Genomic DNA, 129,129 nt, shown 5'->3' on the forward strand with positions numbered 1-129,129 from the left:
ATACTTTTTAATACTTCTTTGAAGAAATACTGTAGTATAGTTTAGTATTTACTATAGCAGTGATGGCTTTAATCTGAATAGAATATATGTTTGTAGTAACATAAAGTTACATGTTTCAATCCTTTACTTCACACTTATCTTGTGTGTATGTGTAATAAATAGTGCATCGCCTTCAATGACGTGGCTCCTCAGGCCCCCACACACTTCCTGGTGGTCCCCAGAAAACCCATCTCTCAGATCTCTAAAGTAGAGGACGCTGATAAAGAGGTGAGTGTCTGATACTCATCACTTCTGTTAAAGCATAGCACACAGGGATACATGGCTCTTATTGACACGATTCAGCTGCAAATAATGATTCACAGAGTGCCAGTTGAAAAACGATTTAAATCGGTGTTGAACCACATCGAACAATGCATGTTTTGAAGAGCAGGGGACGCTGTGTTTGGAAAAAGTGGATATGCAGTAGTGATGCCCGAATGATCTTTAACGTCACCTAACACTATGCTGTTAAAAATAAATCAACTCAACTTTATTTATATAGCGCTTTTTTCAATTTTCATTGTAACAAAGCAGCTGTACATGAGACACATTGAATACAAGAAAAAAAACTAAAGGCATATACCTGTAAAAACAAGAAAAAGGAGAAAACACAAAAGACAGACATACAAATGCTCCACACACACAATATGCATACATACTTACACACATTGACATAGACGCACACACAGACGTAAAGTGAAAGCACACATTTGAGATAAAGGAGAGAGAACCACAGGTCAAATATTAAACGGACTATAAATTCTTATATGCAATATTAATTATGTCTCACTTCTAAATTCTAAAGCAGCCCCACCGGCCAGGCAAATAGTGCAAAACAATATGCAAACGGTGGCGAGGAACCCAAAACTCCAATCGAGAAAAAAACCCTCAGGAGAACCCAGGCCCAACCAGGGGATTCCAGTTCCCCTCTTTTTTGCAGAAGCTGCTGCCTCTGCACAAGCTCAACAGTGCTTGCACAACAAGGCTAAATAAAAAATAAATAAACTTGGTAAGGTAAATTATAAATTTAAGATTATCATTAACAAGCTAATAGCATTTAAAGTGTTGTAGAAAAATTGTGTCAAGTCGCCGCGTCCTTTATCCAGCTCTATCATCTCCGCTCTTGTCAGGTCACCGCTTCCCATTCTCAGCTCTGCCATCAGGTCTGGGCATAAACTGCATCCTGTGGTAACCTTAGAACAAAGAGACAAGACTGGCTGAGAGTAGAGCACTATTCACCCACCCACAATTGATCACAATGTTTATTTTTATCAATTGATCCTCCCGACACGCGGACATACGCAATCGCGCATCGCTACAACATATCCACATTTTCCAAACACAGCGGCCCCTGCCATTCAAAACATGTAACACCATTCATTTCAACTGATGTGGTTCATCACGGCTCACGGTGAGTCGATACATGCCTACTTTGTTGACATTTACAGTACATGCTACAACTAGACGACTAAAGTTAGTCATGTGAAATTAACTTTTGAGATTGTTTTTTATAATATACACTTGTTTCTTTGTATTGATACAGTTACTTGGACACCTGATGGTTGTCGCAAAGAAGTGCGCTGAGAAGGTGGGATTACCCAGAGGATACCGGCTGGTGGTCAATGAGGGTCCTGACGGGGGTCAATCTGTTTATCGCATTCACATTCATGTCCTGGGTGGCCGTCAGATGGGTTGGCCTCCTGGTTAACCTCTCCGTCTCAGAATATCGTCAGCCAGAACACTGGACCTAAACAATTATTCATGTACATGTTAAGTAGTCAAGAAGGAGAAAGGGAAATAAGTGCAGTCAAAGTGAAGCAATAAAATAAACTAAAATGCTCATGTGTGCAGTCTGTAGTCCTGTTCATTATTATTGTGTGAGGTGTGCTGTTCTTACGACCCTCGTGTTAAAATTCAAGTTATGTTAATGGATTTGGCTGAAATTGAGTGACTTTGTACATAAAAGTCTTTCAAAGGGCCAGTCATTTGTGATCAGGAACACAAGTGTCACCTTGTGCGATTTTGAAAAAAACAAAAGCATTTCAACCTAAACTTCCTTATTAAACATTTCAGTACACTAGTGTGATAAACAGTGGATCGTTTTCATATTTCATGATAAGTGTGATAATGTGCTATTTTGTACACAATTAAAGCATTTCTGAACAAATTTCCTGGTTAAACAAATGAGTCTAGATTCAAGTAGTCTATAGTGTGAACATCAGTGCAAGTTTTTGCCATATTTTATGTGATATTGCCAAAATTATTCACCAAAAATGCTTTTTCCTAAACTCAGATGAACTAGGCCTACAATTAATCTGTCTGAAAATGAAACACAAAACCAGTATTAACTCAAAGATAGAAGAATGAATCCAATATTTGGCGATAATGGAGCATATTGAGTGATTTAGAAGCTTTCTTCTGTAGCCAGGTCATGTTGACCCGGGAACACCACAAGTGTTAAAGGGTTTTGAACTTTTAAAGTTATGAAGGAACATTTAAATACATGAAACATTACAAAACATGTAATCATCATGAACATTTGTTAAACACAGATCTTATATTTTGCGATCTTTCAAAAGTTTCTGGGGTCTTTCGGTGGTGAGAACTGGTGCGACGTGGCGCTTGCGGATTAGCCTACAAAAATATGTCATCTCTGCACCTTCCCATACGTCTCGGAGACGTCTGCTGTCACATGTCATATAAACATCAAGAAGATGCCTGTGCAATGTTTATGATTTAGAATGGATGTTAAACTCTGTTTGTCTAAGATGTTTATCAGATGTTTTTACACAGCAGATGTTTTTCATATATTTAGATCTTTAGCAGACATCTTAGATACGTACCAGTGCGAGGTGGGAGGATGACCCACAAAGAAATATTGTCACATTTCTACATATAATGACTGTAATGTGGAATAGCTTATCTCTAACCTATCCATAGTCTTATACAATATTTGTAATTGTATAACAGAGACACGTAAAGATACCCTATCCCAGAAAGTGCACTTTTAAATGTATTTTTTACCAGAAACTGAGTCGCCAGCGTGTGTGCAGAAACACCCTGTCATTATACAAATCCATCTATTCTTCTTTTTGTCATCTCCTTTAAACCACAACAGTGACACAAAACAGGCTGTGGGACGATTTCCTGTCATTCTGATGTCATAGTGTTTATGCTATGCCCGCCTTATGAGCGTGTAGCTCCTCCTTCCTCCATTGACATGCTGTCAACCATTTTCAGGCAAGAGCAGATGTAGCCACAAGCCAGCGACAAAAATGTCTTAAGAAACAACAAAGGTGTCTGTCATATACAAGTACTCTGAATGCATGTTTATTCCTATATCTGTGTTTATATCTACATTTACATTTACATTAAGGCATTTTGCAGACGCCTTTATTCAAAGCGACTTACATTGCTTTATCCTATACATTTTACATCTTGCAATCCCATGGGATCGAACCCGCAACCTTGGTCTTACCACTGAGCTACGGGAAAGCTATCTTATCTGTATATATTCAACATCCATCTTGGCAATACCACTATCACCCATTCCAAAACAGCCAGGAACCTCGGAGTCATATTTGATGAACAGCTATCCTTCAATGATCACATTGCAAAGACAACACAGTCATGCCGATATGCCTTATTCAACATTAGAAAGATCAGACCCTACCTCACGGAGCATGCGGCACAACTCCTTGTCCAGGCCCTGGTAATCTCAAGGTTGGACTACTGCAATGCTCTCCTTGCTGGTCTTCCTGCAAAGGCTATCAAACCACTTCAGCTGGTTCAGAACGCAGCAGCAGGCCTCGTCTTCCAACAGCCCAAAAGGGCTCACGTGACTCCCCTTTTCATCTCTCTCCACTGGCTACCGGTTGCAGCCCGTATCAGATTCAAGTCACTAATGCTTGCCTACAGGACTATCACTGGATCTGCACCGGCTTACTTCCACACTCTCCTGCACTCCTACACCCCATCAAGATCCCTGCGTTCAGCAGACCAGCGGCGGCTTGTATTGCCTTCCCATAAGGACTGTAAATCGCTCTCCCGCTATTTCTCATTCACAACTCCTTCCTGGTGGAACATTATTCCTTACTCTGTCCGTTCAACCACATCTCTCACAACATTTAAAAAACTACTTAAAACCCATCTCTTCTGTGAATACTTGACAAACAAATGAAAGAAAAAAAAACGAACTCTTTCTCTCAACAGGTAGTGTCTAGCTTTTGTTGAAACAAGTAACTTTGTATTGGCACCTAATGTATTATGGCTCCTGTATGAACTATCGCTTATTGCTCCTAAACTCTTTGTAAGTCGCTTTGGATAAAAGCGTCTGCTAAATGTCTCAATGTAAATGTAAATGTATATATCTGTTAGTAATATACATGCACATGATTAATCATCAATGGCCAACATTTCACACAGCAAATGTTCAGCATGTGTTGTTCTATGTTTTTGTCTTTTCCATTTAATTCATATTTTATTGACCTCAAGCAACGTTCTAGCCTCATCGTTAAGTGTGATTTTTACTTCTACGTCAGACCTACGCCGTGACCTACGTACGTAGACGATACTGCCATGAACATTTATGGTTCTGTGTTGAGAGTATGCATTGTACTGCAATTACACCGCCGAAACACTAGTTTGCTCTTTGTGTTTTCACGGGTCTGCTCTTCTTCACGGATGTTTTGTGTGTATTCTAGTGTTTGCAAACGACGTTAAAGAAAATCTCTCTCCAAGAATTCGCCACCATCTGACAGTCTTTATAGTCCGCCGAAGAGGATTCATACAGATGACTGTATTTCCGAACCTCTTCAATCAGACGATCATCAATCAGACGCTCAGTAACCTGGTCAATGTCAATGCTCGCCATGTTGTTCTTTTGAGATCTCTAGACTTGCCTGAAGAAGACGCCAGAGAAGAAGAGGCTGAAAATCCGTTGAAGGAAGTATGAAGCTGCCAAACTGACCAATCACAGCGCTTGCAGTCCGTGTAGGGTCCGCGTTGAGTTGACACGTTGTTACATTTTTGGAGAGGTGCGCGTCAGGCTACGGCGTAGGGTATGCCTAGGTATAACTTGGCCTTTACAGCGCCTGTCTCCCATGCACGAGAGATCCGGTTCGAGGCCCGCTTAGAGCGGTGTACTCTGAGATCCGGTTACGTAAGTGCTCTATCCTCTATTTAGCATACGGCGGAGGGGATCTGAAGCTCGTTTGCAATAAAGAGACACAAACATAAACGGTGCATTTCCTTTTCAGACAGAAATGGCTTTTTTCAGCTTCTTGTAATGAAAGATATGTGATGTATTTGGTGCTGAAACTTTACAGACACTTTTTGGGGATACCACTGACTATTTTTACAGTACAGAGATCTCCTGTAATGCAAGGATCTAATATAATGTCGAACATCAGATAATCTTCCCAACAGTTAAACAAACCATCACTTAAAACATTGGAGCATTGGCAAAAGGCTTAATGCACTTACTGTACTTTTATGACATTTACATTTGTGTATTATGCTGACGCTTTCATCCAAAGGGGCTTACATTGCATTATACTTTACATTTGTTTCTGAGTATGTGCAATCCCTGGGTTTGAACCCATGACCTTAGAATCATGCTCTTATGGAAACCTCAAATTCACTGTATGTCAAAATTAGAGCGTGCACATTGCACCTCATTGTGCTGGCACAGGTCACAAATTATTATGAACCCCCAGGAGTCCCTGGACCCATGAGAACCATTGATCTAGAAGAGGTCTGTTCAGTGTTTATGATTTAGAATGTATGTATTGCTTTCGTTAACGATTTAGATTACGGCCGCGATGAACCGCAGAATTAAGCAGAATTCAGAGTGTAACTGATTGTAATACACTGTAAAAAATGCCTGTGAAATTAACAGTAAAATACTGTGGTTTTCACACAAAAAAAATACGGAGAAACACTGTAAAATTGTCTGTAAAATTAACAGCAAAAATTCCATTGTTTTTACGGAAAAGCCCTGTAAAAATGCAGAAAATGCCGAAATTCTGTAGTTTTCACAGAAAAAATACGGTAAACATTGTCAAATTCTCTGGGAAATTAACAGTGAAATTCCAATGTTTTCACAAGGAGTTTTTTTTCAACTCCACAAACACTTTTATCACCTTCACTTACAGACACCACTGTCACTTTATTTCTGTTGCACGTTTACAAAAGATCTGATTGAAAATGAACACAAGTTTACATGTTGATGGTTTTGTTGAGTCACCATTATGGTGATGAGTGTTTCCTTTAGTTGTGGTCTTGACCATTTGCTTTCCATGTGAAGAAGTCTTTGCCCAGTTTTGATATCTGTGTGGGGAAACAGACACCGAAACAGCAGGGTAAAAGTTCAGAAAAAGCTAACGCATCAACTTCTTTAGATTGGAGAGGAAGTACATGTTTGAGAGTTTAAGTAGTGCTTTAATGTTATTTGTTGTCCACATCTATGATATTTTATGAGATAAAATAATATACTGAATATCTTCAACGGCAAATCTGTTACATGATAAATGTTCTAGCAGATATCTAGAATATAACAGTTTGTCTCCACAATGGTGACAACAGAAAAAACACTTAAGATAAACGCAATGCATTCTGGGTATCGTCAAAGCACAAAACTCATCAATGACTCCCAGCATGCATTGCGGCTGTAAGCTTTTCATTTGTTAGTCACCATTGTTGAGATTCATACTCTGATTCTTGATTTATGAGCTTTCTAACGGTTCAAATACTTTTTATATTGACAATTGCAGGAAATGTGAATTTTAAATGTAAATCCATTGAGACATTTGTAACAAAAAACATTAAGTAATTAAACAACATCCCAGAAAAAGCTTTTGAAAATAACTAAACACATTTTCATTTGATATCATTTGCTACAAATCTATGTTTTATATAAAACACTGTTATAGCAGCACAAAGAAAACTGTAAACTTATTTATGACGGGTGAAAGATGGCAACTAAAGCAAACAATGATCACAAAAACGGTGACTTTGATTACACCAATAAAACATCAAGTCATGGCTGTTATGCTGCAGTCCCTGTGAAGCAGAAGTGATGATCGTCTTCAGTATTCTGACGTATTTACAAGATGAATAGTGGGTGTGGTTCATACTTTCTACTGTGAATTGATTGGGTGAATAAAAACAGGATGTTTTCGTAATTTTACGGTAGTTTACTGGAAACCACAGCTGCCGTTTTTTTTTCGTAAAAACTACAGAATTTGTATTTTCTCTTTTCTTTTCTGATATTAAATGTTTTGTGTGTCACCACTATGATGAAGAGTGAGTCTGTGTTTAACTCAACGTCAGGCAAAGATATTCTGATGTCATGCTGCATGTTGCTTTGTTTAAAAGTGACTTTTATAATGAATTACAAAGAAATATATTAAGTTAATGTTATGTTTTCACTTTTATGCATTTGGACCAAGTTTTCATTGTATATATAGAAATGCTGTTGATATAAAATACTAAAATGTATTAAGTTCATTCACAGCTTGAAGTTTGTGCCCTGAAGTCTTAAACTGCAAGACTGTTTACGTTCTTTTCCTGTATTTTTTACAGAATTTTACTGGCAACCACAGCTGCCGGTATTTTCCCGTAAAAATTACGGATTTTTTTTACAGTGTAGGAATGAACACTGTTTTAATATTATGTGGTATACATGACCTGCTGTAGCCTATGCTAGACAAAAAAACTTAGCATGAACACACACTACACTTTTGTAATCGCAATGGCTTCTGTGGATGTGAATAAACTTGAGGGTTTCTTCGCAAGCAGATCGGTACGAATGAAGCACACGTTTCATATATCGTCTGGTCCGGGCGTTTGAGGGTTCATTTTTATTTGATTGATTTTAGGATTGAAGGACACAAATCATTTCTGTTAATTATGAATTATTCATGTTATGCGTTATTCATTGTTGATTTGATTTTAAACATTAAAATATAACTTTAAACAGCGATTTGATTTAGATGTTTATATGACACGCAGTTGACTCATGGAAAGTTATAAAACATGGGAAGGAATGTGTGCTGTCCCCTTATTTCTATTAATAAAGCAGGTGGTCTTGATATCAATAAACATAAACCCCTGCTGCATGGCACGGACGGACATGGATTGAGTTAAATTATATTTTAAACACATTAAAACTCATCTTCACTTCCCAGTTCTTTGCCATCGTTTTATTAGCTGACCTGGCTTATGAAAATAAAAAAGTGCTTAATGAAAAGGCGAAAGAAAAAGTGTGTTTCAATTCAGCAGGTTTTCTTGTAAAATAGGAGTTCTTGTCGGAAATTTTAATATCCACATCAACAGTAAAAATGATGCATTAGCAGTACAAACAGTGTTTGTCACCTCTTTATTAATTTAAACAGAAAGTGTTCCTCACTCTCGAGCGCTTTCTGGAGCCATGTTGCTTTTTTGGTGCCGTTGTCATGGTGAATGGTAATATCTGTGCTCTATTGATCAGGGCTTGTTATATTCGTGATGCATGCGCTTAACTCAAGGTAAGTCTCCCAGAGATTATAAAATTAACTCAAATCAACTGTCCTGAAAGCAAAAGCTCAAAGTTTCACATCTCAGTGTAAATCAACTCAGTATTCACATTTTAACTCTGTTATGGTTGAACCTTCTTTATCGAAACGGCCCCTGAAAAACATCTGCTGTGTTAGTGGTGGAAAAGGCTCAAAGTGACGATGTTTCCGATCAACATCTTATATCATGTACTCTGCGCACTGCAGAAATCAGCCGATAACTCGTTATCGACAGGGTAGAACAATTACCTCAACTACTAAAGCAAGTTTCGTAAAGAACTTGTCAGATCTGACTCCTTTAATAACCTAACCAATAGATGCAGAATCGCTCAATGACATACCCAGCAACATGGGCACCTAACACATTAGAAGCGTTGCACAAAAAAGCTTAATGAGAAAATCACAGCACCATGGTACAATAGCACCACTCGCGCCCTCAAAAGAGACCTGCATAAACTGATGCGCAATTAGAAACAAACCCAATAAGAGGTCTTTAAAATTGCTGAATTCAACATAACTCAGGTGTATTTTCATTACAATCTTTATTAACATGCTATTTATCATTTATAACAGGTTTCACTTGATCCATTACACTGCAACATAATCATATACAATAAGAACCCTTTTTTGATGGAAATGAAATGCTATATGTTGTCATAATAGACAGTGATCATGAAGAAGCTCTAAACGCTTCTCGGCTGTATCATGTTTTGACAAATACGCGTTCCACTTCCTTTAAATGTCACGATATATGGAGTAAATTTGCAGAGATGGGAGTCTTTCTTTTTTCCAAAATCATAGTTGTGTGATGTTTTTGTCAATTATGCAGGCGGCGCTCTTAGTGCAATGTCACTCTGAAACCTTACGACAGGTTTAATCGTTAACTGCCTCAACAATCTTAAAAGCAGATTGTACAGCTTTTTCTTCCACATTTTTAATCCCATGGGCTGCTCCGTCCACTATGCCTGTCACTGTTCCTTTCACGATATATACAGGAACCGCCACAACAGCAACGGCCGCATCCATCGCAGCCGAACCAATTTTTTTTAAGATGTCCATGCCGTCTCGGTTCTGAGTGCCTTTGGATTCCTGCAAGCAGAATATAGACAGCATGTGTTTATTGTGAAGAAAATCTATCTCTACTTTTCTCTTGGTTTTCCTGCAGTCATGGAAAGCCTGGAACAACCAGGAATAGAGTATAAATGATTCTATTCTGCTAAGGTAAAATTAATTGTGAGGGCAAGCTCAGTAAAAATCCAGTAATCCTGATTTATGCAGTGAATGAAAACTTTAAACCAGCGAGGATGCATTCAATTAATCAAAAGCCCATAACTGACTGTTAAAAGAATGTAATGCAAGTTACTCTAAACACCTCATTAAAAGGTGTCATTTAACATTAGGCCTATAAACAAAAAATATGAATAAACGAAAATTATTGGATTATTATAGGCTACATTGCAAAATTATTTTTAGAAAAAAAAACATCCACTGCAAGTAATTCTGACAGATGCAGACTGAGTGACAACAATATCAGTCCACGTTTGTCCTCCATACTCCGCCAACAAAAGCTGATTGTTCTCTCAGGTTCACTCGTGGCCGGGGTGCGGGGTGCACAGAACTTATTTTGACAAGTCGTGAGTACATGGAACTGTGTGCACGCGACCACTGTATGATGTCATAGGATGTCGCGAGCGGCATTCCGTCTAAAGTAAAGTTACCGACCGGTAAAGACGTTTTCATTTGGACACACACACACACTGCCAAAATGTTTGCAGCCGTTGTGACAAAAATTTCTGTACAGGATGTACATATAGCTTTAACTTTAACATTATGCTTTAAACTCTATCGGCATATCTTACTGAAATAAGCTTACTGAAGCGCATCGTGTTTTCGTTCCACCCGTGTTTTCACTGGATCCTCATCTGGAGGAATGCATGACTCCGCCTCCTGCGGTCGATTCCGTATTCAAGTGGTGCTATGATGATAACTTATTTCCGCCTGAAAATTTTTCACATGACATGTTGATCATTTTGAACAAAGTAGTCCCAAACTATGGGACTATGGAACTAGTCTGGTAACTGTGATGAATAATCAGCAATAAGATTTTTCTTACCTGGGCAATGCTCAATTATAAATTTATATGGTTGCAGAGCCAGACACCAGCGCAGTATCCTCGAATTACTATTCTGCATTGTTTGCATCCATATAAATTTATAATTGAGCATTGCCCAGGTAAGAAAAATCTTATTGCTGATTATTTATCACGGTTACCAGACTAGTTCCATTCATTGAGGGAGGAAGGGAGAAATGTGATAAAGTGAGGTATGTAACTTTTGAGCCAAAGAATCAAACAATGGGTTCTGTGTTTAAGATAACTTTATTCACGTTTTTTCCCCCTTACATGTGTAGAATGGAAGGTGCACATTCCATTGCAACTCATGTTTGTTGGTCTTAGCCGGTTGTGCCTGTAAATAAGAGAAAGATGAATTTAAATTATGGCAATAAGGATTTGTTGATTAATGGTGAAATCTTTTCTTACCTTCTTCCTGGAACTTCCTAATAGGAGGAGCTCGCGAACAGGAATTTATACCTTCTTAGAGGAGGAGGAGTTCAAGTATGGAAAATGTTTAAACGATTACATTTAAATGTATGTCTTAGGATTCCTAAAATTCCTTGGGTTTTATGAGTATAATGGAGCTTGATAAAGAAGCTAATATTCATGTTTAATTGTTGATGTTAAACATGATTTGCTAAATAAACTATGTAGATGGTATTGGAGAGTCTTGCCATTGGTACATTTGAATTTGAGGGGAGGAGCCTCAACTATAAAGAGTTTAATTGTTTGGACAAAAAGGGGGGTTGGAGAGAGAACCAAGTGTGACTGTTGGGCAGTAGCCAATATGTTTGATGGTCTCATGTAAACATTATCATGTTATGATTTCCTTTATTTTTCGTTTTTATTTTTATTTGTACTTTATTTTCCTGGATATGATTTTTGTGATGGAATCATGGTTGGAACATGTCCTTGACGAAAATTAAATCTTCTTAAAGAAACTTCAGAGTTATTTCTCTTTGGTCTGCTTAGCCCAACTAAGACAAATGGTCGTACGGAAGGTCTTAGTTGGGCTAAGTAGACCAAAGAGAAATAACTCTGAAGTTTCTTTAAGAAGATTTAATTTTCTTCAAGGACATGTTCCAACCATGTTCCAACCAACACAGAACCCATTGTTTGATTCTTTGGCTCAAAAGTTACATACCTCACTTTATCACATAGTCCCAAACTTCGCTTTTATCATCAAATGCACTCATCTACTTTCACTGCGCGCCCCACAGCTCCACCCTGTGCATATGTCTATAACTGTTAGTATTAGATTGCGTGTTTGGCCAGCAGAGCAATATTTAAGCGAAATTATAATAGCGATTTTGTTTTTGGAATAACTAATGTAGAACGAGTATTCGAATTTACGACTATTCGTGCACACCCCTAGTATTTTCCAGGATCTGTGTGTGAAAAGGGCTCAATTCTGGTGGACGAACATTCGGTGCATCCCTAAAACATTTGTTATGTTCCAAAAGATTTCTTCATGTGACGCTGAAGACCAACGAAATGATTCTGACTATTATTCAGCTCTGATGACATTTTCAAGTATATTCAGAGTTTAAATTGTAATAATACTTCACAATATTTAGTTGTTGTCCGACTAAAATCAAACAGTGGAAGTTGCAAAACCCCAGTAAACAGAAAGTGATGCTGTAAGTAAAGCTTGTTATTCATTTATTTCTGAGAAGACATCTACTGTACTTCTATATTTCTACTGTAATCTGGGAATGAACTTCTCATCGTTTTTAATAAGAAATGTTGTAATGTGAGGGGATAACCTTTGGTCTATATTTATTTATTTTCACTTTCATAGGCTTTCCTGTAAACTATAAGGTGATTTATGCATTTTTCTTTCTCCCAGATTTAAAGTTTTAATGAAGGAATCCTAGTTCCATGTGCCTTATTGTGTATTGTTCTTTAGTCCTGCCAATACAGTAGGATATTGTGAACAAAAGCTTTGTTTTTACAGAGTCCTAAACTGTTTCCCAAATTCGCTAGCATAGGCTTAAATGAAATTGTCACTTTTTATTTATTTATTTATTTTGTTGTTTTTGTGCCTTTTTGCAGTTCATTTCTGCTAATTATGCAGCCAGTTTGCATCTGATTCTATAATTCTCTAAAGTTTTTTGCTGTAAGTGTTTATTTATAGTTTGTGGACTATTGCCTAATGTCTTTAGACCACAACTTCAAAATGTGCGGCTGTTTAGTGATACTAAGTGAAAACATCTTTAACCTCATTGTGTGACTGAATTCAACATAACTTGTATTTGCATGCTTTTATAATTGATTACAGATTTCACTTGATCCATAACACTTACATGAAACGTAATTGTCTAATATACAAATATTTATTCATTTTATTTGATTTATAATTTAGCTTTTTTTGCAGTTAGCAAACAGTTGTGATTTAATTATTACAACATATAATAGATTTCCTACCGTCACCAGATAACTTCTGAAGAGCTAGAAGAGTCTGTAAAGTTCAGTACACCTGTAATGAAATTCAGAATGAAGTTACTATACATTCTTAACATGCTATGCTACATCAGCATGTCACCAAGTAGCTTGCGAATACTGACCCAAAGTTACAGATGGTGTTTGTCAGATGAGGTTCTTCAGATTAGCGTGGATTGACTTTAAGATCATCTCAATAGTGGCTTTATACTACATGGAGGGGGAAACTCATTGGATTTGATTTCACTTTCACCATCACAGAGTGGGTGGATGGGTGGGGGGGTGAAGGTCTTTCCCGTAAATGTACAGTAGGCTTTTCCTTTCACTCAGTAAACGCAGAGGTGAAGACATAATGTACTGAAGTTATTGTGATCTTATTGATGACGATTCAGAGCCAGGCAAACCATCTGGTGTATTCAGCATGCAAATTTGCTAATGTACTCCTTCAAGTGGACTATATATTTCAAGCACGAAAGAGAACGTATCACGTTACATCTGTGTTCCTGGTTCCCTGAGAAGGGAACGAGATTCAGTGTCACCATGGCTACCCAATGGGGATCGCCTTGGCGTGACAACATCTGAAGCATGTGTGTCAAATAAACGTATAATGAGCTAATGAGTGGGATGCAGATTGCCGTGCCATGCTGGCACACCAAATTCGTCTTCTCCTGGTCCATGATTAAAGGTCAGCAGACTATCTGGTGCACATGACCGCCCCATAGGTCTGGAAGGAAATGTCTGAGCCCTAACCAGACTGCCATCATTTCCAGGCAATTATCGTGCCACAACCAATGATGGGCTTCCTGGCGATTTTGGTCATTTTGGCTTTCCATAATCGCTCCACAACCTGTGAGACATGTCCGCCGTCAGCGTTGCTTTGTACTTTTATTGGTTGTAGTGGTGCATTAAATCTACTTTTAGCTGGATAAATAATAGGAAATATGCCATGCGAACAAACATGCAGCATGTAGGCCGGCATAATTGTCTGGGAAATACTCGCGCATGCATACAGATTGAGCGTGTAATATGCATGCGTATGATGGCATCATTTTTGGAAAACGCCGCTTTCATAGTTTACACAGAAACAATAACTTTGTACGAAACTTGCACTTTGTGACCCGTTTTCAAAAGTTTGCGTTTTCAGTCGCCAAAACGCATAAAAAGTTTTCAGTTTTTAGTTGAAACCCTGTGTAAGCGGCCTCTAATTGTTCCATGAAAATGTCTGGTGGAAATATGACAAAATGTCTGAAACTAAGGGTGGTTCAAAGATTAAGCTAGATGAAATCTGGAGAATTGGTAGTAAAACCATCTGAAGACTAAACACAAGACAGTAATAGTTGTGAAACCTGATAACATCAGGGAAAATCTGTATGGGAACAAAAATGTATTCAAGGCAGATGTGAGGAGTTAAACAGGCTGATACTGGGAACGCTGGAAAAGAACAAAGCTGAAACACAGAAATGTAAACATAAGCCTAAGAAAGAAAATAAACACTGTGTCCGGTTATTGAATTGGAAATACTTCAGTGCTGTGTGAAACTGAAACTGAAATATATAGTGATTCTGATAAACTTAGAGGAAGTTCTGCTCAAACAGAATGTGGTTTAAATGATACGAGTATGTTGATGAAAGGTCAGTGAAAATAGGGAAATGTGGTGAGTGGAAAAGCACCTCAGAGTTTTGCGTCTTCAGTGAGCATTACGGATACTGTAATCTCACAATAATTCGAGAAAATACAGAGGTACTTTTTAAATTATTAGCAAGATTGAAGTTTATTCAAAAGTGCTGCTGGCAATCCACCCAACAATGTAATCTATTTGTGAGGTCATAAAATAATTTGAATAATACACATGTTGCGCTACCATCCACCTGAGTTTGATTCCCGGTTTGTGTTACTTTCCCGATCCCGCTCCTTTTCTCCCTCACTTCACTTCCTGTCCTCTCTCTTACTGCTCAGTACTAATAAAAAGGCAAAAAAAATAAAAAATAAACCCCCCCTGCAGTGAACATGTCACACCGGGTAGTTTTACAGTTTTACAACTGGTGAGACATTCAGTAGTCATCTGAAGTTGTCTGACAATTGTACCTCTGACTCCAACATTTATACAGAAATCTTAAGTTGTTTTTCACATTCTTCACCAATCAGAGCCCGTCCCTTTCTCATATTTTAGTCTGGCGTACCTTGCTCATCCTCTTGTTCTCTTCTCACTTGGATTTAATCATGGCAAGGGCCTCCTAGAATTTTCTAAAAAATATATACGTCATGTGCCCTTTAACATATGTACTTGTATGATTTACCATAATTTTTTTTGTATATATGCAGCTTGAACATCCAAACCGTTATTCATGACTAATATGGAAATAGATTTGTGATGTGCAGCACTTTGTGAAAACTTGCACAGTTCTGTGACTTTATATAGAAGGGCATAGTATGTCTGTGTGATGTTGTGACATGAAATGTGTGACACAATAATTAAATGTGTGATATAATACCCTAAAATACAACATATAGATTGATGAAGGCTCTGTTAATTTGCTCTAAACTGCCTAAACAATTAGCTTTTATTTATTGTAGGGTTAGGTTGATAATTTATTTGTAGCTTAAGATGGCTATGTGTGTCCTTTTCAGAAATGAGGTTAGTGAAAACTCTGAGTATATTAACCCTGAAATGAGGCAAAGTCTGTGTACAGAAAGCGAGGTATGTCAAACCCGAGAAAGCGGGGTAACTCAAGCCCGTATCTGAAAGTGAGGTAAATGCAAGCTTCTGCCGGGAAGACTCAATATCACTCCACCTATTACGTACTGACCTAACCAATTACCATCTAAACAATCATCATCTAACACTTGTAGTATATAAGATCGCCACTTACTCTCTGTTTGCATTCGCAGTTGAAGTTTCTGGATTTCACCCCATCCTCCATTCTGTAACCTGTCACTGATCAATGTTCATTGTCACGTTATCTTGCCTCCTGAGTCTTTCCGGTAGAACTTATACTCGGAGTCAGTAACCATAGTAACTTACTGTGAGAAACTAAGCAGGTTTTCTTTGATAAAACCAGAGATTCTTTTAAAGCTCAAGTGGTGTACCTCATTCATTCATTAAAACAGTCATTCGTGACACATGTTTGATCACACAGAGAACATCTCAGTGACAATTGTCATATTTGCTCTTATCCTGTATGTAACGGGACTGTATGTCTCGCCTCGTAGGGGAAAATTAAAATGCTACCCTGGAAGACTTAAGAGCGGAGGAATCTTATTCCCCGTTCCGGTGCTTTGAGCCTCAGTATGCACGTTATGTGTATATGTTTTACCTTACACTATTTTCAAATATACTACAGGAGTAGGCGGTGCAGGCTTCAGGTGAGTATGTCAATACGGTGGCTTCCTGAAGTGCATGAGGTGAAGAATAAACTTAAATTCACATCCCCACCCACCTAATCCTAACAGTGTAAGTGAGACGCCCCTACCCCAAGGTAAATTCAAAAATAACTGTCCAATGTCTTAATCTTAACAATAAGTAATTTATTTTCTGTCTCTTAGTAAATTACGTTTCTTCTGGAAGGGTCTGTTTCAATAACAAAACAAAAGTTAAGTTAAAATAAACAGTTCGAGATTTCTTGTTTTCTTGAAAAAGCTTCAAATGAAAAACAATTTCACAGCAATAGTGGGGCTCACTCAGCCGAATCGTTCACTTCATGGTACAAGCACCAAATTTGGTACAAATGATGTCCAGGACATACCTTCTAATAAAAGTACGTTGCCCAGCTGAAAATCCAAGAGGGCCGCCAGTTTTCAAGATGGCCGCCTCGTCAAACACCAAAAAAAGGTTTTCGAGGTAGAACTTGAATTAACAGAAGAATGTTAATGATCCAAGCATCAAAATGAATGTATTATGACTGGAATAACTCGATGGTGTCAATTGAATTCCAATATGGCCACCAATTTTCAAGATAATGGCTATTAAATGACTAAAAAGTACCGTTTTCACGTTTTTTCTTCAGTTTTCTGCAATGATCTTAAGTGAAAATCTGCAGAATTCTGAGGGATGTGTTTTTTGTGTGAATCATTTGTGAAAATGTGTCCAAACTTTTGACTGTCACTCACCACACACACACACACACACGCACACACACACACATACAGCAACACAAGCGTTCTTTACTGAAATAAAAGTACTAATTTAGCAATATAAATGATAATTCATTAAAATTCTGTGGTCAACATTTATTGGTTAGTAATTTTTTATAAGAGTGATGCCAAAGCACAACCAGGGCACACTGGTGACATCACTGCTGTGAGACTCAGCATGGGGTTCAGTGTCAGCTTGTAGTGTACTAACTGTAGTTGTAGTTTACTAACTGTTGTAGCGGTGTACTCACTGTAGTTGTAGTATACTTTAGTGTCCCAAATGCTATCTAATAAGCCCCTGTATAGACTCAACTAGAAGTTTAGTTAGTTGTAGTATTGTAGTTAGATAGCCGCACCTGAATTGACAGGATGTGCCAGTGCGGGATAGCCGAGCCAAGGGTTACGGGGCTTTAGTTACCTGGATGGTGTACAGATCGCACGGGATTTTTGGCACTGGTCAAGTTGCCTTCAGAGACTTTTTCAATGGTCTGGGTGATGAGACTTCCGTCTATAGGCCGATTAAAAAGAACAAAGTTGACTTCTTTCGCCAAGAAGCAGCTTCAGCTTGCAGTGACATGAAGAAGCAGGTACTCAAAGATGACTGTCGCCTGTTCTCACAGCTCTTTATATCCTGCCAATCACGAGAGTGTGACCTGCTTGAGTTCTTTAAGCATGAGAATCAGTCTTTCCCTGCAGCACTGAGCGACACAGGGAAACTCTACTACAGCCAGAAGTCTCAGCTTGCAAACATTTTGGAAGCTACCATTTCTCCTCCTGACAAACAACCAGAATGTGGTGCTATTATCATTGATGGTTCTTCTCTTGTGTATTCATTGTCTCCAAAGACATCAAAGACCTTTGAGGAATATGCTGTCCAAGATGTAGTTCCAAAGATCCAGGCATACTCATCAAAGTATGAGCGAACAGACATAATTTTTGATGTCTACTGGACTTCAAGCCTGAAGGCTGAAACAAGGTCAAACAGAGGTAAGGGAGGTCGACGTAGAGTGACCGACAAAACCAAACTACCGCCCAACTGGAAAAGCTTCTTGCGAGACAATGAAAACAAGACTGAACTCTTTGGGTTCCTAGCAGAGAAGATAGTGACCTTGTGTCGTGACAATGTCGTAGTTGTGACCAAAGGAGAGCAGGCTCTTACAAACAAACCCATCAGCCTTGAAGGTTTAAGTCCTTGCAACCACGAAGAAGCTGACTCCAGAATCTTCACACATGCTCTTCATGCAGCCAAGCAACAGATAAAGTCTGTGTTGATAAAGGCATGCGACACAGATATTCTTGTGGTTGCAGTCAATGTTTTTGCGACTCTTCAGGATGCAGGCTTGGAAAAGATCTGGATAGAATTTGGCCAGGGTCAGTCCATTAGGTGGTTGCCAATTCATGATATGGTGGTGAATCTTGGCCCAGAGAAATCCAGTGGCATGCTGTTCTTCCATGCCTTCACTGGCTGCGATGTTGTGTCAGCTTTCCGTGGTAAAAGCAAGAAAAGTGCATGGCAAGCATGGGAGGTTTGCCCTGAAGTTAGTCCTGTCTTCAAAAAGCTCAGCCAATACCCACCTATCATAGAAGATGCAGACCTCAACATCCTTGAGAAGTTTGTCATCACCATGTATGACAAGCAAAGTACTACATGCGAGGTTGATGAGGCAAGACTGGACTTGTTTGCTCGGAAGCAAAGGTCTTATGATGCCATTCCACCAACAAGCGCATCCCTCGTTCAGCATGTGAAACGGTCTGCTTTCCAAGCTGCCTGCATATGAGGCCAAGCAACAGTGTGCAAAATGCAAACTGAAGGTCCTGCCAACTGTGGCTGGCAAAAAGATGGTCAGATCTGGCAAGTTCTCTGGACAACCCTTCCACCCATTGCTCAGACTTGTGAGCAGTTGACAAAATGTGGCTGCAAGACTGAATGCCAAGGACGATGCAAATGCTATCGCTTTGGCCTGAAGTGCACACAGTTGTGTGCCTGTGCATGTGAGGGCTAAGAAAATAGAACAACCAAGTTTAAGTTAAATGTTTGAGTTGGATATTTGTATTATTATTTTTTAAGTTATGTTGATTCAAGTTCTGGATCGTAAAACATGCAGCCTATGCTTTGACACCTTTTCTGTGTTTTTATACCGTTATCTAAAATAAATAAATAAATAAAAAAATAGCCTATACAAAAAAAATAAAAAAAATGGGGGAGACAAAGACTTCCTCTACGTGGCCTCCCCTACAAGTAGCTTACAGGTCCAAAAGCTTTAAGTGAAACTAATGTCTTTGTTTGTGAGTGTTTTTTTCATTTAATTCGCATTGTATCATCATAATATTCAACAATTTTGATTTTCTAAATGCAGAGTTGTATTTCTCATGTGCAAAAACACATATTTCAATGTATAAACCATCAGAATAGGACTATTCAATCAAAATATAGTTCAAACGCTGTTTCAAACCACTTCGAATGGCGGCCATCTTGAAAAATGGTGGCCACTTTGTTTGTTCAAGTGGGCAACGTACTTTTATGAGATAGTAGGTCCAAAAGCACTTGTGTACCAAATTTGGCGCTTGTACCACAAAGTGAACGATTTTTCATTAATGTGCTCCACTACAAATCTCCCAACACCTCAAAAGTGTTCCCTCAAATAAATGGCAGTACAAGACCACAAACTCATTTACATACAACACAGATGACTCACTTCGAAGAATTACTTTCAATTGAGTAAGTAACAGAGACATTTAAATGATTCTCATGAATCAATTTTACGATTCAGTCATTACAAACACAGTTCAAATTGAAAGTTGAAACATTCAGTTCGTTCAAATCTCAGTTCTTTATTAGTGAAGTGTTCGTGTATGTGTGTGTGTACCGAACCGTTGTACCGGTCTGTGACAACGACACTCTTGATGTGATGACTTGTGATGACTTGCGATGACTTGAAACACAGCTGTAACGGTCAAGTGAACAGCTGAGACAGGACAGTGAGATGTCGTTAGGATGGCAGGGCAAATAAAAAACAAGAAAGTTTTCGCTTGACCCAGGAAAAAACTCGTTTGGAGCAAAATGGCGCAGCTCAGTTCAGCTCGCACGCAATGAACTGGATCACAAAAAAAAAACGTCTTTCAAAAACGAATCACTTCTTCAAAGTCGATCGATCAGCTCGCATACGCACTCATACGTGTTCTGAAGAAAACTCACGGCCTAGCAACTCTCTCTCGTGCTCTCAGCCGGTCTCCAACAACGTTCTCTGTTAGACGACGCAATCGCCCAAAACCTCCGTTTCAGCTGCGTCTACAGTATCACAATGTTGATGTACTCTAGACTCACAAAACTTATTCCGAACGTGCACTACTGTCTTACACTACAGCTGCAAAGGAAAAATCTCGATCTCTGGTACATCAATCATGGCGTGTCTCCTTCACCAAGAGAAAACTGATGCTCCTCCCTTATTTCCCAGACGTCTGTTTTATCTTTCCCCGCGCACGGCAGAGAAAAAACCCTGTCATAATAAAAGTCCCATAGAGAAAAATACCTCTGTTACATGTATCTCAGTGGTAAGAGCATTGTGTTAACAACTCAAGATTATGTGTTCAATCCCATAGGATTGCACATATCTATGTATAAATGTATAGGATAATGGAATTCCCTTTGGATAAAAGCGTCTGCCAAATGCGTAAATGTAAATGTATGAGAGTGTAACGGTTCAAATTACTCACGGTTCGGTTTGTGTCATGGTTTGGTTTGGGTTTGGTTTTTTAAATGTTCAGGGAAAAGGGACTACTGACAAATAAAAATACGAACAAATAATCAAACTAGAAGTAAGAGGCACCAATAAAACAACAGAGCAAAGCAGAACATAAAATAAGATTCTGTATATATATATATATATGTATATACAGTTGAAAGAAAAAGTATGTGAACCTTTGGGTTTAATAACTGGTTGACCCTCCTTTGGCAGCAATAACCTCAACCAAACGTTTCCTATAGTTGCAGATCAGACCTGCACAACGGTCAGGAGAAATTTTGGACCATTCCTCTTTACAAAAGTGTTTCAGTTCAGCAATATTCTTGGGATGTCTGGTGTGAATCGCTCTCTTGAGGTCATGCCACAGCATCTCAATCGGGTTGAGGTCAGGACTCTGACTGAGCCACTCCAGAAGGCGTATTTTCTTCTGTTGAAGCCATTCTGTTGTTGATTTACTTCTATGCTTTGGGTCGTTGTCCTGTTGCATCGTCCATCCTCTGTTAAGCTTCAGTTGGCGGACAGATGGTCTTAAGTTTTCCTGCAAAATATCTTCATAAACTTTGGAATTCATTTTTCCATCGATGACAGTAATCCGTCCAGGGCCTGAGGCAGTAAAGCAGCCCCAAACCATGATGCCCCCTCCACCATATTTCACAGTTGGGATGAGGCTTTGATGTTGGTGTGCTTTGCCTTTTGTTCTCCACACATAGCGTTGTGTGTTCTTTCCAAACAACTCAATTTTGGTTTCATCTGTCCACAGAATGTTTTTCCAGTAGTGCTGTGGAACATCCAGGTGCTCTTTTGCAAACTTCAAACATGCTGCAATGTTTTTTTTGGACAGCAGTGGCTTCCTCCGTGGTGTCCTCCCATGAAGTCCATTCTTGTTTAATGTTTTCCTTATTGTAGATTTGTCAACAAAAATGTTAGCATGTGCCAGAGATTTCTGTAAGTGTTTAGCTGACTCTCTAGGACTCTTCTTCACCTCATTGAGCATTCTGCGCTGTGCTCTTGCAGTCATCTTTACAGGACGACCACGCCTAGGGAGTGTAGCAACAGTGCTGAACTTTCTCCATTTGTAGACAATCTGTCTTACCGTGGACACATGGACATCAAGGCTTTTAGATATACTTTTGTAGCCCTTTCCAGCTTTATGTAAGTCAACAATTCTTGATCGTAGGTCTTCTGAGAGCTCTTTTGTGCGAGGCATGGTTCACATCAGACAACGCCTCTTCAGAACAGCAAACTCAAAACTGGTGTGTGTTTTTTATTGGACAGGCCAGCTTTAATCAACACATCCAATCTCATCACATTGATTGGACCCCAGGTTGGCTGACTCCTGGCTCCAATTAGCTCTTGGAGAAGTCATTAGCCTAGGGTTTCACATACTTTTTCCACCCTGCACTATGAATGTTTACATGTTGTGTTCAATAAAAACATGAAAACGTATAATGTTTGTGCGGTATTAGTTTAAGCAGACTGTGTTTCTCTATTGTTGTGACTTAGATGAAGATCAGAACACATTTTATGACCAATTTATGAAGAAATCCAAGTAAGCCCAAAGGGTTCACATACTTTTTCTTTCAACTGTATATGTATATATATTAAGGTATAGAAATGGATTAAAGTTATCAAATAAAACATAACAATGCATATGTGCAATTTAAATAAATATAAAATAATTGAAGTTACAGAAGCTATTGAGTAGTGAGTGATTTTCCAGTGAGTGACTTCTAACAGAGTGCAGGAATTTGCTGCTGTCTCTTTAAAAGGAACGCAACAGATCCAGTACACTGATACTGCACACATTCGTTGTTTTTCGTCTGTTTTGTACGTTTACTTAAGACATAACCTACTATGTTTGTAAAGATACTCGACAAGATGGGCATATTGACCTACTTCATGTGTGAATTTGTCCGTTTAAGCGCAAGACTTCAAAGACAACTCAATATTTGCGCCATGTCTGAGACTTTCCTTGTGCTATGGAAGTTGTAAGGCTGGTGCCAAGGTGTCCGCACCAAAAGGGCACCATATCCCGGGAAACACAGAACTTCATCCTGTCCCTGGGAATATAGATGGTAGCTGGGGGTGCTTGAGCGGTAGCTTGATGCTCGATGACGGCTCTTGCTAGTGACAGTGCCTCTCTTTGTTCGGTTCTTGCCTGGTCGAGTGCACCCGTCTGTTCGGCAAACCGCCTCTGCATCTCCGCCATCTCCTTCTTCAATTCCTCAAACTCTGCCATTCTTCATCTAGTAGGCCCGGAGACGTGTGAGACAAAACAAGAAGGTAAAATTGATTCATGAGAATCATTTAAATGTCTCTGTTACTTACTTAATTGAAAGTAATTCTTCGAAGTGAATCATCTGTGTTGTATGTAAATGAGTTTGTGGTCTTGTACTGCCATTTATTTGAGGGAACACTTTTGAGGTGTTGGGAGATTTGCTGTGAAATTGTTTTTCATTTGAAGCTTTTTCAAGAAAACAAGAAATCTCGAACTGTTTATTTTAACTTAACTTTTGTTTTGTTATTGAAACAGACCCTTCCAGCAGAAACGTAATTTACTAAGAGACAGAAAATAAATTAAGACATTGGACAGTTATTTTTGAATTTACCTTGGGGTAGGGGCGTCTCACTTACACTGTTAGGATTAGGTGGGTGGGGATGTGAATTTAAGTTTATTCTTCACCTCATGCACTTCAGGAAGCCACCGTATTGACATACTCACCTGAAGCCTGCACCGCCTACTCCTGTAGTATATTTGAAAATAGTGTAAGGTAAAACATATACACATAACGTGCATACTGAGGCTCAAAGCACCGGAACGGGGAATAAGATTCCTCCGCTCTTAAGTCTTCCAGGGTAGCATTTTAATTTTCCCCTACGAGGCGAGACATACAGTCCCGTTACATACAGGATAAGAGCAAATATGACAATTGTCACTGAGATGTTCTCTGTGTGATCAAACATGTGTCACGAATGACTGTTTTAATGAATGAATGAGGTACACCACTTGAGCTTTAAAAGAATCTCTGGTTTTATCAAAGAAAACCTGCTTAGTTTCTCACAGTAAGTTACTATGGTTACTGACTCCGAGTATAAGTTCTACCGGAAAGACTCAGGAGGCAAGATAACGTGACAATGAACATTGATCAGTGACAGGTTACAGAATGGAGGATGGGGTGAAATCCAGAAACTTCAACTGCGAATGCAAACAGAGAGTAAGTGGCGATCTTATATACTACAAGTGTTAGATGATGATTGTTTAGATGGTAATTGGTTAGGTCAGTACGTAATAGGTGGAGTGATATTGAGTCTTCCCGGCAGAAGCTTGCATTTACCTCACTTTCAGATACAGGCTTGAGTTACCCCGCTTTCTCGGGTTTGACATACCTCGCTTTCTGTACACAGACTTTGCCTCATTTCAGGGTTAATATACTCAGAGTTTTCACTAACCTCATTTCTGAAAAGGACACACATAGCCATCTTAAGCTACAAATAAATTATCAACCTAACCCTACAATAAATAAAAGCTAATTGTTTAGGCAGTTTAGAGCAAATTAACAGAGCCTTCATCAATCTATATGTTGTATTTTAGGGTATTATATCACACATTTAATTATTGTGTCACACATTTCATGTCACAACATCACACAGACATACTATGCCCTTCTATATAAAGTCACAGAACTGTGCAAGTTTTCACAAAGTGCTGCACATCACAAATCTATTTCCATATTAGTCATGAATAACGGTTTGGATGTTCAAGCTGCATATATACAAAAAAAATTATGGTAAATCATACAAGTACATATGTTAAAGGGCACATGACGTATATATTTTTTAGAAAATTCTAGGAGGCCCTTGCAATGATTAAATCCAAGTGAGAAGAGAACAAGAGGATGAGCAAGGTACGCCAGACTAAAATATGAGAAAGGGACGGGCTCTGATTGGTGAAGAATGTGAAAAACAACTTAAGATTTCTGTATAAATGTTGGAGTCAGAGGTACAATTGTCAGACAACTTCAGATGACTACTGAATGTCTCACCAGTTGTAAAACTGTAAAACTACCCGGTGTGACATGTTCACTGCAGGGGGGGTTTATTTTTTATTTTTTTTGCCTTTTTATTAGTACTGAGCAGTAAGAGAGAGGACAGGAAGTGAAGTGAGGGAGAAAAGGAGCGGGATCGGGAAAGTAACACAAACCGGGAATCAAACTCAGGTGGATGGTAGCGCAACATGTGTATTATTCAAATTATTTTATGACCTCACAAATAGATTACATTGTTGGGTGGATTGCCAGCAGCACTTTTGAATAAACTTCAATCTTGCTAATAATTTAAAAAGTACCTCTGTATTTTCTCGAATTATTGTGAGATTACAGTATCCGTAATGCTCACTGAAGACGCAAAACTCTGAGGTGCTTTTCCACTCACCACATTTCCCTATTTTCACTGACCTTTCATCAACATACTCGTATCATTTAAACCACATTCTGTTTGAGCAGAACTTCCTCTAAGTTTATCAGAATCACTATATATTTCAGTTTCAGTTTCACACAGCACTGAAGTATTTCCAATTCAATAACCGGACACAGTGTTTATTTTCTTTCTTAGGCTTATGTTTACATTTCTGTGTTTCAGCTTTGTTCTTTTCCAGCGTTCCCAGTATCAGCCTGTTTAACTCCTCACATCTGCCTTGAATACATTTTTGTTCCCATACAGATTTTCCCTGATGTTATCAGGTTTCACAACTATTACTGTCTTGTGTTTAGTCTTCAGATGGTTTTACTACCAATTCTCCAGATTTCATCTAGCTTAATCTTTGAACCACCCTTAGTTTCAGACATTTTGTCATATTTCCACCAGACATTTTCATGGAACAAATGATGTTTTATTAACAAAGTTCGGGAGGAGCACGTGCAAATAATTAAGCAGCTGCACGGCATCAGAAATCACGCAGCTGCCCCGCATTAGCAATCACATCACTTATCCTTCCAAACCAGAACGAGCTCTATAAATCGTGAAACCGCCTTACCTCCTCCATTCATAGATTTTGCAGCATAACGCAGCATGTCTGAGTACGAAACCGCAGATACGGATAACAACGAATCCCTCGCCGCCCAGGGTCCTTCAGGAAACCCGGCCGCCCATCAAAGCACCAACACCAGCCTAGAAGCCACCGCGGGTAAGACGACTGAGACACCAAGAGGCCGCCAGCCCTCCCGCACCGTCCGTCGCACCCCAAAACGCAGGAGCAATGCAGCGTCATCACCTCCGCCATCCAGGGCTTCGGCAACCTCGTCCGCTTCCTCTTACACCTCGGCCCAACGCTCGATTCCCGAGATGAGGAAGTGGACCGTCGTAACCCTACGACAGGCTTTAGGAAACGCAGACATCCCGTTCTCCAGGAAAGCAACCAAATCGGAGCTGTACAACATTTACACCGCCAGCCAACCCGGAGCTCCAACAACGGTGCCATCTGCAAAACCAAAAGCCTCTGCCAAGAAACGAAACACCACGATCTCCCAACACCAGGCAGCGACCACTCCAACCGCACCGAGGAAGAGGCGCCGTTCACAGAGCAAGCATCGACGGCCCGCGGCCAGCTTAGGCCACGCGGATACCAGCAACCAGTTGGACGCAAGATCACCCGAGTCCAGCTCATCCGACGACCCCACGCTGACTCTCCACCGCCACGGCAGCGCGAGCACGCGCCTGCCAGCGGCAACTTTTCCTACCCTATCAGGCTATCCTCCTTCCCACTTTCCCTCCGGGCTCTGGCCTGCAGCCCCAATGCCATCAGATGCCGCGAGGTTGCCTCCGGCACAGGCGCAGGGCCAAACCTTTTTCACTTTTCCTATTACCACAGGCTCTGGAGCCGCACAAAGCGCGATGCCACATCCGCACGCGGTTCCAGCAGCCGCAACCTTCCCGCCCACACTATCCAGCTCTCGCACCGCTTTTACCCTCCACTCTGCAACACCCATGGCCATACCCCCAAACGCCCCAGCCCTAGAACCTCCCCCAGTAGCTGGTAGCATAAGGGATCAGATCCTCGCAGGAGCCGACATCGACCTCTTCACCCTCCTATCTCCCATCCCTCCAACCCCCACTGATCGCCACATCAATTGCGGCGATTTTTCCGTCACTTTAAAAAACACCGCACATAACCACTCACGACTATTGTCATTCACCGAGTTCACTATTGCATTTACACGCTACACGGACATAATATGCACCACCTTTCCACACATGAGACGCGAGCTTAGCGACTATCTCGCAATTGTCGCTGAGCTCGCGCTGTCATACGGAGGAACCCATTTCTACACCTACCACAAGCTTTTTTCCGCAAAATGCGCCATAAGAGTCGCCCAGTGGAACCAATGTCCATATTGGGGAGCCCTCGACAACGAACTCCATAATAGGATATTCACCGGATTCCACAACAATTCCTGCGCCGTCTGCCGATCACTGACCCACTCAACCACAGCATGCCCCCAAATCAACCCCTCCATTCCGCCCTGCCCCGAACCGCAGCAGGAAAAATCAACCAGCTACGTTCCCCGCACAAGCACCCGTTCCGCACCACCAGCCAACTACCGCAACCGGACCAAGAACCAAGTCTGCCTGAATTTCAACCACAGCACCTGCACCAGGCACCGTTGTAATTATTTGCATATTTGCGCCCATGCCCGCTTTATATGCCCTGTGAATAAATCCGCAGATAAAAATTACAGAAACTACCTCTCGACTCCCGTGAACATTCATTACCTTTCTCTAGAATTGTCACAACACCCCGACGCTAATTTCTCAGAGTTTCTACTGTCAGGGCTTAAACACGGCTTCAACCCCGGTGTCGAAAGCCTCCCATCCGAGAGCACCACCTGCGCTAACCTCCAGTCCGCCCTCGCCGAACCAGAAATAGTCGACAATTTAATCAAGAGCGAAACCGACGCAAATTTCATGATAGGTCCATTCCACAAACCCCCCTTCAGCGTTTTCCGCATCAGCCCCATAGGCATAGCAACCAGAAAATTTTCCGGTAAAAAACGTCTAATTATCGACCTCTCATCACCACATAATTCCACAATCCCAAGCATAAACAGCATCATACCACTCGAAGAATTCTCCCTCCACTACCACGACATCGAACAAGCAATAACCCTGATCAAAAAAGCAGGGCGCAGCGCATGGCTAGCCAAAGTCGACATCACCTCCGCTTTTAAAATAATGCCGATTCACCCAGATTTCTGGCACCTATTCGGAATTCGTTGGAACCAAAAGTTCTATTTTTCCGTCCGCCTGACCTTCGGATGCCGAAGCAGCCCAAAAATTTTTGACATGTTGTCAGAAGCAATCTGTTGGATTCTGTCCAACAACTACGCAATTCCATACATCATTCACCTACTAGACGATTTTCTAATAATCTCCCCTCACAACTCCATCCCAGCCGCCCACCTCTCGATAGTCCAAAAGCTTTTTGCTAAACTCGGGATCCCGCTCGCACAAGAAAAAACCGCAGGTCCAAGCACATCCATAGAGTTTCTAGGAATCAATTTAGATTCGGAAAAATTTCAAGCTTCCCTACCTAAAGAGAAAATCGACAGGATCATTCTGGTCGCCACCTCTCTCATAGATAACCCCAACTGCTCCAAACGCGAACTGCTTTCCATCCTCGGCCACCTTAACTTCGCCGTACGCATCATCCCGCAAGGTCGCCCTTTCATCTCCCACCTCCTCTCACTCGCGTCTTCCGTTCCCGCACTCGAGGACCAGTTATCCCTTACCAACGCATGCCGCAACGAACTGAGTCTGTGGATAACTTTCCTGAAACAATGGAACGGTCTCTCCTTTTTCTACAACGACATGATTTTAAACCCAGAAGACATCCAATTGTTTACCGACGCAGCCCCATCCGTCGGTTTCGGAGGGTATTACCAAGGGCGCTGGTTCGCTTCCACATGGCCTCCCCAACTACAAAATCTCCCCCAGTCTTCCTCGTCCTCGGCGCTGTTCGAGCTCTACCCATTAGTCATCTCAGCCTTTTTGTGGGGGAAAGAATGGTCAACCAGCAGTATTTCAGTTTACTGCGACAACGAAGCAGCCGTGCATTGCATCAACAAAGGCCGTTCACACTCCCCCACACTAACGCCTTTGATAAGAAGACTAACTTGGATATCAGCTTGCGACCAATTCATAATAACCGCAAAACACATCCCCGGGTCAAAAAACCAAATAGCAGATTCACTCTCCCGCTTCGCTTTCAAGAAATTCAGGCAGCTGGCACCGGAAGCGGACCTACACCCCACCCCAGTACCTCCCTATTCGGAACTCATATTCCCTTAGACCACCCGCCGAAGCCCATTCCCAACGCCTCCCTCAACAGCATCACCTTCTAAGCCAGGAACCTCCAACCATACAAAAAACCCCAAACCCACAGCCAGCCAGAAACACACAATCCTAACAAAGAGCACAACCAACCCTCACCAACCAAATTGTAAATCCCTGTCTGCCGCCAACCGCCCACACACACCACCAACCCACAGCCACAGAGTCAAACCAGCAGAGGTCTTCTTTCTTATTTTCCACACTGCCGCAGCAGTGCCACCCCAGCAGGGGTCCTCACCTACATCTCACACTGCCGCAGCAGTGCCACCCCAGCAGGGGTCCTTACCTATATTTCACACTGCAGCAGCAGTGCTTCCCCAGCAGGGGGGCTTTCACCTGCATTTCCCACTGCACCAGCAGTGACGCCCCAGCAGGGGCTTTTATCTATATTTCACACTGCAGCAGCAGTGCCACCCCAGCAGGGGTCTTTACCTGTATTTCGCACCGCAGCAGCAGTGCCACCCCAGCAGGGGTCTTTATCTATACTTCACACTGCAGCAGCAGTACTTCCCCAGCAGGGGCCTCCACCTGTATTTCCCACTGCACCAGCAGGGGCTTTTATCTACTTTTCACACTGCAGCAGCAGTGCCACCCCAGCAGGGGCCTCCACCTGTATTTCCCACTGCACCAGCAGTGACGCCCCAGCAGGGGCTTTTATTTCAACTGCAGCAGCAGTACCGCCTCAGCAGGGGCCTCTATCTCACACTGCCGCAGCAGTACAACCCCAGCAGGGGTCTTTCATCTATATTTCACACTGCAGCAGCAGTGCTTCCCCAGCAGGGGCCTTCACCTGTATTTCCCACTGCACCAGCAGTGACGCCCCAGCAGGGGCTCTTTATTTCAACTGCAGCAGCAGTACCGCCTCAGCAGGGGCCTCTATCTCACACTGCCGCAGCAGTACAACCCCAGCAGGGGTCTCTATCTATCTCACACTGCCGCAGCAGTACAACCCCAGCAGGGGTCTCTATCTATCTCACACTGCCGCAGCAGTACAACCCCAGCAGGGGTCTTTATCTATCTCACACTGCCGCAGCAGTACAACCCCAGCAGGGGTCTCTATCTATCTCACACTGCCGCAGCAGTACAACCCCAGCAGGGGTCTCTATCTATCTCACACTGCCGCAGCAGTACAACCCCAGCAGGGGTCTTTATCTATTTCACACTGCAGCAGCAGTGCTTCCCCAGCAGGGGCCTTCACCCGTATTTCCCACTGCACCAGCAGTGACGCCCCAGCAGGGGCTTTTATTTCACACTGCCGCAGCAGTACCACCCCAGCAGGGGTCTCTATCTACATTTCACACTGCAGCAGCAGCTGCCGCCCCAGCAGGGGCCTCTATCTATATTTCACACTGCAGCAGCAGTACCACCCCAGCAGGGGTCTTTATCTATATTTCACACTGCAGCAGCAGTGCTTCCCCAGCAGGGGCCTCGCTTTTATCTACATTTCACACTGCAGCAGCAGTGCCGCCCCAACAGGGGCCTTTTTCTGTATTTCACACTGCAGCAGCAGTACCACCCCAGCAGGGGTCTTTACCTATATCTCCCACTGCAGCAGCAGCGCAACCCCAGCAGGGGTCTCTCATCTACATTTTCACACCGCAGCAGCAACGCCACCCCAGCAGGGGCCTTTATCCGTTGTTTACACTACCGCAGCAGTTCTACCGGGGCCCCCTTTTATATATATCTAAATCCGCCGCAGCAACGCCGCCCCGGCAGTATCTTTCTATCGCCTCAGACGTAGCACCGTCCCAGTAGGGGTTCCCATACACGTCGTTTAAACCGCAGCAACAGCACCTTCCGCACAAGGGCCTCATCCACATTTCCAATGACCACACCAGTATCAGTACCGCACAGAAGCCCACAGAAATAAACTCCGCAGAGGCTCCAGCCGGGACCCTTCTCAAAACGAAGGCCAGCAACTCACAGCTGTAAACCTTGCTAATATTTTGGGGGGCAATAACGCCCAGCTTTGGCTGCTGTCCTGCATTAGTCGCATTTTGGGGGAAAGCGCTCGGGGCACGGGCAAACAGAGACCAGAGCCCTCGCCCCGAACAAGGGGGAGCGCTCCGGGGTCGGGAGAGAATGCCGACCCCGGAGCACTCTCCCCGGACAGCATGGCAAATACGCATACTAAATTCTCAGCGTATCCACGCTGCCCCCCCTTTTAATTATTTGCTAAGGTGAACTCGTGAAATGATGTTTTATTAACAAAGTTCGGGAGGAGCACGTGCAAATAATTAAGCAGCTGCACGGCATCAGAAATCACGCAGCTGCCCCGCATTAGCAATCACATCACTTATCCTTCCAAACCAGAACGAGCTCTATAAATCGTGAAACCGCCTTACCTCCTCCATTCATAGATTTTGCAGCATCCCACCTCCACCCCGACTCCTCACCATAAAAAACTATTTTCTACAAAAAAGGGGGGGAAAGCGCTCGGGGCACGGGCAAACAGAGACCAGAGCCCTCGCCCCGAACAAGGGGGAGCGCTCCGGGGTCGGGAGAGAATGCCGACCCCGGAGCACTCTCCCCGGACAGCATGCCAAATACGCATACTAAATTCTCAGCGTATCCACGCTGCCCCCCCTTTTAATTATTTGCTAAGGTGAACTCGTGAATTAGAGGCCGCTTACACAGGGTTTCAACTAAAAACTGAAAACTTTTTATGCGTTTTGGCGACTGAAAACGCAAACTTTTGAAAACGGGTCACAAAGTGCAAGTTTCGTACAAAGTTATTGTTTCTGTGTAAACTATGAAAGCGGCGTTTTCCAAAAATGATGCCATCATACGCATGCATATTACACGCTCAATCTGTATGCATTCGTGAGTATTTCCCAGACAATTATGCCGGCCTACATGCTGCATGTTTGTTCGCATGGCATATTTCCTATTATTTATCCAGCTAAAAGTAGATTTAATGCACCACTACAACCAATAAAAGTACAAAGCAACGCTGACGGCGGACATGTCTCACAGGTTGTGGAGCGATTATGGAAAGCCAAAATGACCAAAATCGCCAGGAAGCCCATCATTGGTTGTGGCACAATAATTGCCTGGAAATGATGGCAGTCTGGTTAGGGCTCAGACATTTCCTTCCAGACCTATGGGGCGGTCATGAGCACTAGATAGTCTGCTGACCTTTAATCATGGACCAGGAGAAGACGAATTTGGTGTGCCAGCATGGCACGGCAATCTGCATCCCACTCATTAGCTCATTATAAGTTTATTTGACACACATGCTTCAGATGTTGTCACGCCAAGGCGATCCCCATTGGGTAGCCATGGTGACACTGAATCTCGTTCCCTTCTCAGGGAACCAGGGACACAGATGTAACGTGATACGTTCTCTTTCGTGCTTGAAATATATAGTCCACTTGAAGGAGTACATTAGCAAATTTGCATGCTGAATACACCAGATGGTTTGCCTGGCTCTGAATCGTCATCAATAAGATCACAATAACTTCAGTACATTATGTCTTCACCTCTGCGTTTACTGAGTGAAAGGAAAAGCCTACTGTACATTTACGGGAAAGACCTTCACCCCCCCACCCATCCACCCACTCTGTGATGGTGAAAGTGAAATCAAATCCAATGAGTTTCCCCCTCCATGTAGTATAAAGCCACTATTGAGATGATCTTAAAGTCAATCCACGCTAATCTGAAGAACCTCATCTGACAAACACCATCTGTAACTTTGGGTCAGTATTCGCAAGCTACTTGGTGACATGCTGATGTAGCATAGCATGTTAAGAATGTATAGTAACTTCATTCTGAATTTCATTACAGGTGTACTGAACTTTACAGACTCTTCTAGCTCTTCAGAAGTTATCTGGTGACGGTAGGAAATCTATTATATGTTATAATAATTAAATCACAACTGTTTGCTAACTGCAAAAAAAGCTAAATTATAAATCAAATAAAATGAATAAATATTTGTATATTAGACAATTACGTTTCATGTAAGTGTTATGGATCAAGTGAAATCTGTAATCAATTATAAAAGCATGCAAATACAAGTTATGTTGAATTCAGTCACACAATGAGGTTAAAGATGTTTTCACTTAGTATCACTAAACAGCCGCACATTTTGAAGTTGTGGTCTAAAGACATTAGGCAATAGTCCACAAACTATAAATAAACACTTACAGCAAAAAACTTTAGAGAATTATAGAATCAGATGCAAACTGGCTGCATAATTAGCAGAAATGAACTGCAAAAAGGCACAAAAACAACAAAATAAATAAATAAATAAAAAGTGACAATTTCATTTAAGCCTATGCTAGCGAATTTGGGAAACAGTTTAGGACTCTGTAAAAACAAAGCTTTTGTTCACAATATCCTACTGTATTGGCAGGACTAAAGAACAATACACAATAAGGCACATGGAACTAGGATTCCTTCATTAAAACTTTAAATCTGGGAGAAAGAAAAATGCATAAATCACCTTATAGTTTACAGGAAAGCCTATGAAAGTGAAAATAAATAAATATAGACCAAAGGTTATCCCCTCACATTACAACATTTCTTATTAAAAACGATGAGAAGTTCATTCCCAGATTACAGTAGAAATATAGAAGTACAGTAGATGTCTTCTCAGAAATAAATGAATAACAAGCTTTACTTACAGCATCACTTTCTGTTTACTGGGGTTTTGCAACTTCCACTGTTTGATTTTAGTCGGACAACAACTAAATATTGTGAAGTATTATTACAATTTAAACTGTTTTCTATGAATATACTTGAAAATATATAATAGTCAGAATCATTTCGTTGGTCTTCAGCGTCCCATGATCACATGAAGAAGAAATAATTTGGAACATTACAAATGTTTTAACTGTATTGTTGATTAATTGAATGCATCCTCGCTGGTTTAAAGTTTTCATTCGCTGCATAAATCAGGATTACTGGATTTTTACTGAGCTTGCTCTCACAATTAATTTTACCTTAGCAGAATAGAATCATTTATACTCTATTCCTGATTGTTCCAGGCTTTCCATGACTGCAGGAAATGTTCTTCACAATAAACACATGCTGTCTATATTCTGCTTGCAGGAATCCGAAGGCACATAAAACCGAGACGGCATGGACATCTTTAATATAGTGGGTTCGGCTGTGCTTGGTGTGACCGAGTGTGCGCTTGGTGTGACCAGAGCTGTTGTGGATGTTCCCTTAGGGATCGTGAAAGGAGCGGTTTACAGCACCGTAGAGGCCGGCGGTAAAATGATGAGTGTTGGCTCTCCAACTGAAGCGCTCGGGGCTACTTTTGTTCTGTTGGCGTCTCCAGTGACTGGCGCCGTGGTCGGAGGAACTAGTGAGGTTTTCAAGGCACCAGAAAAAGTTGTCCAAGGTGTTGTTAAGGGTGTAAAGAGGGTTTTTGACGATTAAGACAGTCGTAAGGTTTCAGATTGATGTTGAACTAACTGCACTGCCGGCTGCCTATTAGAATAAATACAGGCTGCATAAATGACAAAAACATCACACAACTATAATTTAGGAACACAGATTGTTTGTCTCTGTTCCTTCTGTCCTCAGTGTTTGAATACCTGTAATACACCATGTCACATGTCATCTTCTTTCTTCAGAAAACATGATACAGCCGAGAAGCGTTTAGAGCTTCTTCATGATCACTGTCTATTATGACAACATATAGCATTTCATTTCCATCAAAAGAAGGGGTTCTTATTGTATATGATTATGTTGCAGTGTTATGGATCAAGTGAAACCTGTTATAAATTATAAAAGCATGTAAATAAAGATTGTAATGGAAATACACCTTGAGTTATGTTGAATTCAGTCACACAATGAGGTTGAAGATGTGAACCATTGTTCACTTAATATCACTAAACAGCCGCACATTAAGGAACTGTGGCCTATAGACCAATTGAGTCCGAGTTGGGATTATTCAGTGTGATCAAAGTCTGTGTGAAACCTTACCACCTCAAACCAAAAAGAAGTTTTCTAAGTATACTTTGTGTAGTAATATAGTTTTCTCAATGGACTGGGAGTATACTTGAAAGTGTAAATTGACCCACTTTTAGTTGATAAAAGTGTACTTTTAAGTGTACTTTAAGTCTAACAGTAGTTTACAAATAACTTTTTATTTGTACTACAACTATACTCAAAGTTATCTTGTTGGTATACTGATAGTTTACTAGTTCAATACTTTTAGCACATTTAGCCTAAGTACACTTTGAAATTATCTCCCATTAAACTAAACTATTTTGTAAAGTAGTTTTTATTCTGCAAATATACTTGTAAGTTTTTTAGGTGTACTGGTAGTTTACTAGTTCATAACTTGTAGCACATATGTCCCTTATATAAGTACACTTTAAAGTTAAATCTCAGTAAACTATTAATTAATTTTTCTTGCAGATATACTGATAGTTAACCAGATCAATCCCTGTAGTACATTTGCAAGTACATTTCAAGGTGTATTCTCAGTAAACCGCTAGTTGAAGGATGCTTTCATGACGCTCCTTTCTCGCAAGGTGGGCTGTTTGGCAGTATTTCTCACAGCAGTTCTCGAAGGTAAAGAAGTAGACGGAGGCGATTAAGCAAATCCTGCTCTATGGCAACCAGGCCACCACGAGGTCGTCTAGCTTCAGAGCGGCATCTTCTTTCCAACAGCCCAAGTCTTCTGCACCTCCAACCTCGGCTCCGGTGCCCCCTCCTCAGGCGCCCCCCCCCCCCCGAGGACAGAGAAGCATCCGGAGGACCTCATCGAGTCCGCCCAGGGAGATCCAGGACATCGGGCACGGCTCCAGCCACAACATCGCCGTTCTGCCCCGTGCAACACCCTTCTCAGAACCCACTTTGTCACAAAAAGTGCTTCCTCTCTCCCTTGGCGATCACAACATGACGTAGCCTCCAGTCAACGTCTCGTCATGCCAAATCCGCACCCATCATGTTGGGTTCCGAGGTTAATCTCCATCATGTTTGTTTTTGTCCGTGTGTGAGTGTTTGAACACGTGGAGTTCGTGTCTTGGCGCCACCTGTTCGCTGTCTGCGTCTAATTGTTGTCACCTGGCGCTCTCATTACCTCATCATTTACCTCACTACCCACACCTGGTTTCTATTTCACCTACCCCTTTATAAACACCATCACTTCTCATTATTCCCTCGTCCTATCGTTGACTAAGGTCACAGTACCGTCCTGTGTTTATCAAACCCAGTCTTGTCAAGTGGATTACTCCTGATTGAATCTGTCTAGCCTATTCGTAGTCTTGTTTTTATTGACTGTCCTGTTGATTGTGTCCTGGGATTCCCTTCGTTTTCCTAGACATTGGTAAAATCTCAGCTCGGGTAGTACACCTTGCTATCACAATTTTTTGCCCTCTATTTGGTAACTCTTGTGACCGTTTCACCAGACAGACCCTCACCACCCTCGACCAGCCTCACGAGGAAGAGCTGCCTACCAAGGTCCCAAGTTTCACCCTGGGATTCTCACTCCAGTGTTGTCCGGACTCCAGGAGTGTCTATCACACCAGTTTTGCCGGGTCTCGTTCTTCTGTGGTCTTATCTCTGTGCCAGTGGGTTCCCCCGGAGAATCTTCACGCCTCCTGCAGAGGGGTTCCACGCTTCCTCAACGTGGTTGACGTTGCCGTACACTGGGGTCTTCCCCAGTTGGCCTCGCAGCCAACCAACTCTAGCGGAAACCCCGCCTGCTTCACTGGCTACCATTATTCCACCTGTCTATTTTGTGTTTAACCTCAAATAAACATTCTATTACCGCAATTGGTTCCTCGTCTTCTGACCGACCTTGACACATCAGCACTCTCCATGCAACACTGCGTCGGCCAGCGGAGTGCACTGGCAGCTAACACTGCAGAATTGGGGCACTGCCCATGGCGAAGCAGCCGTTCCGCCAGCGTTGAACCGCCCCCAACGGAATCGATTTTGTTGTTCCCAGGTTGTTCCCTTAGCCCCTCTTACAGTGTCTCGGGGCCTGGTTACAGCTCCTGAGACGTCTAGTTGGCCAGTGTGGACGATCTGTCTCGGCTACGCGATCCAGTTCGCCAGTTCTCCCGTACTTCGGGCCCAGGTTGCCACCCGTCTGGCAAAAGGTGCAATTGAACCTTTCCTTGGTCCGAGATGTTCTCGGGGTTTTACAACCCCAACTTCATCGTTCCCAGGAGCCTCAATGCACAGGTACTGTGCAAGGTCAGGGAAGAGGGTTATCAAGTGCTGCTAGTTGCGGCCTATTGGCCCAACCATACTTGGTTTGCAGAGCTGAGGCGTCTAACAACTGCAACCCTACTGGCCAATATCTCTGCTTTCTCAGGGGAAGGACACGATTTTGCACCCGGTGCCAGACCTCTGAAAACTCCACATCTAACTCCTGGATTGGACGTGGAGATCCTGAGTAACCTGCCCCCAGGGGTCAGGGACACCATTTCTCAGGCCAGGGTTCCCACTACCAGGCGCCTCTATGCCTACAAGTGGTGCCTCTTCTTGTCCTTTTGCACTTCCCACCGGGAAGACCCACTGAGTTGTGGAATCAGTGTTCCCCATCAGGGAACAGAGGTTACATCTGTAAACATGACGTTTTCTACCATGCTTCTTCACGCAGTGTGTGGGCTATTAACCCTTCCACTGCTGCACAGTTTTTTGTACTTTTAAAGACATATTTTTTGACAATCTTGATGACTGTGATGTTGGTGTAGAAGAATTCATTGTTTTATTTGACTGTATTTGTACTGAGATTTTGGACTCACTGAGGAAAGAATTTTCTAAAGTTTTGTCATGACCCTGGTTGAATGATTCCACCCGCTCTCTCAGACGTGCCTGCAGAGCAGCTGAGAGAAATTAGGATCAATTAACTATTTTGTTCGAAATGATGGAGTTTGCATTATGTAAATACCAGAGAGCAGTAGGGATGGGAATCGAGAACCGGTCCTTCTTTAGAACCGGTGGCCATGAATCGATTCCTTGCAACCGTTAGTGTACCTGCTCAACAATTCCGCTCGTTGCAAATGTGTCATCATCATGAAGTAACACACGCGCTGCGTTGTTTCAGTTACGCAACAAACATGTCATCAAGGCAGAAGCGATCTAAAGCGTGGTTATATTTCACTAGAAAAGACGCCAATGCGATCATTTGCAACAACTGTAAAAATTTAATTTCGGCAAAGGGAGGAACTACCTCCAATATGCAGAAACATTTGGCCACACAGCACGCAATTCATTTGCAGGACTGTTGCGTGTTTGATACACTACTACTTAGCGACAGAGCAACAACAAGTGAGTCAAGCAGCAGCGGAGCTAACGAGACGTCATCTGCTATTAATGCCGAAGGTAACTTCTCTATTTAGTTGATGTGAGCGCCATTTCATTGTGTAAACTTTTACTATATGGATAATAATCTCCAGAGTGACACATTGCCAGTGTTGTCAGCTCTAGCTCAGAAGTATCTCTGTGTCCAAGCTTCCTCCACCCCTTCTGAAAGGGTGTTCTCCACTGCTGGAGACACCCTAACTCAAGAAAGATCTTGTATCCTTCCTGAGAGGGCAAACATGACAATTTTTCTGCACAAAAATTGTTAATTTGCCTAAGTTGATAGTTGTGGTCTTACAGAAGACTTTTTTTATTTTGTATTTCAGTTGAGTTGAATTTTGTTTCAGGTAGAATATTCCCAAAGGCACAAGCTCTTCCTTGACTGTTTAGTCTGTGTTTTTAGGGCACTTAAATGGTTTTATTTTTTGTCTGGACCAATGATGAATGTAAAAAACTCTTAAGGTCCCTGGACTTTACTTTGTGGCCTTATTTTAGGTTTGTTCTGAGGTTGATACACATAATTTGATATTAAAGCGAGTTAACTCAAACAAACAAATTTGTACTTATTCCCTCACCCAATGAGAATCGATAAGAGAATCTATAAGGAATCGTATCGATAAGCAATATCGATAATGGAATCGGAATCGTTAAATTCTTATCAATTCCCATCCCTAGAGAGCAGTTAAATCTGCTAAAACTATGTTTTTCACTGACTTTTGTACAAAGTAATAGCCAACGGCCTCAGGTTCTTTTTAATATTTTGAACTCCCTTTTTAATCCTCAGGATTCAGAATCTGTTGACATCTTCAATATTATGTGAAAACTTTCTGAAATATTTTTTGGACAGAATCGCTGGTCTTAGTTTTCCACCCGTCACAGTAATTGGTGATTCTTCTGATTTCTCCTTTTGCTGAGCTGTCTTTCAGCAGTTTGAGCCAGTCACATTCTCATATCTTTCCGACATAGTCAAACAGCTACGTCCTGCAAGCCACCCTCTTGACAGTAGTCCTGTACACTTGGTTAAAGATGTCTTTGACACAGTTGGGTCTAGCTTTGTGTTTTTGATTAATACTACCTTAGCTCAGGGTTTGTACCAGCTGCTTTTAATCATGCCATTGTGCAACCACTTTCGAAAAAGAACAACTTGGATTTCTACAATTTTGTCTAATTTTAGACCTATATCTAAGCTCCCCTTTCTATCGAAAGTCTTGGAAAGAGTTGTTCATAATCAACTTCAATAATGTTTAGATGAATTTAGCTTTTTTCTTCTTTTAACTGTGAACCTTGTTACTCTGCTATTCAGTTCTTTTGGGTTTGACTGCGGCCTTTGTGCTCTTAAATTTGAAAAAAAAAAACGATTAGTTCAGTTGTAAAAGCCAGTTTCTTTCATTTGAGACTCTTTGCTAAAGTCAACCCTTACATATCCGCATAAGGAGTTTGAAAGTGTAATTCATGCTAACATCAAGGCTAGACTATTGTAACTCTTCATATGTTGGTGCGGATCAGTCATCTCTTCAGTGTATACAGTTAGTCCAAAATGCAGCAGCTTCACTTTTGACTGGGACTAAAAAGTATGAGCACATTAGCCCAGTGTTAGCTTCACCACACTGACTTCCTGTTCGTTTCAGGATTGATTTAAGATCTTTCTATTTGTTTTTAAGATCTTAAATGGGCTAGCGCCTTTCTATTTATCTGAGCATTTGAATGTACACATACCTGTCATGATCGGGGGTGGTGAGACATGGACAGAGGCGCAGAAAGCAGGATTGGAGAGCAGCGTTCCTGCCCGATGGGTGACTATAGCAGCCGGGCCGGCTCCTGGCCCCTGGAGGTCGGAATAATCCAGGATTTACCCGTTCCAGTGTTGCTTGGAAGAGACTGGCCAGGATTTGAAAAGCTCTTGACCCAAGCAGTCCATGCAAAGAACACGCCGAGAAGAAGCCAACGCCGTACGGGGACGTCCAAGGAACAACCAAGACGGGTCTTGATGCTAGCCACCGAGAGCGAGCGGGAGGGTGAGTCCGAGAATCGTGTGAATAACTTGTTCTCCAATTTGTACCACCAGGTAAATACAGGAGGGTCATTCGGCCGAGAACAAAGAGAGGACGACCGTTTAAGACACTGCTGGTCCCAGGTCCAAGTGGTAGACGGAGAAATTCGACAGAACCCACCACACCCACTCCCATACTTCACGGTACAGAATGGGCTGCTCTACTGTGTCGCACAAAGGAGTGGGGAGGAAAAGCAGTTACTGGTAGTCCCAAAATCTAAGGTGAACCCCATACTGGAACTGGCCCATACCCATCCTTTGGCAGGTCACCTAGGTCCGGCCAATACCGCTCAGCTCATTAGGGACCGATTCCACTGGCCAGGGCTAGACGAAGATGTGAAGGACCTCTGCCGCCTCCTTAAGGTAAAGCAACTCCGGACGTCCATATACCACCCCCAAACAGATGGGCTAGTAGAACTGTGGCAAGGGGGGCGTGGCTTAACACGGTCTGCGGAGAGAGGGCGTGTCGGGAGAATGACGGTGAGTAAGCAGATCAACGCTATAGTGAAATCACCTGCTTCTCGTTCTAGTAATTGGCGAGGAGACGCATTTAAGGCACGAAGGAGGAAGAGAGAATTGAGATGATGGGGTCGCGCCGACCCCAGGGCACGCCACCAATTGGTCCTCCGCCAGCTGGATGGCCTGGGCCAGCGTCGTCGGGCGGTGACACTGGACCCACTGGGCAGTTTTCTTAGGCAACCGCGCCACGAACTGCTCCAGCGTCACCTGGTCGACGATGGTATCGACGGTAGTGGCCCCGGCCATCAGCCATCTGCGGCAGGCATCCCGGAGCTGGTGAGCGAAGGCAAAAGGCTGGGACTGCTCCCCGAACTCTAGGGCTCGGAACCGCTGTCGGTGCTGCTCAGGACTCCGGCCCACCCTCTGGAGGATTGCCTTCTTGAGGTCCGCGTATTGGAGCAGATTCGCCACCGGGAGTTGTTGGGCAGCCATCTGGGCTTCTCCAGACAGAAGTGGAATAAGGCGGGCTGCCCAAGCGTCCTGCTGCCATCCGGATAGCTCCGCGGACCTCTCGAACAAGTCCAAGAAGGCTTGCGGCTCGTCCTGGGCTCCCATCTTATGGAGCGGCACCGAAGGGAATACAGCCGATGGAGAAGAGCCTCTCTCCTGGCTCAACCAGCTCCGGAATGACTCGCGGTCCTCCCGTTGGGTCTGGATGAGAGCCTGGAAACGTCTCTCCTGATCTTCTCGCAGACCCAACAGGGCCTGATGATGCTCTTGATGGAGACCAGCGAGTGACGAGATGACTTCAGCAAAAGGTGATCCTGGCGGGGTAGACATGGTGGCGGCTCCTTCCTTTCTTCCCGGGTTTCGGCACCAGTGTAACAAGGTTCAATAATGAAGGAAGAAAGGAGGCGGGGTCGGCGTGGCTGAGAAACAAGAGATACTTTTATTTTATAGTCCACTTCCGGGTATTCAACTTCCGGGTTTCAAATGTTCACTTCATATATTCCTCTCTCGTAGAGTAAGATCCTTTTCATGTAATCCTGGAGTCCACTCCTCGAGGCTTCTCCGTCTGTGAGTTTCTCAGCCGTCTCTCTCTCCATTCTCTCTTCCTCCTTCGTGCCTTAAATGCGTCTCCTCGCCAATTACTAGAACGAGAAGCAGGTGATTTCACTGTAGCGTTGATCTGCTTACTCACCGTCATTCTCCCGACACGCCCTCTCTCCGCAGACCGTGTTAAGCCACGCCCCCCTTGCCACAAGAACGTTTTAACCAGACGTTAAAGAGCATGCTCCGTCGGGTGGTGGCAGAGGATGGGCGCGATTGGGATCTGATGCTACCCTATGTGCTCTTTGGCATCCGCGAGATGCCCAAGGCCTCCACGGGCTTCACCCCGCTTGAGTTACTGTTTGGGAGACAACCCCAAGGCCTGCTGGATGTTGCCCGGGAGGCCTGGGAACAACAAATGGCACCTTATCGCAGTGTCATAGAGCATGTACAGCAGATGAGGAGCCGGATCGACCGAGTAATGCCCCTGGTAAGGGAGCATTTGGCCGAAGCCCAGCGCGCCCAAAGCCGCCTATATGACCGCTCCGCACAACCCAGAGCTTTCACATCAGGGGAACGAGTACTGGTGCTCATGCCGTCTACAGCTTCCAAATTCCTGGCCGTATGGAAGGGGCCATACACGGTGCTGGAGAGAGTGGGACCAGTCAATTACCGTATTCGTCAGCCGGGAAGGCCAAAAGAAGATCAACTTTATCACATTAATCTGTTGAAGAAGTGGGTGGCAACCCCAACCCAGACGGCTGCTTTCGCGGAAAAGGAGGCACCAGTCGTACAGATGGGAGAGCAACTCTCCCCCATACAAAAGTCCAATCTCACAACCCTGGTCCGTCAGTTCGAGGATGTGTTCTGCGAAAGACCAGGACTTACCAAGGTTACCCAGCATGAGATCCGTACGTCCCCCGGAGTTGTGGTTAGGTAGCGCCCCTACCAGGTCCCGGAGGCTCGCCGGTTGGCAATAGAGGAGGAGATTAATAGAATGAAGCAGCTCCAGGTCATCGAGCCATCCCGCAGCCCATGGTCTAGCCATCATCGTCATGGTCTCAAAACCTGACGGCACTCTCCGTTTTTGCAATGACTTCCGGAAGCTGAACGACGTCTCAACAATAGACGGGTACCTCATGCCCAGGGTAGATGAACTTCTAGATCGCCTGGGAAAGGCTCGCTTCATATCCACTCTGGACCTGACAAAAGGGTACTGGCAAGTTCCGCTGTCTCGGAAGGATAGGGAGAAAACGGCCTTTAGTACACCCTCGGGACACTGGCAATACCGCGTCCTCCCATTCGGGCTTCACGAAGCGCCAGCGACATTCCAGAAGATGATGGATATCATCCTTCGACCTCATCAGGAGTATGCAGCAGCTTATATTGACAACGTCGTAATTCACAGTTGGGAGGAACATCTTGACCGGTTACAGAGAGTGCTGCTTGAGCTGAGACGAGCGGGGTTGACTGCGAATCCCAGGAAATGTCATCTGGGACTCGCGGAGGCACAGTACCTGGGGTTCCGGGTCGGGCGAGGACTAATCCATGCCCTAGCAAAGAAGGTTGAGGCCGTCCGGAAGGCCCCGAGGCCCACCAACAAGACCCAGGTGCCTTCTTGGGACTAGCGGGATACTACAGATGCTCATCCCGAATTTCTCCTCCTTAGCCAGCCCCTTGACCGACCTGACCAAGGAGGGGCAACCGGAGAAGCTGAAGTGGAGTCCATAGACAGAGAAGGCGTTTCAGATGTTGAAGGAGCACCTCACGTCTGCCACGGTGCTACACGCATCAGACTTCCGTTGTCCCTTCATCCTACAGACCAACGCGTCGGACACCGGCCTGGGGGCAGTTCTCTCCCAGGTCAAAGATGGAGAAGAACACCCAGTGGTGTTCATCAGCCGAAAGCTGTCCCCGGCAGAAACCCGCTATGCCGCCGTGGAGAAAGAGGACCTGGCCATTAAATGGGCAGTCCTGGAGCTCAGGTACTACCTTCTTGGACGTAGTTTCTCTCTGGTCAACGATCATGCTCCACTGCAGTGGATGTCCAAAGCCAAGGAAACTAACGCACGGGTGACGAGGTGGTTCCTAGCGCTCCAGGACTTCCATTTTAAAGTGGAACATCGGGCCGGGGTCTCCCATGGCAACGCGGACGGTCTGTCGAGGATGTGGTCAGGTTGGACAACTCGGTCAAGGTCACGACCCCCCCTCCTCCTATTCCAACACCCTACATAGCAAGGAAAAGATTTCTTTACACCAGGTTGACGCTTGGGGGGGGAGTGTGGCGAGTTGATCCGCACTCAATCAGCGTCACCATGGTTACCAAGGAGATCCGCACTCAATCAGCGTCACCATGGTTACCAAGGAGATCAGCCGATCGTCAGCACCTGAGACAATCACCAGCGGGGATAAAAAGCCAGCAGCCAGGAGAAACAGTGAGTTTCCACTCCCAGCTTATTCCCACGCTGATGTGTTATCTCTTTCTTGTCTATTTGAAGATTCTGATGCCTGATGGTCGGCGGATACTACCACTTGGAGAACTACCTTGGGTATACCTGGACCTCAACAGATACCAAAGGCCATTCTGGAACCTGGACTTCTGGACTTCCGGGAAACGAGTGAGAGAAGCCGGCCCGGAGTATTGTTTCTTTAAGGCCTGTGGTTTCACTTGTGTGCAGAATAAATCACCCTCTGGGGTTTGAATTCACCCACTTTCGTGACTGTCTCGTGTCTTACGCCCCACACATACATAATGCGAAGAGCAGAGGCCCTAAGACTAAGCCCTGTGGTACACTGTACTGGACTTGCGATTTGCGGGACACCTCATTATTTATTGCTACAAATTGAAAACAGACTTAAACCATTTCAATGCTATTCCATTAATGCTGAGGTACTTTTCGGGTCTGTGTAGGAGTATGCTGTGGCCAATGGTGTCAAATGCAGCACTACGGTCTAGCAGCACCAATAACGAAATACAGCCATGGTCAGACGCTTAAAGCAGATCATTTGTAACTCTGATCAAAGCAGTCTCTGTACTGTGCCATGCTCGAAATCCAGACTGGGTCCGGATTAATGTCATTCCTTTGGAGGAAGGAGCATAACTGAGTTGAAACTACTTTTTCAAGAACTTTAGATATAAAAGGTAAATTCGATATAGGCCTGTAATTCCCTAGTTCTCTTGGGTCGAGTTTGGGTTTTTTGACAAGGGGCCTTATAATGTCAGAGAGGAGTTAATAATACTAAGAAGAGGATCTATAATTTCTGGGAGCATTTCTTTCAGTGGTTTTTTAGGTATGGGGTCTAGCATGCATGTTGTTGATTTAGATGATCTAATGATTTTAGACAGTTCATCGTGATCTACGTTAGAAAATAATTGCAATTTCTCCTTAGGGGTGCTGTAGTTAGTTTGTTCAGCGGGTTTCACTTCTGGTTGCATTGTTATAATTTTATCTCTAATATCTTGGATTTTACTAGTGAAGTAGTTCATAAATTCATCACTGTTATGGTGATAATCAGAATCTAGAGTCGCTGACGACTTATTTTTTATTAATTTAGCCATGGTGTTAAATACAAACCTAGGGTTGTGATGGTTTTCTTCTATTATTGATGAAAAGTAGGCGGATCTAGACGTTTTTATGGCATTCCTGTATTTTCGAGTGCTATCGTTCCATGCCGTACGAAATACCTCTAATTTAGTTTTCTTAAAGTTGCGCTCCATTTTACGGGACGCTTTCTTTAGAGTCTGAGTGTGTTCAATCTACCACGGTGTTGGGCTGCCATTTTTAATCTTCTTTAAACGCAGAGGAGCAACTGTGTCTAATGTTTCCGAGAAGGTGGAGTTAAAATTTTCGATAGTAATGTCAAGATCTTCAACGTTTTTTCTCTTGCTAGAGAATTGAGAGAATTCAGGCAGATTGTCGAGAAACGCATCTTTGGTAGTTGAAGTAATCGTTCTACCATATTTGTAACAAGGAGTTTGATTTGCAGCCGTAGGCCAGTGAAGCAAACATATCAGATAATGATCCGAAATGTCTTCAACCTGCTGAAGGGTTTTAACATCGTCCACATGTATACCATAAAATAGTATTAAATCTAAAGTATGATTACGAAGGTGAGTGTGTCCTGACACGTACTGTGTCCAGTACGCGCACTGCGCCTCTACTTGGACCGCACGCAGGACCTCAGAAGTTCTGAGCAGCTCTTTGTCTGTTTTGGAGACAGCACAAGGGGAGGGCTGTCTCCAAACAGAGACTGGCGCACTGGATCGTGGAAGCCATTTTCTTGGCATACCGATCCCAAGATATTCGTGCCCGCTTGCAGTGAGAGCCCACTCCACGCGGAGTATGGCCTCCTCGTGGGCACTGGCCCAAGGCGCCTCTCTGGCAGACATATGTCAAGCTGCGGGTTGACAGCACCTTCACGAGGTTCTACAACCTCCGAGTGGAAACAGTGTCAGCCAATGTTTTGCACCCTACCATGTAGGCCAGGCATCTGGCCTGGGCTTACGCCTGCAAAAGTGACTTCTTACCTCCCCAGGTAAGTACAGTGCGCTATTCCTTGCCTCTCTACTTTCTCCCCCATTGGGTAAAGTATAGGCATTCCATCCATCACTAGGCAAATGGTAACGGACCGGGTGGAGCGGTCTGTTGGAACCAAGTCCAGTACTGGCAGACTCGCCCCTACTCAGGTGGCCTACTATACTAGGACTATATACTCCCCCGTTAGGTAGTCCCGTGTTTTGATTTTCTCACTCCTGATTCCCCTGTTGGCGAATCTGTGACCTCCCCTCCGGTGGCACTCCCCTCGGGAGACCATATCAGTATCTCCACATGTCACCTCCCGTGTGGCAGGATGTGGTCTCCGTAACACACTCTCCAAGAGGAGAGCAGTGTTCCCCCAGTGGGACGGCTCCGGACGTTGCCTCACTTACAAGGCGAATGCCCTGTCCAAGATGACTGTCAGTACAGGCTTCGCAATATGTCCACTACTATTCCACTGGAAGGTTACGTTTCGCTGCACCGCTCACTTGTGACTTGCCAGGCTAGTCAGTTTTGCTCACTTTGAGGTCGTAATACGGCTCAGCGATGTGGCGTGTGTAGATATGTCCCCAGTCTGTCTCTCAACACAACGTCGAGAAACCGACTGAAGGGGAACGTCTCGGTTACGTCTATACGATACGTAGTGTCTTCATGCCACAATACTTTGCCGATCCGCTGCAAGGAGCATCTCAGGTTCCTCAGCACAAAGGGTGATCAATGACCGCCGCCATCTTCCTTTTATACCCGTATGTACGGGGCGGAGATTGGCGTGGACGGGCCATTCGCCAAAGCCCATTGGCGTTTTAGTTTTATCTTGATTGGTAACAAGATTTACGGCACAACCAGTGTTTGTGTTAGTCAACACAACACTTTTTACATTATCCATGGCAATTTTAATAGCAAATAAAGGAAATATATGTATTGGTTCTAAAGCCAGAAACTGTTCAAAGGTAACTATCTTCCAATGCAATGTGCATTTTCCATGCCGCTGTTCAGATTCAGGATTGGTCAACTGTAAATTAATTCCTGAAAAGATCTAATTAGATCATAATATTGCTGTTTCATTGACCAAGCAAAAACTAATTTAGATTTTTACAGACAACATTGACCCCACCTATCCAAAATCATACAATTTTAGCTCAAGCTCATCCATATTAAAAACATTTAATAATAATGTTTATTGTACCGTTGAACAATCACCTACATATTGAACAGTGACACTGATTTGTGAAGTGTCAATGAGTTGCTGACAAGCACTGGTGAGATAAAAGATTTTACAGCTATATGTTTGTTGTTTTGCTCCTTGGTGGCATTGTAAGTTCTGGTTTTGTGTGTGTTTTTTCATCTGTTGATTCATTTGTTAATGTCCCAATCTTAAAAATACACTGTAGTAGAGTAGGCGGGGCGAGACCGCGGTTCGAGTCCGGTGAGTAATTGTGAATTGGCGCCAGCTGTGCGCACACCGGGCTCGAATCACGTAGGAGATTGGGAGCATATAAAAGGAACGAGCGACCGGACCGTCGAAGAGAGAGGACCGGGCCTGAACATGTGTTATGTTTGTATTTATGTTTTGTTCGCCGGCGGTCGTCCGTGAGGGGCCGCCGGCTGTTATATTAATTTATTAAATGTTTAAAATGTCTTCCGCTTCCCGACTCCTTCCTTCCATTTTATTGAGATGTATTACATACACTAAAAGTTTGTTTTAAAGCAATACTTAGAAATGTTACTATCCTTCCATACCACATGTGCTACACTTACTTTTAAGTAGTACGTCTTAGTAGTTAGTCAATTCCAAACATTTGTTTCTCTTTTGGTAGTCTTCTGCAGTTGTAACAATAGCTCTTGTCTTCAGATTTTACAATTTGGCACTATTTTCACAAACATTTAATTATTTCAATTCTTACTAATTTCACACTGGAGGATAAAAAATGCATTCAATTCTTGTTTACGTCTCGTTTATGAGGAATTCTTGATTCATACTCTACTAAATGTTTATCTCTGTTTTGCATTTCCGTCTATACTTTTTTTCTGCCATCAACGATTCTCTCACGGTTGGGCATTGCAAGGCAACGTTTATTTATATAACAAAATTCATACACAAAGGTAATTCAAAGTGCTTTACATAGAATTGATTCACAAAGAAAAACAATACTTAATGAACGAGTTCTTCAGAAAGTAAATTAGTTAAAATCACAAGTGCTTTAGAAAACATAATACAAAAGGAAATTATGTTTATCCTGAAATGTGTACTAAAAAGAATGACAACTAAAAGGAAAAGAAGGCAGATTATTTCTACATACAGACTATAAAACAATAAATAATCAGACTTTCATGGATAATGTAAAAAGTGTTGTGTTGACACACACAAACACTGGTTGTGCCGTAAATCTTGTTACCAATCAAGTTAGTATGTACTTTCCATGGAAACAGGTTTTATGATTGACACTTTAAACAACATTCCTTCCCTCCTTTCGAAGAAAATGTAATTTAAATCAAGATGCTTTCTTTAGTAAAATACAACTGAGCTACAGAATAGAAATCTTATATTTAGATCGTAAAGGACTGCATGGATATTTTGTGCCAAATATTGGTGCCGATTTATAAAATAAAACATACATTCGCAATAGCTAAAATACTAGATGTGTAATAAAATAGAGGCATTAAGATGAAGGTTTTGGATGTAAATACTTTTTTTTTGATTTTATTAAATCAAAGCAAACCTACATCAACCCTAAAACACGGCACGAACAATGACAAAACATAGAACAGCTGATCTTACCAACATTAAAGCAAGATATTTTGGATAAATAAGTGAGGAAAATAAGACAATTGGACAAGAACTCGAAGTAATGAACAGGTCTAACGTAAGAATTCGCTTTTTGTACAAAGGCAAATAACAATTTATAACAAAGGCTATCTGAACAATTAAACAATCAAATAAAGAGGTAAACATGTAAGTAATTATAACTAAGAAGTGGTAAAGTAAGAAAACAACGCTGAAAAATGTATGTAAACATTATGAAAAAGTTAAAATGAGAAACTTTACATAAAAAATACAAATCTGTAGCCTGACCATGTCTGTATTATCACTTTCTGTAGATTATGTCAGAATATGGAAAAACTGTCCTTACCGTCCTACCTAGCCTACCATCGGATTAATTTGTTAGATTTGGTAAAACATGTAATGAAGCTTACAAACGTCACTGACACATCACATCAAATTTGTCATTTGTAAATATTTACAAATCAGTGACAAACAAAACAACTTCTAAAAACTTAAGTGTAAATGCCTAAATGCAAATGTTGAAACCATACAAAAAGATATTGTTGCAATGTTATTAGTGTCTCTATATGACTAAAGCCATCTTTACCTTAAGTAACATGAAGATTGGGATTGGGTAGTGTCCATGGACTTCCCATTTGTGTACATAAGGTGAAGGTGAATTAAGACAAAAAAAGACAAAAACATTTGACTAAATCAGATAAAACTAGGCTAAAAACTAGGTTACATCCAATCTTTTAAAATGAAGGACTTTCTAAAGGCAGAAACCCTAGCAAATCTATCTCGGCAGCTCTATGTGTTTTTTAAACATTTAAAACCCCATTTACAGTGTTTCACAAGACACATTGTCTGCATAAGTTGCCTATTTTCCTGCACGCAAAAGCCATTTTTAGTTTATTTGTACGTTAGTTAGAACTTTAAATCTAGATTTTTTCACGTAAAAGATATTCTTTAATGCAACTACATTGTAACAATCACGTTTCATGCACAATCCAGAACACAAACTGTCAGATCTGTCTGGAAAAGCATTTAACACATGAAAATACAGGAAAATACAGTGGTACTTAAAAGACTTGTAGAGTGGCCTTCTCTTGCTATTATTTTTAATACGTTCAGATGGTTTCTGTCAGAAAGGGAATTATATTCAGTGAAAAGCATGCAACACAAGAAAAGGATGACAATTATATACAACATGCCCCGTTGATTTCAACTTATACTTTGTTTGTGTAAAGTTTAGATCTGAAGAGAACCGTTAAAAAACATTGAATAATTTGTTTAGCACTTACAAATATATGCCCATAAAACAATGTGAACTCTGAGTTGATTTACTCAGAGAATCGCTACTCTGAGTTTTCAGTTTCAGAACAGCTGATTTGAGTTAGTTTAATCAACCCTGTGTAAGTTCACTCTAGGTTATGCACGTGCAGCATGGCGATGAAAAGCCATCATCAATTGAGTGAAGATAGCACGATTCACCATGGCAACGGCACGTGACAAAAAGCACTCTGTTCATTTCTCGCCAATCGAATTGAAGGAACTGTTACAAGTGTACTGTGAATATGAGCAGATATTTAGAAAAAAGAGCAACACAGCGGCAGCAGCAAAAGAGAGTTGGCGTGGGAGAAAAGTACTTCAAGTATTAATGCGCAAGTTTACATGTCAATCACTTTTATATTTATTTTGTTGAAACCGTAAAAATGGGAATTATATTTGACTCTCTCACTCTCTCTCTCTCCTGCTTTCTCTCTAGCTCTCTCTCTCTCTCTCTCTCTCTCTCGCTCTCATGTAGGTGCAATCCTTCTGCAATAAAAAGATCTTGGCAGCAGCTGAATATGAAATACAATAACATGATTCATTCAGGAAAGTTTAAAGAAATAAAATGCTCTTGCTAGTAGGATGCCTGAATGGGAAATGTTAAATATACTTCTTAAACTGGCCTTAAAAGTTAAGATAAAACGTCCAAACGGGGCCTCACAATTCTCTCCCGATATAAATATAACTCTCTGAGAATCAATGTAGCTTCCTCATCTATGGGTTTGTGAATAAACGGAGATGCCATTTTAAGGTCTGTGTGACTAAATTGAGCGCGATTATGAACACGAATCAATAAACAAATGGCGTATGCAATTTCAACACTGCTCGCACTTCGAAAAAGGGTGGAGATTGTAACAAACTCTGGGTTTGTGGAATAAAACCTGCTCCCGACCAGGTTAGGTTCACGGAGTATGTTACTCTGGTTACTCACTCGGAGTATAAGATATAATAGAAATAGTCAAGCTTGAAATAGGCTTGACTTACCCCGCGGTCGCGGGTTTGAAATACCTCGGGTCCTGAAACCAAAACCCCTGAGTATTCTGTTTTCTGGGGTTGACTTACTCTGAGTTTGCACTTACCCTGCTTTCTGAAACGGGCCCCTGATGTACAACATGAAATAATTGCGATGAAGTGTGGTGAAATGAAAAAGAAACTATAGTCTTAGACTGATGGAGTCTCATGAGTTAAGCTGTGAAAAGTGGATGTGGGGATGTTTGAGTCCCCTCAAAATCCTTGGACCTATCAACTCTCAACTTTATTTATTTAGCGCTTTTTACAATTCTCATTGTTATAAAGCAGCTGTACATGAGACACATTGAATACAAGAAAAACTACTAGTCATATACCTGTAAAAACAAGAAAAATGTGAAAACACAAAAGACAGACATACAAATACTCCACACACACAATACACATACATACTTACACACATTGACATAGACGCACACACGCAAACACACTCGCACACACGCACAGTGAACGCACACATTTGAGATAAAGGAGAGAGAACCACAGGTCAAATATTAAACATAAATTCTTATATGCAATATTAATTATGTCTCACTTCTGAATTCAAAAGCAGCCCCCCCCCGGCCAGGCAAATAGTGCAAAACAATATGCAAACGGTGGCGAGAAAAAAACTCAGGAGAACCCAGGCCCAACCAGGGGATTCCAGTTCCCCTTTGGCAAAAGCTGCTGCCTCTGCACAAGCTTAATAAAAAATAAATAAATTTACTAATAAGGTAAATTATAGATTTAGGATTATCATTAACAATCAAATAGCTATTACCATAAACACATCCTTACCTACAACTCTTTTAAAAGAAGCTATATTTAAAACCCCACTGTTGTGACTCAATCTTTACTCAACAGGATGCCAAGAAGTTATTGAACTATTTTACATTTTTTAAAGAATACAATAATAGGTCTTGAAATTTGAAAGGAGAGCCAAACAATTGTATTTTAACCCATGATTAGAACTATAGGGGATAGCACCATCCTGCTTGAAGATCTTAGGATATCATCTGAAACTTAACATTTAATAAATAAAATAGTGTAGAACTATGACAATTGAAGATGAAGATGTTGAAAAGACAAACATGAAAGATTTTCTGTCACACCAGATCAAAGACACAACGACATCTCCAGAAAATCAGTCAGGATGGAAATCCAAACCTTTTTTTGGCTCATTGTCTTAAGACTATACCATTTGTCAGAAACGCACCCCTTAGCGGTGCTAATAAAAAACAATCCCCCATTCCTCCATGACCAGAATGAACATGGCAGGGCATGTCATTTAACCAAAAAGATATAGTTTATGACACAATGACAAAAATGGTGACCCAAAAACTTTAATCATTTATCAGATAAAAATCTTAAACCAGGAACCAACTCTTAGATGAAACAACACATAACCATTATCTCTCTCTAATTAAAGAACACAACCATCTGGTTTTAAACTGTAATGTGTGAACATCAGGGTGACATGCCAGCAGGATGACGACAACTACAGGGGGTAAAATAACACAGCTATAAAATATAAACTGTCAAACAAGACTGATAGATCATAAAAAAAACTTTTATTGACTGGGAAATTACTCGCTTGGATGGAAAGTAGGGGTAGACACACTTTCAGAAGATTTCAAACAACAAGCCTCATTTCACTCATTAGCATGATAAAAACCACAAAGCAAGGAAACAACACTCTTAGAGGAAAAACACACATACTACACTTATATTATCTCACTAGCTTACAAACTTCATTCACAAATATCCTGTAAAAGCAAAACAGGATGAAAACAAATCTTTTTGATAAGGAAGGAGTGAAGGGGGTGTAGGAAGTTAGACACGCTGATGGAAGGGTAGGGGTCAGAGGATACCCCCAAAACAATCATAAAATATATCTGTCATCAGGGCTGTCATACCATAAAACTCCAGTTTGAATGACCGGTGGACAGAAAATTTGACAGGTGTACATAAATCAATCAAAATTTTTGACACACAGTATATCAGGGTTCCTCAAATCTTACCCTGGAGGGCCGGAGCACTGCAGAGTTTAGCTCCAACCCTGATGAAACTTGCACACCTGTGATTTTCTAGTGATACTGAACCACTTGATCAGCTTGCTCAGGTGTGTTTGATCAGGGCTGGAGCAAAACTTTGCAGTGCTCCGGCCCTCCAGGGTAAGATTTGAGGAACCCTGCAGTATATGATAACACTACTTATATAATACAAAACTATGTTGTGAGTGGTGAAGAATTACCTTACAAAATGAAGCGAAATGTTTATATTATCTTACAATAAACCATTTTATGTATATACACCGCGGGCACACCTTTACATGTAATTTATCAAATTGCACAGCCATGTTTCTATAGTAGCACTACACGGACAAACTGAGCCCGTTTCGTAAAAGAAGGATGCACTGGACTAGTTCTTCTTCTTCGGCTGTGTTTTGGAGGCAGCTTGCAAAGCCACTACCTAAAAGGATTAGCAGAAGAAGAGGAAGAACAATATCATTCACAACTCCTTCCTGGTTAAACATTCTTCCCAACTCTGTCCGTTCAACCACATCTCTCACAATATTTAAAAAACTACTTAAAACCATCTCTTCTGTGAATACTTGACAAACAAATGAAAAAAAAAAAAAACACTAACCCTTTCTCTCAACAGGTAGTGGTCTAGCTTTTGTTAAAACCAGTAACTTTGTATTGAGATCTAATGTATTATGGCTCCTGTATGAACTATCGCTTATTGCTCCTAAACTCTTTGTAAGTCGCTTTTGATAATAGCGTCTGCTAAATGTCTAAATGTAAATTTACTTGTCGTGTTTTTTATTAGAAATATAAACGGTTCTTTGTTGCAGTAAGAAGTGAAATTTGCGCTAATGGCGGACCACATATGCTCTGCACAAGAGCCGACAGAGCGTCAATCTGTGTCGTCAAAAAGTCGATACAAAAAACAGCAGAAAACCAGAATAAACATCAGCGTGGCTTTTCCCAAGTGGAGGACACTGAAGCAGGAAACGGGTTTGCTAAGCGACGGCGAAGTTGCCAGCTTTCTGCTGGACCGGTAAGTTTGTCTAAATTCCGCTTAAAAAGTGAACTGATTGTTTGATAGCTTTAGCTAATAGATGAGCTGATCATCAAGAGAAGTAGCTTCCACATCCTCTTTATGAGGTCCTCCGGGGATACGTTCCTCTCCCTTTTCTTTGTAAATAAACCTCGTCACTTGACTTGCAAAGGTTACTCTCTGCTGTCTCAGACGATGACATCTCTGTCCTGTGTCCATAACTTCAGTCTGTTGTTCGCCTGTGAGACGTAGATTGCAATTATCAACACCACCGATAATGGCCGCTATCATTTACGGAACCCTTTTGTCCTGTGACGGCAACCGTAGTTTCTCTAATGGGAGGGGGAGGGGGGTAGCGGAGCTGTAGGTTGCAATTTCCTACATCGCCAATAGTGGCCTCTGAAACTTACACACAGAACCTTTAAAGCACATACAGTAAAAACACATGATGTGAAATAGTAACCTCTACTTAATATCACAAAACTAAAAAGGATAAAAATATTATAATTGCAATGTGACAGCTTTAATTTTCATCACATATAAAAACACAAGAGGACTACTGAGGTTATAAACAGTATTTGGTGGATGATGTCATCTTTTTAAGGAGTAGTTCCAAATACAGTACACAAAAGCTTTACAGTGACTGTCAGCTCAGATCTTTGTAATAAATCAGCTTTAGAGGATGCAGAAATAGATGAAATGGCAAAGAGAAACAGCTGTACCACGCTTTCAGTGTGTCCTCAGACTTTGCGCATAAATCATTGTATAAATATGGTAAAAATATAGCATTTCATTTAGAAATTATAATTACTCACAAAACATTAAAACAGGCCCTTATCAAACTTTTTTTTACATTTGGGCCTCTTACAATGACATTTTTGATGTCAAAAATGTCATTGTATACAGTATATACAGTTTACAGATATACAGTAAACCAGCTTAGGATGGGTGTTTTCTATGGTGGTCTGGTGAGTATCGGTTGTGAAATTATTCATGATTGTTTATAAAGCATCTCTTAACTGGGCAAATCGTAAGGCGAAACCTCAAATACAGCTTTAAATCGGTTTTGGACTCTAAATATATAGGCAAAGATGTATGTGGAAACTTTGGAATTTTGGTGGTGCTACAGGGTTTGAGTTAAAGGCTTCAAATTTGACATGGGATCATTTCAGACTGTTCACTATATGTGTAACTTTTTACCATATTGTTCTATGGGCTCCCATAGACACATTGGCGGAAGAAGAAATGGAAGAAGAATCTGTCATGGTTCTGCCACGTCTTGTCAGGTTTTTCTAGTCTTGAAGCAGGATCATGACAGTACCACACATTTATGTGGAGAGAAACGCCTATGCGCCTATGGCCTTCCAATCTCTCTCCGGTCTCGTCTCTGTTCCTGCCCTCTCTTATCTCGTTTAGCTTTCCTTGAGTGTTTCATTACTCACACCTGCCACATGTTAGGGTCTCCCTTTAAAATGCCCTTGTGTCTCTTGTCCTGTGCTTGTTAGTTTTGCTTGTTTGCATTGTTGCTCGTTGCTGTTTCTGTCATGTCCCTACCCAGTCCCTACATTTAGTAAGTCTTGCTTTATCCAGTTTCTGTTCTTGCTTTGCCCCTTTGCTGGAAGTATTTATTTTAAAGTTATTATTCTATCTTGCTTCCTTGATTGTTTTCTGTTTTCCCCTTGTGGGTTTTTGTTTAATTGTTAATAAATTCATTGTTGTTTGCACTGCTGCCTGTATCTGGGTTCTTCCTCACTCTAAAACACCCCCCGGATTCTATCTCACCCCCCTGTCGTGACAGATTCCTGACAGACTTATGAGAAAGCTAACGGAATGGTTCCTTTCTTTCTTTTGATTCTATGAAGAAACATCTACATGTTTGCATGAGATTGGTTTTTATAAATAGCATCTTCAAACATGCACACACAAACAGTGAGTTCAGGATGAAGTTCCGTTATAGCCGACACCTAAATGTTTCGACAACCACACTTCAGCCAACTCTATTGTAGAGGCGTACGTGCTGGCTTTGGAGCCAAGGCACATTTTGTATTGCTTGGGTTCTAAATGTGAGTCACAGTGGACAGGGTGATAAATATGAACGATACCTGCTTCTTGAGAGCGAAACACTTTCAAACCAGAATGAATGACTTTAGTATACAAATCCACATCCTCCAAACCCCAGCCTTGTATTGACGTGTCAAAGCCTCCGGATTTCAGAAGATCACTTTTAAATATACAGCTGATACCAAACCCATAATCTCGCCAGAATCCACTCTTCTTTGTAAAAATAAAGTTGCTTTCATCCGGATGTTCACCAGAATAGACGACTTTGGGATCATACTGACTGAAAACAACAGGGAAGTACACCTGACTTCCTTCAATAGTGTTGTCTCGACATCTCTGCAGGGCGTCAGTATTGAAGACCAGATCCACATCACAGAAGAACAGCAGTGAGTTGTTCTTCAGCGGTGAAGAGCCCATTTCAAGAGCCAAACCTCGAGAGAAGTCTCCGGTCATGGGAATGAAGGACAGATCTGCTTTAGGATATTTGTTGTGGTATTCCTTAAGCAGTTCTAGGTGTCTCTCTTTATCCTGGTTCGCATCATTATCAAACAGGATTACGATCAGTTTGACATGTTGATTTGGGATGAGGCAGATTCGCTCAAAGTTTTCCATAAAATGCACAAATATTTCGTAGCGTCCAGTGAGAGGTACAAGAAAGTGGACCTTTTTTTGACTCGGCCTGTGCATCTCTTTTGTGGATTCTGAGATCTGGAAGGAAGCGAAGATCTTGAGTGAACTAGAGAGAAAGGATAGGGAATGAGATTCACTGTTGATGGCGTCTTCTAGGTCGCTTACATTCAGTTCCACAACCTCGCTGAGGAAAGGATGACTGAAGGACTGTTGTAGGTAAGCATGTCTCCGAACCGGCACCGTCACCTTCCTGCCTTTGTGCTTCTTGTAAAGCAACAGAAGGTCCAGGATGTATTCAGCGCCATGAAGCGGATCTACCCGCCTATAGCCATACTGGATCTCCTTAAAGTCAATGATTCGTCCTCGACCTTTGGAGTTCTCATTGATCATTTCCATCATTTGAAGCACAGTGTCTTCCAGCGCAGTGCGGATCAGGATTCCGAGACCCTGACGGGGCATTTGCTTCTCACCAGTGGTGTACAGGTACCGACCTGTCAAAAATTCCCACTCGATGACATCTCTACGGTCGGAGGGCCGGTAGCGTGTGTAGGATGGCGGCCCCCCCAGCAGCTGGTCCTCCCACTGAACTTCAGTGTTGGCGAGGCGGCTCATGGTGACACTCTCGCGGTGCAGCTGAATGGTGCGGTGACGCAGCTCAGAGATCTTGCGGCTTAGCAGGTAGCTGTGGAGCCGGTACTGATAGGCCGGATGCTTGTTGGGGTGAAGCGTGATGGCTTTGTGGATTTTGCTGCTGTGCAGCTCTTGAATAAAACCTTTCTTGTTGTGTTCATAATTTTCATAAAACAACTGCTGCATCTGCAGAGAGAAAGAAGAAAAGTAGACAGTATTTAGTTTCAGTCCATTAGCACATATGCTTCAACATCCAGTACTCATTTGTATTCCATATGGGCCAATTGTACTGTTCACAGAAACAGCAGCGTTCTGTCTTTTCACCAGTAGGACAGCATTCCCACATCGATTCCAAAATTCCAGTAATGTCATGTTTCCTTCTAAACAGTTGCGGTGGTGTTTATTAAAAAGGGTTGTAGGAGATCCACCCAATGACGTATTTGCCCTGTCATAAAAGCATGAAGAAGTTTCTCCCTGTGTGAAACTGAAAATATTGGTTTCTTACATTGAAGAATTCTGTACGACACACATTTGAAATCTAGCAACACACCAAGGTACCAACTGTGGGTATGACACAAATGAACAGTTAACCCAAGATTTGTGTCCCTTCTTCATTGACCTCTTTTAGTAGATTTTTGGGAAAAGGGTCATTCTAACAGTTTTGTTAGCTATTCCTGTCCTGTTTTAAAACTGAAGCAGTTCATCGTCGGGTTCTGTAACTAAGTGTATTAGTAGATACCAGTGTTGTGCAAGTTACTTCCAGACTGTAATACTTTACAGATTACTTGTTACTGTTATTTAAAAGTGATCCCTTACATTACAATATTACTGTCTCAGAATTGTAAGACGTTACATGACTCCTGTATTACTTTCACCAAAATTACTTCAGAAGTAGAATTCAATATTCTAAAATGACAAAATGTCCTTGTATTTCCCCTCCTTGAACTGCCACCTTACCGTGGTGGAGGGGTTTAAGTACCCAAAAGACCCTAGGAGCTATGTTGTCTGGGACTATATGCCCCTGGTAGGGTCTCCCAAGGCAAACAGGTCCTAGGCGACGGGTCAGACTAAGAGCGGTTCAAAAACCCTTATGATTACAAGTAATTGGAGGACCGTGACACCGCCCGGCATGGCGCAGCCGGGGCCCAACCCTGGAGCCAGGCCCGGGGTTGGGGATCGTATGCAAGCGCCTGATGGTCGGGCCCCCCATGGGGTCCGGCCGGGCTCAGCCTTTAAGGAGCGACGTGGGGCCACCCTCCCTTGGACCCACCACCTGCTGGAGGGACCGTAAGGGGCCGATGCAAAGTGGATCGGGTGGTAGTCGAAGGCAGGGGCCTCGACAACCCGTTCCCTGGACGCGGAATCTAGCTCTGGGGACATGGAACGTCACTTCTCTGGCGGGGAAGGAGCCTGAGATTGTGCGCGAGGTTCAGAGATTCCGACTAGAGGTGGTTGGGATCACCTCTATGCACAGCTTGGGCTCTGGAACCACACTCCTTGAGAGAGGATGGACTCATCACCACTCCGGAGTTGCCCATGGTGATAGGCGGCGGGCTGGTGTGGTTTTGCTTATAGCCCCCCAGGAGGAGTTCGGGAGGAGTTCGGTGAGGCCATGGAGAAGGACTATTGGTCGACCTCGAAGAGATTCTGGCAAACCGTCCGGCGCCTCAGGAGGGGGAAGCAGTGCCCTACCAACGCTGTTTACAGTGGAGGGGGGCAGCTGTTGACCTCGACCGAGGATATCATCGGGTGGTGGAAGGAATACTTTGAGGATCTCCTCAATCCCGCCGTCACGTCTTCCATTGAGGAAGCAGAGGCTGAGGGCTCGGAGGCGGACTCGTCCATCACCCGGGCTGAAGTCACCGAGGTAGACCAGAAACTCCTCGGTGACAGGGCTCCAAGGGTGGATGAGATCCGGTTCTGTTCATAATTTTTATGGACAGAATTTCTAGGCGCAGCCAGGGGCCGGAGGGCGTCGGGTTTGGGGACCACACGATTTCATATCTGCTCTTTGCGGATGATGTCATCGTGCTGGCCCCATCAGACCAGGACCTTCAGCATGCAGTGGGACGGTTTGCAGCCGAGTGTGAAGCGGCTGGGATGAGAATCAGCACCTCCAAATCTGAGGCCATGGTTCTCAGTCGGAAAAGGGTGGCTTGCCCACTTCAGGTGGGTGGAGAGTTCCTGCCTCAAGTGGAGGAGTTCAAGTTCAAGGGAAGGATGGATCGGGAGATTGACAGACGAATCGGTGCAGCCTCTGCAGTAATGCAGTCGCTGTACCGGTCTGTCGTGGTGAAGAAGGAGCTGAGCCGCAAGGCGAAGCTCTCGATTTACCGGTCAATCTACGTTCCTACTCTCACCTATGGTCATGAGCTGTGGGTCATGACCGAAAGGACAAGATCCCGGATACAGGCGGCCGAAATGAGCTTTCTCCGCAGGGTAGCTTGCCTCTGTGGGTTTGCCTATAGCCCCCCAGCTCAGCCGCCATATGTTGGAGTTTACCCCGGTGAACGAGAGGGTCGTTTCCCTGCGCCTTCGGGTCGGGGGTAGGTCTCTCACTGTCGTTTGTGCCTATGGGCCAAATGGCAGTGTAGAGTACCCGGCCTTCTTGGAGACTCTGGGAGGGGTGCTGGAAAAAGCCCCGACTGGGGACTCCGTCGTTCTGCTGGGGGACTTCAACGCCCACGTGGGCAATGACAGTGACACCTGGAGGGGCGTGATTGGGAGGAACGGCCCTCCTGATCTGAACCCGAGTGGTGTTCTGTTATTGGACTTCTGTGCTAGTTACAGTTTGGCCATAACGAACACCATGTTCAAGCATAAGGGTGTCCATCAGTGCACATGGCACCAGGACACCCTAGGCCGGAGGTCGATGATCGACTTTGTAGTTGTTTCATCTGACCTACGGCCGTATGTCTTGGACACTCGGGTGAAGAGAGGGGCGGAGCTGTCAACTGATCACCACCTGGTGGTGAGTTGGACCGATGGCGGGGGAGGAAGCTGGACAGACTCGGCAGACCCAAACGTACTGTGAGGGTTTGTTGGGAACGTTTGGCCGAATCGCCTGTCAGAGAGATCTTCAACTTCCACCTCCGGCAGAGCTTCCACCAGATCCCGAGGGAGTCCTCCATTGTCAACGCAGCCACTCGGAGCTGTGGCCGTAAGGTCTCCGGTGCCTGCCGAGGCGGCAATCCCCGAACCCGGTTGGGTGACACCGGAAGTAAGGGAGGCCGTCAAGCTGAAGAAGGAGTCCTATCGGGCCTGGTTGGCTTGTGGGACTCCCGAGGCAAATGACAGGTACCGACAGGCCAAGCGGACTGCAGCCCGGGTGGTTGGGGAGGCAAAAACTCGGGCCTGGGAGGAGTTCGGTGAGGCCATGGAGAAAGACTATCGGTCAGCCTCGAAGAGATTCTGGCAAACCGTCCGGCGCCTCAGGAGGGGGAAGCAGTGCCCTATCAACACTGTTTACAGTGGAGGGGGGCAGCTGTTGACCTCGACCGGGGATATCATCGGGCGGTGGAAGGAATACTTTGAGGATCTCCTCAATCCTGCCGTCACGTCTTCCTTTGAGGAAGCAGAGGCAGAGGGCTCAGAGGCGGACTCGCCCATCACCCGGGCTGAAGTCACAGAGGTAGTCAAGAAACTCCTCGGTGGCAAGGCACCGGGGGTGGATGAGATCCGCCCTGAGTACCTCAAGTCTCTGGATGTTGTGGGGCTGTCTTGGCTGACATGCCTCTGCAGCATCGCGTGGCGGTCGGGGACAGTGCCCTTGGACTGGCAGACCGGGGTGGTGGTCCCTCTTTTTAAGAAGGGGGACCGGAGGGTGTGCTCCAACTATCGGGGATCACACTTCTCAGCCTCCCCGGGAAAGTCTATGCCAGGGTACTGGAGAGGAGAATCCGGCCGATAGTAGAACCTCAGATTCAGGAGGAACAGTGTGGTTTCCGTCCCGGTCGTGGAACACTCGACCAGCTCTATACCCTCTCCAGGGTGCTGGAGGGTTCATGGGAGTTTGCCCAACCAATCCACATGTGTTTTGTGGATTTGGAGAAGGCATTCGACTGTGTCCCTCGCGGCATCTTGTGGAGGGTGCTCCGGGAGTATGGGATTCGGGATCCTTTGCTAAGGGCCATCCGGTCCCTGTACGACCGGAGTAGGAGCTTGGTTCGCATTGCCGGCAGTAAGTCAGGTTTGTTACGGGTGCATGTTGGACTCCGGCAGGGCTGCCCTTTGTCGCCGGTTCTGTTCGTAATTTTTATGGACAGAATTTCTAGGCGCAGCCAGGGGCCGGAGGGCGTCGGGTTTGGGGTCCACACGATTTCATCTCTGCTCTTTGCGGATGATGTCATCGTGCTGGCCCCATCAGACCAGGACCTTCAGCATGCACTGGGACGGTTTGCAGCCGAGTGTGAAGCGGCTGGGATGAGAATCAGCACCTCCAAATCTGAGGCCATGGTTCTCAGTCGGAAAAGGGTGGCTTGCTCACTTCAGGTAGGTGGAGAGTTCCTGCCACAAGTGGAGGAGTTCAAGTATCTGGGGGTCTTGTTCACGAGTGAGGGAAGGATGGAACGGGAGATTGACAGACGGATCGGGGCAGCTTCTGCAGTAATGCAGACGCTGTACCGGTCTGTCGTGGTGAAGAAGGAGCTGAGCCGCAAGGCGAAGCTCTCGATTTACCGGTCAATCTACGTTCCTACTCTCACCTGTGGTCATGAGCTGTGGGTCATGACCGAAAGGACAAGATCGCGGATACAAGCGGCCGAAATGAGCTTTCTCCGCAGGGTAGCCGGGCGATCCCTTAGAGATAGGGTGAGAAGCTCGGTCACTCGGGAGGAGCTCAGAGTAGATCCGCTGGTCCTCCACATCGAGAGGGGCCAGCTGAGGTGACTCGGGCATCTTTTCCGGATGCCCCCTGGACGCCTTCCCGGGATGTGTTCCGGGCATGTCCCACCGGGAGAAGACCCCGGGGAAGACCTAGGACACGCTGGAGGGACTATGTCTCCCGGCTGGCCTGGGAACGCCTCGGTGTCCCCCCGGAAGAGCTGGAGGAAGTGTCTAGGGAGAGGGAAGTCTGGGCATCCCTGCTTAGACTGCTGCCCCCGCGACCCGGCCCCGGATAAGCGGAAGAAGATGGATGGATGGATGGATGGAACTCAAATGATTTTTGGGGAGATTTAGGAAAGCAAAAGATGATGCAAAAGAATTTTCAGTTGCTACTTGGGGTTTCTTGCAACCTGGCTCTGACCCTCATGAACACACACACATCTATAAACAAATAAAATAATACAATTCTGCATGAAATATTCTGATGTACAACCATTAATGAACTCACATAGACAGCTGAACACAAAACCCAAGGAGCCAATGCAGACCCAGCCTCAAACAACGCCAGACTTACTAAAGCCAGACTTACTGAAGCCTGACTTACTGAAGCCAGACTTACTAAAGCCAGACTTACTAAAGCCAGACTTACTAAAGCCAGACTTACTAAAGCCAGACTTACTAAAGCCAGACTTACTAAAGCCAGACTTACTAAAGCCAGACTTACTGATAGCGAGATACCCTAACTGTCACAAACTCCTCAATACACTACAACAATTATTCTGATCATAATACAGTGAAATGCTCATATCACAGATGAGAGGATAAAACACTCCATCTGTGAGTGAGTCACATCTACACTCACCTAAAGGATTATTAGGAACACCATACTAATACTGTGTTTGACCCCCTTTGGCCTTCAGAACTGCCTTAATTCTACGTGGCATTGATTCAACAAGGTGCTGAAAGCATTCTTTAGAAATGTTGGCCCATATTGATAGAATAGGATCTTGCGGTTGATGGAGATTTGTGGGATGCACGAAGCTCCCGTTCCACCACATCCCAAAGATGCTCTATTGGGTTGAGATCTGGTGACTGGGGGGGACATTTTAGTACAGTGAACTCATTGTCATGTTCAAGAAACCAATTTGAAATGATTGGAGCTTTGTGACATGGTGCATTATCCTGCTGGAAGTAGCCATCAGAGGATGGGTACATGGTGGTCATAAAGGGATGGACATGGTCAGAAACAATGCTCAGGTAGGCCGTGGCATTTAAACGATGCCCAATTGGCACTAAGGGGCCTTAAGTGTGCCAAGAAAACATCCCCCACACCATTACACCACCACCATTATTGCATTAATGAGAAATTGAACAGGTGTTCCTAATAATCCTTTAGGTGAGTATATTACTGAATGTCTTCACAGGAAACAAATGAAATTCCTGTCTCATGAATACTTTAAATTATAATCATGATTATGTTCTTCACATATCAACTGCATTCTGTGTTGATTTATCAGGATTACAGGACAAAACACACTGCTCAATAATAACATTGTGGTGAAAAACACATATTACTTTAAATATATATATTTAACATCATTAAAATATGTGAAGCCAAAGTGCCTACATTACATGTGTGGTTTTCTCATCTGTTTACAAAGTCTAACGGCATCTAAATATGTCCAAAATATTACTCACAAATGTATTGTTTTGCATCAGAAGACATGTATAAACCGCCCAGAGTTAATTGGATTAGTTCTATGATGGATTAATGTGCTTTTTGGAGCTTCCAACTCACTTGACCACAGCAGTGCACAAGACAAAAAGTTGATTTCAAAAAGCAACAATGACATTTATTGTGCTTTCACGGATGTGACACCAGCACATGAAGCAGGGGTTTGAACTGCCCATGTTCAACAGCCAAGTGACTTGTGTGAGCCCCCTTATTCCCCTGTGAGACCCACTTGAGGGGCGCAATCTACAGTTTGGAAACCCAAACCTCAGTTCGAAAGGTCCTTGCATCACACATCATGACTCTCTGAAGAGGTAAGGGATGTTTTGACACTTATCCTTACAGAAAACCCCCAGTGGTGCACAGCACGTTGTATTTTTAGCTCCATTCTATTTCAAGTATTGCAATATATCACTTATGTGTATCGTATCAAAATACATCCAAGCATGGAAAAGCAGCACAAACCTGAATGCTCACTGAGCCAGAGGTGTTCAAGGTATAAATACTGTCTTTATCATGAAAATAATATGATTTTAAAAGTATAAACAGAGTAAACAGTCTGTGGTATAAATATCACATCACATGCTGCAGATGAATATAACACATCAAAGAGCTGAGAAACATCTGTTAACATCCTCACTAACGAACAATGATCATATCAATGACATGATGTGGCTGTAATGAGCTTGTAATGAGCTTGAACAGCACTCAAATTGAGCGAGCCTCTGTTTTTTGACTATACTAAATCTATCACTGTAAAAGAGAAATAAAATAGAAGAGTACACCATACAAATTTACCAATACTGATAAAATATATCAATATTTCATGCCATTTTTGATACAACGGGGCAAAAACTGCCATAACAATAGGCCCAAATTTTATTTAAAAATACATTGTACAAGACTAGACAATGAGGTATATTTTAACATTATTTAGTAATTGTTAATCTTATGTTCATTATACTAATACATTACATTTACTAGTTAAAATCAAACTTGTATTTGTCAATATTTATGATCCAAAATTAATAACATAAATAGTTGTATTTTTTACTAACATTTCGGAGAGATTAATAAATACTTCAACAATGTTATTGCTCATTCATTGTTCATTAATGTAAATAATAACAGCCAACATTTACATGATTTTTATTTTTTTATTTATACTTTTTTTACATATAATCATTGATCAGCGCACATAGAGACAGAAACTTAAACTTTAAACTGTTGAAGAGACTCCGTACTGGCCATCTTTCTAACATCAACAACATTTAACCAGAGAAAATAAGACGAGTGGAGGATATCATTCATCAGCGAACAGAAAGACAGAAACACGTCCATTAAACATGGGAACTTTTGTGGAGAATCTGTACTATAATAAACAACGTTTAAACATGGCGAATGAAACAAATGGATGAAATTATTGATCTGCGCCACACATAGAGCACTATGGTAAACATGGGAACGTGAACGAGTGTGAACCAAGAGCCAGATGTGTTACTGAGACTATACACTGGCCATCTTTTATAACTTGAACACTATTTAACTGCTGCAAGTGAGTCAAGACTGTGAGAGAAGGCAGGGTTCTGTTGTCGCATCTGAAGGTGATCTACTGGCATTAGACACGGAATACCCCTCAGACTCCAGTCTTTGGGCAGTAGAGCACATGTCGAGGCTGATGCCCCAGGCCACCGCAGGCATTAGGTTGCAGTGCGCCACATTCCCCTCAAACACACACTCGGCTGGACACATGGTATAAGGGTACTCCTCTTTACCATGATTTCCGGGAAGTGCATCTGCAGATCACAAAGTAGTGAAACGGCCCTGTGGGCCAGATGCCTCTTTGCGGCATCCTCGGCAGGTACTGCTCCCCAGATTGATGCACAGAAGATCACTACATCACTTCAGCACTGGACATGCAAAGTACGCCTTCCCCCAAGTGAGCCAAGACAAAATGAATATATTGTGTTTATTTTCACTGCTGCTTTTTTAAGTCTAATGTTGGGTATCATCATGGTTTTCATGAAGGATTTTTTATCCTGTAACACATCCAAGACGTGCCATGCAGAATACATTGGAGGGGCATGGGCTCAAGACCTTCTGATCACGTTCCAGCATTCATGCTCACTTTCCATCCATCAAAAAGGGCATTTTGGGCGAAGGTGCAAGTGCTCAAGCATCCCCCACATGCCATCCAGGCAGAGTATGAAGCTGATGATAACAGTAAAAAAATGAAGTGAAATGACTTTCACACAGTGTTCAGACTTTGACTATTGTATTTTCTTTGTAATGATCCAAATGCAGTTCTAGTCAATTCACTTGTATACTGTGTAAAAAAAATTGTGCTTTAGTTTGGAGACCCTGTCCAGCACAATTTAACACAAGAAAATGTTTATTTCATAACTGTTATTACTGTATCTGTGTTCACACATTAACACAAACAGGGGTCGGGAAACCAAGGCTCTCAAGCAGCATGTGGCTCATCGAACAGAACCCGAGTGCAGCTCTTCAACAAAATACATTTATTAAACATGGACAGAACTCAAAATCTCTCGAAGGGTAACACAATAGTATAACATAACACAACTCAAGACTTAAAACATAACTTAACTTAGCAAGACCAGGGGCATCAGGACAAGACAGGGATAAAGACAAACGAACCAGCACAGGACAGCGAACACAAGGAAACAAGGAGAAGAACAAAAGAGGGACAACGAGGGCAACAGGTGAAGGGCGTAAACTGATAACGGGGTAAGGAAACAAGGGGGCGGGGCTAAGACAAAAGACATGGTGCTGTCATGATCCTGTCAACCTGAACTAATAAAACAACCACAAAGAGGACATGATCATGACACATTGTAGTCTATATAGACCCCCTTTAATGTCTGGTATTAAGATGTGTTTTGCTCAAACACCTGCTGCTGTAATCCGTCTATTTTGTCCACTTTTGACCAGTTCTGTACTAATTTCTTCAAGAAATATCTGAAAAAGCATACACATTTACCAATGTATTTGCTTTGAAGATGTTTTATTCGAATAGATGAAATAAGTGCATGCAATTAACATATGAGCGCGACCAGAGAAAAAACATATGGCTTTATGGTTAAACCACTGAACTGGTAAATCAAAGGTTGCTGGTTTGATCCCAGCATCCACCACCAGTGTGTCCTTGAGCAAGACACTTTACTCCATGTTGCTCCAGGGGGATTGTCCCTGTAATAAGTGCACTTGTAAGTCGCTTTGGATAAAAGCGTCTGCCAAATGACTAATTAAAAAATAAATAAATAAAAATAGCACTATAATGTCACATAGTGGTGCAACTGGGTAACTACTACTCTACATGCATAACAACTTGTGTTATAGCAATTTAAAGGTTACATATATTTTGAGGCTCCAGACAGATTTTATTTGGTGGGAGAGGGTCCAAAATGGCTTGTTGTACCCAATCTGATATAAATAACACCAAATTTGCTTTTATTGGTACACTTGGATAGAAAATGCCTTCACAAAAAAGAAGACAGAAACAGAAAGACTGAACGAAGGAGGTTGCTAAACGCAGTCCAACACTGCAAACGTGGATTCAAAGCTCCAGCAGTTAAAACAACATTTCAGATTTAGCTGACAGTTTGTCACACTGTAACTCCAGTACAGAACATTTTCCAATGTAATCTATTTTCTTAGTTGAAACCAGTCATCTACAGTTTATGGACGCCCATGGATGCGACAGGCCCTCAAAATGTTTGTGCACGGCCCTGCTTCTGGTTAGTATAAAAGTGTTACGCTTGTGTTCCAATTGAGATGATTACCCTTCTAAAGTTCATAAACTAGATAGTTGAGTACATAGTGCATAAGTAAACAGTGTATATTATGTCATTTAGAACACAACCATGTCCAGACACTTTATACCGTTCACCAAATGTAATAAAATGATCATTACAATTGTATGCATCTAATCGTAAAACCTCACGTGTGTTCAGAAGTAGATAGCGCTGTTCATTGCTTTGATGCAGATGATATGATTCAGTTATTATTTATGCTCAAAAGAGATGTGTTAGATACAAACTTAAATAGAACTATTATTCCAATAAATGCTACGAGTTTGATTCTCTCTCTCATATCAGACAGCAGTAATGTCTCTGAGGAACTCTTCCTTTCACTTTCAGATGAAAACAGGAACGCTGGATTTATTAAAACGTTCAGATTCATGACCTTTCAGTGTAGCCTACTCTGTTTGTTTTGGGACTTAAAGTGGTCTGATGTTCTCATCATCTGTACAGACAGACTGTTTCTCTTTCAGACGCTCAGGAATGTTTTAAGACAGCTGGAGTTGTTCTGGGAATGTTCCAGATGCAGATGTCTGCTCATACACACTGAGTCATGTTCATGTGTTTACAGCTGGCACACACACACACACACACACACACACACAGGAAGGAAGGCGAAGAACGTGGAGGCGAAGAACCACCCAATGAGAACCGTAACTGTTGGTGGCGCTAATGCACCAAGTTGGTATGCCGACCATCAATAATATAGGAGAAGGCGACGGCTTCTCCATACACCCACTAGACTGTAGCCACGGAAATCAAAATGGAGTCGGACCCGAAACTCGCACTGCAACGAGCACTCTGGGAAAATGATGCCTCTGTCATGCTCACCGACATTTCTGTCCAGTCTTACAGTCCATTTTACTGTAACTGACAGATTTCGGCCCAAAATAAAAAAACATGTTAGTGGGAGGCAATAGGAGTCATTATTCTGGGATTGGACAGGACAAGATTTTTGGCAGGATTAGGATGGTCAATTTTGTCCACAGCCGTGCCACCATCTACCGTCCAGTCTCTGACACACATCAACTCTTATACTGTATGAGTCCAGGCCTACAGCGACTGACTGCTCAATTCTGCATTCATACTACAATAGGGCTGAACAATTAATTGCATTTTTATAATCTCAAAGATTTTGATTAATTACAGGGATGCACAGTGTGATGCGACACATTTTTTTGGTTTCACACAGATGCACAAGTGATGCTGCACACTAGGACAGACTGAACACATACAGTAATGCACGTGAACCTGATCTTGTTCAAAGGTTCCTAAGCTCAGCTCTAAACTGTGAGCCTATTTAAGATATCATCTGCATCTTAAAGGAGCACTTCTCCTTCAATATGAGCTTTCTGTCATCACTTACACGCCATCTGGTCATTTCAAACCTGTATGACTTCATGTTCATGGGGGGTTCATGGGGGGCTGTGCTGTTCTTTTACCCACATTTTTCAAAATGTCTTCTTTAGTGTTCTGCAGAAGAAAGTCATACCGGTTTGAAATGATGAGGGTGATTAAATGATGAAGGTCTCTAAACAAAGAGCTTCATCTATAAGATGTGTTTCTGCCTGTAGTTTGAGGGCAGATGATGAAATGAACATTTTTAGCAGAGCTCCAGAGGACTTGTGGGTGGAGAAGCAGTAATATATCACAGACATCTGCCCATTAACCTGAGATAAATGCTTGTTTGACAGAAATCTAAGTCTATTACAATTCCTCTTCCTAAATTTGATCCTCAAAATCTTCTTGAGAACTGTAGCGAAACAAAATGAGTGAATCATATCTAGATTGTTTGGCTCTTAGTGACTGTGATAATCCTGAAGCGACTCTCAGAAAGCCAATGAATCAGAGACCGTAATGCTTTTCCACTCATGTGCACATACTTGTAGAAGTAAAAATCACATAAACAGCCGAGGTAAGACTGACGTTCATGTGGGCAGACACTCATATGACTTTGGCAAGAGATCTCTGGGGTTCATTCATATTCAGGGTTTTTGAAATCTCAGGAAATGTTTAGCGGTGCAGAAACCGCACAACTGTACAAACACGATCACTGGAGAAACAACCCCAGAGAGCATCTGAAGACGACACTGAGCTCACGGCAGAAATACCACAGAGGGATGTTAACAGACATTACCTCGTATGACCAGACGCACTGAGTCCCTCCAAAACGCCTGACGCATCGTCCGATCTCCACATCTTCATGTGTGGTGTACATCTCTCTGAGACACACACCGATGTGTGGCACCATCCTGCGGAGGACTTCACGACTGAAGATCATCCCCGGACCGCCCATACAGAAGTTCTCTCCGGGCTCCAGGGCCAGTTTACCCAGTTCCTCTGTGGTGCCCAGACCCGTCTGACCCAGATAGAGCGCTTGACTGCTGTTCAGAGAGCGCAGGAATGACTCCAGCTTCTCACCTACAGAGAAACACAACTGAGTCAAGAGAAACACACACCTGGACACACTCAAATAAACTCCTGAATGCATCACACATACAGTGTGTATTCACACAGGTCACCTGTAAGGTGAGTGGGCCTTAACTCTTCTTCAGTAAATTTCAAAAATTATAAAATAGTCAGTTCTGGTCCTTGATTCTGATTGGCTGAGCCGAGTTCTAAGCAGTTATAAAATACCCCCTTTTATAACGGCTGACAGCATTACATAACCTAAATATCACGTTATTTTATGAAACCTTGCTACACATACAGAATAAGCGTTTTATAAAAGCAATAATCCTTGTGAAGCAGTGTGTTACAGTGCATTATATAACAGCTGAGGGGGTTTAATGACTCCACTGCACATCATGACATAACACCATCAGCTGTAACACTGTTTCAAACGCTTATTGCTTGATTTTACCCTTAGAACAACAAAAATATATTGTACAACATTTCATAATAAACGTATAGAATGTGATTTTTTTACATTTACACATTTGTATGTGATCTTCAAATAGGCTTAGTCTAGGGAATGTATGCTTTATTAATCAATCAGAAAAAAATCTAGTTTATTTATTATATAAAAAGTGTATTATACTCACCAAAATAATCTATTAAAACCTCTTCTGTATACAACATCATAAATAAAAAATACGCTTTAACATTTACTACAACCATAAGCAGAATCATCACTACAACTGTTTTTGGGGGAAAAAAGAATGGTCTACTATTATATGTACTCTAATAATTGTTTTTTACTTTTCATAGCACTCTAATGTTGTCTTTGTGAGTTGTACAGCTCAGTGTTCCAAAGTGTGTGTTTGCATTTCCCAAATGTCTCTTTTATTTATGAAAATGCCGTCAGCCCTGTTATCTCTTGATATTCACCCTGTATGTAGACGTCATCATCAGCTCTCATGAACCACTCGTACTGATGCAGGTAATGGTCGTGCATGTACTTCAGCATCATGAATGACTTCTTCTGTGGCGGATATGAGTCATCCACGCCTGACAGGGAGATGACGGGCACCGGAGAGGGCAGCGCCACCTTCTCGGAGCCCTCGCTGGAGAAGAACTCCACCTTGCCCGGTGTGCTGGAGCTCCAGGTCCGGTGGGCGGCCACGGCTCTGGAGGTCAGATACTTCTGAGCCGTCATGACCCCCACATACAGAAAGCTTTGAGCCGAAGGTGCACGTGCCTTCAGCTCCTCTTCATCGCCGTCCCGCTGCTGTCTGACGTCACGAGACGAAACTTTACTCCTGACGTCACTGTAGTACGGACACGCTGAAGAGGACCTTCTGTTCCTCGCGCTCATCTCCAGGACTCTGGGCACGAGCAGCCACGACGCGACAGTGAAGCCCAAAAGCACCCCCACGATCACGCTGAGCCACGGTCTTCTGGACCTGGGGGCCGTCATCTTACAGCTGATCTCGCATACACGGTCTCCTCGGGCGATCGTGATTATCTCACGTCTCCAAAGTGCGCTCGCGTGCGCGCCGCGCGACCCGACGGTGGCCGCTGTCCCGTTACGCGCGAGGTAAACATCTCTCACTGGTATTGATTGCGATCTTTATCCGATCCGAGTGTATGTGAAACGATTCTCTGGTCGATGATAGAAAGCTGTTTTGAGTTCGTTCGGTAGGTCTCGCGTACAGTCCACGGTAACACGCGTTACAACACAGACGCGTTTGTGAAGTTGACGCATCGTATCCACGGCTCTCTGTGACCGTAAGCTCCGTTCACATCAGCCCACTCAACACACGACTCGCCATTTTCCTCTCAGTCTGACGCGAGGTAACGGAACTTTTCTTTTTCTGCGCTCCTCTCACGCGTTTCTGCTGACGCTTTCTCGTGCAGATGTAACGGGGCAGACGCGTCATCAGAGGGGCGGAGTCAAGTGTCACGCTTTCTCTTCAGTGGACGTGATGGGTTTGTATGTTTAGGGCACACATGAACAAAAACAATATTTAATGTTTTCTAATATTTGTCTTAACCTTTTTATAAACGTTATACAGCTTTTCCATTCACTATAGGCTATATTGCGCTAATGGTTATTCACCAATGATTTGAGTAATGTTACTGTTATAGTCAAGACCAGCGTCCTAAACCAAGACAAGACCAATATTTTGAGACCAAAGTCAAGACCAGACCAGCATTCCTCTCTGCTAGATCCACATAACTCTATATCCTTAAAAGTGTCATGTCCAATTCTCCTTTGGTTTCTTTAAACAAACAAATACAAACACTTAAGAGCTGACTTGAGTGACAAACACTAGATTTGCGTGACAAACATTGCCTCTTGAAACAGATCCCTACACACATTATATGAGTTCATCAGTTTTACTGAAATCACTGATAGGGTTAATACACCTCGGCTACACGTGCACCTATTATATAATATCATTTATTTGATGACTTGTTAAAGTTTCATGACATAAATAAGAGCACTCAGCATGATGTTGAAGAAGAAAGTTAAAGACCGGTCAGAAACGGCAGGGCAGTGGTTTTCTCAAGAGGATTCATTCACAGTAACCTACAGTACACACAGACAGATGAAGCATTCATACATCTGAAGTCAACAGAACTAGAGATCCCACAGACCAAGAGAACACATTCAGTGTATAGAGATGTGTGAGAAACTTACAGAAGCGTGCATAGACCTCTTTTCAATTAATAGCAATTGAGAAAGAATGTTTGAGAGAACTGTAAGGGTCATGTTTTTCAAACTTTGAGTGTTTTGTGATTGTGGTACTGCTGTAAGATTGCAACACTTTCCAATGAAAAACAAGTTTTGACTTGAAAAGAAATCAACATCAAGTTTCTTGCACTGTGCTGTGTTTTAACTTTTCTGTTTTTCCTGTTTGCCCCTGTAAAGCTGCTTTGAAACAATAGACATTGTGAAAAGCGCTATATAAATAAACTTGAATTGAATTGAATTTCTTCCTTATCAGGACAGATTCTAGCAGTGACTCCGTTTTTTATCTTACATGTTGTTTCATGTTAGCTATTGATTTTTATTATTATTAATGTTACTGCATAGGACCTTATGAGCACGAGAATCCACGAGAATCATTCAAATGTGACACATTTAACCTAGTAGATAAAGCAGACGGCAATAATTTGACATGTTGAGATCATAATATGTACTGAATGGAAGAGTTTGTGGTTGTATGAGGACAACATAATACATTTCATTATAATAATGTACATGGTTTACAAACAGAAAACAAAATAGATTAATTATATCTGGAAATACAAAATTATATTTCTATTCCTTAATATTACTAATATTTATTTCTGTAGCCTACACCGTAAAACATTTTTTTACAGAATTTGTCTTTTATTTTTTACAGATTAAGGGGTTTTTATTTTTTGAAATACAGTTTAAAAAAGCTGAAAATTACAGAAAAAGACCACAAATTTAGCATGTAATTTTACAGGGAATATTTTTATTTTACGTTTATTTCTGTCACCCTCAGTGCGCCCAGAAGCTAGAACATTATTTTTTACATTTTATTTTGTAAATAAGGTAAAAAAACAAAACATGTTCTTGTATTCTGTGATTTTACAGGAAAAAAATATTATTTTACGGTATATTTCTGTCGCTCCAGCTAACAGAGAATTTCCGGGGGGTTTCACAGAATTTGTTTTAAAAATAGAAATATATATGCAAATATACAACTTTTGTTATATCACATGTACATTTTATAGTCTTTAAAAAATATAAAAATGCTTTTAGACAGGAAAATAATATGTTCTCATATCTATGATTTTATCAGGTTTTTTTTCATTCCCGTCAGTCTTTAGATTGAGTTATCAAAATTGGCACAGTTATAATGATCACAATAACACAAACCAACAAAATGACAGATGATAATATTTTACAAATCTTCTTTCTTCTCAGTTCGGCTTCTTTCTTCTTGAGCAGAGAATCGTAGCCGGGGGTGTAGAGATCTTCCAGCCAGAAGTTTAGCTCTCTTGGGTCTTCCTGAAAGATCAGAAAACCTGATTGTCCAGACTTCAGTTTCACACGAATAGAAATGTTTTAGCTAGGTCTACTACATTGTTCAGGGTTAGTTATAGAAAATCATCCAACTTTCTGCTCAGGGTTTCTTCTACACTCCTACAGTCACCGTCTGGGATGAATTAAGAGTCATACCTCAGGTGTGTGCTATCTTTTCCTTGGTTGTGCAAACTGTATAAAATGCCAGATTGATATTTGAAAATGAAATATTGACTTGAACCGATTATGTCATCAGTGTTGTATGTCCAGTTAAAAGTGAGTATTGAGTGTTATATACAGTAAGATCTTTTTATTAGAGATTTATTATGGTGTCAGTCAGAAAAGGTTTAACGCTAAAATATGTGCAGTGATCTTTCAATTCTTGATGGATTGATATGTTTTATATTGATGTATTTGTGGAAATGTAAAATGGGGATCGACATCTTAAGAGGTAAAAATGTGAAAAGATATGTAAAATATTCAAAGATAATATTGATTGTTGATTTACATTTATTCATTTCTGGAAGAATGTTTCATCGTTGTGAGTGAACTGTGTGTGTAAATCTTGTTTAATGTGATGTTTGGGAAAGTGAAATATTTAGGATGTTTAATCTGTTATTTATGGTGGGATCACTGTAGCTGAAATACAGATTATTCTTTCTGAGTATTCAAGTTTAGCACAATGACAGAAATTTATTCTGTGAAAAAAAGTCAAATGTTAAACAGAGTAAAAGACAAATGCTAACTTTCAAATGATTAATTATTCATTTTGATCTTCTCATTCTTTTATAGTTATGATCCCTGCTGCTGGGATATCTCACTGTGGATCAGATGGACATCATTATCCATGTGAACTCAAGAGCCACCAAATTCACAAATTTACAAAAAGGATGTAAAACCATGAACAGAACTCCAGTAGTAGCAGACTTTTCATGTACTTAAGTTTTCAAAAATAAAATAAAAAGGTATTTATCCACCGTCATGTCATGTCAAACCTTCTGGAGTTTCTTTTTTCTTCAGAACACAAAAGTAGATATTTTGAAGAATGTTGATAATCGAACAACCCCATTGGGTTCAAAACTGAGCACATTTCTCAAAATATCTTCTTTTGTGTTCCACTGAAGAAAGACTCACATACACCGTGGCGTGAGGACGGTGATCCAGACATGAAGTGCACAAAAGCCCCCAAAAGATGACGTCGGGCTTATTGCCACTTGTGCTGTTCTTTTTTTTTACGTAGACACGCACGCACGCACATACCCATGCACGCACACACACACGCAACATGTGTGTTCATGTTGAATACCTTCATGTAGTCTCCCAGCTGTCCGTGTGCAGTGTGTCTGTCATATTCCTTAATGGTCCAGGATGGTTTGGATTTGTTGTTCTCCTCTGTGTTGTTGATGATGCTGATGTGGGCATAAAGAGGATTCTGTTTGATGTTGGGTTTCAGAGTTTGTGGAGTGATGTGTTTCTCCAGCTCTCTGTCTCTAAACACACCACCGCCATCTGCTGACGGCTTATCAACATGAGTCCTCTCTCCTCCCTACACAACACAGAGAGACACTGAACTGACATGTGCACACATGGACACACTTCAGAAGCATTAAGTATTAAATTCTATGTGTATGATGTAAGGAAATAAACAGTTTTAATGCACACCTCCCAGCCAATCAGAATCAAGTACTAAAACTGTTTAAAGCACTTTGATGCTGAGGTGAAAGACAAAGTGCTTCTACAGGAATGAAGAGGATAAGTAGCGTATGCCATTGATTCATTGATCATCAGCAGCAGAAGTCCATCATTCTACAGCGAGGAAGAGTGTTTAAAACATTGAAACATATCTTCACTGGGGGCAATTCACAACTCACCTTTGTTCAGAGACATGGTCAAAAGCCCAAGAGCTCTTCAAGCCTCACTTAACATGTCAAATATTAAAGTTCAGAATAAGAAAAAGGTTTAACAATTGTGACTCTTACAGTTTTTATAGTTAAAAATATGTAAAGTACACAATTGTAATATACAGTACCTACAAGGCACACTTGCAAATAACTAAAGTGCACCTTTGTGTACTATTTATATATTTCTTTCCTTTTGGTCTCATGGTTATCTTATCTTATATTCTTTCTTTCTTTTCTATTTTCTGTGTTGTGTATATACTGTGAGTTTAAGACAATAGAGCTTCTGTAAAAAACCTTATGGTGCATAATGCTGCTGATTCTGATTCTGACCTGTTTGGAGAGGTTTGACAGGAGAAAGCCTCTTTCTCTAAAAGCAACATTGCACACGGCTTAGGTTTGCATCTGAACAAACCACAAGACTTCTGGAACAATCTGTCTTTTGGACAGACAAGACAGAGTGTAGATGTTTTTTACCATAATGTACAGAAAAAGACATAGTTGATGATGTTGCAGAGATATTAATAAATTATTAAAAGTTATTATGGCTAAACCCGCTTCCACAAGCTACTGAATCATTGGGTGTACTCAGAGATGGACAGTATTTGAAATACATATTTAATTACATTTGTATTTTCCTTTAAAGGAACAGTTTGTAAAAACCGCCACTAGACACTAGAGGGCAGACGATCAAAACAACAACAATGGCATATCTTGATGATGCTGTGAAGGGGAGTGGGATGATGGGATCTGTAGTCTTCAATGACCATCAATCATACGGGAACGAGAAATCATGTTAGCGGATGAGGTAAAGTTTTATAAATGTTGCGAATAATTGTTGTCCATAAATAAGTGACTGCTCGAAACAAGCTTGCTAGACGCTAGACACTGCTTCCACATTTGTCCACAACACTGTTGTCATGCGGTTTCTACGTCAGTTAAGGCCGTAACAAAGGGGAACGCGGATATGACGTCATTGACAGGAGACTGCACACCCCGTGTGACTGTGTAGAATGGAGATTTTCTCATGATTTAAAAGTAGTTGGAAACATTTGAGATATTGTAAGTACTCAGCTGAACAGAATATATAACACTAGTCTAGTGGTTTTTGGATATTTTACTGCAAAGTTCATACAAAATGCACCTTTAAAGGCACTGTTCTTGATTTACAGTGGTCACTAGCGTTGTATTATAGATTTGCCACGAATCGCTCAGTCCAAAAACACGGCGGCCACCACAATACAAAAAGATGTCGTTCTTAGGTTGACTTAGGGAAGAGATCATACTGGCATTAGAAAGACTGTAGAAAGAGCAATTTCTTATTTATGACATCAAATAAAAGGTCTGTGGATTTTAAATATAAAAGAAGGAAAAAGTCTGAGGCCTTGAGCAGATATACTCACAGATATCTATGGAGATACTTTCCATTAGAGAGACGAGTGAGAGAAAGCCGGTCTTAAATCCCCCCTGAGGAGGTTGTTTTGAATGGGATCAGTATGTAACATTGGTTTTTCTGTTTGTTAGAAAGATATGTTGTTGTTTTTTTTGTAATATTAGCTGTGTTACGGAGCAGTTTTGAGTGTCATTGTTTATCTGGAACCGCTTTAATATCATAACTTACTTGTCCAGATACTGGAGAGAGAGAGAGAGCGAGAGCACGTTGGCACTAAAACTGTAGAGAGAGCGCGTTTTACTCTCTTACTCAATGATGAATAAACTTACATTTAATCCACGGGTCACATGCGTTCCGAACCTTAGAGTACGATCTGTATGGATCACTTGATCCGTTTCACCTCAGTACCGCAGGAGAGAGGAAGAGGAAACGCGTGTTGTAGAGTTGTTTGTCCGTTTAGCTGCTGTACAAAACATGGCAGCAAATTCATTGTATGTAGGACTGTTCTGTGTGTAGATATAAACAAATTATTATGAGGTATTACTAACATAACGCTTCATTACATAAGGTCTTACAAAAGATCGTCATTGAAACCCAGTATTGTTCCTTTAAGTAAAGAATGTAAAGAAACTGCTTTTCTGCTCAAAAGTTTCTAGTAGAATACTGTCAGATATCAGTCACTGAAAGTCATAGGACAAAAGATTAGCGCAAATAGCCTGGAATGATTTGTTGTCTAGTGATGCCTGATTGCAGTTATATCTGCGGGCAGGTGGCTCAAGTAATACAAAATAACATTCTGATTAATTGCGGGCGGGTCGCAGGAGGATGATATAAATCAATAATGATGATTATATTGAGTGAAGGCCAACATTTAAAGTCACAGACAGTCTGTTAAAATGATTAGTTTTTGTCACCAGCTCAGAAAACAAATGCCATCAGAAAGGGACTTTGTAAGCTGTATAACTAACACATGTATAGAATGAGAACATAGTTCTTGTGTTTTTAACAGTTTTTTTCAGATGAAGAGTCTACACCTGTATCGACAGCACTGCATCTGACAGAGAAATGAGAAGAGCATGCCATGTTCTGTCATGATAAGAGACATGATTTACCTGTGAATACATGCGGTTGTGCCATTGTCTCTGTCGAGAGAGCGCAGCACCGATCTGAAACATCCCATGTGTGACTGGCAGCATTCCCACATCCAGCTGCAGGAATTTCTCTGGATGATTGTTGTTCGGCAGGACTGTTATGTCCATGTTGTCAGTGTTGTGAGGCTGTGTGAGTGTGATCTCAGCGTGAGAGTTGATTTATTCATGAAGACACAGCTCACTGTAACTCTATCTAAACCTGCTCATGACACACCTACTGAATAATCAGACAGTGAATTTCAGCTCGGGATTAAATAATGTGTGACACTCCACACATCTCATGAATCCACAGACGTGAACAAAATGAAATCAACAAGTGAAACTTATCGTAGAATTCCTCAGTCAGCGCCGCACCGGCCTCAGTGTTCTGATGAGTCATATTGAGCATCTGTGTGTTTCTCACTCATTGTCATTTTCTTATTGACTCTAAAGGTCTTTGCACATACAGTCCGAAATTTTTGTAAACGTTTTTTCGTATTTGGCGCTTGTTTGTATGCTGTCATTGGATTGTAAAAACGACTGTAAAAATGTTTACTACGGATGCGAAAAACGCAGAAAATCAAACGCAGTGCGAATCTTTTTATGATGGACGAAAATATCGGAGGCAGTGTGTAAATGTGATTGACATTGTGAGGTCAGATATATAATTTTGAGTTATTGAGTTACTGTGCCCGAGCACGTTTCACCCCAAAGCCCGGTTCATTTGACTAGTGTGATCATTCTGTATCGAGTCCGGGCTCGTTTGGAAGAGGTGGGCCAGAGCACGGTGAGGTTGGGTTCGGGCGTGGTACACATGCAGTGGGACCACAAATCGTGCCGAGCGCAGAACTTTAAGGCCACTTTCCCCGTGAGCGCATTTTTCAACCTTTAGTTGGTGTGAAATGTTGCTGTTAGAGCATAAATAAAACCTGCAAAATGATAAAGCTCAAAGAGATTGTAATCATTCCACTGAGCTGCTAAACTACTTTCATCACAGTCCTACAGCCTGTCAAAAGAATTCAGCGACACATATTCTAAGAGAACCAACACTCAAATAACAGCTTCATGACTTTAACATCGGCTGTGAAAGCTGTTCTGTGTAATACACTGATATTGTGTGTGCGCTTACCTCTTAAACACTTATATGAAATGTCCTGTGAAGTCCTGCTTTAAAATGTCTCCTGGTCAATCTGCTTGTTTTATTATCCAACTCGGGTCCATTATAAAAAGACAAAACTGACGCTTCTGTTATTAGTGTTCATTAATATGATCGGGCTGACATCATTTGGTCCGGTGTATTAATTTGTAATCTCTAACAAAGATTGACGTTTGCGTATGCACTAGCAGACCTCTGTTATACTTTGTTGGATCCGCATGTTTTTAACTGATGAAGTGAAGTTGACACCATTGTAACAGTTTATTGCTAAAAGACAAAGTTTATAAATACACGTGCACTGATTGGCCGACCGACCAATCACAACAGCCTGCGAAACAGATGCTCACTGATATGGTATGGGTGGGACATCTTCACACGCTCTAATTTGGGAACCAATCACGACAGACCTGGACAGCCTTACCAATCACAGTGTTTCAGAAGGAGGGACTTTATATAGACCGGAAGAAATCCAGTCGTTTCATTAGAAGAGGGATAGCGGTGAACAATAGACTTGAAATATGTGAAATAGAAAGTTTTTTTTTTAATTAGAAACATGAACATCCATTGTTAATCACCCAAAAAACATCATCAAAGCCTCAAAAAAAGCCAAAGACTGGCTCCTTTAAAGTATGAAGTAAATTATGCGAATGTTTCCATTCCTTCCTGAGATTCAACTGTCACCGTAAATAACTCAGGCGTGTGTGATCGCAGCCAAAACTACTCCAGGTTTGTCAAAAATAATCCAATGTGCAATAAAATAACAAAGTAAGAGAGGGTGATTTAAAAGCATAATGAGCAGTTTACTCTCGTATCGCTCTCGTATGACAATGACAAGCAGATCGGTGTGTGCAGCGCACTCATGAAGTTAGACATCTCTAATACGCCCCAAACTGAACACTGCAATGAATCGCTTTGTTTAAGTTTTCTTTGAAGCAGTCGCATTGTAATAATAAAAGCGTGCCACGGTGTGGATGGTAAAGAGCACTGTGAGCGCAGGTTTTTACATTCAGGTTTATTTTAAGGACAGACCATACGTATAGTTTGGTCTGCACAATTAAAGATGCAGTTTGTAAGAATTTTGCAGTAAAATATCCAAAAACCACTAGGCAAGTGTTATATATTTTGTTCAGCTAAGGACTTTAAATATCTCAAATGTTTCCAACTACTTGTAAATTGTGAGAAATTCTCCATTCTAAACAGTGACACGGGGCTGTGCAGTTGCCTGTCAATGGCGTCATGACTTGGCCGGGTGGGTCGGCCGCTGTACTCCCCATGGCTCATCCTGTCAGGGCCGCTCTGCTTTAGGCGGGTTCCCAACGGCTTAGAAGCCACCTTTAGGCTCTGCATCTCTGACGGGCCATCGCCTGGAGGGCCCGGTATCAAAGGGGCCACCGCGGGGGGGGGGTGGGGGCGGGGCTACTGGAGGGCAGGCTGTGCTCGGGACCTCAGTGACCGATAGGTGGCCGGGTCATGGCAGAGCAGTCTGCTTCTTCACCACGGAGAACCTCAACGTTGTCACCATACAGCCCTGCTTGCGAGATGACCTAGAAGGTGGGCCTTCTGAACGTCATCACGGTGGGAGGTGGGAAGGCATTGAACGGCACAAAATCACTTGGAGTGAGCTGTGGAGTATGAAAACAAAGCCAGCGACGCCGCAGACCGCAGTCCGCAGACAGACATTATTGCTTTGCTCCGCACAGATTTTTTACAAAGCTCGTGGCTCTGAAAATCGAGGTGTGCTCTGATTGGCCTGTTCACCAGTGTGTTGTGATTGGTGGAATACTGCAAGCGTGTGAGGGAAATGTAACGCCTCTGACCATATTTGGAAAATCAGGTTCCTCTATAAATGTACTGACAGGTACACACACCTCACTTGTGTATACATTTGGGCGGTTTTACATGGTTCTCACATAGTGAGAAGATCGGTCTTATACTGTAGTTTGAAAGTAAATGGGTTCAAAAGTCTGAAAATCTGTGTGTAACTTAAGGAATGTCACTACTAAACATCTTTTTTTTCTGCTATTAAGCAAACTTTTTCATGCGTTATTCCATAAAATGTAGCTTTTATCTGTACATCTGTTCAGAACTGCGCCTGCTAACCATGTGCTGATTAGCATCTTTTAGCTAGGCTTAAAAGCTTTTAAAAATGTTCACTACCTAGTGATATGTTTCGGTAGTGACAAAAATTGTTTCGGTAGTGAGAAAAAGGAACACTTACTACTTGACATGGGGAAATAAACAAAACTCTGTACAGTTATGCAAAGCATTAGTTTTAGTATGTTCTAGTAGTGATACAGTATGTGAGGTGTAGGTTTTCTAACAGACATTTACCATCAGATGTGTTTCTGCTATATGAGCTGGCTGCATTTGTGCAACATAATTAGTTATTTGTATCAACATCTTGATACATTACCATCACTACTGAAAATGTGTGTGTCATGACCGAAACATGGGATAAAAATACACTATATTAAATTATAAACTAAAATGTTATGATAGTGTTTGGTTCAATGTGAATGAATTCATATCTTTATTGTCATTGTACAAGTACAACGAAATTGAAGAAAAGCAAACCCTTAATGTGAGGAAAATAAATAAATAATAATAACAATAATAATTCACATTTTTGCTTGTCATTACACGTTCCCATCTTATTGCACAGTAAGTGTACTGTAGATAATTACTAAATAATTAAATCTTTGTAGTGTTCAGTGCAGTTATGGCTCTGGGGTATGGAAGCAAATAAGAGACATAATGTTTTGAAATTTAACAGCCTATGAATACTTGATTTTGAATTATTTTACTTTGGAAACCATGGATCTGAATTTATTTGTTTCGAATTTACCTCTATGAAATTTAAATATGAAAATTCTTGATTTCCAATTTAAAAACCTCAATTTATTGCTCACAAATTCAGATACAAAAAAAAATCAACTTACAGAATTTCTGATAAAATACATTCAGATTGATCAAATTTGATTGCTCTTATTCAGATCTCAAATTTCAAGTTAATACTTTTCAAAGAAAACATCTGTCTAATTCGACTGCTCAAATTCAGATCGAAAAATTCAAGTTAAATATTCACATGGTAACATCCGGGCTACCCAGGATAGGAAAAACAGTTGAGCCCAGAGCCCGTCTGCAATTGAACCGAACCATTGAACCGAACCAATGAACTGAACCAATGAACCGAACCGACTTCGGTCGAAAAATAATAATAATAATAGTTCCAAAAAATAATTAGCAACAACATACTTTTGTTCTGTAGAGTCTGATTGTACATAAACAGCAAACTTACCGGATCGCCTTCGTTTTCCCTAGAAGTCATCTTCTTAACAGGTTTAATATCCGTGCCTTGGCCTCTTCTTGGATCATGACAGACAGTCAGGTTGTCGTGCTCTGATAGGCCGCCCGACGTCAGTTCATTGGTTCGGTTCAATGGTTCGGTTCAATTGCAGACGGGCTATGGGCTCAACTGTTTTTCCTATCCTGGGTAGCCCGGATGTTACCATGTGAATATTTAACTTGAATTTTTCGATCTGAATTTGAGCAGTCGAATTAGACAGATGTTTTCTTTGAAAAGTATTAACTTGAAATTTGAGATCTGAATAAGAGCAATCAAATTTGATCAATCTGAATGTATTTTATCAGAAATTCTGTAAGTTGATTTTTTTTTGTATCTGAATTTGTGAGCAATAAATTGAGGTTTTTAAATTGGAAATCAAGAATTTTCATATTTAAATTCCATAGAGGTAAATTCGAAACAAATAAATTCAGATCCATGGTTTCCAAAGTAAAATAATTCAAAATCAAGTATTCATAGGCTGTTAAATTTCAAAACATTATGTCTCTTATTTGCTTCCATACTGGGGTAGAAACTGTTTTTTAGTCTATTAGCCTGAGTTGTATATATAGTCCGAATGTATATATAAACTAGTGAATCCTTTGAAATCAGTATGATAAATTGTGCCTTTTACAAAGAAAGATTGGATTCAAAATACAACAATCTCATAAATTACTCTTGAAATGTTGTTAAAATTGTAACTGTTATCGATTTACATACGAAACCATTTTTTTAAATAGCATAAAATATATTAACAAAGTAGATTTAAACAAAATCTTAACGTGTAAAGATAATCCTTCTTATTAAATTATATATTGTTGTGATTTGGTAATGACAAAATTTGTGGAGAGGAAGAATATTTAAAAAATGTATGAATTTACAACATGAAAATATACTGCAAAAGTTTAATCTGAACCTTTGATTGAAAAAACATTCAAGATATTTCCAACATTGATTTTCTTTAGAATGGCCCATATACTTCTACAAGACGAAAATAATTGAAAGGTAAAGTTAAAACTGAATTAGCCCTGGTATATGACCTTCTACTTTCAGATGAATACAGTTGGTGTTGTATATCATTCATCCCGTCTCTTTAAAGCGATATAATGGGATCAAATGGGGGATGAGATTTTAAAGCTCCAAAACGGCAAAATTCCGTTAATATTTGTAATGACGACAAGTATTGGAGTGTGGTTTTCAATTGAAACCATCAGGATTAATGAATTGATAATTACATCTCCTTCCTACAGAAACTATTTTCTATAAAAATAAAATTGAATTGAATCGTACATGGCAGACACAAATAATGGGTTTTCCCACATGAAGAGCACAAGTTCAGGTCTTGCCACCAAAAATAATAACTTGAGTTAGATGATCAGTCTCTAACATAACACACAAGAGCACAGAAGTCAGTCAACGGTCGCAAGAAACCAGTTCTTCCAGTTTATTTCCTTATATTACTCAAAGCAATACTTTCTTTTTACCATGTTGGATAAAAATATACATGAAACACCTTTATACTTTCAATATTTGCATATAAACATTTATTTCAGATACAAAATGTGATAGAAATCATGTTTACACAAAGAGATGTTTTGTTATGTGAAAATCGATCTGCATTCGATTACAGTCAAGAGACTGTTGTTCATCTCTACAGACCATATACACACAAACATCATCATCATCATCAAGCTACAAGCCCAAATCAACACAAACACACAAAAGTCTTTAAACCCGACGGTGAGGGCAAGAATATAAGGAAATGAAATCAAGATTTCCAATAAACAATAATACAAAGCGTGGGTCTAAACAAGGCAAGAAACACAAATGTACCTTTAGTTATCAGTCTTATTAAATCTCTGAGTAAGCTTGCTTCATTATATTTCATCATGTGCACGTATAGTGTAGGTGTAGGGTGTGATTTCAGTCTGATGTTACACTACAATAAAAGAACAAAGAAACCAAACATCCATCAACTGAAAGTCCAGCTGGAGAGAAACACAAACATTGAAATGAAGGATTTCCATCAGTGATGTACAGAAGCATCACACACACATGTTTCGGTCATCAGTGACGTGTGCGTGAGACTGTTAACATGCGTGTGATCAGACTTTGGACAGCAGGCCTGACTCTGGAGCGCTGACTTTAATGATGTTTTGGATCTCTTTAAACTTGGGATGTTCTTTATCATTCACCAGCTGCAGGAGGACAGATTCACTGGTGCTGATGAGGGTTCCAGTGCGGGCCAGACGCTAAGAGACACAGATCAGATCACACAGCACTGATACACTCACTACATCTGTATCATTTCTGTTCAATACATGTTTCAAAATAAATCTGAAATGATTACACTTTAATAAACAGCGTTGTCACTTGATAAATGATAACGAGTGATTAGCAATTATGTACATGAATATCATAATGCAGATGGACTGAAATGAATCAGAGTCCGTTCAGTGCAGGGGTGTAGCTGTGAGGGGGGCGTGTGTTAATTAAGTAATAAGTTTAACCACCAGGTAGCAACCGTGTCCTGTGAGCATCGATTCAAAGTAGTAGAATAAAGCATCAAGCGTGTGAAGCAGGGGGTTACAGTGTATTTTATAATTGTTATATAATGCACTGTAACACACTGCTTCACAAGGATTATTGCTTTTATAATATGCTTATTCTGTATGTGTAGAAAGGTTTCATAAAATGAAGTGAAATTCAGGCTATGTAACGCATTCAGTCGTTATAAATGGTATTTTAGTCGTTTTATAATGTCTTAGAACTCGACTCAGCCCATCATGTCAGCTACTCTCTGGTTAACACCGGTGAGAGTGTTGACCAGGACAAGGCTGGAGATCATGCTGTAATGCTGACTGAATTACAATAACAGACTGGAAGCTTTAAAAGGAGGGTGGTGCTTGAAATCATTGTTCTTCCTCTGTTAATACCTACAAGGACACACGTGCAGTCATCATTGCGTTGCACAAAAAGGAATTCACAGGAAAGGCTATTGCTGCTAGTAAGATTGCACCTACATCAACCATTTATCAGATCATCAGAAACTTCAGGGAGAGAGGTTCAAATGTTGTGAAGAAGGCTGCAGGTAGCCCAAAAAAAGTCCAGCCAGCGCCAGGAAGGTCTTCTGCAGTTGATTCACCTGCGAGATCGGGGCACCACCAGTGCAGAGCTTGCTCAGGAACCGCAGCAGGCAGGTGTGAGTACATCTACACGCACAGTGAGGTGAAGACTTTCTGAGGATGGCCTCGTGTCAAGAAGGGCAGCAAAGAAGCCACTTCTCTCTAGGAACAACATAAGGTACAGACTGATATTCTGCAAAAGGTAAAGGGATTGGACTGCTGAGGACTGGGATAAAGTCATTTTCTCTGATAAATCCCCTTTCCCATGGTTGGAGCATCCGGAAAAAAGATTGTCCGGAGAAGAAAAGTGCAACAATCAGTTGTGTGTCATGCCAACAGTAAAGCATCCTGAGACCATTCATGTGGTGGGTTGCTTCTCAGCGAAGGGAGTAGGCTCACAATTGTGCCTAAGAACACAGCCATGAAGAAAGAATGGTACAATAACATCCTCAGAGAGCAACTTCTCCCAAGAACAGTTTGGTGATGAACAATGCCTTTACCAGCATGATGGAGCACCTTGCCATAAGGCAAAAGTAAACATCAACATTTTGGGTCCATGGCCAGGAAACTCCCCAGACCTTAATCCCATTGAGAGCTTGTGGTCAATCCTCAAAAGGCAGGTGGACAAACGAAAACCTACAAATTCTGGCAAACTCCAAGCATTGATTATGAAAGAATGGGCTCCCATCAGTGAGGATGTGGCCAGAAAAAGATTGACAGCATGCTCGGGGAATTGCAGCGGTCTTGAAAAAGACCAGTCTTTGCGCAAACTTCATGTCATTGTCCATAAAAGCCTTTGACACTTGTCATTATACTTCAGTATACCATAGTAACATCTGACAAAAACATATAAAAAAACCACTGAAGCAGTAGACTAATATTTGTGTCATTCTCAAAACTTTTGGCACGTCGTACACAAACGAGTGGAGGGAAGTATACTCGCATACACGTAAAATAAATGAAGCATACCACAGGCATTACTCACTTATGTGTTTATATTTTTCCACATTTGAGAATAATAATAAACTATAAATTATTAGATGTGAAGCACGTGACATAATAGTCACAGAACTAGAAGTGAGACTCTTCATACCTCCAGCGCAAACATTCTGTCCATCATACTTCTAGAGGACGTGGCATCAGCAACAACGTGCACTTCAAATCCTCGTCCTATCAGATCCAGAGCCGTCTGCTGAATGCACACATGCGTCTACGGCAGAGAAACAAGATCCCGTCCGTTCATCAGAACTCATCATGATCTCATCTTTGTAGGGCTGCAACTAACGATTATTTTAATAATCGATTAATCTGTAAATTATGTTTTCCATTAATCGATGAATCGGATAAAAACATAAACCAAGAAAAGCATTCATTTCCAACCCTTTATTCAAAAACAGAACTTAAATCTTTAGAAACTGCACAAACATGTTGCTCCTTGAACATCCCTGAGCTGTAATAATAATAATAAAATAAAAATGGACTAACACAAAAAACATACACATGTATGTTTTACATCTGCCAAATATATAGATTTTTTTTTTAAATAAAAGTGCCACCTGAGCTGCCAGAACAATAAATAATTTATAAAAAATAAAGAACAATACAAATCAGAAATTTGACAGGATTTGTTTGAATGTCAGAACTCGCTCTCAAATTCACTTGAAGTTTATTCATTAAATTATTACCATCATTGTAGTAAGTGCAAGCTTCATTTATACACCACAGAGTGCTATAAAAGAAATTTAAAATTAAATTCAAAAGTACAACACACACAAATATATTTGTCAATAATAACCTATATGGGACAAAACACAGAATATATACTGCAAAAATTGCTTTTCTAACTTAGTAGTTTTGTCCTCTTGTCAGTTCAAATATCAAAAAAATCTTAAATCAAGAAACATTTACTAGACACATGAAATAGCATAAGAAATGATGTCTTGTTTTCTGAAAAAACACCTCAAATTAAGTGATTGTTTGCTTAAAACAAGCTAAAATCTGCCAATGGGGTACGAAAAATAATCTTAATGAGATATAATTTCAAACAGAAGTTTTAAGCATCAATTAATTTTCTCATGCCATTTTTCTTGTCTAGTAATCTTGAATTTTTTTAGATACTTGGACTGGGAACGAGAAATAAATTACTAAGAAAGGCTTTTTTGCAGTGTAGCTCTATACATGACAACAGATTGATAAGTGAATGGTTCAAAAAAGGCTAGTGAATAAAAACGTGTCTTTATTCTTGCAATGCAAAGTGCAAAGTAACTACACCAGCCCTGCTTTACTTCTGTTATTAACGAGCTAACGCTAACTTGTCATGCTTGTCAAGCTGGATAACGAGTAAACATCAGCACCGGGGTCATTACGTTCCTCACTTCAAAACAAAACAAAAGTAGGATTCTGTAGTGACTTAACCTGCTGTTGAACTCCCTTCCTCCTCATCAAAGACATATTTGCGTTTCAGGTGCTGGATCATTGCCGTGTTGCTCCCGTGCAATGCCATGTCCCTTTTGCATATTTTGCAGTTAACACACTTTTTCTGTTTATTTAGTGTGAAATGCTCCCGCACATTGGATGACTTGGGTCGCGCTGATTTCTCTGCCTCCGTCATGTATCTTTCCTTCGCTCGTTTTTTTAATTTTTGCTCCGCCCCGTCTATGAGGCGCCAAACTCTGCTAGCATCAGTGCGCAATAGAGACCGAGTGTGTTCACTCCGCTCCGCACTCGAATAAAGTTGTTTTTATATAATCAAACGTCTCCGTGTCGCGCGACACAACGAATCGATTATGAAATTCGTTGCCAACTCTTTTAGTAATCGATTTTTATCGATTAAATCGATTCGTTGTTGCAGCACTACATCTTTGTGTTTGATACCCACCTCGACACCGAAGAGCACAACACTGCGGACCGTTGGAAGTTCAGCAAGGGCGGCCTCCACCTCAGGAAGAACCATGGAGAACTTGGTTTTGGGGAAAACCAGTTTAGCCCCGGACAGATCCAGTTCCTGTACTGTGCTGCCCAGACCTTTAGGATACTGCTCTGACACCACCACGGGAATACCCAGAATACGAGCACCCTGCAGCTGCGCACACACACACACACACACACACACTCCATTCATATCTGATCAAACAGATCAAAAACTCTGTGTCTTGTAAAACATGATGCGTGTGTTACCAGTCTCTGTCCCACACTGATGATGTCACCAAAGTATTTGATGGCAGGTCTGAATCTCTCCTGCATGTCACAGCAGAAGAACACTGTGGTGGATGGTGACAGGTTTCCCAGCGGAGTCATCTACAATACACATGAAATCACAAATGATCTTTGTCTGTGATAAGATGATGATGATGAGATGACATTGAGAAACCAGTGGTTCTCAAACTGAGAGTTGAAAGATGATCCTAAGGGCCACAGATTTTGTGGCATTTTATGAAATATAGACACGTTCATATATTTTATGCAATCGGACATCAGAAAACTAAAACATCAACCAAAAGAAATGATGTTTCAGCGTTGTATAACTGTAAAAGTTTTTGGTTGAATGAAAACTCTAAGTTTAAGATTATACGATCGATCGATTAAGATTAATCGATGCACTCTTAACACAGGGCAGGGGGCGCACAATGAAAAAGTTTGAGAACCACTCCTGTAAACAACACTTCTGCATTACATTCATGAGATGAATTTAGTTAAATGATCTTATTCACTCGGCCAGAAAAGTTTATATTAAAAAAAAGTATAAAAGGAAAATTGTGTCATCATTTATACACCATCAAGTTGATACAAATCTGTTTAAATGTCTTTGTTCTGATGAACACAGAGGAAGATATTTGGAAGAATGTGGGCAACTGACATTATTGGGCTATTTAGTTTTGTTCTACTGTGGTTTTCACTCATATCACAGAAATGTCAGCTGCTCACATTTTTCTAAAAATCTTTGTGTTTATCAGAACAAAGACATTTAAACAGGCACTTGAGTACATTTCATTTATTTTGGGTTAATTATTTAAGTTTATTTTCCACATGTCATCTCACTTAACTTGGCTGATTGTATTGATGAGCAGATAAATAGATATTTAGTGAACACATATTAGATCTGGAGAAGACGACGAAGGAATGATTTGTGTCGTGATGTGCATGTTTAATTATGAACTCATATCATCATGTGAACAGTGAGATCAGATCAGTCGTGTTCTTCTTCCGGTATATTGACTTACAAGCATCGTTACACAAACACAATTACAACAGACGACAAAGGAGACTAAACCTAAACCTTATACAAAGTTTGACACGTGAACACATGTTCTCCTCGCGCGCGTCACCACAACAAACGATGACGTAATGTACATGAATAAGGCGATTATAACAGGTCGCGTATGAAAATGAGATCTTACATCCGTCTGCAGAGGCACTAATCTCAGGCGACATCTCTCGGAGATCACGAATCCCTTCGGTAAATCAATGTACTGACCCCATTCCTCCGAGAAACACTGAATGACGAACTTGCGCTGAATATCGATCTGATGTCCATAGAGAGAGAGAAACTTCTGGATCAACACTTCATATCCAGACGCCACGGACACAGATGAAGGTCGTGAGAACTCAGAGAACGAGAATAACACCGGGACATGATCACCAGAGCTGCTGATGTGCCAGTCCGCCATCATGAACCTCACGGGAATCACTTCACATGAATCATTCATTCATTCGACTCAATGTGACTCGCTCTGCTCCGCTCGTAAGGCCTGTGTGACGCGGACGAGCTCGATTCATTTCAGTCTTTAACACAAGCGGTTAAGGAATAATGAGTGTTGTTGTTGTTGTTGTTGTTGTGACCAGGTTGTAATTGTTACTTACAACATGGCGGTAAAGGCAGATTACACAATAACGTTATTTGTACTTTTACGATTCGTTGAAGTAAATAGTTCATAAGAATCAACTCAAAAGAGTCAAACTTAAAGATCATCGTTCTGTGCTAATGTTCAGTTTTACCTTTACACTCATTCATGTGATGAAACTTTTATCTTTAAGTCAATGTTCGTTTGCTTTTGTTATACAACATTTACCATCACACAATAATAATGGTTTTATAATGCAGCTATTTAAATGATTCTATGAACATACCTTAAGTGATAGAGACAATAAAACAGAAGAAGATTAAATGTGTGCATTTCCAATACATTTTATTGTGCATTGAAACTATATAAAGCAGCCGAGGTCAAAGATTACATCATGATCAATGTCACATGTACAGTACAGAAACAAACATGATGCCATAATGATGACGACAGTTTCACATTTGTTCACAACAGGTGCTCTTACATCATTGCATATATGATTCACTTCAATTAGTGAAGTTATTGCATTGCATTTTTAAAACACAATTCACAGCGAACCTTAAATGTTTCAAGTGCTTATTAATTAAATGAAATATATTTATTTATCAAACAACACTATGTACAGACAGAGGTCAAATAAGCAAGTCTTCACTTGATGTGATGAAACATGAGTTGTCAGTCACGTACCGTAGAAAAACATAGTCTCACGCACAACATCTGACTTTGAAATATTCTGTGTGTGTGTGAGATCAAAATGTCAGACATTCATTTCAATCATTCACATTCAAACACACACACAGTCTGGAACTGATGTGATACGTGTACAGAAATCTAGTTGTTATTGTCTGCTTCTCGAAAAGGTTTTAGTTTTTTCTTCTATGCATAAGAGTCCAAATCTGCTAAGAGGAAATGAAATGAAACCAATCATGTTGTCTAATAGAGTGATGTTTGCTTTATCTAACACCAGGGAAGATGATGTCTGAGCTTCTACACTAAACACTTCTGAGTGTTATTCAGGTGTTTTATTTGACACACATTGGTGTTGATCTATTTAAATGAGGCGAATCTGAAAATGTATGATAGATTTGGATTGAATCATCATTTATAATTAATGTCCTGGTCTGCAGTATTCAGTGATGTGATCGTGTGTTATGTCCGTGTGAATTTGTTTGATTTTATAATCAAATAGTAAAATGAGCTGAAGACATTCATAATGTTCCATCCAGCGGTCACAAATCAAAACCAAGTTCCTTTTGGAATCAGGAAAGTGCTTTTCTTCATACTCATGAAGCTCCTGATGTTAATAACTCAAGCTGTTGGTTCTTTATTAGCCATTAGCAGATGTGGACTGATGAATGAGATACAGTATCAAAGCTAATGAATGAATCAACACCTCTATGGTGTCTGTGGTGAACATAAACCACTGTGATACAAACAGGACCCGCTTTACATCTGGAAGATGAACATACACTTCTATGATTCAGTCAAGGAGACGCCTCCACTAGAGTTTCCTCTCACCTGTTAATATAGTGTCATACACACATGAGCTGAGAGGAATAAAGCAGCGTTCTGTGGAGTCCAGGACATACAGCGGATCACTGATGTCTGAGGGGTTAAAGCCGCTCTGCACCAGAGAAAACTTCTGCTGTTTAAATGTGCTGGTCATCTCCATAGACTCCTACACACACACACATATATATATATATATGAACAACTGTTACACATTCCTGAAAACACTCATCGTTGTGTGGATGTCAGTTTAGTGTTAGATACTGTTGTTTATGTCAACTGATAAACAAAGATGAAACCAGAGAATGTACCCATAAGACACAGGTTTATATGACACAGTTCAGGAGGAACACGTCAGATAATCACAGATACCACAGGTGCTCCTCATTCTGTAACCATCCAATCAGCATCTTACCTCCTCCACCCCTTCTCCACACTTGCAATCTCTTAGTCTCAAACCAGGTGTTCTCTGGGTTTGGTCCTAATCTCCAGCGCGGGGTCTGAGCCCTCGCTCAGTTCGCCAAATACCAATCTCTTCACCTTTCCATGTAAGTGTGAACTCTTGAAACTCAAGTTTATTATAAGTAACTACTGCAGTATACTGACATATTTTTTTTTCATGTGTTGTACAGTAAAAAAAACAGAAAACACTGAATCTAGAAAAATCTGATTTCACGGAGTGGTAAATTTGTATTTTGGTAAAAAAGGACTATTTGGTCACACACATGAATATATTTTGATGGTGATGATGTGTCATTCAGCCTGAGGGTGGCGCTCTAATGTTGACTGACACACACTACAGTTCATTCACATTCTAATGTAGTTTTATTGCATCTGAATATTGATTTATGATGTTCTTCAGCAGAGGAGCAGCTGCTGTTACAATAAGTGACTGAACGCACGGCAACAAACACAAACACGTTCTTCAGATCTCTTTATACTTCTCTTTTAATTACAATTGTTTTTCCTTCTGAAATATATATATGATATATCTCTAGGATGGTTTAAGTTTTAAATATTCAAACTTAACTGCTCGGCAGTTCACACTTCACATATCATGAACCGAGATCAGGTGAAGCGTGTGGTGTGCTGTCTGAGATGAGGGCTCAGAGTCAGAGTTTTGACCCTAATCTTTGGACCCGGACCGAACCCCTCTCCTGGATTGAGATAGGACTGGTCAGAAGTGTGGATAAGGGGTGCTAGAGAGCGTAGAGAACCTGTACATGTCTGGGTGAATTGTGTGCTCCTCCACTGTAATGATGATGTAATGATGTCTGTTGAATGTATAGTATATGTGCTTGTGTTCAAGATCACGCAGACATGTGTCACATCATCAGCTGTGAGCTCAGCATCATTCTCTGTTTCTGAGTCATCAGAGTTTCTCTTGTACCTGCAGTCTTATGAAGAGAGGTCGGGCGTACGACGGCAGCTCGCTCATGACCAAATCAAACAGTTTCCTCCCGTCAAATGTGAATTCGGGTCTCAGAACCACTGCAGCCATTCCAGCTCGACCCTCCTGACCTGTGAAGACACCGATCACTGAATCATTCAAACCAGTCCGTCACATACCTATACATCAAACTGATGACATCACACAATCATTTATTCATTGCTGATGTTAAGATGTTCATGAAGTGCTAGAAAGACCTGGCCTTAGGCTCCTCATCTGACAAAATGGGAGTTATTCACACAATTATTCTGTGACCGTATATTTACATGATGTGGTGGCGTTACACGATGTGTGTGGACTGCTCACAACCTTATAATTGAAAGATGATGATGTGTCAAAAACTGCAGTGACAATAGTTTAGAAAAAGCATCAGTCATCTACTTCGAGTCATTCTTTCAAACAATTTCTTCATAACACGGATTCAGATAAGAAGGAAGAAACAGTGGCAGTGTTTGATATATTCTGCTTCAGCTCTGTTTGGAACTCTTTTCATTGGGGACAGAGAGCAATATTTGATCTGATATGTAAGGTCACTTATTAACTTGTGGTTTATTGAACTCTTGCAGGCAATCAATCAAAATCACATTTGCAGTGGCGCTTTTATTCTGCGAGCTGTCTCAGGGTGAGGTTGTGTTTGGTCTTTGAAATGTGTGTGTGACACACTTGATATAATGTTACCAGCTCACACACACTGTAGTAAGTACAAACTTGAACCATAGTCTGTGTTCCTCTCACTCAACTGTTAAGAATGTTACTGCTTCCAAATGCATAGAGACTGTGTCTGTCCCCTGAATAATACAACCAAATAATCATTTACGTAAAATTCAAAGAAAAAACCTTATTGTGATTTAAACCTAAATAAAATATATTTAATGATCAATAAGTCTAAAGGCAGTTATTGTAAATGAAATGATCACAGACAACAGTTTTGATATACTCTGCCAGACTGAAACATGGCTTAAACCAAATGATTATTTCGGTCTTAATGAGTCTACTCCACCAAGATAAGGTTATATACATTAGCCACGAGATCTTGCCAGATCTGACTCCTTAATACCTTCACTATAGAATCGCTCGATGACATGACCAGCAACATGAGCACCATTTTCTCTATACATTAGAAGCGGTCGCACTTATGGAGTCAAAAAGGATTAATGAAAAGATCATAGCAGCATGGTATAATAACACCACTCGCGCCCTAAAAAGAGAAACGCGTAAACTTGAGCGCAAATGGAAACAAACCCAATTAGAGGTCTTCAAAATTGCATGGAAAGAGAGTGCAAGCTGTTACAAAAAGGCACTAAAAGCAGAAAAAAGCCGAGCACCTCCGTAACCTCATAGAAACTAATAAAAACCATTCAAGGCTTTTATTTAGTACAATTGCTAAACTAACAAACAAAATGACTACACCTGACCTGGGTATATCCAGTGTTTTTCACCTATAAGTCAGGAAGATTTAATTAAAATTATTGCAACATCCAAACCGACATCATGCTTATTAGACCCCATTCCGACTACTTTATTAAAAGAGTTACTACATGTTGCTATTGAGCCCATTTATAACATTATAAACTCGTCAATTAATCTAGGACATGTCCCAGGACCCTTTAAGATGGCTGTCATTAAGCCTCTCATCAAAAAAACACATTTAGACCCAATGAACTTGGAAGCTATAGACCGATTTCAAATCTCCCATACCTGTCTAGAGTAATAGAAAAAGTAGTGTCCACTCAGTTGTGCTCTTTCCTACAAAATAATGTCATACACAAAATTTTAGACCGCATCATAGCACTGAAACTGTGCTTGTCAAAATAATAAACTATCTACTTTTAGGATCTGATAAAGGTAACATCTCACTCTTAGTCCTGCTTGACCTTAGCGGTGAGTTTGAAACAGTAGACCATAAAATACTACTAGATCGCTTACACAATTATATCTGTATTCAGGGACAGGCACTGCAATGGTTCAGATCTTACTTAACAGACAGATATCAATACGTCCATTTAAATGGGGAATTGTCAAATCTAACGCAAGTAAATGATGGATTACCTCAGGGATCGGTTTTAGGACCCTTGCTTTTCTCCATATACATGCTGCCCCTCGGCAACATTATTAGAAAACATGGAAATAGCTTCCACTGTTATGCAGATGATACTCCGCTATATATCTCATCAAGACCAGATGATTCCTTCAAACTATTTAAACTGGCAGAGAGCATCAGAGATACTAAAACTGCAGTGACAATAGTTTAGAAAAAGCATCAGTCATCTACTTCGAGTCATTCTTTCAAACAATTTCTTCATAACATGGATTTAGATAAGAAGGAAGAAACAGTGGCAGTGTTTGATATATTCTGCTTCAGCTCTGTTTGGAACGCTTTTCATTGGGGACAGAGAGCAATATTTGATCTGATATGTAAGGTCACTTATTAACTTGTGGTTTATTGAACTCTTGCAGGCAATCAATCAATATCACATTTGCAGTGGCGCTTTTATTCTGCGAGCTGTCTCAGGGGAGTATAAAACATTGGATGACTAGTAATTTCCTCCTCTTAAACTCTAGCAAAACAGAAATATTACTTATAGCACCAAACACACGTAAACCGAATATCTCCGACTACAACCTGCAAATTGAAGGCTGCACTGTTACTCCAACAAATACAGTTAAAGACCTAGGCGTTATATTAGACGGCAACCTGTCATTTAAAAATCACATCTCAAATATCACAAAAACAGCCTTCTTCCCCCTTAGAAATGTTGCCAAATTACAAAATATTTTGTGTGTTGCTGACACAGAAAAGCTTATTCATGCATTTGTGACCTCAAGACTTGACTATTGTAATGCTCTACTTAGTGTTTGTCCTGTATCATCAATAAACAAACTACAGTTAGTTCAGAATGCTGCTGCCAGAGTTCTTACCAGGTCAAAAAAATACGATCACATAACCCCAGTTTTATCATCGCTTCACTGGCTACCCATTAAGTATCGTCCATCCATCCATCCATCTTCTTTTATCCATCATCTTCTTTCGGTCATGACCCACAGCTCATGACCATAGGTGAGAGTAGGAACGTAGATTGACCGGTAAATCGAGAGCGTCGCCTTGCGGCTCAGCTACTTCTTCACCACGACAGACCGGTACAGCGACTGGATTACTGCAGAAGCTATCCTGATCCGTCTGTCAATCTCCCGTTCCATCCTTCCCTCACTCGTGAACAAGACCCCCAGATACTTGAACTCCTCCACTTGAGGCAGGAACTCTCCAACTACCTGAAGTGAGCAAGCCACCCTTTTCCGACTGAGAACCATGGCCTCAGATTTGGAGGTGCTGATTCTCATCCCAGCCGCTTCACACTCGGCTGCAAACCATCCCAGTGCATGCTGGAGGTCCTGGTCTGATGGGGCCAGCACGATGACATCATCCGCAAAGAGCAGAGATGAAATCGTGTGGTCCCCAAACCCGACGCCCTCCGGCCCCTGGCTGCGCCTAGATATTCTGTCCATAAAAATTATGAACAGAACCGGCGACAAAGGGCAGTCCAACATGCACCGGGAACAAGTCTGACTTACTGCCGGCAATGCGAACCAAGCTCCTGCTCCGGTCGTACAGGGACTGGATGGCCCTTAGCAAAAGGGTCCCGAATCCCATACTCCCGGAGCACCCTCCACAAGATGCTGCGAGGGACACAGTCGAATGCCTTCTCCAAATCCACAAAACAAATGTGGATTGGTTGGACAAACTCCCATGAACCCTCCAGCACCCTGGAGAGGGTATAGAGCTGGTCCAGTGTTCCACGACCGGGACGGAAACCACACTGTTCCTCCTGAATCTGGGGTTCTACCATCGGCCGGATTCTCCTCTCCAGTACCCTGGCATAAACTTTCCCGGGCAGGCTGAGAAGTGTGATCCCAGATAATTGGAGCACACCCTCCGGTCCCCCTTCTTAAAAAGAGTGACCACCGCCCCGGTCTGCCAGTCCAAGGGCACTGTCCCCGACCGCCACGCAATGCTGCAGAGGCGTGTCAGCCAAGACAGCCCCACAACATCCAGAGACTTGAGGTACTCAGGGCGGATCTCATCCACCCCCGGTGCCCTGCCACCGAGGAGTTTCTTGACTACCTCGGTGACTTCATCCCGGTTGATGGGCGAGTCCGCCTCCGAGCCCTCGGCCTCTACTTCCTCAATGGAAGACGTGACGGCGGGATTGAGGAGATCCTCGAAGTATTCCTTCCACCGCCCAATGATATCCCCGGTCGAGGTCAACAGCTGCCCCCCTCCACTGTAAACAGTGTTGATAGGGCACTGCTTCCCCCTCCTCAGGCGCCGGACGGTTTGCCAGAACCTCTTCGAGGCTGACCGATAGTCTTTCTCCATGGCCTCACCGAACTCCTCCCAGGCCTGAGTTTTTGCCTCCCCAACCACCCGGGCTGCAGTCCATTTGGCCTGTCGGTACCTGTCATCTGCCTCTGGAGTCCCACAAGCCAACCAGGCCCGATAGGACTCCTTCAGCTTAACGGCATCCCATACTTCCGGTGTCCACCACCGGGTTCGGGGATTGCCGCCTCGACAGGCACCGGAGACCTTACGGCCACAGCTCCGAGTGGCTGCGTTGACAATGGAGGTGGAGAACATGGTCCACTCGGACTCAATATCTCCAGACTCCCTCGGGATCTGGTCGAAGCTCTGTCGGAGGTGGAAGTTGAAGATCTCTCTGACAGGCAATTCGGCCAAACGTTCCCAACAGACCCTCACAGTACGTTTGGGTCTGCCGAGTCTGTCCAGCTTCCTCCCCCGCCATCGGATCCAACTCACCACCAGGTGGTGATCGGTTGACAGCTCCGCCCCTCTCTTCACCCGAGTGTCCAAGACATACGGCCGTAGGTCAGATGAAACAACCACGAAGTCGATCATCGACCTCCGGCCAAGGGTGTCCTGGTGCCATGTGCACTGATGACACCCTTATGCTTGAACATGGTGTTCGTTATGGCCTAACTATAACTAGCACAGAAGTCCAATAACAGAACACCACTCGGGTTCAAATCAGGGGGGCCGTTCCTCCCAATCACGCCCCTCCAGGTGTCACTGTCGTTGCCCACGTGGGCGTTGGAGTCCCCCAGCAGAATGACGGAGTCCCCAGTCGTGGTCAGCACCCCTCCCAGAGTCTCCAAGAAGGCCGGGTACTCTACAACTGCTATTTGGCCCGTAGGCACACACGACAGTGAGAGACCTATCCCCGACCCGAAGGCGCAGGGAAGCGACACTCTCGTTCACCGGGGTAAACTCCAACACATGGCGGCTGAGCTGGGGGGCTATAAGCAAACCCACACCAGCCCGCCGCCTCTCACCCTGGGCAACTCCAGAGTAGTTACAATATTTGGTATTAGTTACAATATTTGGTATTAAATGCTAAACTAAAATCACATGTCACCAGTTTGAGTGCAGCTATGACACGTCAGAGGGGATCTGGCCCTCCCGGTTGAGCCTGGTTTCTCCCAAGGTTTTTTTCTCCATTAATCAATCATTGGAGTTTGGGTTCCTCGCCACAGCAGGGCAGTGTTGGCCTGCTCACCGGGAGACTGCATTCATTCATTTATTTATTTAGAAATTCGATATTTATTAGAATGATCTTACTCGTTGTATAAATACCATGCACTGTGCTGTGTTTTATCTTTTCTGTTTTTCCTGTTTGCCCCTGTAAAGCTGCTTTGAAACAATACACATTGTGAAAAGCGCTATATAAATAAACTTGAATTGAATTGAATAGTGAAGAGTCCATACTCCCTCGAGGAGTGTGGTTCCAGAGCCCAAGCTGTGCGTAGAGGTGATCCCGACTATCTCTAGTCGGAATCTCTGAACCTCACGCACAAGCTCCGGCTCCTTCCCCGTCAGAGAGGTGACATTCCATGTCCCTAGAGCTAGATTCCGCGTCCAGGGATCGGGTTGTCGAGGCCCCTGCCTTCGACTACCACCCGATCAACTTTGCACCGGCCCCTTACGGTCCCTCCTGTAGGTGGTGGGTCCACGGGAGGGTGTATTGTATTAAGTATCGTATTGATTTTAAAATTCTTTTAATGACTTATAAAGCCTTAAATAGTTTAAACCCCTACCTACATAACAGACCTTCTATCACATTACAACTCTAAGATCTCAAAACTCAAGACTTTTGATAACACCTAGAATAACTAAATGCATCAAAGGGGGGGTCTAGCTTTCTCATACTTAGCACAATTTAAATCTATATTAAAGACACATCTTTTCAGCCAAGCTTTCACTGAATGCATAGTTAATGAACAGCAGCTATGCTTATTATTCTCTTTCTGCCTCCGCCTCAGATGTCCATTCTGAGGTGGGGAGAGATTCCGCCAGGCCCAGATGAACGTCATACGCCCATCCCCAACTAGAGATTACACCAACGTTTGGTTGTGGTGATTTCATTTGTTGGGGCTGTGTGAGTCTGGTCTGGTCAGGCCACAGCAGGGCAGTGTTGGCTTGCTCACTGGGAGACTGCATTTAATTATTAATTAGATATTATTATTAGAATGATCTTGCTCGTTGTATAAATACCATGCACTGTGCTGTGTTTTACCTTTTCTGTTTGCTCCTGTAAAGCTGCTTTGGAACAATACACATTGTGAAAGCACTATATAAATAAACTTGAATTGAATTTAACATTTGACCTGTGTTTCTCTCTCCTTTATCTTAAATGTGTGCTTTCACTTTGAGTACGTGGGTGTCTCTGTGTGTGTCAATGTTTATGTGTGTAAGTATGTGTGCATATTGTGTGTGTGGAGCATTTGTGTGTGGGTATGTCTGTCTTTTGTGTTTTCACCTATTTCTTGTTATTACAGGTACATAACTTTAGTTGTTTTGCTTATAGTCAAAATGTCTCATGTACAGCTGCTTCGTAACAATGAAAATTGGAAAAAGCGCTATATAAATAAAGTTGAGTTGAGATGATGACAGAAGTTTCATTTTTGGGTGAACTGTCCCTTTAAAGTTTTCCAAATGAAGTCCATTGCAAAGCCTAGTACTTGATATATTTAGGATAAAAAATGTAGAAAATATCTTCATGGAACACGATCTTTACTTAATATCCTAAGAAAAATCGATCATTTTGACCCATACAATGTTTTTTTGCTATTGCTACAAATGTTGCCGTGCTACTTCAGACTGGTTTTGTGGTCTAGGGGTCACACATGAACACACCTCACACCTATTCCATCAGCAGACCAGTCTGTGCTTCTCACATACAGTAGAAACTGATCAATGAGACAGAAGTAAAACAGCCGTGGCATTCATGCTGTGTTTGCTTTATCATTCTGTCCTCTTGTACCAAACTCTTTAGTGACCTGACGTTCATTACACACACGCGCACACAGCATCACTGAAAACCCTCATCACAGTTCAGGCTTGTGTGTTCTTCAGTGAACATGAAAAGTTCTTCCATGACATCTGACACATTGTCTGGTTTGGTGATGTTTTCCAGATCCTCACACACGTGACTGTGTGTGTTTGTGTGTTCGTGTGTGCTGCGAGCCTTACCTGGCACATGAACTCCATACACATTCACCTCCTGAATGAAATCCAGCTGTCCAAGAGTCTCTGAGACCTCTGTGGTCGCCACATTTTCACCCTTCCACCTAGAAGGAATGCACAGAGTTGACACGTTGGGTTTCATCACATGATGATCACATGTGAGACGTGTGTTCAGCCGAACCTGAACGTGTCTCCCACTCGATCTTTAAAGCAGATGAAGTTGTCTTCATCCTCAGCCATCAGATCTCCGGTGTTGAAGTAAGCATCTCCTTTCACAAACACGTCTCGCAGGATCTTCTTCTCCGTCAGCTGTTTACTGCCGGCGTAACCGAAGAAGGGACTCTGAGAGCAGATCTTGGACAACAGCAGCCCCGTCTCACCTGATGACATACACAACATCATCATCTCACCTCCACCTGTCACTCTTCCTTCTCACACCAACCATCTGTCCTCCGGCCTCACCTTTAGCAACATGAAGACAGAATCCCTTCTGATCTTGTACCGGCTCGTCTCGGATCATGTCATACTTCACCAAAACGTACTTAAAAAGCATCTGGCAAAACACAAAGACACACACAGTTATGAAGACAAACCTTGTGTCTTATGCGTTGAGATGATGATGTTTGACCTGTAACCCTGTTCTTGAGTCAGAAAGAATGAGGTGATGTCATCACTCAAACACAAACTCATTTCCTGTGACTGTACTGTATGTATTAGATGTGCATTTGTGTGTTTCAGAAGCGCAGGCATATAAACCACATTGAGAAAGCAGCACACAGCATGAAAACAAACAATGAAGCTCCACAGAGTCACGTGGATCAGTGTTGAGGTTTGTGTTCCAGTCCTCTGGGTCATTGACCATCAAACACTGCACATCCACACAACATCCCCATCAAATATTGACCCCACTACAGTGATGTTCGGACACACAACTGTAATTTTGCACTTTACACTTGTTAACCGCTCTTAACCTCACATGCACTCAACTCCACTGACCTTGTAAAAGAAATTGGAGCGGCCGACGGCTCCGATCTTGCCGATGTGATTCATGAAGCACAGGTTTCCTTCAGTTGAGCCGTAGATCTCACACATGGGGATTTCTCCAAAGCGCCGGTGAAACTCTCTCCACACGTCCTGCCGGAGACCGTTCCCGACCCCCATCCGAACCCTGTGATCCTTCTCGTTCTCCACCTGACGGACAGACACGCGCACACATGTCAACACCACACGCTCATCTCTGCTTTGAGCTGGAGTCTGTGAGATGAGTTCTGAAGAGGTTGACCCTTCACTGACCCTCACGTCTGAGAGTCTCTACTCACTGAAATCAACAAATGACATTTACCTTCACATGACATTCTCATGACTAAGTGTGTGTGTGTGTGTGTGTGAACAACCAGCAGAACAGCTCCATTCATAACTGTCGTGTGAGTGGGGCCTTGTTTTTATATCCTGGTGGGGACCTAAACTTAAACACACTCAAACTCAGGGGGACTTGTGTAAAAAAATATATATTTTTATTTGAAAATCTAAAAATGCTAAAAGTCTTCTATGATCTTTAGGTTTAGGGGATAAAATATACAGTTTGTACGGAATAAAAATCATTAGGTCTATGGACCGTCCCCACGGAGATAATAAACCAGACGTGCGTGTGTGTGTGTGTCTCTTTCTATGAGCACTGATGTGCATGTGTTCACTGTGTGTGTGTGTGTGTGTGTGTGTGTCTCTTTCTATGAGCACTGATGTACATGTGTTCACTGTGTGTGTGTGTGTGTTGGGGTGAACGTGAGCTTGTGGACAACATCAGCGGACAGACACAAAGAGATCTTTCATACACTGATGTCCTGACGCTGATGATGCATGAATGAGAGACACAAAAGAGCTTTCCGTCCATTATCCAACACAACACAGACACAGATTCCTTCCTTCATGTGTCTGTGTAAGGATCTGAAGAGAACTCTCACATATCTCACAAAAGCATTTCTTCAGTATTTACAGTAACAGCCGTAAGCTCCCGTCGACACAATACGTTTTTTCTCATAAACTAACAACATTTTTAAAGATGATTGTTATTGGTGTTTGTGTGTGCTGTGATGTGTGATGAGTAAGAGACGGTGACTATACCACAGGCTGATTGCACAGATATCTGCACAGCTCTCCTATATACTGAATTATAGTCACGTTGTGTTTCCTACAGTCACTCCAGAACTGAGACGCAGAGAACTTCTTCTTCAGCACACATGTCGCACCTACCAGATAACAATAAAAACAAGACATATTTCATCAGACTGATGGAAAGCAGGTCACATCAGGTCAAAAATAACAGAAGACACTAACAATAACATTTCATCTTTGCTCTGTAGTGTTTGTGTTGGCCAGACACCACATTTGCAGGTTTATTATTCCAAGTCTAACAATCTCTTAAATCTAACAACACACGCTAACCCGGACACAGCAAATCATTTTGACACGTTTTTTTGACAAATGAAAAATAAATCGGTCTTTTAAGAACATACAGTGAGGAAAATAAGTATTTGAACACCCTGCTATTTTGCATGTTCTCCCACTTAGAAATCATGGAAGGGTCTGAAATTGTCATCGTAGGTGCATGTCCACTGTGAGAGACATAATCTAAAAATAAATCCAGAAATCACAATGTACGATTTTTTTATTTATTTGTATGATACAGCTGCAAATAAGTATTTGAACACCAGTCTATCAGCTAGAATTCTGACCCTCAAAGACCTGTTAGTCTGCCTTTAAAATGTCCACCTCCACTCCATGTATTATCCTATATTAGATGCATCTGTTTGAGGTGGTTAGCTGCATAAAGACACCTGTCCACCCCATACAATCAGTAAGAATCCAACTACTAACATGGCCAAGACCAAAGAGCTGTCCAAAGACAATAGAGACAAAATTGTACACCTCCACAAGGCTGGAAAGGGCTACGGGGAAATTGCCAAGCAGCTTGGTGAACAAAGGTCCACTGTTGGAGCAATCATTAGAAAATGGAAGAAGCTAAACATGACTGTCAATCTCCCTCGGACTGGGGCTCCATGCAAGATCTCACCTCGTGGGGTCTCATTGATCCTAAGAAAGGTGAGAAATCAGCCCAGAACTACACGGGAGGAGCTGATCAATGACCTGAAAAGAGCTGGGACCACCGTTTCCAAGGTTACTGTTGATAATACGCTAAGACGTCATGGTTTGAAATCATGCATGGCACGGAAGGTTCCCCTGCTTAAACCAGCACATGTCCAGGCCCGTCTTAAGTCTGCCAATGACCATTTGGATGATCCAGAGGAGTCATGGAAGAAAGTCATGTGGTCAGATGAGACCAAAATAGAACTTTTTGCTCATAATTCCACTAAACGTGTTTGGAGGAAGAAGAATGATGAGTACCATCCCAAGAACACCATCCCTACTGTGAAGCATGGGGGTGGTAGCATCATGTTTTGGGGTGTTTTTCTGCACATGGGACAGGGCGACTGCACTGTATTACGGAGAGGATGACCGGGGCCATGTATTGCGAGATTTTGGGGAACAACCTCCTTCCCTCAGTTAGAGCATTGAAGATGGGTCGAGGCTGGGTCTTCCAACATGACAATGACCCGAAGCACACAGCCAGGATAACCGAGGAGTGGCTCTGGAAGAAGGATATCAAGGTTCTGCCGTGGCCTAGCCAGTCTCCAGACCTAAACCCAATAGAGAATGTTTGGAGGGAGCTCAAACTTCGTGTTTCTCAGCGACAGGCTAGAAACCTGACTGATCTAGAGAAGATCTGTGTGGAGGAGTGGGCCAAAATCCCTCCTGCAGTGTGTGCAAACCTGGTGAAAAACTACAGGAAACGTTTGACTTCCGTAATTGCAAACAAAGGCTTCTGTACCAAATATTAACATTGATTTTCTCAGGTGTTCAAATACTTATTTGCAGCTGTATCATACAAATAAATAGTTAAAAAAATCATACATTGTGATTATGTCTCTCACAGTGGACATGCATGTACGATGACAATTTCAGACCCCTCCATGATTTCTAAGCGGGAGAACATGCAAAATAGCAGGGTGTTCAAATACTTATTTCCTCACTGTATATGACACTATATTTATAAATGATTAAACCAAATTGCCTGTTCGTGAAATCTGAACGTCGTTTCTGAAAAGTAATCAGCTTTTCCTCACAGACGGTCTGCATTCGGTAAAAATGAGCGAAACAAATATTTCCATGTTTTTTTCTCATGTGGCAAGTAGCCCTGTTAAAGTGGGATTATGTGATGCGATGCTGACGGACCCACAATTCAGTTCGGTGAACAAGTAATGTCACCCATTCTTAATAAATGAGAAGCGTTAACGAGTGTGAATGTACCATTAGGGCGTGTCCGAATCCACTTCTGCTAGTTAAGCCACAGGAAACATGTGCTCGAGACATAATCTAAATGGGTTGTCCCAATTCTCTTAGTGACTCTTGGGTGTGTTGAGAGTAACATGCTGTTAACCAATCAGAGCCTGATCTTCATTTCCTTTTAGAGCGCTCACGTCATAATCTTTACGTTGACAATAATAATCTTTCACAATCCTATTATTTGTAATATTTGTATGCTGCTGCTGCTGCGTGTCCATCTGTGTTCAATAAGTGTTGTGCACCCGCCTATAGGCGCATATTACTGACACATCCATAAAATCAAACTAAAATCTTGCACCAGCACATATCAGTATGTTTTAAATCATATTTGATCAAGAAAACATTTGCATCTCTAGATGTGGATGCAGAAGATTTGCTCCAGGCCTCCTGAGGAGAACAGACGCTTTCAGACAGATTTCTGTGGTCCTGCAGTGTTTTATGGGCTGTAGTGTATTTCATGACGATGATTACCAAGCTCAATGGTTCCTCCGATGCCCAACAGTGAAGCAGCGCTGTGATACAGAGGAAGTGGTGTGTAGATGATGTCATCTTCTGTGCCACCGTATGCCCGGAATCCCCCCGCGGCCTTCAGCGACTGTAAATGTGTGATGACCGCAGCCTTGGGTAATCCTGCAACAACATCAACAGTCAGCACACTACAGAGGAGTCAAGTCCACATCATTCACAAACTCATAACAAATACAGCATTACTACAAATATTTCTGGGCAGTTTTAAAAACATGAACGACAACAGCACAGCACAACACATGTGATCATAATGACCATCAAGTAGTGCTGATGTGATGAACATACAGTCTAAGTGACTAAGTGTTTGTGTGTTATTAATGAGCAGTAAAGCTGTAGATCACGTTTGGTTTGGAGGTGTCTCAGATTCTGACTGTGAGACACAATGAGCCATACAAACATTTGACTGTTCCCACAGTTTAAAGTGAAGATTGTGTCAGTATAACACAGTTGTATACATCACACGCGCTCAGAGGAGATGATGATGATGATGATCTCTCACTGCTATATCCCTTCATCATATAGCACCAAACTCACTTCATGTAGCACTCAATGTATAGATCCACATCCAGTGTACGGCACAGGGTACTCACACACCCTAGTACACCGTATCCTGACATGCATCTCTTCACAGATGTAATAACACCTCAGTTCTTCATGGACCAAAAGCATTGTGATCAGGTCAAGAAAAGAAAAACCAACATGTAGGATTGAGGATACATTGTAGGTGCGACACAGGCGGCATGAAATCTAAACTAAATATCATTTTTTTATGGAATATTGTAGTCTTTTGTATAATTGATTTATCCTATATATATTCATTCATGTGTCCTCATCATTATTAATCAAAAACTTGAACCTCCTCCCCCCTCAAAACGACCTCTCTTCACTTCCGGTGGGCGGGGCTCCAGTGACAGACGCTGGCTTTTCACCGCACACATCATTCAAACACAAGACTGTCAAATCCACCTCCTAGAGGCAGTTGTGAGGAACTCTCAGGTTGAATGTAACCTAAAGCCAACATAGAAGATCAGCTTACATTCACATTGACATTTACATTTACACATTTGGCAGACGCTTTTATCCAAAGTGACTTACATTCCTTTATCCTATACATTTTACATAGGTATTTGCATCCCCTGGGATTGAACCCACAACATTGCGTTGTTAACACAATGCTCTTACCACTGAGCTACAGGAAAGCTTATTTCAATAAAGCAGCGCAAGAGCTTTTATTCTTTCAATATTTGCCGACATAAAGTGTAAAATTGGTGGCAAGCGATAAACTTCTAAATATTACAAAAGAGCACCAGCATTTTGGAAGAGACATGTGGATGGTCAAGATTAAAACTATTATATATAATCAGTTTTACGGATACAATCCTTTTCAGTTGACACACTTATTTTGAAGTCAAGCTGCAGTTGTATCACTGTTAAAATAAGTGTTCTCTGTTACTCATGCTACTGTCCTCCTGTGGTGAAATCATGTTGTTATTGGTGTTCATATGACTCTGTGGTGTTATTAATGTGCTTTAAAGGGGTGATTTCATGAAAAACTGACTTTATCCATGTTTTAATGCTAAAATCGGGTGTCTTGTTCATCTATCAACATGGGAAAAAAGACATATCATTCACTTTTTTTATGTGAGCCTATCTCTGCAAGCCTTTGAGACTTCAGAAATCGCTCTCTTAACTCAGTCGCCGTCAGCCTTTAAAAAAAAAAAAAGTTGCCCGCCTACGCCAGCATTTTTTTAAACATTTTCACCCAACTTTAATGGCTCACAGTATTTGTAAAGATACTTATTTGTATTTCGTATTCGTATTTGTACACACAGTTCTGTAAAGAATATATGAACAAACAATATGTCAAATGAAAGAACAGAGTCTCAGCTTTTAAACAAAAGAAACTGTATTCTTCTATCTTCATTTGTTCTTTTTTTATCACTCCGTATATGAGGGTAGGTTTCTAAAAAAATGCATCATCTTGATTAAACAGCTGAGATAATTTAATTTTTCTGTCAAAGATTCCGCCCAGATTACGTTCAGAACAATCATTAAAAACTGCTCAAACATATACGTTCTAGGTTCTGTACTCCCAAAGGTGTTTAATAGCGCCACCTGCTGTACAACAGTACAAACACTGATTGCCGTAATAACTCATCTTTGGCGGGGAAGCGTTTTTTTTAATTGACGAGATATCTCTTCAATGGCGGTGAAAGAGTTAATGACGTAAAATGATTCATAGTTGTTCTTATTATAATATTTCCGGCCCCTGTTCTGAGCGTCTCCACTATTGTTGTTTTCGCGTGTGTGAAGTTCCAACACCATGCCTAACCCAACCACACAGGAGACAAGAGAGCGATGGATTTATTGAGTTTTCAATGGAAATCATCCACTCTGAACGAGTCAAAGCTGCAAATAAAGACATTGTCTGTACCGGTATTTTTTAATCCTCAGGGACCTGCGGCAACTTAAAAGTAGATAAAATGTCACTGTGACACGTTTGTTCGTTCACTACTAGAAAGCAATGTCTGTGGCTCGTTAATTTGTCTTGAGTATCTTCACTTCAGAAAGCTGTGTGTATGGTTTGTTAACACGTGACGTGGTTCTCTCTCCCGAATGTTGTCGTGACCGCACCAACAGGGACCAGAGGGGCTTCGGGAATGCCCCCGGGGGAAACAGGTGTGCTTATCGAAAACAAAGTGTTTGGTGTTCAAAGACGAGACCTTGTTTCTCGTTCGCTTTATGTGACTAAACCTTATTTTATTTGTCTCTGGATGCACAGCTTCACATCCCTGGCTGCACTAAAAGAAACACAAAAAAACGGCGCGTTTCTCACATGCAAAAGTGGGCATGCAGCACATGGTATATTAAAAGTTCTGTGGTGTATTATGAGCTGAAACGTCACAGACACATTATGTGGACCCCTAGATTACATTTGTTTAGAAATAGAAGAAAGAAAAAAAACACCCCTTTAAGACAAACTTTCATCATTTATAACTCCACAAAGACAGAATAAGAAAGCACGGTTATTTTACTTTACCAAAATGAACAAAAACGTTACGGTTCATTGAAATAAAATCAGATATTGTCCTAAAAACTATTTCATTAAATGAAATTTTGAAATGTTGCCTCAAAAATGAAGTAAAATAAGTGTAAATCACTAAAATTATAATAATAACCAAAAAAAAGATTGTTAATCTTTTTTAGCAACATAAAAGATAAACCATTAAATTGTCAAATGCCAAAAACAATTGTGAAAACTTAACTAAAATTTTAAAATCCAAAAACAAAACCTAATTTATACCCCGATGTTTAATGTCACAAATCACATCGAGTTATTTGACCGTGTGAATGAATGGAGGGACTCAATCTGTGTATACTAAATGAATCAAAAGGTGTGGAGTTATATTCAAGTCATTAAGAAATGATTATCACAGGAATAAACTTGTACATACGCTATTTTAATGCTTAAAGAGGAGTTTTAAGTGATAAAATGATCAAATCCTTTTCATAATGAACCCTGTTCTAGTTGAGAAATTGATTCCTATATTATCATTTATTTCTATTAACCTAGTAAATGTGGTTTGTTTATCTATTTAAAACACATATTGTCCAGACCTCCACTGATGAGAAAGTGTGTGAAGTGAATGTGTGATCAGAACACATCATTAGAAGTTAATGTTAGGTTCCTCTTTTCAGAGTTACCACTAAATGTATTTTATGAACAAACTGTTCATCTTGTTTTCTTTTTGATATTTACATAAAGAATATGGCATTGCTTCAATGACAGTTATAAAACCTTCGTCTAGCTCAGGCGTAATGTAAATGAGTTTAGTTATTCTCACGCAGCCCTGACATCTATAGTTGTCTCATAATCCAGAAGAAAGTGGTTTAATCTGATGATGTAGATTATGAAATGTGCAGTGTTTGTAGTGTTAACACGCAACACGATCAGGTCTATCTGAACCTGTTCATCAGAAAGTCAAATATCGCAGCGGAAGTGTGTTATCATGAAGAAGACACGCAGCCTACCAGTAGTGCCCGAGGTGAAGATGTAAAGTGTGGGGGTCTTCAGACAGCTGACAGATCTGAGATCAGGTGAAAGTGGTTCATCAGAAACTTGCTGAAGCTTCTCCGGCAGACAGTGAACGCCGGGAAGAGAGCTCTGCGGTTTCATACACCACACCGTGATATTATCCTCCTGAAGACTGGGGAGAATGTCCTCCAAAGTGTCCACCACATCTACAACGAGACACGGACAAACAAAACTACACTGATTCAAAAGAAACACGTGTCGTGTGGGATGAATTAAAGGGGCAGGGCGTTTCATTCTAGATGCGCTCGAGCGCAGAAACCGGTTTACCTTTGCCGACCACCAGCAGTCTGGCCCCGCAGCAGTTGAAGCAGTGCAGCAGTGATCTGGATCTGATGTTGGTGTTGAGAAACGCCACCGCGCAGCCCAGTTTCGCGAAGCCGAACCAGACGGAGATGAAGTCGGCCTCGTTGCTCATGAGGAGCGCGACCGTGTCTCCCTTCTTCACCGAGCGGTCAAACACACGCGCGACTCGGTTACTGCGCGCGTCGATCTCGCCGTACGTGTGCGTCACCCCATCATTAATGACGAAGGGCTTGTGAGGAGTCCGCCGGGCTCTTTCGACAAACCTGTCCACGACTGTCACCACTTTGGCAGTTTGTTTGTACAACTCCAGACGGGCTCCGTAACGGACGAGTTTCATTAAGTAACGCGCGTCTCTCCAGAAGTACGGGAAACACAGGCGCTGCGCGAGATGCGAGGAAAAGATTCCCGCCAGCAGAGCCGCGAGCCATAACAACATCTCTGACAGACTGTTACTGCCGTCGGTCCGTCAACATCGTTTGACCTGCTCCACTTGGATCGTTTTATAGTCGCCGCGCCACTTCCCTTCCATCCTGCTTATGCAACTCTAAGCGTGTCACGTGACTTTTGTTGTACAACTGCCCCGTGAGTGGGCGTGTCCACCACCAACCTTAAGCGTTCAGTCGTTTTATTCAACTCCAGGGCGCGGCGCGGCGCGTGCGTGCGTGCTTCTATTGTGGACTGGACTTCTGTACACTCAGAGATAAAAGTTTAACGTTTTTCTTCCACATGTTGAGTGAAGAAATCGACCAGCTCGTGCCTGCAAACACATTCTCGTTCTCCAGCCGCGCGATCAACAAGATTAACACAAGGGCTTCCGTCACCGTCAAATATATGACAAAGAAACTCAACGTATTGGACCTGCACTGCAAAAAATGACTTTCTTACTTAGACTTTTTCTCTTGTTTTACAGTGAAAATGTCTAAACATTCAAAAATCAAGATGCATTTTCTTGATGAGTAAATTGACCTAAGAAAATAACTTTAAAATATGAAATTTCAGTGAATTTGTGCTTAAAACAAGCAAACATATCTGCCAATGGGGTAAGAAAAATAATCTTGAATTGAGTGACTAGGAAAAAGGTAAACCATAATTCAAGATTATTTTTCTTACCCCATTGGCAAAATTGGAAAAAAAGTCTAAGTAAGAAAGTCATTTTTTTGCAGTGTGTTTGATTATTTCACTGCACTATCTAGATATGATGTATAATATGATCAAAACTCTACACTGCTCTAAGAGTGATTCGAATTGCCCACTTCACTCTGATTGGCCAGTCACAACATTCCCATGTCATTTTCACTTTGCAAATCATTTTCTCATAAAAAATAATAATTAATGACATACAGCCTATAATTTTACTTACAAATGTGATTTGAATTTTGTCTTGTCTTAAAGTAATACATATTATAATAAAATATTAAAGCTGCAAGCAGCATTTAGCGGGTTCGAGCGATTTAAGGCATCTAAGGTACGCCTGCCATCGCCGACCAGTTTCAAGAATCGCACCATAACAGATCAATGACGGACGACACTCTAGCGCACCAAGTAAAATGTCAGAAACGTTTAATACCGTTGCAGAGATATAGATCTTGCTAAAAGGTTGCTAAGCTAATCCGTTTGGTTGCTATGGAGTGGAATGGCACCTGTCAATTAATAACACATCAAACCTCAAGTTATGCGAAACAACTCCAGTGTCTCTGCGATGCTCTATTGCAGAGATGGAGGTCTACCTTATCGATCGACAGAAGTTGTTCCAGAGGCAAGGTTGCTCAAAATGAAGAGTACTATCATATTATAACCTTAGTTTGGGTATATGTCAAATATCATGTGATACACAGTTGTTCATGCACTCCAAAAGCGTTATTACGTCCCCCGGTGGCCGAATAAGATCATGTTTCTTACACACCTTCAGGACCACGAGACAAATAAGCCCAGTGAGTGGCGTTTTGATCGGCCTCCGTTAACCCGGTGTAATGAGTGCTGAAACTTCATCGACCAATGGCGGCCATGTTTTTTAAGATACGCCAATGTCCTTTTAGATATTCATGTAGAATGAGACAAAGACACACCATACCAAATAATAAGTCAATCAGGCAAACTGTTGCGTAGTTATAGCCATTTTCTAGCTCATTCAAATTATAGCGCCATCTAGTGGCCAAACGCCACTATTTTTTTATTGTGACCCCGGACTGAGGGTCTACAAATATGTTCCAAGCCCCAGGAAGATATCTCAAACAGTTCAGGAGTTATGGCCATTTTAGTTCAATATGTTACTTCCGGTTTGGATGTTTTAGCGCCACCTATGGGTCGATTTGGCTGGTTCCGTGTATCTGAGTAGCGACAAGGACTACTACCATCTGACCAAGTCTCAGCTCTGTCGGTCTTACGGTTTAGGCTGCAGTATCAGTTTTATGGCAGAATAATAATAAGAATAAAAATCTTAACAAATACAATAGGTTTCTAGCCCTTCGGGCTCGAACCCTAAAAATATTACAAAACAACAATTTGTGTCCAATAATTGACTAATTTGGTCAGTAAGCGGTCTGATGGTGAGTATGGTTTTATGTCTCGGTGGTGCCAAAAGGTTAGTAAAGGTTTTATTTTGACAGTTTTCATGTGCCTTGAGATTCAACATGGATCATATTTCTCACAGCACACAGAGATTATGTTATATGTGATATAAAGCTTTCCTGTAGCTCAGTGGTAAGAGCATTGCGTTAACAACACAAGGTTGTGTGTTTGATCTCAGGAGATTGCACATACCTGTGTATAAATGTATAGGATAAAGCAATGTAAGTCAATTTGGATAAAAGTGTCTGCCAAATGCATAAATGTAAATGTATGTCATCAAGAAATCATATATGAGCAACACATCTTTGTTCCGCTATAGCCTACTGTTTACAGACCACAAGGCCATTACACATCAGTCCTTTAAATAATAATCTGACTCTCTGTCAGAATTAATATTTACTTTTAGGGCTGTCAAAGGATTAATCGTGATTAATTGCTTCCTGAATAAAGGTTTGTGTTTACTAGTGGTGGGCCGTTAACGGCGTTAACGCAGTGAGACTCTTATCGCGCGATAAAAAAAATGTCGCCGTTAATCTATTCTCAAAGTTGGGTTGGCAGCTGGGTCTATACTACGCAAGCTATGATGACTTTCACCTTGATATTTTAGCGCAGATGTATACCAGCTTAACTGCACTGTACGGGGCGAGAACGAGATTTTCAACTCGCGTGATTCGCGTCATTCGCGGAAGCAGAAGCCGCCTCATCATCTCATAACCAGGGCTTCATTCGCGCGATTCGCGCAGCAAGTAGGTCTATTGGCTCTTTGCATTAACATATAAATCACTCGCGCTTGACACGCCATTCGCGTTTGGTCTGAACACAACATAACGTTACTGTGAAATGACCACATCAAACGTGGCGTGCTAACATGGATGCAGCTATGAAGCCGCCGGGTTGCTTCAGGGAATATTAATTTTTAAGAAGCTTCCCAATAGAAACATCGACAAGACTAAGGTTGTTTGCACCTTGTGCAATGCGGAATTGGTTTAAAAAAAACACTTTCTCTCAGCAGGTACTGGTCTAGCTTTAGTTGAAACCAGTAACTTTGTATTGAGATCTAATGTATTATGGCTCCTGTATGACATATCGCTTGTTGCTCCCTCACTCTTTGTAAGTTGCTTTGGATAAAAGCGTCTGCTAAATGACTAAATGTAAATGTACTGTAGGAGCTCTTCCAGTCTCAAGTACCACCTAAACACAAAGCATCCCTTAGCTAATGCGAAAGTAAACACAAATTCATCTTATTGAACATAACTTATTTTCATCACCAATTATCATAGTAGAACAGCTTTCTCAAGCAGTTTGTGATGCATTTTGGAAACAGGAGATGAGCCCCTGGTCTAATGCGCCACCTGGCTTGAGAAACCCGTTCTCGTTCTCAAAGACTAACTTTTAGTCATTATTTGGGTAGCACACATATTCTGAATGCCTTCGGCAGAATTCAAATGAGCCATTTTAATCTAGATTAATCTAGATTAATCTAGATAAAAAATAATCTATGCCCACCACTAGTGTTTACATATATATCAGTGTACTGTCCATATTAATTTTTATATTTATAAACACAAAACATACACATACTTGTCTATATCCATCTATCCATCTTCTTCCACTTCATCCTGGGCCGGGTCCCAGCGTGTCCTAGGTCTTCCCCGGGGTCTTCTCCCGGTGGGACATCCCCGGAACACCTTCCCGGAAGACGTCCAGAGGGCATTTGGAAAAGATCCCTTTCGATGTGGAGGAGCAGCGGCTCTACACTGTGCTCCTCCCAAGTGACCGAGCTTCTCACCCTATCTCTAAGGGATTGCCCAGCCACCCTGCGGAGAAAGCTCATTTCAGCCGCCTGTATCCGGGATCTTGTCCTTTCGGTCATCACCCACAGCTCATATCCATATGTGAGAGTAGGAATGTAGATTAACCGTTAAATCGAGAGCTTCGCCTTGCGTCTCAGCTCCTTCTTCACCACGACAGACCGGTACAGCGACCGCATTACTGCAGAAGCTGCACCGATCCGTCTGTCAATCTCCCGTTCCATCCTTCCCTTGAACTTGAACTACTCCACTTGAGGCAGGAACTCTCCAACTACCTGAAGTGGGCAAGCCACCCTTTTCCGACTGAGAACCATGGCCTCAGATTTGGAGGTGCTGATTCTCATCCCAGCCGCTTCACACTCAGCTGCAAACCGTCCCACTGCATGCTGAAGGTCCTGGTCTGATGGGGCCAGCACGATGACATCAATCGCAAAGTGCAGAGATGAAATCGTGTGGTCCCCAAACCCGACGCCCTCCGGCCCCTGGCTGCGCCTAGAAATTCTGTCCATAAAAATTATGAACAGAACCGGCGACAAAGGGCAGCCCTGCCGGAGTCCAACATGCACCGGGACTTGAGCTTATATTTTGATATTCTCCACTACAATGAGGTGAAACAGAACGTTTACTAGTAGGGATTACACTGATATCTTTAAAACATCATTGGACAGAATGAGATAAGTATGAAGCAAACAAAGAGCATTAACATTTATGTCAGATCCTTAAAGTCGGCATGAAATTAAAAATTATCGTTCTAATTGCTTAACACAGTGGTGACGTATTTATTTCAATTATTTATCCGTGAACATCATTCTTTAATGTTTGAAAAGTTCATTTGCACTTGAATATCAAAAACGTTAAGCTCCACCCCCTCTGGAATGACCCCTGTGTTCCAATCAACACACTATCCGTCTAATAGTAGTGGAAAGTAGATTTAGTATGTCCCAAATCGAAGTATGTTGAAAAGAGTATTCCAAAGATTCCTGGATGGTCCACTACTTCGGGTAGAAATTGGAAGTGCAGAATATATATTCTTGGGGATACACAGAAGTTCTGCAAGGAACGAGATGTTCTTGGAGAAAAGATTTAAAATATTTTTGCTCCCTTCCTGTTTTTTCCACCACCTGTATGTCCCTTTGGCGGCTCAGTATAGCGTCACATCTGTTTTGACAATGTCAGATAACATCATAAATAAAGAAAGACATGACACTATTCAACAGTCTTGAGAACCATGTTAGCATTAGTGGTCATTCAACATTCATCCAACTCCTTTGTTTATTTAAATGTCACAAGACCAGTACGGAGTGCAACAGGACTCAGTCTTAGGCCCCCTTCTTTTCACCCTGTTTATACACTTCCTTTTCAGAAAATGTGCATGTATTTATCTGTATTGTAGCACTTCACATTTCTGATGCTAAAGCGCTCAGCAATGATCTTTGCTGGCCGAGAGAGGTTTAACTTTTCCAGAGGTGAAATCCTGATTTTAGGATCCCCCATAGGGGAGGAAGACCCAACCCGATTAGTGTTGTGTCCAGTACGTACTGGACCGCACGCAGAGCTCTGAAGCTCTGACCAGCTCCGTGTCTGTTGGAGGACAGCAGAAGGGGAAGGCTGTCTCCAAACAGAGGCTGGCGCACTGGGTCGTGGACGCCGTTACGACGGCATTCCGATCTCAGAATCTCCCATGCCCATTGGCAGTGAGGGCTCACTCCACACGGAGTTTAGCCACCTCCTGGACACTGGCAGAAGCGCCTCTCTAGCAGACATCTGTAGAGCTGCGGGTTGGGCTATGCCCAAACACCTTCGCAAGGGTTAACAACCTTCGCGTAAACCCGGTGTCAGCCCACGTCCTGCGTGGTGACATGTAGGACTGGCATCCGGGGGGGCGTATGCCTGCGAAAGCACCTTTCCACCCTCTAACAGGTTGGGTCAGTGTGCTATTTACCTTTTCTTCTTACCCGAACACATCGCTAAGAAACTGGTACCTCACCAGCCTCCCTTCTTACCCAGACACTGGTTAAGAATAGGCATTCCATCCATCACCAAACAAGCACCCCTGGGGGCTGGCTGGGCAGAGCAGCCTTCCCCCTTAGGCCGGGATACCATGTGAGCTATCACAGATAGCTCTAACCGGACCTAGTGCTACCGGACGTCTGTAACACCCCCTCCGTGGGCTGTTCCGTCTGATGTATCCTCATGAGAATGGTTCCCACTCCTGGTAACCCATGAGCTTCCCCAGGTGGGCCTCCACCTCGCGGTTAACTACTCAGTCCGCACGTTCCATGCGTTCTCCTCCAAGGACGAGACCATACCTATATCCACCATATTCCTCCCCACGGGTAGGAGGTGGCCTCTGTAGCGCTTCTCTGATTAAGAGTCGCGCTTACCCAGTGTAAACTGATCTGGACGGCCTCTCGCCTATAGAGAGCTAAGGCCCCGTCCGTGAAAGTTACCGGTCAGGGCTGACCACACTGGAAGGTTACAGTCTCACGAAAGCTTCGAGATGACACGCCCAGGCTTGTTACCGTCGCTTCGCTAGAGATTGTGACGCGATACAGCGTTGTGGCGTTTTCCATAGGCAACCCCATCTGTCGTTCTCGACACAACGTCGAGAGACCGACAGAAAGGGAACGTCTTGGTTACGTATGTAACCTCAGTTCCCTGATGGAGGGAACGAGACGTTGTGTCCCTTATGCCACGAACACGTATCGTATTCTGCTGCAGTTTGAGAGGTCTCAGGCTCTTCAGAACAAAGGTAAGTGAATGCTGCACGCCGGCCTCCTTTTATACCGGATTTCCGGGGGCGGAGCCCGGCATGCAAATTGCATTCGCCAAATTTCATTGGCCTTTTCTATAGTAGTCAGAGTTGATTGGTTCTCAAGGGCGAACCCCATCTGTCGTTCTCGACACAACGTCTCGTTCCCTCCATCAGGGAACTGAGGTTACATACGTAACCAAGACGATTCTACTCCAGAGCTTTACTCTAAATTATTAGGATACCACTTATCCTATTGTTACAAATGGCTTGAATATCCTCATTACTTGTTATAATGTTTACTGGGAATTCTTTTCATCCCAGAGCTGACCTCTTTATTTGAACAATTATTGTAAGTGTTATAATTTACTTCTAAGGCTGTTTTTTTAAACCAACATTTATTTGGAAACCTGCATGTCCTTTATTGTTAGTATTTATATTTATAATTTTTTATTTATATTTTCTGTTATTTACATTTCAGTGATTGACAAATTTTGTTTCAATGACAGTATACTGTTACTTACTTTGAAATGTGGATTTAAAACGCAAAATGGAAATTTGTCTGGTTTAATCAATCATTATTCTTGTTAAAACTGCATGCTATAAAATGTAAAAAATATATATATATACAATAAGCGGCGGCTTTTCGCTTGAAAATAGCTTTTGCCTCCGACGGGCCGCGGAAGGGCCGCCCTTCGGTATGACGGCGGTAGGAAGACGGCTGGCACTTTCAAAAAGCGGCGGCCGCCAGCGTTGCACCCGCAAACGTGTTTGCGATTACGCCTTTCTGACGCTTCTACTGCCTCCAGAGCCCCGCCGGTGGTCCGCCGACTCATTGCTATCTGGGTTGTTGACTGTAGTTATTAGGTGTTTATAAAAGGTTTAGTTCAAGTTTTTGAATTTTAATTTATTATAAAGCACAGCTATGATCGCTGCTCATATTGATGGCTGCGTCCTCCGGAGGTCACATTTGTCATTGCGACAATCTCATTTCAGGACAGCAAGCAGGACACTCTTACTGAATTCTTCAACTGCAACCTTACACAGGAGTTCAGAGGATGTATGAGGTGTATCCTTCGTTGCTAGAGATATCACACAATTCTTTGCGTCACCACAAACCAAAGTCATTTATTTGAAACAACGGCAGCAGCTCCACACACAATCACATATGTGCTTTAAAGGTTCTGTGTGTAAGTTTCAGAGGCCACTATTGGCGATGTAGGAAATTGCAACCTACAGCTCCTCTACCCCCCTCTCCCTTCCATTAGAGAAGCTACGGTTGCCGTCACAGGACAAAAGGGTTCCATAAGTAATAGCGGCCATTATCGGTGGTGTTGATAATTGCAATCTACGTCTCACAGGCGAACAACAGACTGAAGTTACGGACACAGGACAGAGATGTCGTCGTCTGAGACAGCAGAGAGTAACCTTTGCTCAAGTGACGATGTTTATTTTCAAAGAAAAATAAATAAATTCAATTTACTCTAATCGTTATAGTGAATATTATTGTTACTTGTTAACATTGTGTCAGTGATTTATTAGCTTATTTTGCATAGCATTTTTTGGCACGTAATTTATAGCCTATTGAAACCGCTTGCTAATGCTAAAGGCGTGTAATCTAACCGCGAAAGTCCTAGCAGACATTTTCTCATCATCACAGAGTCAATCAGAGGACTTAACACTGGTAGTAAGAGGAAGAGGGCGGAGAGGTAGCGGTGTTGGAGAGGTAGCGGTGTTGGAGATGCAGGCAGGGCGAGGAGATGCAGAGGAGCTAACGTTACCCGGGAGGACCGCACAAGAGAGGATGTGGAAGCTAAGCAGTATTATAATATAACTTACACCTGATTTACATTTACATTTAGGCATTTGGCAGACACTTTTATCCAAAGCGACTTACAGTGCACTTATTACAGGGACAATCCCCCTGGAGCAGCATGGAGTAAAGTGTCTTGCTCAAGGACACACTGGTGGTGGCTGCTGGGATCGAACCAGCAACCTTTGATTTACCAGTTCAGTGGTTTAACCCACTAGACCACCATCTCCATTATTTATTCAAATTATGATTGTAAACATGATTTCTAACTTGATTTCCACACGGGCTTCATGCAACAAGGACTTAAAGTACAATTACAAAGTGCTAAAAATGTAAAAGGAAGAACGCTACTTCACTTGATGATCAGCTCATCTATTAGCTAAAGCTATCAAACAAACAGTTCACTTATATTGCGGAAATTAGACAAACTTACCGGTCCAGCAGAAAGCTGGCAACTTCGGCGTCGCTTAGCAAACCCATTTCCTGCTTCATGCCCTACTTTTTGAAAAGAACCACGCTGATGTTTATTCTGCCGTTTTTTGTCTCGACTTGGCCTTGCTGCATCGTATTTTCTCTTTTTTGACGACACAGATTGACGCTCTCATTGTAGGGTAATATAAACATTTCGGTTCATTTTGTAAGGTATTTCTTCACCACTCACAACATAGTTTTGTATTAAATATTACATGTTGGTAAATAAATCATTTAAAATTCTACACACTGTACCTTTAACATGCACACCATTTACAATTTATTTGACATTTTATAGACTCAGTAGATAGATTGTAGGAAAAGGGATTAGAAGTGATTAGAGATTTTTAAAGGCCTAAAACAGTCAACTAAGAAATAGGTGCTCTTCTGGCTTTGTTTAGAGTAGAAACAGACAGACTTTAAAACTCTTCAAATGATGTATAAATCATATTTATTAGTTTGACAGGTGCAAGAGCAATGTGTTGTCTTGGCAACACGATACAGGTCATTTCTGTTCCTTTTTCTGCAAGGATGTCCTACAAATGAAGATTTGTTTAATTCTAGGATTAGGACCCTCCGTATACAGCATCCTTTAGGGAATACAATGTCCAGAGGACACAAAGACACAGCCTCTGAATCAAGACACAGCATGTGTCTTACTGCGCAGCACCTGTAGCAACATAAACAAAACATTCTGTTGATGTTCACAGTTGATCAGGGAGTCATTTATTCCCAGCGGAAGGAAAGCTTTGAGGGTTTTTACATTTTTTAAGGGGTTAAATGGCGTGAACACGTGCTTTTCTGTGTCTTTGGTGTGTTATAAGTTGCCCATTCATGTATAAGACACATAAAATAGCAGAAATGAAAGTGTGGGAACAAAAGATGCATTCTATGTATCTCACCCACCCCTACCTGAAACACCTGGTGTAAACACACCCCCACAAATCTACATCAGTTGGTGTTCTGACTTGACTAAGACCGCCCAAATGTAGACACAAGTGAGGTGTGTGTACCTGTCAGTACAATTGAAGAGGAACCTGATGTTCAATCAATAGAGCGCCGTTTCAGAGAGGCGGAGCAAAGAGATACAAACATGAACGGTATGTGGAAATACAGCGTTTTTTAACCTTAAAGCTTGTATACACATTACATTACATTTCTTTAAATGTGACCAAATACAGGACCCATTCACCAAAGTGTTTATTTAATACAATTATGATACAATAAAATAATAATACAAATGAATATAAACATAAATCAAATAAAATCTAAAGGTATATTATAGGCAATTGGCAGACTGAGAAACACTGACCGGAAGTTAACTGCAGTCCAGATGGGCACGTCTATTTGTACTGTTTTATAAAAGCATTATGACACTCAATGTTTGGGGTTTATCATCAATAATTCACTGTTTCTGCTCATCGTTAAAAATGTCCTTCGGTCTTGATTTATTTTAAATAAAGCACCAGCCTTGACTATCTCATTGCTTGCTTATTATACACCAGAGACACTTGTGACAATGTCATCGGATTACTTTCCGTTAGCTTGTCCATTGTGACTTGGACAGTACACCATAAAGAGCTTCAGGATATAGCAGCACATTTGCTGAAATAAAGCAGAAAGGATAAATCACTGGAACACTGAGGTGCCGATCATAGTCCTGAGGGACACATCGTGCCCGTGTGGACTGCTGGAGAGGTCTCCTGAAACATTCTGAACTGGAACACAAAAGAGTTTGACCGGTCACAGCATGCTGCATTTTGATGGAGTCACCTGTTCTGTAGTGACATTCACATAAAAGTCGCTCTGATTAGAAATAACAGCACCAACAAGCCCCTCATGTCCATTTACAGACTGTTCTCCATCACTGCTCTTCAACATGGTGCCCACGTGTCACCTGCCAGGCCTGAACTTTAATATGAACTAGGGTGACCATATGTGCCATTCTCCTGGTGTGCGTCCTCCTTAGGTCGCATTTGTCCACCGCATACCTCATCAAAGTTTATTATTTCAGGTTATATTTCAAGGTAAGAATGAAACTACAATGATAATGTGCTTTAAAATACAAAAATGCTCATTTTGTGATGTATTTTAAAGTGGCCATAACTCAAGTTCTGCATATCTTATGTTAATCTTGAGTACCTACAGAATAGTATCGCACCCAAATATCTCATTTATAAAAGACAGATACAGCCGTACCATTATTTCTTAAACCATACGACGCATGCAGGGAGGATGGGGGGCGGAACGAAAGCATGTGCGCACTGCACCATCTATCAGTTACACCTCAACTTCTCTCACGATTGCAAGAGTAACGCGCTGCAGGCCCACAGCACAGACAATATTGAAAAGCAGGTCTTCGTATCGTTAGTCGGCTGGTGCATGGTTGGCTATTTCTTTCGCCTTGCCCTGGGCTTGCTATTCCGGGAGAATTGGCCAATAAGGGACTAAGAAAAGTTGAATTGAAACGGATTTTCATGTTTGAAAAAAACTTTCTGGAACCAATATAAAAACTGGGGGAGTGTGTAGAGCACAGAAATCCTACATCATACGTCCAACTCGGTTTTTGACAAGGGGACCATGTTAAGCATGAGAAGACAACACATTTAACAATGTAAAGAAGTAAGAATGCATGACACACCGTTGCACCACCCCTTTAACTAAAAAGTGAGAACCTCGATGACGTATGCAATGGACACACATGACCTCAGAGAAAAATGGCACAAATGGTCACCCTAATATTACCATTTCACCAGTTGATTTATAAAGTATATTCAGCAAGTAGCCCCCTGGTTCAGTGTAGGCTGGAGGTAAGAGACCACTGCTCTAGAAGAAAGCAATCTTTCATTTTTAGTCTTGCATTTCTTTCAAAACATTATAAAGTATTTCTGTTTGCTCTCAAATGTGTTTCTCACAGTATTCGAGCATACTGAAGACAGTGTGTATGTTTACGTTTACATTTAGTCATTTACCAGACGCTTCTATCCAAAGCGACTTACAGAGGGTTCAGGAGCAATAAGTTTAACCAAATGTAATTGTGGCTGCGTCCCGTTTAACAGATGAGCGACATAAATCAGCCTGAATGAATGTATGTTCCATGTAGTGAAATGTCTGGCAACCAAGAAAAGGTCAAAATGTGTTAACGTGATTCACAATGAATTACACAATACACAACATTTCAATGGAAGTGACTGACAGACATCTACTAACTCCATATTTTGGCTGTGTATGATGTGTGTGTTGTGTTGTGACTGAAGGTCATCTGGCAACCATGCAAGCATGGATGTTGTGCAGGTAATGACATGTTATACGAGAGCATTGCGATGGCCAGGCTACGTTCTATATTTCTTAGGACTTGGATCAACGTGGCAAACATTCTGGCACCGTGTTCATCGTGAGCTGGCTGAATTCATATGGCAGGTTGCCGCACTTCTGACAGTTTGTTTGACATGGCCTTTGTGAGGCATTCCACCGTGGCTTCCGGTCTTCGTTTGAATCACTTCATGTGTTCCTGAAAAACAAAGAGCAAGTTGTAATCAGTTTTTCCCAGTTTTAACAGCTTATTGCAAAACCCTGTTTAAAATGAAGAGCCAAAAACCCAAAACATAACAAACCCAAAGTCCAAAACAACAACCGACTCCACACAAAACTGAGATGAGAAGCACACACTCTTCTCTAGATAGACTATTATTGTTTGCTGTAGCATGAGGATTTCTACTCACACCTTTCTAATACTTTTGTGTTGCTATGTGTTGCGATGTTACCTGAGCTCATGTTACCAAGAATTCTCTTGACACATTCAGAAACATGTCACTCAAGTGTTAGGTGTCACTAATTCTAAGTCATTAGTTACTGTAATTTAATTATTTTTCCCTTGAAAAGGTAAAGTAAGTCATCACTCTTAATTTTTCTGTCTCTTAATTTCAGTTACTTCTGATGTAAATATTGTGTAATATATTCAATAGTGGAAATGACATCAATATGATAAGTCTAACTTTAAAGGGTTTGCTTAATGTATCCTCACATTTGTATACTTTGGTCAGTTAATAAGAATAATAAATGTAGTTATTTATTAAATATTTGAATGTCTTTCCTTGAATCACTGAACTGATCAAGGATGATGTATGATATAGAAAGTCATTAGTAAGAAGTAATTAAATACTTTTTGGAGAGAGTCATTTGTTCTGTAATCTAAATACACTCAACTCAACTTTATTTATATAGCGCTTTTTACAATTTTCATTGTTACAAAGCAGCTGTACATGAGACACATTGACTATAAGCAAAACAACTAAAGTTATATACCTGTAATAACAAGAAATAGGTGAAAACACAGAAGACAGACATACCCACACACAAACGCTCCACACACACAATACAAACACATATTAACACACATAGACAAAGACACACACACACGGGCGGACACACAGACACACAGCCCTCCTGTTTTTGCCAAGTGGTTGATATCCTTAGGACAAAATCATGTTGAATCTGGGACAACATTTAAATCAACCAATCAGATTTCAGAAACAAGTTTACAGTTTATTTTAAATTCATCTTCCAACTACGATGAGGTGCTTCTAGACCATTGTTTTCCACTTCTCATTTCCCTCTGATTTTAGGTGGAAGTTATGGTTTGGGTTTGGTGTGAGTTTAGGTATTATTTTTAAAAATGTTGTCCTTAGATTAACAAAATATGTTATCCTGAAGACATCGACCACTTGGCAAAATCAGGTTGAGCCACACACACACACATTGAAAGCACACATTTGAGATAAAGGAGAGAGAAACACAGGTCAAATATTAAACATTCTATAAATTCCTATATGCAATATTATTTATGTAAAACTTTAAAATTTGAATTCTAAAGCAGCCCCCCGGCCAAGCAGATTGTGCAAAACAATATGCAAACGCTGGCGAGAAACCCAAAACTCCAAAAGAGAACTATTGAGTACATCATTAGTTTTATCAGAGTAACTTCCCAACACTTCCTGTCATTCTTTGCTGTGGGTAAGGAGGCTTGTACAGTAAAGAGCCTATAACAGATTTGACCATTTATCCATTGCTGCCCCTCAAGTAAGTAAAGTCAATTCTAAGAATAGTTTCTAAACACGTTATAAATGTTTGAAATATAAGTGAACAATCTTGCACTCAGTTGTAGATTAAACAGTTTTTGGGAAGGGCGGTCCAGAAATCATGTCTCAATGATGCACTGGAGCCATCCAGCATGCACAGCCCCTCTCCTAACACCAGAGCGCATCAGCATCAGCACCACACAATCGTCTCCACTCTGACCAAACAAATCTCATGAAGGATAGTAAAAAGCAAACTTGATCACAACACGCTTCAGTGCTTTTCTATGGCGTGCAGTAAATAATGCCTGTGAGTCACCCACTCTCCACAGAGAGGTAACGGCAAGAAGACATTTCATGGTAAGAGAAACCCAATTCAGTCAATGCTGGACATCAACGCACATCAGAGGATGTCTCTCTGAGACCCAGGCTGACACACGAGAGACCCCCTGCATGACAAACAGTCTTGGATGAAGCAGATAACTGGATCTAACTGCTGTTATGTGCAGCTCCTGGCCTCAGCCCGTCTCTACAGAATGTCGTCTCACAGATTCTGCCCTCCAGGAATGTACACTGAGAAAGGAGGACCTGGTACACCTGAATCTTCTATCTTGAGCTGCTCTGCTCCGGCACGCTTCCATGTATGCTTTGCCCCAAACTAGAAGGTTCCCCAGCAGGGAAGAGCAGAATCTTCCTTCTTTACATTTAACAGCTTCTGCCATCCACCCCACACGTCTCGTAATCTTTTCCATAAACATGTCCGTTTTTTTCATCATTTCCTTCCATAGCTAATGTTTAACAAATTAACCCTTACTATAAAGTGTCAATAGTTGTTTTTATGTTACCCATTTCTCTCTATACTCCGACTGTTTGAATGTACTTTAGAAAAATAAGATGAGAGCATTTGCATCCATCCATCCATCCATTTTCTACCGCTTATCCGAACTACCTCGGGTCACGGGGAGCCTGTGCCTATCTCAGGAGTCATCGGGCATCAAGGCAGGATACACCCTGGATGGAGTGCCAACCCATCGCAGGGCACACACACTCACTCATTCACTCGCGCACTCACACCCTACGGACAATTTTTCCAGAGATGCCAATCAAGCAGTGGCGGTTTTAGGCACGGGCTAACCGGGCAGCCGCCCGGGGCGCCAAATTTTCACGAGACGTGGGGGGCGGCAAAAGCACTTGAAAAAGAAAAATAATGTGCGCTGCTAAGCGGGTTTTCTATAATATAACTGTCTGTGTGGGGAATTGGCAAATTGCCGCCCCTGCTTGCTGAGAAGCGCAGAAGCTGTGTGAAAAGTGTAAAGGGGAGGGGCCGCGCACGTGATAGACAGTTCACCTCTCCCAAATGGAGCGTACAAGGAGGGGGATCAATTTAGTGGGCTAAAGTCAGTCACACCTTGACTTTCTTCCAAATAACGCACATTTCATTCATAATATTAAAGCACATGCCTATAATTTGCAATGTTTTTTTTCTGAATTGTGTGTGTGAAATGGCAATAAAAAAAAGGTAATCCAAAACGATTATGGAGGTGAAGTGGTTTAGTCTTGATTGTCGAGTGCCAGATAAACACAGCGACAGCGATGGAGAGAAAAAGGTTTTAGCCGTCAGGTGCCCAATATAGGAAAAATAAAAAAGTAGAAGAGGAGAAAAGATCAAAAGGTAAAGGTATGCAAGTACGTTCTCTCTGTATGATTACGGTGACGTTATCCATGTCATCAATGAAGGGCTAATGTTAATGGGTGGTCACGTTAACTCTGACGTTGGTTAGCCTTCTTGCTATATGATGCTTGCTATGCTTATACAACAATAATTCGGTCTTAACTCAACAAACACGAGATCTAATTTCACCGTAAGTTTGTGCTTTGCAACAAAACTGTTTCAAGTAAAGTTATTATTTATTTCCATCATTTGGGTTTATGTTGAGCCCTGTAGTTAGCCAATGGAATTAACATGTGTAGGAAGTTTCATAGACGAACATTTGCTATAACTCTGTTGCGTGACAAACCATATAATTCGGGGCAGAAACCAAGGAGCTAATTGTTCCTCCCTTAGATTAGATTATTATAGCGTCTAATGAGTCAAGATAGACATTTGGCATGTAAGGGCATGTTTATTTAAATTTGCAATTCATAAATTATATTTAGTGGTGGGCATAGATCATTTTTTTTAATCTAGATTAAAATGGCTCATTTCAATTCTGCCGAAGGTATTCAGTATGTGTTCTACCCAAATAATGACTAAAAGTAAGTCTTTGAGAACAGGGGCTCATCTCCTGTTTCCAAAATGCATCACAAACTCCTTGAGAAAGCTGTTCTACTATGATTATTTGTGATGAAAATTAAATTATGTTCAATAAGATGAATTTGTGTTTACTTCCGCATTAGCTAAGGGATGCTTTGCGTTTAGGTGGTACATGAGACTGGAAGAGCTCCTACAGTACATTTACATTTAGTCATTTAGCAGACGCTAAATTAAAGCGATTTACAAGGAATTAGGGAGCAAAAAGCTATATGTCATACAGGAGCCATAATACATTAGGTGCCAATACAAAGTTACTGGTTTCAACTAAAGCTAGACCTGTTGAGAGATTTTTTTTTTAAACCAACCTTATGTAAACCAATTCCGTACAGAAAAAAAATTCCACATTGAACAAGGTGCAAACAACCGTAGTCTTGTCGAGATTTCCATTGCTTCTTAAAAATAAATTTTCCCTGAAGCAAACCCGGTGGCTTAATAGCTGCATCCATGTTTGCATTCAGAGTTGTATTTCGTAACGTTATGTTGTGTTCAGATTCTGATAAATTATACTGTTTTGTGCAGAATTG

The 129,129-nt window shown here is 41.9% G+C and overlaps 5 protein-coding genes and 3 long non-coding RNA genes across 9 annotated transcripts in view; 3 read left to right on the forward strand and 5 right to left on the reverse strand.

The window, feature by feature from the left end:
* hint1 (histidine triad nucleotide binding protein 1) overlaps positions 1-1,879 on the forward strand; it is a 2,400-nt gene extending 521 nt beyond the window's left edge. The window contains exons 2-3 of the mRNA XM_056737494.1: positions 163-267; positions 1,583-1,879. Of these exons, the coding sequence (XP_056593472.1) occupies positions 163-267; positions 1,583-1,747 (270 nt within the window). The 3' untranslated portion in view covers positions 1,748-1,879. The remainder of the gene's footprint in view (positions 1-162; positions 268-1,582) is intronic.
* A 7,664-nt stretch (positions 1,880-9,543) lies between these two features.
* On the reverse strand, positions 9,544-13,345 carry LOC130411494 (uncharacterized). 2 transcript variants are annotated; one of them, XR_008905078.1, is made up of 4 exons: positions 13,275-13,345; positions 13,135-13,186; positions 10,468-10,592; positions 9,544-9,683 (listed from the first exon to the last, which is right to left on the reverse strand). It is a non-coding gene; the product is annotated as an uncharacterized LOC130411494 (long non-coding RNA). The 2 variants fall into 2 exon arrangements; XR_008905077.1 differs by lacking the exons at positions 13,135-13,186; positions 13,275-13,345 and adding an exon at positions 10,996-11,650.
* Positions 13,346-32,978: 19,633 nt separating this feature from the next.
* LOC130411493 (uncharacterized) lies at positions 32,979-35,169 on the forward strand. Its single transcript, XR_008905076.1, has 3 exons — positions 32,979-33,106; positions 33,195-33,246; positions 34,461-35,169. It is a non-coding gene; the product is annotated as an uncharacterized LOC130411493 (long non-coding RNA).
* Positions 35,170-53,436: 18,267 nt separating this feature from the next.
* On the reverse strand, positions 53,437-73,970 carry chsy3 (chondroitin sulfate synthase 3). The gene is made up of 3 exons (XM_056736151.1): positions 71,977-73,970; positions 70,784-71,067; positions 53,437-58,452 (listed from the first exon to the last, which is right to left on the reverse strand). The coding sequence occupies exons 1-3, from the start codon at positions 72,503-72,505 to the stop codon at positions 56,881-56,883; spliced, it is 2,385 nt and encodes a 794-aa protein (XP_056592129.1). The 5' UTR covers positions 72,506-73,970; the 3' UTR covers positions 53,437-56,880.
* Positions 72,538-76,486, forward strand: LOC130411495 (uncharacterized). Its single transcript, XR_008905079.1, has 3 exons — positions 72,538-72,625; positions 74,993-75,252; positions 75,884-76,486. It is a non-coding gene; the product is annotated as an uncharacterized LOC130411495 (long non-coding RNA).
* LOC130411492 (major intrinsically disordered NOTCH2-binding receptor 1-like) lies at positions 74,874-79,641 on the reverse strand. Its single transcript, XM_056736152.1, has 3 exons — positions 79,459-79,641; positions 76,398-76,610; positions 74,874-75,076 (listed from the first exon to the last, which is right to left on the reverse strand). Exons 1-3 carry the CDS (start codon positions 79,639-79,641, stop codon positions 74,885-74,887), a joined length of 588 nt encoding a protein of 195 aa, XP_056592130.1. The 3' UTR covers positions 74,874-74,884.
* Positions 79,642-85,420: 5,779 nt separating this feature from the next.
* Positions 85,421-91,828, reverse strand: isoc1 (isochorismatase domain containing 1). The gene is made up of 5 exons (XM_056737195.1): positions 91,534-91,828; positions 90,314-90,433; positions 90,015-90,218; positions 88,230-88,346; positions 85,421-86,263 (listed from the first exon to the last, which is right to left on the reverse strand). Exons 1-5 carry the CDS (start codon positions 91,804-91,806, stop codon positions 86,117-86,119), a joined length of 861 nt encoding a protein of 286 aa, XP_056593173.1. The 5' UTR covers positions 91,807-91,828; the 3' UTR covers positions 85,421-86,116.
* Positions 91,829-92,305: 477 nt separating this feature from the next.
* slc27a6 (solute carrier family 27 member 6) lies at positions 92,306-112,347 on the reverse strand. Its single transcript, XM_056736011.1, has 10 exons — positions 111,766-112,347; positions 111,435-111,644; positions 107,346-107,504; positions 104,595-104,719; positions 103,470-103,664; positions 102,936-103,026; positions 102,655-102,853; positions 102,480-102,577; positions 94,877-95,007; positions 92,306-93,655 (listed from the first exon to the last, which is right to left on the reverse strand). The coding sequence occupies exons 1-10, from the start codon at positions 112,235-112,237 to the stop codon at positions 93,479-93,481; spliced, it is 1,857 nt and encodes a 618-aa protein (XP_056591989.1). The 5' UTR covers positions 112,238-112,347; the 3' UTR covers positions 92,306-93,478.
* Between the last annotated feature and the right edge of the window lie 16,782 nt (positions 112,348-129,129).

This window comes from Triplophysa dalaica, chromosome 22, assembly GCF_015846415.1.
Source record: "Triplophysa dalaica isolate WHDGS20190420 chromosome 22, ASM1584641v1, whole genome shotgun sequence".
Lineage (NCBI taxonomy): Eukaryota > Metazoa > Chordata > Actinopteri > Cypriniformes > Nemacheilidae > Triplophysa > Triplophysa dalaica.

Coding starts and splice junctions, on each gene's coding strand:
- isoc1 (XM_056737195.1), bottom strand. CDS start 91,806: ATGATGGCGGACTGGCACATCAGCAGCTCTGGTGATCATGTCCCGGTG. Junction 90,219..90,313: donor TCAGTGTGGGACAGAGACTG/GTAACACACGCA, acceptor GTGTGTGCGCAG/CTGCAGGGTGCTCGTATTCT. Junction 88,347..90,014: donor TTGTGCTCTTCGGTGTCGAG/GTGGGTATCAAA, acceptor TCTCTGCCGTAG/ACGCATGTGTGCATTCAGCA.
- chsy3 (XM_056736151.1), bottom strand. CDS start 72,505: ATGACGGCCCCCAGGTCCAGAAGACCGTGGCTCAGCGTGATCGTGGGG. Junction 71,068..71,976: donor TGATGACGTCTACATACAGG/GTGAATATCAAG, acceptor GTTTCTCTGTAG/GTGAGAAGCTGGAGTCATTC. Junction 58,453..70,783: donor AGTGCGTCTGGTCATACGAG/GTAATGTCTGTT, acceptor TTCTCTCTGCAG/ATGCAGCAGTTGTTTTATGA.
- LOC130411492 (XM_056736152.1), bottom strand. CDS start 79,641: ATGGACATAACAGTCCTGCCGAACAACAATCATCCAGAGAAATTCCTG. Junction 76,611..79,458: donor ATCATGACAGAACATGGCAT/GCTCTTCTCATT, acceptor CATGTTGATAAG/CCGTCAGCAGATGGCGGTGG. Junction 75,077..76,397: donor AGCTGGGAGACTACATGAAG/GTATTCAACATG, acceptor CTGATCTTTCAG/GAAGACCCAAGAGAGCTAAA.
- slc27a6 (XM_056736011.1), bottom strand. CDS start 112,237: ATGTTGTTATGGCTCGCGGCTCTGCTGGCGGGAATCTTTTCCTCGCAT. Junction 95,008..102,479: donor GTATGGAGTTCATGTGCCAG/GTAAGGCTCGCA, acceptor GTGTCTTCACAG/GTCAGGAGGGTCGAGCTGGA. Junction 93,656..94,876: donor CTCTCTTCATAAGACTGCAG/GTACAAGAGAAA, acceptor GTGTGTGTGTAG/GAGTCTATGGAGATGACCAG.